We start from the raw sequence: 116,349 nt of genomic DNA on the forward strand, positions 1-116,349 counted from the left end.
TACTGCGCTTGCATGAAAAGCAAGATGTGGCGTCTATGAAAATAGAGCCCCTGGTCGTGAACTGCAGCTCAACAAGCCTCACTGACACCGTGTAACGTAAACATTACTAGCTACCTAATTTGATATAGCCTACCGTCGCTAGTTAGAACGTATTGTGTTTTTAGTGGTTCTAGCCTGATGTTGGTCTGACTAAATACGGTGAGGAAAGTTGAAAAACAATTCATGTTCAATTGCAAGAGAGTAATAGCCAACAACAAATAATTCCTGTTCACACACACAGGCAGGCAGGCACGCACCCATGCACGCATACAAAAACACAGTTTTTTCCTCTTTCTTTTCCTCTTTTCGCTCACACCTGTGTGCACACACAAGCAAACACACACCTTTTCTCCCAGTTAGGATTGCAGGAGAGACAATCCTTTGTATTTTGTCTAACCTTGAAAGCAGTATTATGCACTGCACATTTTGTGGACTCCAATACAACACCTGTATTTGATTTGTGGATGCTTGTACATCTGTTTGTTATTAGTAAGGTAATACATTTTATTTAAATGCAATCTTTTGTTGAGTTTTTATCACACAGTACTATTTTTAATCTTGCACCTGACAAATACCCCATATTAAAATAAAAACTAATAAAAACTAAGAATTTTCCACACACACATTTTCCACTATTAAAAACTAGCAAGCCCACTAAAAACTAATTCAAACTAATTGAATTTAAAAGCAAAAGTTAAACTGAAATCAAAACAAATGAATGAAAAATGCCAATCTATTATAACCCTCTAGTCGTGGTATTACGAGGTGGATTAAGTTGGGTAAGTCCACAATGAAGGCCCAGGTACCAAATGCAGGGCCTGCCACTGCATTCAAGAAATATGGCATTCACCATTTAGGAACGCCACTCAGCTGACATCCAGTAAATATAACTATCATTTGCAATAGAGTTATACATTGAGTTTGGAGTGCATCAATTTACGTGCCATCATTCAGTTGATGTTTTTGCTTCGTGTCACGAGTCAAAATTGGAGGCGAAGGCCGCAACATCCGCCCAGCATCCTGCATACAGCTCACAATTTAAAGGACCGTTAGCGTCCAAATGGCCTACATTTCACAAACAACCTCTCTTTATGTACTGTATTTTATTGCTCAAGAAAATGAAACTGGCAGTCATTTCCAAAGAGATGAATCCATTTCGGAGCAATTTGTAAATCACAATCAATGTGCGTCAAATTTAATGTTATTGGCAAAAAATAAAATGTATGCACAGACAGACAACTAACTTGCCCGAGGCCTGACCGGACACTGACACTTGTTACTTCTGTCGGCAGTCACGTCAGAAGTAAACACAAATAGTAGTTATACCAGTTATACCAGTGCCGTAATACAGTCCATGTTAGACCAGACCATGTTAAGCACACGATGTGGTATTTTGTGAGTCATGGGCTGGTCCTTTCCTTCTGAAAAAGTATTACTTTTCAGTCTGTTACGCACGAAATTCTTTCATCTGTCCACAAAATCTGATTCCAGAACATTTGAGGCTAATCGATTGCTAACCTATCATCTGTGACAGATCTATGATCTGTCAGTTTTGATGGTGGGTAGGCCATTGGGTTATCGTTTGCAGTGGTAAAGTAAATAAATGATTAATGAATACAGTTGCGCTCAAGTCTGTGTGATGCGGTGCCTTTGTAGACTGCTCTAACTTTATTGTTTAACTAATAACTCTCTGACAGTGGCAATCAAACATTATTATTATGAACTTCTTAAAGGGTGCAATTGGAACTATAGACGATGACTGTTGTTTTCCTCCACTGCTACTTCCACTTCTCTAACAAGAGACATTTAATGGCTGCACAGATAGATTGACAGTGGTCGATTATTGGAGTCTCTCTGTACTTTATTGATCCCCGGACAAGATTAGTAGCTTTGTGTGGGTTGCCGTCCTGCAGGTCGTGTAACATGCTCTAACCCTGCCATGGATGCAAATGGCACATACATCTCCTCAACCTCTCCATACGTCACCTGTCAGACAACCAACACAGAATCGGGGTCACACTGTGGTTTAGGATAAACGCACATGCTCACACTGCCTTCGTGTTTTCTTTAAATGGCATCAATGTTTGCATCCTCCTCTTATAAGAAAGAACTGAACCAAATCTGCCCTTCTTATTCACAGAAGAAGAAGCCACAGCGAGCTCAAGGTGTGTCGGTGGGGGGGGGGTTGAAAATGGTGAGCTCGCCCTCTTGTCTGCAGTCAGGTGAGATGACAGGAGATTGCTGCTTGGTGGCTCTGCGGGACCTCTGACAGCCTGTCACAGGGAGATCACTGCCACATGCTTGTCTGTCCACAGCGCTGACGGCTGACCCGTCCAACGCAGTCCAGCCCGCCGGTCGTGCCATCTCTGTCTGCTGTCAGACGTCTCTGACAGCTGACAAGACACCTGGGACCTGAGAGGTGGGGGGCACAGCTCTGCTACCTGTATTGACATCACAATGGACTGCAGAAGAAGACTATGATGGGGGAAGGTCGGGGGGGAGAGGGGGGACTTGGCTGTGTTTGCGAAAACAACATTTTAACGCACAAGGGATGTACCTCCTGTTATTTGCTAACACAAACGCATGATCTTTCTGTGGACAAAATGTGGTTGAATTGTATTTGTGCAAAGCACGCAAGTCCCTTTAGAAGTGGAGACAAATGAAGCTGGTGAGAGAAACATATGGATCATGTCATTTATCACAACTGCTGCTGAAGGAATGAGAGGCCGTCACTGGCTTGGCATTGATCCGTGCACCAGTTCACCATTGTTCCCAGCAGCACCTGGTGGACTTCTAATGGGGACAGCCAGCCATTTGGGAGGTGTTACTTTCTTTCTTTCTTTCTTTCTTTTCTTTTTTTTTTTAGCTTATTTATGATGCATGTACACAGAGTACAACATTATGACCACTTGCAAAATGTAATGGGAGCCAATACAAGAGTTTCAGCAGAAATTCAAATAATGGCTCGTTTTGATTGACATTGTCAGGTATTGTTTGATATTGATTTAACAATATCTTTATTGTCAATGTTGTGAGGTTATCACACAGGTTGCCTTTTTCACGATGCATTTTTTTGAGAGTTGTGGTCATTCCTTTCTTTGAGCGACTTGAATCAGTTATTAATGTTGATAGAGGACTGTCAAATAAACGTCACCGCATATCCACTTTTTACCCAAATAAATTGTATACTCTTTGCGCTGTTTATATTTGTTTTATTTTATTCAGAAATATCAGTTTATGTCCTAATATTCTCTCCTGCAGTTTAACTATATTGTATATTTGATAATAATATAATAGTATTTTGGCAGTTGTTTACAATGTAATCTGTTCACTGCACTGCAGTTGAACACCACCACAAACTACAACCACAATAATAAATATGATTAAACTGAGACCTTTGTGACTGATTGGTTGAGTGAAGACAGCCTTTTGATACAGCGCTTGCATTGGATGCCATTTGAATGGGCAAATGTTCCCAATGATGTGGCCGGTAGTGTATTTATCATTCGAAACATGCACAAAACAGTCCAAGTTAATGGTACCTAGGAGCCCGCAAAGTACCAAAAATGGAAAAGATGACAATGTGAGGCTTGTGCCGGACTGCGTGCACTTGTTCCAAAGTGAAGCCCACATGCATGTGACTTATGTTTTATTGTGCGCTACTGTGAAAGCGGTGATATTTTTACCTGGCTTTGGTATAAAAAAAAAAAACACATTTGCTCACTCAGCATTGTCTGTCTGCAGTAATTCATCACACAAGCTTTGGGCTATTGATGGAACCAGCATCCGTTTGCAGGCCCCTGCCAATGATTCACTCGCTAAACCCATCTGTCAGGCGCTCTGCGCTCTGCCCTCTCTTCCTCACCAACACTATTCTGCTCCACCCTCCTCTTCTTCAGTGATGGATGGATCAAGTTGTTGACAGCCTGAAATGGCCACGATCGACATTAAAAACACCGCCCAGATTCTGTGTCGGTGGTTCACGTAATCCATGCAAATATTCAATCTGTTTTTGTCCCAAAGTCACCCGCAGCGCCGTGGGAGAACCATTTACAACTTTGGGAAAAGAGAGGCTGTGGAGCAAAGTGATTTCTGGAGGTGATTGGTAACTGTTTGAGTATTCACAGCTTAGCCGGGAGGACTGATCGATAAATCAACGGCTCGCAGAATCCATCTCGATCGTGCTATTAAATGCTCTCAATACAGTCAATGATGGAGTGTGGCCGACGCATTTCTGAGAGGAGCTGCTGGAGTGCCAGAACAATGAAGCGCGGGCAAAGGGGCTAAAGTACCGAAGTGGAGACACAGCTGAAGGTCTTGACGTGAGCACTGATCAGTGGCCTGAGTCAGAGATCCGCTGTGGCATCGTGTGCCATCTGTGGGTGGAGAGGGGCAAGTGCGTGATGACGTGACAAAAAGGAACGGCACACATTAGTTTGGACAAAATCAAAAATAAAGCAATACAAAACGAGGAATTGGTTTATCCTTTTCCTAATTGAGATTTGAGATTATTTGATTATTTGAAGTGAAGTTGAATCTGCAGTTCTACCTTATAGCAAACTACAACAGTGCGGGGGGGGGGACTCGAAATGAATGACTATTATTATCATTTATAGTTAAATGAATTTTTACCCACTTAAGAGGTGCCAGGATCGAATATGGGCTCAGCAGGCCGTCCTGTGCGGAGTTGGCTCTTCTTCTTCCCCACTTTCCGAAAACGTTAGCTTAATTGTAGAGTCTAAACTGTCCACGATTGAATAGTTGTTTGGCGATATGTAAATTGTGACTGACCCAAAGTCAGCTGGGCTAAGCTCAACCTTACTTGTGACCCTGAGGAGGACGTGCACTATTGAAAATGAAGAACTATCAAACGTTAGCATTATTAACTTTGTGAAGGCAGATTTTTTTTCATATACCTCTTGCTAATCTTGTGGTTGCTTCAATTTGAACCACACCAAGCCAAAAAAAAATAATATATATATATATATATATATATAAAAGTGTGTCATGCCTGTTGTTTGAAAAGCTATCCCTGCACCTGCTTCTAATATTTCTTTGAATTTCTTTTTAAATGACTTCGGCCTACATTGTCATTTAAACAAATGACTCAACTTCCTCTCACCAGTCCCAACGAGAGTATTGCGTTCAAGGTTAAATGCACTTGCGCAAAGTGTTTTGGTGCAAACATAGTGGAGAACGCTCTTTTCTTCACACATGATGACAATTACATGAGCCCGTCTATAACAACCACGTTTTGTAGCATGAATGTGTCAACAAAAGAGCAAATGAGGTGGTCTGCACTCGCGACGTCTCTTTCAGTCCGCCACGTAGAGGCCGCGCATTGAGAAGTGACCTCCTCCCATCGAAGTGGACCGCTCACGTCCTGTCTCGAATTGGAGATGTCGCGTAGGCTGTGTTGCTTCGTCACAAGACATGTCCCACTTTTGCGCTCGCCGTCGCTGGCCAGCAGTATGAAAGTGTCTGTCAGGAGCGCTGACATGCGTGCCACTTCACGGGGCGACTGACAGAGGGCCACGCCACGCTGTCACTTCTCCCACATCCATCGCCTGAGGATAAACATGGACACACACACACACGCACACGCACACCAACAGCGTCACATGCACTCATACGTTAATAACACCAGCGTAAACAGAGCCGGAATCATTGAGGGACTTGACTGACAGTCTGGCCCAGGCTGAGGAGGCCGTGTAGCTCTGTATCAGGCCTCATTCTTACAATCTCCAGCTGTCACATCAAACATGCTGCTCCTGTGCTGCTCCACCTCCACACTCAGGGCCACCACCACAAAAACAACGCACCACCCTAGCCAGACACACTTAGGCCTCATCTTAAATGCGTCCTGACATGTATCATGCACCCTATTAGTGAGTGAATATCACATTACACTGTCAGAAATAGGGGTACATTCAGAGTGAATTTCAGCCCACCGGGGATAATTATTGGGTTCCAAGGTAACCGGACCAACTCCACCACTGTCCGCTGTCACCACCCCAGTACAGTGGGTGGGGTGAACCCTCGCAAGTCAAACAGTTTCACACCTACGGGCAATTTGGAGTCCTCAATCAACCTACCATGCATCTGTTTGGGATGTGGGAGGAAACCGGAGTAGCCGGAGAAAACCCACGCAGGCACGGGAAGAACATGCAAAGAACGCGCCACCCTTTCATACTGTTTTTTTTTTTTTTTTTGCTTTCTTTGGCACTTTTGTTGACAGAATACAAGTGATGATAAGCCCTATAAGTGGTACTTATCAAAGGTTCTCTCAATGATTTATTGTTTATAGTTGTGCTTAATAATAATAATAATAATAATAAAAATAATAATAATCAACTGAAATCAAATCATAGTGGGTGTATTTACTATAATGACAGTAAGTCATTACTGTACTACTACTACTACTACTACTTCTACTACTTCTATTACTACTACTACTACTAATAGACATTGTATAATGAACACAAATAGAATATAATAATACATGTAATCAAAATCAAAGGTCCATTACACGGGCAGTGATTTCTTCTTATTATATAATGTATTTCAAGCAAGGATCTTACTTTACAACGTGTGCAGTTGCCGCTTCTATTGACTTACAGTGCCCTCTAGAGCCTGATAGATTCATTCAATCGATTGGGAGTTGAAACGTTGACATTTTAGAGACAGTTTGATCCAAAAATTGCATTTATTTATTCTGAGGACCGGGCTTGAAATCCCGGGCCCGCCTGTGTGGAGTTTGCACGGTCTCCCCGTGCCTGCGTGGCTTTTCTCCGGGTACTCCGGTTTCCTCCCACATCCTAAAAACATGCATGGTAGGTTGATTGAGGACTCCAAATTGGCCGTAGGTGTGAACGTGAGTGCGAAGGGTTGTTTGTTTCTATGTGTCCTGCGATTGGCTGGCGACCGGTTCCGGGTGTACCCCGCCGCTCGCCCGAAGATAGCTGGGATAGGCTGCAGCACGCCCGCGACCCTTGTGAGGAGAAAGCAGTAACAGATAATGGATGGATAGATATTTATTGTTTTATTTATTTAGCTTATAAGCCTCAATTGCAAAACAATGACTGAAGTGTGCCCATGTGGTAGCCACGCAGTGAATTTGCTATTATAATTGTAAGTTGATCCTCCATTGTCTTTTAGGTTTAATGAACAAGTATGTGTTGATTATAGGACAATTTTATGTTTCATACGGGTCAGAGGTCAAGGAACGTTCAATTCCACACTGTTGCATCAAATATCTCCAGTAGCGCCATTTTTACTGTGGTTGCAAAAACCTGTCAACAGGGGGCAGTATGCACTCATTAAAACATACTGAGCAATGGCGACTGCAACATGGGTATTAATAATATTAATAGGAAGCAGATGTACTGTTCCATTATGTCTAATCTGATTCTTACTTATGCATAGTGGATGCATTAATTCTCAAACGGCCTAAATGTGAAGCTACTTAAATACTTCAGGGAGTGTAAAACCATCCTCTTATCTTCTCATATCTCGTTGCACGATGCATTCTGCACATGTGAGTGTCTGCGAAGGCCACAGAGGCATGCGGAAACTCTGTCCCTGCGAGGTTTAATGTCACTACCGCTCAACTCCAATGCAGGCCGATTAAAGGTTCTGTACGTCCATCGGGACCGCCAATCATCCAAATTTAGGCCAAAATGATATACTCGCTTTACACATATATGATTCATGTTTAAACCATCAGTTTTTATTTTCTAAATTAGAAGATGATGTTGATGATAAACCAGAAATAATGTATTCTTTGTCTTGATGCTGTCCTCAGTCACTCCCAGCAATGAAAGGCAGAAGGATTAACTCGAGAGGATTATTCATATTATGCAGATGAGAAGAATCTCTTGTTGTACTTTCTGTCTCGTAAGCATTTTTGGGCTTCAAATCAGAAGAAATCACAAGTTATGTAAACACGTGTGGATCCAACTCCAAATACTATCAAAGCGGCTCTTTTATTTCAAAGGAGATTGATAAAGCAAATGAATAAAATAATTTGTCATCACAAAAATGGTTTCATGAGTCACGAATAGCAAAACGAAATATCTCGTGGGAAATTTGCCACTTCACTTGCAGACTTAGATCCAAACAACTTTAATGACAAATGTACTCCAAAAAAAAAAAAAAAAAACATCAACACTTTTGTTTTGACAGTACAGACCACGAGTCTCAAACTCATGGCCCGGGGGCCAGATCCGGCTCGCCACATCATTTTATGTGGCCCACAAAAGCAAATCATGTGGTTCAACTGCATGTCTCTTGCTAAAATACCAAAACTGGAGATGATAGGTTACAGGTTTTTAAAATGTGGATGGAAACCGGAGTACTTGCTCAACAAAACATTTGGACCTAGACCCTTTGAACCCTCGAGTTGACTATGAGGCAAACGTGCTAATCGCTACCCACCATGTCGCCCAAATTTAAGACATTTCAGTAGAGACATTTCGTTCACCCGGCAGACGATTTGCACGCCCTGGACTGGTCTATACAGTTTGCTTTTAATAGATACCTTTGGCAGTGAACTAAGGCTTCAAACAACCTTTTCAGCGGGCAAAGAACTTGTCAGTCTGCTATGACCACCATTTGCATCATGCAGGGCAACACAACTTGACACAACATTAGGTTGTTTCGCTCGCTGTGCCGACAGGCTCTCTGCCCTTCTTGAACGGCCATCTTTTGCTTGAACTGTATTGCACATTTTGTTCAATAATGCTTACGAATACAGGTTTAACCAATTTAGGAACCAAGTGACAGAGACATAAGCTTTTAAACAAAATCACAAGTATTGTGTTTATAATTTTTGTTGAGTATACCTTTGACACGAGGAGCTCCCCAAAGTGTTTACTGTAGACTCTTTACTGTACAATGCAATGCCAAGTAAACAATACATCACATGAGATCATTCATTTGATATCCAATAAGTTCAGGGCTCAATGTTTCAACAATCCACAGTACATTTAGAATAGACTTGAGTCAGATGCCATCCACAGCATCCCAATTAATCAGCATCAGTGTTCGCTTTGGGATTCATCACCGATGTCAGAGAACGTTCACCTCCTTTCATTGTTCAAGTTTCTCATCCACTCTTCCCGCAGTTCACTTGCCCTCTGCTCTCCTTCACTTTGTCTCTCTGGCTCTGCGAAGGCTTGGAGTCTCCTCTAAGGTCGCTGACCACAACTCGGAGGGTTCTGAACTTGTCCATCCTGCTGCTCTGGGCCCCCTGATTCCTGATTTCGGAACCCTGAGATGCACTGAGCGAGCGCACCGCCGCTAGGCCGCGCTCCTTCCCGGACGGATGCCGTGGTGTGGTCCTGGTGCCAAGTTCCTCCGGGTGCTCCATGTCTCTGATGACCTCGCACAGGTAGCGGGCCAGGTCCTGACTGGAGAAGGAGAGGGGCTTCTTGGAGCGGCGGAGTGTCAGAGGAGAGGACAGGGTCTCGGTCTCTGAGGGGGGTACGGCCAGACGGAGAGCTATGATGGCGCTGCCGTTCCCGTTACACATCCCCTTCCTGTTGTGCTCGCGGGGGGGCTTCTTCTCGGGGCAGGGGGTGATGCCTTGTGGATAGCTGTAGCGGAGCGACTGTGCCGAGCTCGGATGGAGGGAACGCTGCAGCTCCACCATATTGAAAGCATTCTGAAAGAAAGAGGGGAATGAATTTCAGAAATAGGCCCCCCGTGTAATCTTTTTAGGAACTTAAGAGATAATAGAAACCAGTAGTGCCACATGACACCAATCTCGGGCAGCTCAGTCTCGTGCAAGCAAATGAGGCTGCTCTTGACACAGAAATGAAGATCCAGCTGGAAGGAAGAGACGTTGGCAGTAAAAGCGCACCATTAGGCCATTAATTAATTATCTGATTGCAAAGAGGGGAAGCAGCTATTACCGGCACTATTAAAATAGTGGAATTAGCAGCCTTTTGTATGGCTCAATTTTAGCTAACTGACTTACACGCCTGCCTCTTAGGGAGTTGACAGGAGGCTTTCCTTACAAACAATTGTACTGAATGCATGCGTGTTCTCTTATATGTATTCTGCAAATGAAAGATCCTGCCGGGTGATCATATTCATAATATTTACATAGTCCCGTACATGCATTTCAACCATGTAAGCAAGGCAACAGTTCAGAGGCCAAACTACCATCATGCAAAACTTCAACATGTCTCGTGTGACGTCAAAGACTTGATGACCAACATGTGACTGGAAAAGGAACTTATGATGTAGGAGATTGGCAAACGCTGACTGCGGAGTACAATATGACTAAGGAACAAAAAAAAAAAACAGCGTCTGTGATAAAATAAAAAGGATGGAAAGCTGCATTTAGTCATATCTAAAGAATAGACCCCCATTGCAAGCTGTAACCTTCTGCTGCGCGTTCATCATTGTGAGTACAGACTTTATTGTTTTAAAACGGTGACACAGCAGAACCTCCAAAGTGGTACAATTTTAGTTAGGCATAATATGCCTCAGAAGTCAAACAAAACAGCAAATCTCCTGAAACGTCTTCAGCTCAATAGGCATCTAAAGGATGAAATGCAATATGTTTTGCTTTTTCTACAACGATGAGTATTATCGATTAAAATGGAAGCGGAATGTGACTGAGGTCATGCGTCTTGACAAATTGAAACATACAAAAAAAATGAAACTCAAATATAATTCTGAAATTTCCAAGTTGTTCATCCATCCATGCATTGTCTACACTGTCATTTAATTCGTTTCCTTGTCATTTCTTTTTTTTTTTCCTGTTTCCAATATTTTCGATGCGAGAAATTAAAGCCTTCATACAAACTGCTGGATTTTGTGCTTAGTTCGTGAGTTACCTCTTTAGTCTTTAGTTTGATTCAAGTTCCATGTGTATCTGAAAAGACTGTGTATCTGAAATTCTTTGGAACCATGAGTATATATATATCACACACAAACACAAACAGGGAAAACAGAATACAGCATTAGCAAGCATCGTTGCATAATCAGGTCCTGGAAAAAGATCGGCTGCATTGTTTCCCATGTCTTCGGATTGCTTATGAATTGTAATGTACAGTAATCAGGTCTGCTCTCTCACAGAGACCTTCCCCCTGATAGGTTTTCCTCTCAAAATGTGTTTTCTGAAGTGACGTCACTGAATTATTTCATTTGTCTTCCTCCATTTTGCATCTCTATTTGGCGAGAGCTGTTAGTCAGCTGTCGGCCCCAGGGCGGGAGGGTGGTCATATGTAAATCCAGCAACGTTTAGCTCTGGGCGCAAGATTCGTGCGCCCCAACATGGTCCTATCTCTTGTATGAGGAGGAGCCACTGAGCATACAAATTTTAGCAAGCGTGCAAGATTTTTGCCTCCCCTGGGCGAAAACACGTCACCGATCAGACAAAACAGACAAACATCTATCTTGCTCATCTGAAAATAGATATGAATATATTCATTTTTTTAAATATGTATTCATTTTTTCATGTCTTGTTCAAGGTAACGTGGTGAATGGTGGGGCCGTGCCCGAGCGTCTTCTATTGGCCAGCCACCACTGGCCGCGAGCCTAATGAGGACAAATACTAGCAAATAGCAAATGGATGGATGGATAGTATTTTCTTGCTTGCACCATTTACTGCTTTCCCTGCTTCTATGGGTCCTTCTGACTCCATTATTCCTTTCACACCAACAAACCAAGACAAATCTTCAGCTTTCTTGTGGGCTTAATTAGGTATCCTTTGACGTAATGTATTGACTAATCACATCATTCCAAATATTTACCACAACAAAGTAAAGGCTTAAGTTTGTTACATAGTACATACACATTAGTAAAGGGGGGGAGATAAAATGAAACACTAATAATGTAAGCTCTGTCCTTAATCCCTCATTTTTTTCCCCCTCAGTGATGCCACTGTGTGCTATTAAAAAATAAATATAGCATAACAGTAGTTAAAATGGTCCACAGGGATTTACTCATATATCACAATGTGCCAATCGACCAGGTGCACGGCCCTATACCCATTTCTCCACCTATTTCTACAAGTATTATTATTATTATAGCTAGTAAATAATTCATTCAGAACAAGTCTAGAAATACATGGTATAGGAGTTGGTAGATCAGCAACAGTGACATACAGTCAATAACATCTTACAGGAAACAAGAAAATAAGGAAACACACACAAAAAAATGTCTGCCAGATGTCATTCCAAAAATGAATAAGCAAGACAGACATCAGTCAGTATGTGTCCTCCTCTCACTACTGCTTGGCGATTCACTGCCTGCAAGCTTGCCTATATTTAATATACGTAACTAGGTTTACTTTACAACAATAACGTCTTTTTATATTATAAAACTAGATGCAAATCAATGCATTTTCATTCAGGCATCATTACTGCGACCACAGACCAACTTCTGCGCAACTTCTGATATGCACTGCATATGAATGCACCAAATCAAGTGTATTTTCTTTATACAATTAAGACAATGCTGTAAGTCTAATGTTCCACTTTTGGCGTGAGGCCGGCAACTCTGCTTCACTTCCACACCCGCTCAGGACCTCGGCATAATTTTGCCCAGCAGCATTCTTTAAATCAAAGGTGGCGAGGCTGCTCCCGATGGCGTGCAGCTTGGAAAAGAAATCCGACATGCCGTCATTCACCGGGTCTGAGTCAGAGGTGACAATGCAGGTATGCAGCATTTGCCATCAGCTAGTGGCCAAGTCGTCATGAACACAGCAAAAAGGACGCAGCTTCTCTGCTGGATATGCTGGATTCATAACGGATGCACCTGTCAATTTATTGAAGAAGCATGGTGTCCATTAGGTATCCAGGCCAGTATCACTTAATCGATGACTCTAAATTGCCCGTAGCTGTGAATGTGAGTGTGAATGGTTGTTTGTTTATATGTGCCCTGCGATTGGCTGGCAACCTGTCTCTCGCCTAAAGTTAGCTGGAATGGGCTCCAGCACGCCCGTGACCCTAGTGAGGATAAGCGGTGTGGAAAATGTGGAAAATAATCATCATCATCATCATCTTCATCATCATCCATGCAGATTTTTATATGTACTGTCCATATTGTTATATCAATATGACTATAACAATGTATTTAGAATCAGAAATCATTGAATTGGCCATGTTTACCCAACGTTATATTATTGTTATTATTCCTATTAGTTGTAGTTTTATAAGCATGCCCATTGGCAGGGAGTGCATTTGGTACCTTGGCCTTCAGCAGGGATTTACCTGACTTAATCCACCTCTTAATACCATCACTATAAAAAAAAAAAAAAAAGGACTTTCTGGCCCTGTCTCCTCACCTGAGTAAAGCCTACATAGTAAACATACTGTACATTCTGTATTCTTGAAACAATAATGGATATTTATAATGTTTACTACCTGGTCCTGCTCCCCTCCTCCTTCCTCGTCATAGTTGAGCACATTCTCCCGGATGTCCTCCCACTCGCTGTGGTGCGCCGATACATGGTACACGCCCTCTTTCAAGTCCTTGTGTCTCCTCCAGCAGGAGTACAGAAAGAGGCCCAGCATCAACACTGAGGGGTGCCAGAGAGCAGGTAAACTTTGGGTTATGTCCACCACAACACCCCCCCCCCCCCCCCACCTCCCCACCCCAAGAAATCCAGGAAGTAGGTGAAAATGAAATGTACAACGTAAGTGGAACGTGCTGAGTGAAGCGACACGTGGTGAATGAACAGCGTGTATTTCTCACACAATGTAAACAAAAACAGGAAGGTGGCTGGCATTTTGCAGGCTATAGTTAGTCCAAAAAAGACCTATTAGTTCCTCTAATTGTGAAGGTGGAACATACTAATGGAATACAGACCCAGAGGCCTTTGCATCCTTTTCCGTATATGTTCTCTATCTTATCAGGCGGCAGGTCCCTGAGGGCCTCTGGACTGAATCTCTACCCGTCCCTGCTTTAAGTCAAAGCCTCGCCGGCTCGGCTGAGAGCACACAGTGGAATCCTGCTAGAACGCGCCGCGGAAAGGTCCTGAAGCATGCGTATCAATCAAAGCAATTGTGTGCTGATTTATACATGGTGGACTGACCTTTGAAGTCAATTAATCGCAACTGTTTTCTCTTAACTTTTTCTTTCCTCACTATATGTTCTACTAGTTAACACTGATACCTATTGTTTTCATTTTTTTCTGCCTGTAGTTACATTGGTGCTTCCCTCGCCTATTACTCATTCAGTAAGACTGTGCTCTTGTTTTTTATTTCATCTCTCACACTGGATGGAAACTATTTCCAGCGTGCGAGGTAACGGTTTAATTGGAAGTTGGCAGACAAATCACATTAGACTGGAGTTACAATGTACACTAATTGCTTCTAAAGAGAAGCATGCACCAGCAGCCCTTTGGGGTCACACGTACAGGCAGGTATTCATAATAAAGTCACCACACAGACATGCCTTTCCTTATTAAAATCTACCGTATTTAGTGCGACTTCACTTTCACTCCTCTCTATACTGGATTGTGCACAAATTGTCTGACCAGACCCAGATAACATCACTGAAAATACCAGAATCCTGATGAGTGCCACTGAGACTTCATCTGTGCTCCTCCTCTGCTGAAAGGTGCTGATCATAAAAATATATATATATATATACAATATATTTGATGATCTATGCAGAGATGCTTGTAGTGTAGATGTTTTGCCATGAGCTTATGCCTGCCCCCACAACCCACTCCGAGGTGAGATGTAGAGTAGGTGTGCACCGTGATCAATAATCACTTGGAGTGGACACAAACACCACAGCTATCCATCCATCCATAATGGTGCTGCCTCGTTGCCCTCTAAGCGCTACCACAGCCTGCACTGCTTTGTGCATTATGGATGAATGGGGGGAAACAACCACAACATCTTGATCAAAACACTTGATCCCGTTGGCTGGAACTGCAGTCGTAGGTTAATTAGGAGTAAAGAGCACTGAGACAGTATGAAACATCAGAGGACGGATGGGGGACAGAAGAAAATTGATGAAGGGACAGAAGGAAAACATCATTTATTCTCACGGGATAAAACAGGCACTTTACATGATCCATAGCCCATATGGGTTGTTAATTTGTCCCACTCTTTGCTCACAAATGGGCAGATTCGACGACGGACTAATGAGGCTTGGCCGATCAGACATAAGGCAGACTCAGTCAATAGCACACGCCGAATTCACACTCCAGTCTGTCTGTGATGCCTTATGTAAAGTTTAATAATGGATGATCATTTTAACTATTAATGCTCACTGAGGAAGAGCAGGAGTCTCCCTTTAATTTAGCACTAAGTTAGTAGAGTATGTAGCCTATTGGATGTGAGCGCTTATGTACGGCCGTGCTTCCTGCTGTGACAAGACTGGGGATTAAATAGACTGTACATACTGTACAACCGGATGCTCATTGCCCATTTGTAAAACGGCTTCATCTTTATGTTTTAATTCTGGGACCATATTTATTCAACTTGGTTTATTAAAAGGTGTAGAAATGTAATAAGTCACAGAAGACTGCTCGTTTGTTTTTGTTTTTATAAGTTCTATTATGCACCTGTTACCTGCTCACAGAAACGACTTCTCTGCCACGGTGTCAGCCTACTTTAAATGTACAGCACTCTTTTGGAGCGAGTCTGTGCAGGTGGGGCATGATTTGAATTCATCATCAGATGTTGAGGTTTGCGTTATACATTTGACTTTCAAGTGTGCAATAAGAGTCCCAAGCCGAGCCACACGCCCCGGAGGAGAGTGTGTTATGGAGGCAGGGTCCGTGTACCGAGGCTGGCCAAGCGTTTTATAAGACTATCTCTGACACAAAGACTCATAAACAACATGGCGGCCCTACAGAGACTAGCGAGGGCAACAGCATTCAAGGCACTCACACACGTTTGCCCTTCTACCTATATGAGGACCAGACATATACCGGAAGACCTCTGGAATTAACTAAACCACGACCAAAAGTGTTAGTTTGTCTTTTTAAGTGCCCTGTGTGCTACAAGGGCATCAGCACATACATATTTAAAAAGGCAATAGCGGCGGCGGATGTGGTTAGTTATATAACGGGAACCTTTCAAGATCTTACACAAGTTACGACGCCATCCAGCATCACTTTTATTAGATTGTTTACACTGGTGGACTGTGTACCTTTGCTGGCCCATTGCTACAGCGGAACTGATCAGTCAATATTCTGTATGTAATATTTTATCAGAAGACAAATAATAACGAACTGAAGCTGATGGCGTTGGTTAGGAGGTAAAATAACAAAGAAAAAATGTCTATTCTGGGATCTAGTTCAACACTTTTTTTTGCTACTGAAATTGTTGTACAATTGCATGTGTACTGTTACAACTATAAACAAATCGCTACAGTTTCTACCTACAAAAAAAAACAAGACGCTTTAGAGGCCTGTCAATGCTCAGCATTTGTTTGTATAATTATCATTTTTTTAGTAGGTATATCAATTTTAATCAGCAACCTACATTCTCAAGGGGACCGTGACAGTAGTGTAGAGCGAGCATCTCTCCAGCAACTGTCTGCATTTGCTTTCTGTCCATCAGGATTTGAAAAATGTATTGCACACATTTCCTATGCTCATGGTGGAAACCTTTGGGGGTTTTCTATTTAACCAAGTGAATTAACATTGACATCTGCTTTTAAGTATTTGTAATCTTTTATTTTAGAAATAATTTGCTCCAAAGCTAAAGCAAAAATTATTCTCCTGTCCTTACTCATTGACAATCTGATAATAGCTGACTATAAATCGGTGGCTATCGCTAATCAATGCGTGCACTCTGGTATTAATATTGGCATGTTTTTGTACCCATAATGGCTTTTTTGAAACTTTTTTTTTTTAAATCACTGTGTAAATGTATATTTCCTATTTCACAAATTAAAATTATTTCATTTTATGTAATTCTTAAATGTTGTGATCTGATGATCATTTTTAAAATATGTGTTTAATATTTTTAATATTTAACAACCACAACTCACATACATACACAATATATGTACACAGATATATAGAAGGAAAGACAAAAAAACATTCCAGGGGAAGTGAATGAGGCAATGTTTGAGTATCAAATCAGTTGGACAGATGAAAGGTAAGGCAGAGAGTGAAAATGACCTTTGAATCCAGCGTGTAACATTGAAAGCGATAGGACACAGCAGAGAGAGGAAACATAGAAAAACAGAAAAACACAAAAGAAGCTCGCTGATTCTGTGGAGACTTTTATGACTCTGCTGTCATTCACAAATTACGACATGTAATGTCCTTGCTTTGCTGATCCTATTGCACTGCAGACATTTGCTTCACCTTGCACCTTATTTACAATGGGGACATCTTCATTTGGCACAAGAGATCAATATTGCGGCATGTACAGCATGTGAGCAAACCGTTATGAGACACACAAACAGGGATGGCAAATCAAAACAGTACATTATTTTGGACAGCAGCATTAAGTTAATAAAGAAAGAGACAAAGCAAAGGGATTGTGAAAGATGAGAAGGCAAACAAAAGCATGTCAAAATGACAAGACAGGCCAAGAGAAATTAAAGAGTCACCACAAGTAGAAGAGCACATAGTCAACATAGCTACCTAGAAAGGCCGTCACACAGATGCTGATGGCAAACATGGAGCTGAGGCTCAGGCTATTGCCATCTTGGTTATGGAACATGGCGAGCGTCACCTCGCAGTGCCGTCCGCGGTAACCCTCGTTGCACTGGCACGTGTAACGGGAGGGTGAATGAGCCACGCAAGTGCCATAGCGACACGGACGGCTGGCGCACAGTGTGTAGATGCACGTTTTGCCTGAAGAGCTCTGCTTAGTGATGTGACCTGGAGGGCACCTGTTAGGAAAGGAAATGAGACGTTCAAGACTATAAGCTCAATTATACAGACCTGATTATTAAATCTCTCTAACTTTGTATGAAACAATAATGCACTGTTAAGTGTCAATGCTATAGACTTTTTTAATGCATGCATAATGTCAACTGCCTCGTATGTACAGTATGTATGTACTGTTTGTACTCTATGTACTATATGAACTGTACGTACACACACACACACACACACACACACGCATCCAAGCTGGGTTAGGTCATGGTATTTGAAAAAGAAGTCATCTTAGCAGAATAAAGCATTGGCCTCCAAAGAGTGTCTTAGTTGGTCTCACTCTCCTCTGTCAATGGGGTGCTCTGTACAACTAAGCTCTTTCACAGAGTGGTCCGTGCCCGTGCCCCTCCCTTTGGGACTAGTTGGGGCGCTTTGGTCGGGCTGGGGACCTCCCTGGGTCCTGGGGGGTCGGTGGCGCCCCCCTGGTTGGGTCCCTTGCTGGACGGGCCCGAAGACACTGCTTCTTTGTGTAAAATCATGGCAATACAGTCAAAAGAAATCAGCTAAACATCAGTTATGTTTGGAGGAAAAAGACGCAAGCCTGTCAACATCATCCTGACTTTGAAATGTGGGGTGGCAGGATCATGTTGTGGGGTTGTTTTTCTACAGGAGGGACTGGTGCACTTCACAAAATAGATGGCATCACTGTTGGCGCCAGAGTGTGTCCGATAAAGGAGCATTTGTTCGGCTTGGGGGGCACATTTATATCGCTCAAAAATGCGCGCCCAGACCAGGGTTATAATAGTATTGAATTTTCCATTATAGTTAGTTTTTTATATTGTTTTGACTTTTGTTTTTCAAATTCACTTAGTTTTAATTCATCTTTAGGGCAGGTTTCCTAGTTGTTGTTGTTTTTTTTTTTTAATGCTTCGTTTTAGTTGAGTTTTTATTAGTGTCAGTATTAGTTTTAATTGTTTTTATTCGGGGTTTTTGTCAAGTGTGAAGAAAAACACAATAAACTGTGAAAATGTCCTGTTGTTGCAGTAATCCAAACACCTGCTGTGTCAGCGAGACAAACTCCTTGTCAGCGTTCACATCTGCCTTTCACGGCGGGAAACAGTAGCATTATGAAACTTCCGGCAGTTTTCCACAAAAGACGAAAAAACAAAGTGGAGGTTCCATGAAGGCGCTAGCTAGTCGGTAGCCGTATGACATCACTTCTAGGCGACACGCAGTATGTGAACTACAATTCCCAAAAGACTGTTTGACCTTCCTTCCGTATCTGTTCTGTGTCTATATATATATATATATATATATATATATATATATATATATAAAATCAATGCCGACAGCTCATGTATGAAATTAAGTGACAAAGACGAAAACGGACATTTTCTCCGTAATTATATTTAGGCTTTACACGATCAGGATTTTTGGGGCCGATCACCAATCAGCGAGTTTAAAAAACGATAACCGCTCACCGATCCGATCACAAGATGGAGCAATGTGTCTATTTAAATGACTTGTTCATTTACTGTATATACTTGCGTACTGTATACTGAGTATGTTCAAAAGTATTCTCTTGTCAGATCGTGTATTCTAATCAGTCAGGTCAAACCAACATTACAACATGACAGAAATAATGGGTGCTAACTTACTGTAATTCAATTACTTTGTTGTAATTAAATAACTTCACACACACCAAAACTTTAGAACATGATTCGATAGAACCCCGGCATGTTTACGTACAACCGCTTAATGGTCTGGGCTCAATTACTACATTTGCAATTTTTTTTCTTCTTCTACCAGACCAATAACGTAATAAGTTATTATGTTATAGGTCCAGGACTTTTATTATGTTATTGGCCAGTTATTACGTTATGGGCCTATTACATTTTAAAAAGGGAACATTTATGTTATGAGCCGTTATTACGGTTTGGTAAGTTATGTTTTTTAAGTTATTACGTTATGGGCTTCTACAAAGTGTTCTCTGTGACTGTTTATCGCAACTACGTACTTTTCCCCTTTTGTCTGACTCAGCTGAGTTGTGGGGCGGCCCCCAGCGCCCTCTATTGACCAGCTGTCACTAGTTTAAGGATAGTAACGTGCTAAACTTTCGGAATAGTTTGCGAGACCTTTTTGCTTGCAGTCATTTCCTGGTCTTTTATTTGCCAGAGTGAAAAAAAGCTGGCAGATGACAAGTTTAATGACCTCCTTAAGCTCTGCCGCGTTGTTGTTTCATGATTTTGGAGATAAACATGACAATAATGCAGATGAAGTTCTGAACGTATTTGCATTTGGAAACTGACCATTGGGACCTTCAACATACAACCTTAAAGAGGTGATGCTTCTTGAGGATGAGATGATGCAAAAGGCAAGAAAAGCAAAACAAACCATGTACACAAACAATTCTTCAATTTAAAAAGAAGAAATTAATCAATAAGCGCTAGAACAAATAAAGTGCATGATTGCATATTGTTCTCCTCGGTGAGTAAAAAACATCGAGTCAGTTCAAGAACGCTCTTAAAGGGGTAGATATATCATTGTCAAAGTCAGTAATCGAGAGACGCCTTCATGAATGTAAATACTGAAGGTTTAATGCAAGGTGCAAACTACTGGTAAGGCTCAAGAATGGAAAGGAGAGATTAGAATTTAATAGAAAACATTTAAAAAAACTGTCTCAATACTGCAGTGTATTGGGCTACTTTAGTATCTTCTTCCAAATGTTGCAAAACTGATAGGATGGCCCTTGTGAATACAGACCGATAATGACCCAAAACACAGACTGAGAGATTCGAAAGGAAAAACATACCAACAAAACAAAAGATAAACCAGAAGATAGAGAAGGTCCCAGAAATAAGTACCAAGTTGCTCTTCATTTTGATTGGTAATTTGCCTAGTAACTTTTTGATCAAATAAAATTAGAAGATATTAAATTTAAAAATGGTTGCAAGGGTCAGAACAATATTTCAAATATATTGTGTTGGAAAAGAGGTACAAAAATCTCTAAATGCTTCTGGAGTTTCAATTGTTCACTCTCTGAAAAATGTGAAAAGGAACCGAGATGCTAAGATTGGCTTCTCAGAAGTAGTCCCTCATTATATTCATGCAAAACCTCCGAATATTTTTCACCTCTGCCCCCGGCTTGCTCTTAACACCTTGTACCCCGAGGCTGTGCTGTAGTCACAGAATTCGGCTATTCGGGTACCGTGTTAAGTCACTTGCAGTTTAGGAAGAAGAAAGACGTTTTTGGAAGAAGGAAATCAAATGGTGGTCATGCTGACTTTAAATGCGTTGTCAATACAGTGAGAGCTGTTTCTTTCTAAGGTAGACATCATAAAAAAACCTATTGTGTGTCAAAATGCCATTGTTTCTCTCTCTCGCTCCCTCTCTCTCTCTCTTTTCCTCTCTCTCCCTCCCTCCCTCTCTGCATTGCGATACCTTCATAGTTTTTTGTTGTTGTTTTTTTTAACTCATACCCTGGAGTATATAGTATTTGTGTTGCACACTACACAGTGGAGCATATCACACACACACGCAGGCATGCGAGGAGCGATATCACAGAATGAAAGGGGCGTGCAAATTATGTGCACCTTCTGGGTTGGGGGTGGGGTTGGTGCCTTGCTCAAGGGCACCTAAACAGTAGCCAGGTAGCAGACTAGCATCCCTCCAACAATTAGTAGGCATTTTCACTTTGTCTACTTCGTGACTGGAACCCTTCAGTTCCAAAAGCACAAGTGCTTACAGATGAGCTACTGCTGTCCCATACGAATGTCTTCCTATTTACAGTATATAGTTGTTTGTTACCTACTAAAAGGTGCAATATAGTGCAGACCTCTGGTCGTGTCCATGGTCCATGCCCCACCCAAGTATCATGGAAAGCAGGAGAATTCTGCCCTCAAAGAGTGAGATAAATAATAAAAAGAAGTGTACAAGAGTTTGGCCATGGCAAAGGTCTGAAATCCCAGGGTGTTGTTGTTTAGTAATGTGATGGTCTGAGGCCTGTGTATCCTGTGTGTACTGCTGGTCGAAAACAAGGGTGTATGTGCACCATACTAGTATAAAGAACATGCCCGCATGTGCTAACTTCAAGGGCTGTTTACTATTCTTCAAACTCACAGTACCTGCACTCATGTTGCCTCCAGAGGTCTACACAGACTAGGGGAGGGGAACAGGGGTGTTTCCTGCAGGCTTCTGAAGAGCAGCCAAGGGAGACGCCCTGGGAAGAGACCACCTGAAGCCCCTCTGAAGGCTGCTCCCTGTCGAGGGAAATGGATCGACCGCTAAATCTCAGGTCTCGCATGCAGCCTGTAAAGGAGGAGAAACAAGTGCCACAAATATACAATAAAACAACAGACCTCAGGCAAAATCCTTTATATACACAAGCTTAATCCCTGGGAAGGAACTAACCTTTAATACACAAAGAATATAACACCTGCAGACCAAGGGGCACTAATGCCCTCATGTACACAAACACAACACAGCCCTTGGGCTAAGTTGCATGGACTTTTTTGGACGATGTTGTCTCTACTGCGCTTTTAATTTGTATCTATTTTTTGTTTTTTTTTTCACCAAAATGAGGTCGACCACATCATCTAAATACAGAGCAGTGCCACTGACTCACTTTTGCTCATTAGACAAAACCCAAAGGATCACTCTGAGCCATATAGAGGAGGCATCACAATCAATGACTCCCTCAATTTAACGTGTAGTGAACTCCTCTGGGTACTCTGTACTTATGTTACCAGTTAATCTCTACAAATTAATTTGCTAACTCAGGGATTGATCAGCCATCAATAAAGCTATTCAGCCAACAATTAGTTCACTGAATCACTTTTCTGAACATTGAACTCTTCCAATTAGCGGCACCTACCAAGGAAGCTTCTGTTGTGTCCCGAAGGGAAAGAGTTTCCAAGCATCACAACAGAGGGGTCAATAATGATCTCCTGACTCCGCCCAGGTGAGGCCATTATCTCTCGACGCCCACCGCCCCCATCCACGCGCAGGGTGAACTCTCGACCGAAGCGATCCAACTCCAACTCGTGCCACTCGCCATCATCCAGGTTATGGAACGGCAGTGTCAAATTGTAGTCTCCGTCTCCGAGATTGTAAAAAACGGCCAGCAGACCCTGAACAACCTGAAATATTCAGTTGCACAGTAAACATCAACTTCTTTGGGATGGGCTCCAGATTAGTGGGATCAAAACTGTAATTCTGGGATGGATTTGTGAAGCTTTGGGTCTGCTCCAACAAATTATGATGTGCTGTCTTATCAGTTACAGTATGTCTGTGTGAATCAAACTGTGAAAATGGGTGACACAAATTCTCCACTGATTTGGATTGCTGCCATTTTGCACTGTGGGGACTGGCAAACACAGAACTTGATCATGACAATATAGCTTCACTGGAGAGCAGAGAAAAGCAGAAGCAGAGAAAAAGGTTGGGCCAAGTAATTAAAAACAAAAAACAAACAAAAACAAAACAAAACAAACGAAGACTGTGGCGAACCTTCCAGCAAAATGGAAATCAAACTTTCAGTGGCAAAAAGGAATGCTGCAATTTTGCAGTTGCTTGCTGCACAACAGAAGAGCGAATCATCCCAAAGGGAAGGTATACAAGAGCCAACAATTATCTTCAACAGTTAAGGCTGAGTGAACCCGATGGACTCAACCAATGAGGGGCTCCAATAACTGCAGCTCCTACATGTCTAAATCTTAATTGGAAACAGTGGGGCAAGATAATTCACATTCAGCCCAGCCTGCATTAACTATTGCTCACTCAGCAGGACATCTCAAATGGCTCTACCCCACTAGAGACACACAAGCACACACACAAACACACATACTGACATCCTGCCCCAAAGTCTATAATACATAAATAAAGAAATAAATATCGTTATTACATTATTAAATGAATAGTAAAATAAATACATACATTAAAAAAACTAAATAAACTACATACTCTGTATGTGAATCTGTAAACTTGCAGAACAACTCCCATTGATCAGTACACCTTTTCACATAAAACAGTAATATTAGTTTTTAATTGATTATTTATTGAGTTGTGATTTCAATGCAAAAATCCATCTAGCCCTTTCTATAGCTCTACACCTTAGACTGGTCGTCGTGTCATGGTAGGCTAGACATAGACAAATGACAATGCACACCTACGGACAAGCTTTCAATTAACCTAACAAGCAATGTTTTTAGGACGCTAAATGCTTCTCCACCGTGCTGCCAAAAGCAAAAATCATATACGGTATGTATATAACATGTTTGCAGTGTATCTGCTGCCGGCCTCTGGCAAACTTTGGTGGAAAATATTTATATTATCCCATGTCTATTTCTGAGAGGCAAACAGAGATGAAAAGGCTCCTGTGTGCTGTAGTAGACGCATATCAAATCTTTTATACAAGCTCACCTCTTCATTCTACTGTCACTAAGGGAGAGCTACAAGGGAAAGAGAACAATGTTTCCCTTATGTTGCGTACAAGTCCCAAAGAAGAACAAGCCGAGGCCAAAACATTAAACAGCACTAAGACAGGATGTTTTCCAAAGTTATTCAGAATTCAGCCTCAGTGAAACAGCTTCCTTGCAAACAGCTGACCTGTGATTTTATAAAATGTGACAGTCCAAACACCATCTGACAGCCATATATCTCCAGGTGCTGTTTGAATGGGATGAAAGTTATGAATAATAAACAAAACAAAAAAAACAAAAAAAAAAACTCATAATGTTCATGTCCTGTCAGCAGTGTGTCATTCACAAGTAAGTGTGAATATATTGCATTTATGTGGTGCATTACCACCTAACCAAAATCTAAAAAATAAAAATACACAATCATTGCTTTCCCTTTGATACTCTTGGGAGGTGGTCGTAGGCCACTCCTTGGAGCCGGTTTTGATGAGCAACCCACTCCACAGGAGGTTTGGCAAAGAGAGAGGCAGGCAATGTGAGAATATCACTTGGAGTGAGCAGTGTCAAAAGCTTCAAGTGCACTGCCAGAGACGTGACCTTCACTCAAGTGCACTCTGTCCTCCAATTACTGTGCACATGCTTTCTCTTGAAAACATTAACCAGAGAGAGAGAACAAGATTAACCATGTCTTTTTTTTTTTTTTTTTTTTTTTTTTTTAATAGAACACTTTCCATAGCGATTTTCAGACCCATTGTAAGACTTTTTGGAAAAAAATACATAGGCTACAGTATGTCAATCAGCAGCCCCCTCAATAGCCGCTAATATGTCAGGAACCCTGTTATTACTCACTTACAGCCTGACAAGCATTCACCATCCATCCATCCATCCATTGTCTTCCGCTTATCTGAGGTCGGGTCGTGGGGGCAGCAGCCTCAGCAGGGAAGCTCAGACTTCCCTCTCCCCAGCCACTTCATCCAGCTCTTGCGAGGGGATCCCAAGGCGTTCCCAGGCAAGCCGAGAGACGTAGTCTCTCCAGCGTGTCCTGGGTCGTCCCCAGGGTCTCCTCCCGGTGGGACGTGCCCGGAACACCTCACCAGGGAGGCGTCCAGGAGGCATCCTAAACAGATGCCTGAGCCACCTCATCTGGCTCCTCTCAATGCGGAGATGCAGCGGCTTTACTCCGAGCCCCTCCCGGTGGTAAAGCCACCTTATCTCTGAGGGAGAGCCCGGACACCCTGCGGAGGAAACTCATTTCGGCCGCTTGTATCCGGGATCTTGTTCTTTCGGTCACGACCCACAGCTCGTGACCATAGGTGAGGGTTGGAACGTAGATCGACCGGTAAATTGAGAGCTTCGCGTTCCGGCTTAGCTCCTTCTTCACCACAACAGACTGATACAAAGTCCGCATCACTGCAGACGCTGCACCGATCCACCTGTCGATCTCCGGGTCCATTCTTGCCTCACTTGTGAACAAGACCCCAAGATATTTGATCTCCTCCACTTGGGGAAGGATCTCATCCCCGACCTGGAGAAGGAACTCCACCCTTTTCCGACTAAGGACAATGGTTTGAGATTTAGAGGTGCTGATTCTCATCCCAGCCGCTTCCCAGTTGGAGATCACGGCCTGATGAAGCCAACAGAACCACATCATCTGCAAAAAACAGCGATGCAACACTGAGGCCACCAAACCGGACCCCCTCTACAACTTGGCTGCGCCTAGAAAGTCTGTCATAAAAGTTATGAACAGAATCGGTGACAAAGGGCAGGCTTGGCCGAGTCCAACCCTCACTGGAAACGAGTCCGACTGACTGCCGGCAATGCGTACCAAACTCTGACACCGGTCGTACAGGGACCGAACAGCCCGTATCAGGTGGTTCGGAACCTCCACAGGACTCCCCGAGGGACACGGTCGAACGCCTTCTCCAAGTCCACAAAACACATGTAGACTGGTTGGGCGAACTCCCATGCACCCTCGAGGACCCTGCCGAGGGTGTAGAGCTGTTCCACTGCTCCACGGCCAGGACGGAAACCACACTGCTCCTCCTGAATCTGAGATTCGACTTCCGGACGGACCCTCCTCTCCAGCACTCCTGAATAGACCTTACCAGGGAGGCTGAGGAGTGTGATCCCCCTGTAGTTGGAACACACCCTCCGGTCCCCCCTTCTTAAAAAGGGGGACCACCACCCTAGTCTGCCAATCAAGAGGAGCTTTATAACCACCTCGGTGACCTCAAACCCAGAGACTGGAGAGCCAGCCTCAGATACCCCAGACTTTGCTTCCTCATGGGAAGGCGTGTCGTTGGAATTGAGGAGGTCTTCGAAGTATTCTCCCCACCGATTCACAACGTCCCGAGTCGTGGTCACCAGCGCTCCATCCCCACTATACACAGTATTGTGTTGTGTGCACTGCTTCCCACTCCTGAGAGGCCGGATGGTGGACCAGAATTTCCTCGAAGCCGTCGGGAAGTCTTTCTCCATGGCCTCACCGAAATCCTCCCACGCCCGGGTTTTTGCCTCTGCGACCACCAAAGTCGCATTCTGCTTGGCCAGCAGGTACCCATCAGCTGCCTCAGGAGTCCCACAGTCGAAAAAGGCCTGATAGGACTCCTTCTTCAGCTTGACGGCATCCTTCACCGCTGGTGTCCACCAACGGGTTTGGGGCCTGCCATGTCGGATCGGCATCTTCCCCCACCATCGGAGCCCACTCACCACCAAGTGGGGATCAGTTGAAAGCTCTGCTCCTCTCTTCACCCGAGTGTCCAAGACATGCGGCCGCAAGTACGATGACACGACCACAAAGTCGATCATCGAACAGCGACCTAAGGGTGTCCTGGTGCCAAGTGCACGTGTGGACACCCTTATGCTTGAACATGGTGTTTGTTATGGACAATCCGTTGTGAGCACAGAAGTCCAATAACAGAACACCACTCGGGTTCTGATCAGGGGGGGGGGGGCGTTCCTCCCAATCACGCCCACGTGAGCATTGAAGTCCCCCAGCAGAATGATGGAGTCCCCAGCGGGAGCGCTCTCCAGCACCCCCTCTAAGGACTCCAAAAAGGGTGGGTACTCTGAACTGCTGTTTGGTGCATAGGCACAAATAACAGTCAGGACCCGTTCCCCCACCCGAAGGCGGAGGGAGGCTACCCTCTCGTCCAGCAATAAGGACGTAGTGACATTCCACGTCCCTAGAGCCAGTTTCTGTAGCCGGGGATTGGATCGCCAAGGTCCCCGCCTTCGGCCACCGCCCAGCTCAAACTGCACCCGACCTCTGTGGCCCCTCCCACAGGTTGTGAGCCCATGGGAAGGGGGACCCACATTACCCTTTCGGGCTGTGCCCGGCCAGGCCCCATGGGTGCAGGCCCGGCCACCAGGCGTTTGCCTTCGAGAACCCCCTCCAGGCCTGGCTCCAGGCCTGGCTCCAGATGACCCGCGTCCGGGCAAGGGAAACCTAGATCCATATATTTTGTTCATCATAGGGGTTTTTGGACCGTGCTTTGTCTCGTCCCTTACCTAGGACCTGTTTGCCATGGGTGACCCTACCAGGGGCATGAAGTCCCAGACAACTTAGCTCCTAGGATCATTGGGACACACAAACCCCTCCACCACGATAAGGTGACGGCTCAAGGAGCTCAAGCATTCACAGAAATCACTATTAGGGCCACAGTAATCATTTTAACGGCACACAGGCACAATCAGAGCCATCATGGTGGAGAAACAAGAACTAGTTTTGGCTCACCTCTAAACGGAGGTATTCACTCTGCTCCTGAGAGAGCAGGCTGAGGATGACACCAAAGGCGGCACGTGTTCGAATCCCAGCCTGGACTCTTATCTGTCTCGCAGGCAGGGACCATAACAGCTGGAACTGAACGTGGCTGCGTCCATCAAAGGAAAACTCTGGAGCCGCTTTTTCCCATCAGGAACACACAAACATGTTCAATTAATTTAGCTGTCAACTGGGAAATGCAAGAAAATATCACAGTATGGCTTGCTTCTGCTGAAAACACTTTGTGCAGGGCAAGGGGACGGAAATCTTTTCACTGGGGGACAGTGGTATTTGTAAGGTTGTTTTGTGTGAGGTTAAACATTCTAACCCCATTGCTTTCCCCAAAAGCTTCAGCAATCACTGACAGCGATTCAAAGTGCTTACGCTGGTCACACTGTGGCCCAGTAAAGCCAGATTCACACTGGCAGTTGACAGGACCCCACTCGCCATCGCAGCGCCCCGTCTTGTCACAGTCTTCTTGTCGCTCTGTGTTGGTGCAGTGGTCATCCATGAAATAGCAGCCTGGCACGCTGTTTACAGATTCAGCGGGCGAACCGAGGTCATAAAGCTGAGGGGCAACAGGAAAAAAAACTTTAGTCGAAAACACTAAATGAAGGTCTAAATATTTGAGAAACTGGATATTTCGACATAGACAATAGCAAATTGTAGGATTTGCAACAAATAGTAAAGCACTACATTATATAGATGTTCCTACGCTGGTCCACGCAGCAGCATCGGTGCACACTAGGGAAATGCAATGGCACTCATCAGAGCTCCAAAGAAAACCTTGTTTCGATTACCACCAATTTATATTCCGCATGTGCCTAAATGATGTCATTAAGATTCAGTAAGATCCATGCAATTTAATTTAGAAATGAAGGACTGTTGAAAAGTCAGGGTAGTTTTTCACGTCACAAAAGAACTGTGCCAACGCTTTGTGGTGGTATTAACGATGGTGAGCTCTGCGGCATAATCATGTGACACACATGCTGTGCTTCAAATGGTACAGTGAGTGGTTGCAGTGAAAAAATATTCAACATATATTGAAATAGGGTTCGGACATATTATTTTGAAAGCGTTCATATAAATACAAGCACAAAAGCTGTTCAAGAGACTAAAATATATGTATTTCTAATTCCTTGTTTGAATCATTTACTGTACTCAAAACAAGCTAATTTAGAATATAGAAAGTGCAAACACATTTACAGTACAATGCCTTTTGACTACAAAGACAAAACTGCAAGAGTGATCTTTTTTCAGAGGTAAAAGTGGCGGCGTCAACATTCTATTCTGCAGCACAACCTTGCAAATAGATGGAAATACTGTACATATTCAAGTTGAGTCCTTCATTATCTCCTCTAACAATGATTCAAGACAGCAAAGAAAAACACCTTTTCATTCAAACCATCCTTGTGGAGTCAAACAAAGCCTCATTAACAAGACCCACATGCTACTGCTATACATTACCTTGCTGTCCAAACGTAGGTTTCTTATACATCCAATATAGTGTTTGTGTTGCAGCTGTGGGTATTCGTATGATAAGTTCACATTGACCCCTCCCAGTTGCAACACATGACTTGCATTCAGATACCTGGGATGGAAAAAAAGAAAATAAAAGTATCAATACACGTGTGAACAGCATGTAATTTGAAAAGGCATTGCAAACAGCAAAACAGCAGGAGCTGTCAACATTGAAATGTATGGTCTCATTCTTTACTGGCTAAGCCTGTCATCACTTTTATGGCTTTCTGACAACAAAGGTCACATTTTGTTCCTGTTCTGTTTCATTTTGAAAAAATAGCTGGAAACCACAGTATTGTACAGAACTGGTGAAGAAAAATAAAAACAGACTGCTGTGCCTTTGTTACATGCATTTGTTAATTCAAATGAAATTCAACGATGAAGTTATAATATCAAGTAAGCAAGAACTTCAACAATATTTCTCCTTATGTTTGACATTAAATCTTCAAGAACAAACAACAGAAATAAGCATAACGGAGGAATACACAGTGTAAGCGTGTAAGTGTCTTCGGGTCCCTTATAGATCCAAGTTATCATTTAAGGGACTCAAAGCAGATATCTGTGTTTTGTTTCTAAATTCATTAAATATGCGATGATAGCTGGGATAGGCTCCGGCACGCCCGCGAGCCTAGTGAGGAGAAGCGGCTCAGAAAATGGATGGATGGATGGCTGTTTGAAGATAAGTGCTGAAAACATATGCAAAGACAAAACAATATAGTGCTGGACTGTTGAGCTATAGCTTAAGCATCTTTTTCACCATTTGAATTTTCCTGATTTTGTGGGCGGGGCTAAAACACAGCCCCTTGACATCATGGGGCGTGGGCGTATACTTTTTAGCGCGTGCTACCTCCCCCACTATATAAGGACAAAGTGACATCATTCTGTTTGGCTGCTCGGTTGAGTGTTAGCTGTGCTTAGCTTCCATAACGAGCCCCATTTACTACTCCAAGCTCACAATGGCGACACCCCGAAAATGCATCTTCGCTGGATGCCGTAGTTTACAGAACAGCTCGGTGACGTTTTTTTTAAGCTAAATTAAGAAATAAAAAACGCGATGGATTGACTTTTTGAAGCCACAGGCAGATGGCGAGCTGAACATCAACGCAACTCTGCAGTGTGCATTTTACGGACGATAGTTTTATCGACATTCACCAGAGACGACATGGCTTCGCGGGTAACTAGATACTAGTGAATGGGGCAGCGCCAACTGTCTAACTACCTGGGTTTCCTCCAACCGTCCCGCTGTTGTCAGGTGTCGTGTTCGGCTGTGACATTATGTCACCAACAATGAGGGTAAGTTGACGAGTGTGCTCATTTTTACGATTATAGTCCACACTAACCAGTTTGGAACTTGAGCCTCCTGGTGTATTTTTACATCATATAAGCTTTGTAGTGTATTTTTGAAGAGGGACATTTTCACAGTGTGGGGGGATGCCTGCAGAGGTGTTGACTGCTTCAGCGATTTCTTTTTCAACTTTAAGCTTCAAAGAGGACAATTGCATTCCTGAGACCAAATGCTTATCCATAGATTTCCCGTGCAGAGGAGCCACAAATGGGGGCTGTTTGTGTAGCATCAAAGGTTACGATCGCCTTTTGGTGGGTCAAAAGTATAGGTAAGAGGAAGTAGCTGTAAAATTCAAACCTCAGTGAACCAATCAGGCCTAGGGGCGGTACTTAAGTGTACGCCCACAGATGCGAGACTTCATAAGCTCGTGACCAACATTTTCGGGGCCGGGCTCATAGCCAATCTGAGCATGAAAACAGCTGTTAAAACACAAAGGCTTGTTCAATAAACCTGGTTTAGCCCAACCGCCTGTGTCTCGGAGTATTCTTTGAACGCTTTCTCAGACCCGGAGAGTCACCTCACGATCACCCCTTCAGTATGTTTGATTCCTTTTGGCGGATCCATTCGACACGCCCACAGCGTCTGAGAGCTGAAAGGTGGCCCTTATTATTCAAGTTTTGAAACCTGATTTTATATACTTAGCGATTAGTTTTATTCATTCAAATTTGGTAGGCTTGTTAGCGTTACTCTTCTCTGTGGTGTGTCAAATTTCCATGCCATTTTTTGGGCCTGCTTAGTCTCTTACGTACTTACGCTTCTTTTTTCGCATGCTTTATAGAGCATTTCCACTTTTAAATGATATTTCTTGCACTGTACGGTGTTTTAATTGTACTTTTATTTTTCTCTTTGTTTTAAATGTTTATATGCTGTTTTTGTTTTTAAATGCTTTTAATCATGTAAAGCACATTGAGTCAACCTTGTGTATGAAATGCGCTATGTAAATAAATTTGCTTTGCTTTGCTTAGGGCCACTTTAATAATATCATTGCGATATAGAGAATGTCTACAAGCACATACCATAATAAGGAAATGACACATTTAAATTTTTCAGAAATTGTTTGTCGACATTATTTTACCCCTCAGAGAAAATGTTGGAATACTGTATGATGATAACCAACACTGAGTCACAAACTGATTTTCAGTGGGGTTCCAAAGACCCTTTCAGATTATTTTAATGGGAACTCAAGCCTTGGTGAGGAGAGACAGTACAGAAAATTGATGGATGGATGATTTTGAAGGTTGAATTATTCCTACAAGCACGTATCAGCACACTTTAATGTATATTTCGTGAACATGGTTTGTTATCATTTGGCACAACTGTGTTTTCATTTATGTGAAATTGATGGGTTTCTCTTTAATCCTGAGGGTCCGACAAATAGGCATCTAAACAGGACACATCATAAACATGATATAAACACTACACATATATGTGATGAATAGATTTATATGCAATTTATTTATTGCTATAGTACAGTGTACAACTGTGGCCATGAACAAACCACAATATGAAAATGTAAATACCTGAAAACTGTCTAAGAATGTATCTGTTACTGTTCTGCCTATATAGAATTCAACTATACTTCAGAACGTCCCTTGAGAATACAGTGTATATCATCATCTGTCTCATGTGCTGACTTTTATGCTGTATACCGTGTGATGGAACTTACTTGTCCCAATTGGGTGTGATCCCTCGAATTTCACAAGAGGAGCGGTCTTCTGTCATTGCCCAAGAGTCCACACCTTCTGTCTCCATGACAATTGCAGTGGAACATCGATCCATAGTAAAGCGCACTTCCTTGAATTGGGGAGAAGTACAGTGACAAAGGGGGGTTCATCACAGGGGTTTTTAAAAAAACCCAACATATTTTATAAATAGACCTCTCCCACAAGCTATAAACTAATTTATATTTATTAAAACACACTTTTTTAAAAAACACTTTGTACTGTATTCATATTAGAATTTGAAATGGCAAGTATAAAAATATAATCTATAGAAAAAAGTGTACTTTATGTATTGTAGTGTCTATTTATTCAATATGTGTCTTCAAGAGGTTCACCGGTTGGCTCTGTGACAATTGTGAGTGTCTGGCTGTGAGCTGTGGTTGAGAGCAGCTTCATGCAAGCGCTCATCGTGTCCATTTTTTGTCACTGATCTATGCGACTGTGGCTCTCCTTTCCTACGTGCGAGGACATTACAGATTTCCCCAATAAAGGAGAGATTTCGGCAATAGACAAGTAAATCCGTTCCACAAAATAGTGGAAGGTTAACCGAAATAGTTTATTCACAGTTGCTTTGTGTTTCAATTTGTGTTTCAATTTCAATATTTGTAATTCCCACGGCCGACTGGTTAGCACATCCGTCTCACACTTCTGAGGACTCGGGTTCAAATCCCGGCCCCGCCTGTGTGGAGTTTGCATGTTCTCTCCGTGCCTGCGTGGGTTTTCTCCGGGTACTCCGGTTTCTTCCCACATCCCAAAAACATGCACGCTTTGTTAATTGAAGACTAAATGGTTCGTAGGTATGAATGTGAGTGCAAATGTTTGTTTGATTCTATGTGCCCTGCGATTGGCTGGCGACCAATTCAGGGTGTACCCCTGTACTGTAACCCTAAATGTATTTGTAATATTACTTTTGCTTCAGTATGAGGTTACTTTAATTTAGCAAAATCCAAGCAAAGGTTTTAGTTTTAGCAGCCAGTCGTGTTCATATGTTGACAGCATAAATATGATAGTCTTACTTTACTGTCACTCCTCACATCAAGGCGATGCCAGCGTCTGTCAGACAGGCCAGCATTGCTTATCAACTGGAGAACTAGGGTACCAGAACCATGGTTTATTTTCAGACTGGGAGCTCCACCAATCAGTTCTGTTGGAAGAAAAGTAAATCAACATTATTATGGATGAATGAAAACAATTATTAAAACAACTGCTGTATAGTTATTCCAAAAGAAGGCAAGGTCAAAAAGACAAAAAATATCAATCAATAATTGGTAAATTGGCAAAGGATATATACTATACTGTATATAAAAACAAGTATGTAATTTGAAAAAATCACATGGACAGTCATGAACCACAGACGGAAAACTAAATGTAACCTCAGTAGTGTTAGTAAAACAGCTAGCAAATCCTCTTGAGACTTGATTCACCCAAACACAGTATATGATTAAACACTAATGTCAACACTTTGACGACAAGCAAGGATCACTCTTTTTGGAATTGCTACCATGATATACAATATCTTCTATTTTTGTATTCATGAAGGCCCATTCACTACATTTTTAATCCATTGTTCTGGTTGGACATACGATGGGAATAAAAAAAACAACTTCAAACCTATTAAGGAGTCAGTTGCTGTGACTAATGACCAGTAAACATTGAGAAAACATTTCCAAACCATTTAACAATGAAATAATTTTGGAATATTTAAAACATGAACAGCAAATGAGGAAAATAATGAACATGCAATTAAAATGATTTGTTTTGTTATCGGAGCAATGAAGACTAACAACTGTGTGTATTATATATCAGCTACTTCAAAATGTGTTTGCCGTGTTGCTGAAAAGAAAGATCATGTGCAGTTACGGGCCACAACAATAGGTACAACTTATTCATCTGGCGATGTCCTATTAAAGAGATGTTTTGCCAAAACAAACCAAAATATTTTATTTCACTTCAATTGGCAAAACCAGAGAGGCAGTGTGAGGAGAATATTAGAAACACCTGCCATTATGATGCTGTGCTGTTTTACACCACTGCAAACTAAGGCCAAAATAATAACATTTGGTTTAATCAATACTTTTGTGGTAGTTTCCGACACTGAAAGAAAGGTATTCGTTTAACAATATGTTTATTGATGTGGTTGTAGTTTGCAGTGGTATAGAATTAAACTGCAGTTGGTATCTCTCTGATTTTGTCCATTGAAATTTAGCCTGTAAAAGCATAATTTTACACATATCTTGTATTGGATCTTATTAGATTGTGAGGTCACAATGTTGCGGTCAGTGTAGAGTCTCAGCAGTGCAGCGACTAACAAATAGATGAATTAAACACCTGATATTGTATATGCTGAGCTACAATCCAGTAATTAAAAACACCAATTTGAAATTCCAAAAGTTCAAGCAATTATGCTCCAGAGGCCCTGTGGCACACATATAATTACCCAAACCCGCCGTTACCTATGGCCATGAAGTCTTCCACATCTCCTGGCAGTAGAGTGGCCAACGGGCCCGCATACAGCAGCAGTCCGTCATCTTCTTCTGTCATAAACTCCAGGGAAAGATGGCTATCAAAGCATGGCTTCAGGGGAGGAAACCAGGTGTAGCCGTTGCCAAGGAAACTACGTCTTGTCTGCTGGCAGTCTGGCCCGTCGTGCTGAGGGGGGCATTGGCACCTGTAGCACCACAGAGAACCAAAACAAAATAATCGAAGTAGTACAAAATGAAATGATCTGTGTTGAAATCTTCACACTAATCTGAGCATGGCTTTTCTTTGACAGGCAAGACGTTGTTTAGACACAGACAAAGTCAACCAGGGACTTTGCCAATGGACAGGAGAGGAAAGACCTCGATCAATCAATCATTAGCCTGAGTGGGCTTTCGAGCCTACCTTAAATGAATAAAATACTTGAGCGCAACCTGCGTCTATTCGGTCAATCACAACAACTCGAAACAGTTCATGTAAAGCAGGGGACCCCATACATTCCTCCATGGAAAATAAACGGGGGGAGAAAAAAGCAACGTAAATGTAATTTCATTGACATGCAGCATACCCACCAACTATTTTTAGTTTGAAAAATGTCACTTTTTTCATTCACGATTACACTTACAAGCTAAAATTACCAAACACCAAAGCCTTTGGAGCGCGTCGCTCCATGACATTCAACGGAAAGAAAGTTGTTAAAGAGGAAAATAAGAAAAGAGGAAATAAGAATAATAAAAAATGTCATAATAAAATAAGAGGAAAATAATAACAGTCTTCATTGCAACTGGTGATTCATGTGTTCCAAGAACATTCTGTTTGATGTGGAGACCCGTTACGTTTCACATCACCTGCAGTTGAGAACATCATGCAGGGCTTCCACTGATTCTGCATCAGAGCAAGTTGTATTGTATCAAACATACTGTCGCAATTTTTTTTCTAGGAGCAACAAATCTTATAACGATGCATTTGATAAAAACTCAGCATAAACGTGTGTTGTGTGTGTATTTATTTTTTTTAAGGTTTTTATATTTTGAAGCAACTGAGAATCTAACTCTGAACTTGTTTTTCCACAATTAAAAAAAAAAAAAAAACAGTTTACAGAAGGCCTCAATTCTTTTTCACCATGAATGTGCACAAGTGCACAAAGCAAGCTACATAAAGACATCGTTGGATGAGTTTAGTGTGGAAACATCTGCGAGCCCTGACCTCAACCCCATCAAATTTTTGGGGATGAAGTACAACAGAGATGGCGAGCCAGACCAGGTTGTCCAACATTAATTCTCATCTATTTTCAGTTCCTAGAAACCTAATAGTGTTTTGTTTTTACTCTATAGAAGGTAAGATACCATTGCTAAATGACTGTGTTGGTCAAGATGGATAAAATGATAAAACCTCAACCTCAGAAGAGGTATGCATCAACGATGAAACACCTCATTTAATCACTGTGATGGAGGAGATGGAGTGGTTGATCTCGTCTTGTCTCCTGCTCTGGCGGTATATGAGACAAGGTGGCATTGCTGATAATGTCACAGCCATCTATTTCCATGCAGCGTCTGAGTAAAGCTGTGTGTATTGAGGCTGTTAGGGCCAGACTGCTGTTTATTCTGCAGAGGGCCGACACGTGTCAGGAATACTGATCTATACTCCCCTATATGGATGGCTTATGCAGAGTGAAGCGTAATGCATACGTACTGTATGTTCATACCAAGCACAACTTTTCACGCTTTCAACTGCTCAGACTCACGAGCGCAACACTCGAGTAACTCAAGTGAAGTGATATTTATCTCACCTCGGATTGGCATTATCTCATCAATAGCTGTCAGGAGCTGCTTGTTAAGTTATGTCCACATAAAAGTAGCGAAAAAATGACATGTATTAGCTTTACTGCGTTCATAGCAGAGCGTTTTCAGCGCATATAGGGAGATATTCTTTTCACAACAAGGGCTCAATGCAGCAGAACAGCTACAACACAGCCAACTTGAAGATAAGAGTTAAAATGGGTTCTGCGCATCCTTGCTTTGAAGAATATGGCTCTGACAAACTTGTATGTTCACGTAAATGGAATTCAATGAGATTTTCAGAAGTTGTGAGCATAGAGGGGTGCCCCAAATTGGATTAATCCCCCTGGCCTATATTTATTTAATCTGGGCATTAGTGTTAGCATGGAACGTACTGCACGTTGAGTCCTTTGAGTCGCTTAGAGACCGCACATTTTAAAGGTTTCTCTATAATTACAGTCATCTTGTCAAGTTTATGTTAATGACCGTAATGCAAAGGCTATAATTATTCCTTCCTTAGGACAAGTGAGCATCGCGGTAGTAATAAAATGGGCATCTAAATGTTTAACACAAGTGAAAAATACCTGTAGATATACCTTACTTTATGGATAGAAGTGCTTTGAAAATCCTGCTAGTCGTTATTTCACTGATGACACAGCAGAGCAGCTCTAGCAAAGTCAGGTCAAAGTGCAGGTAGGTGAAAGAGAGTTTTGTCATAAGAAGTGTTAGTACTTCTGGCCTCACTGTCAGTAGATCTAAGTAAGCTGCAAGAGAGGAGAAGCTACTCTGATTCTGGCCTCACCTGTATCCATTCTGGGCATCAATGCAGGTTCCCCCATTAAGGCAGGGGTTATTGGAGTAGGAAGAGCAGCTTTGGTGAGTCATTTCTCTGGCGGTGCAACCGCAGACGGCTGAGGTCGTCACCTTTACCGAGACTAAGGATAACGCATCGGCGTCTACCAGGGTCGGCGACTCGCCGACGGTCAGCTGCGTGGCGCATCCACCCGATGCCTTACAGTCAGCGTGCACGCACTCATCCACCTGCACCTGGCTCATATTAACATGCAGCAGTGATTGCAGCTGCAGAAGAAGTAGGGAAGAACGACAAAGGAGACATTAAGGGGTAGTGAAATTATTGTCAGTGAGCATACAAGGTTTAGTATCTCTAGAGTTGACAGTGATGTGAAATACTACTGTAATGAACACACGGAAGGATAAGATGACTTCTGCAACTAATATACATGACAATAAAATGATCCTCTAGTCTACATACGTTCATTTGTTTTAATATTCTATAAAGGTTTGTCAAAGAAGTGGGGTATGTTTAGGTTTGACAGACTAATTAAGGAATGTAGGCCCAAACATTGAGGAAAGGCAATGTGACAGAGCAACAGAGATTGGCAAGAAATGGATTGAGGAACAAAGAGGCAATAAAAGAAAAAGGAAAATCAGAGGGCATAAAATGCCATTTTATCCACTGCCCTCAATCCACCGAGTGTATTGTTAACTCTTCAAGCACTTTTTTCATCCATCATTTAAATCAGTATGAATACCTTCTTCTTATGCGCAGCAAGAACCCCATGCAGCTTCTCTGAATGCACGTAGCCTGTATCAGACAGCACATAGAAATGGATGTCCACTGATTTCTCCCCCCTGTCGGCAATGCTGAAAATGTTAATGTTGCCTGCTCTGACAGACAGGGCCTCAGACAGGAAGTCCAAGAGTGTCTCCAGCCGACTCTTCCTCTCGACATGAGAGTCGATAAACTCTCTTGTGGTTATGCCTTTGGGAGACAAAGAGAGGAAAGGTTCATGGGATATGAATGAATGGCTCGTCAATGACAACTAGAGAGTAAATCAAATCCTACAGATTTTGCAATACCATTAGCACGAGAATTACTCCAACATCTCTCACTATTGATCCAACTACAGTTAACACACTTATATGTGGCCAAGAAGAATCCTTTGATTCTGGAAGGGAAAGCATTACCCCAACTCCGCCCCCACCCCAACCCAAACACACACATACGAGCGCGCGCGCACACAACACAACACACACACACGCACACGTATGCAAATCAACAGAGATCTGGCGATCTCATCTGAAGTGGGAAACTTAAAAACTAAAACCAACCGAGGGTGCATTGCAATTTGGTTGCAAAATTAATTCCATTTCTCAGGCCACCTTCCAATAATATATGGAAAATATATCATCTTTAATCTTTCAAAATGATAATGACTTGTCACAGAGGCTTCTATAATAGGCTTTAACTCTGATCTCAGATTGGCTTTTAAATGTCAAGGACTTTCACCTGACACCGCCAATTTGACCTTTATCACTCTGATTTGTGAAGACAAAAACAGAAAAATTAACACTCAAACTGTTACATCTAACAATTTAATGGATGTTTTACAAAGTTTGCTCGATATTAAAATGAAATTATTTAAGATAAAAAGGCCTAACAGCATATTATTTTAGTGGAAGCGCAGCTGGATTGACAACCTGATAATCACAAAGTGAAAAGAACAATGATCATCGGATCCTGCTGCCTCTTTCAAGATGAGCCTCAAAAAGAAATAAAATGAAAAAATAGTTACACAATGATGTGGGTTTTTTTTTTTCATTCATAGCTACAGGATATAAATTACCAGTCAAACGTAGAGAGGCAGATGACAGAACTGCCTTTTCCTCCAGATCTCTCACATGGACTCTAACCCCGGACATCACATCAGGCCACACGCCATCAGACACCCCAACCCTCATCCAGTAACTCCCTGCTGGTGTGTTCTGTCGAATAGTCAGCAGTCCTGAGCTTTGGTTCACTCTGAAATATCTGTTGATTGAGAGAAGACAGCTCAGTTTAAGTGGAAAATATGAGCATTATTTATTTATTTTTTTACCTTTATCTAAAGCCCCCCTTGGGGAAAACTTCACCAGTCGCCACTGGATCTGAGCTCTACCATGCACCACACTAGTTTTGTTTTGTTTATTATCTCTTTCAGAGATGCAAAGACAGACGGCATCCTTACAAGTGGATTTTTTTTCAGTCCATGGAATTACTCCAGTAAAAATACATAAAACCACACTGAGGAAAGAGGAAAACAAAGGCTAATCTTTTACCCCCCAAAACTTCGAAAAAGAACTTGATATTTGTCATGGTAACTGTCAGAAATTGGTGTATGAATAAACAAATATCCAATTGGTATTTGTTATCTGATAATCAGGTTTTTGAATACTGAGTAGATGCATAAGATCCCTGGAGGAGTTTCACAGAGCATGTATGGTTGTTACTTCTGTGAATATCGTTGAACCCGCATGGGCTCCAGGTTAATAGATTTGTTTTCCCTCTCTTTCTTTTTTGAAATTACTTTCTTTAAAGACCCTGTAAAGGGACCCAAAAATGTCTTGTGAATTTGACACACCACCGAGAAGAGTGTTGTTAGCAAGTCTGCCAAATTTGAATGAAAATAATAAAACAAAACAAAAACAAAAGTAAATATATATATCAAATAAAGGTCCCAAATCGTGAAAAATAAACCCCTCCCTCGAGCTACAGGACTGTGCCGGCCTATCTGCTGAATGCGGTGAATGCACATACGACACAAAATAAAGTGAGGCGGACGAGCCGACGCTGTACTGGCGAGCTCGCTGCCTTATTAGCTTGCTTGCAAGTTAGCTCATTAGCTTGTGAGCTAATGCAAGTGATAAACTGTTATATTTCCCTGAAGTGTCTCCGTTGTGAGGGCCCACACACAGCGTGGCTGTGGCCAGTTGGGCAGGCCCCAACGCCGTTGCGCCGGATCGCGGGTGACAACTAATTATCCCTAATTGTACTGAATAGCCACTGAAAGCGCTCAGTACTTGTATGGTGGCCCAAAAAAATCTATACAACTGAGATGGTGAAAAGGAGTTTAACGCTATAGCTCAACAATTCAAAAATGAAAATGACTTTACAGGGTCTTTAATGTCAATCAAAGCTGATGTGCATTATTAGTATCCATTTAAGTGTTTCGATACATTAATGTGTCGGTGTTTAATGTAGCATGAGTATAAGCATTTACTAGTTATGTGTCAGGTCAAATTATCCCAATGAGAAAAACAAAACAAAAAAACAGAGAAATACAGGCTGAATTCAACCAAATGGCAATAGCCAGTGGAAGTTAATCTTCACACAAATTCACTGATTTCGGGTGGAAGCTCTTACTTGGCTGCACTTGTCTCAAGAGTGTAGGTCTTGTTGTCCCAGTCATCTGGATCTATTGCATGTACCTTCCCCAGTGATACATTTACCATCCTTCCTGTTCAATGTAAACACACACACACACACACACACATCCATTGTTTTGGGATGAGTTCTGCTGATGCCAACACTTACCTTCTTATCTTGCATTCTTGTCTACTTATTATGATCATAACTGTGGAGCCTACTGCTAGGATGAATAGGCTCCCAGTGCACCACTTCAGAGAGTGTGGAGCTTCAGGAAGCCGGCCTATCTGAGTATGGATTATGTTATTATCAGCCCGCAGTGCCAAAGTACTGTAGCAGTCTGGATGAGTCACAGTGCTCCTGTTTTCCACCATTACCAGTACTTTCAGGCAGTTTTGCATGCAAATAAAATACTAACAAGCTTACTTAATTAACTTACTCCAGCGTATCGACCAAAAAAAAGACAAATATAGTAATGATGACTCTACATTGTAATATGATATTTAGAGGTGCTTTGGGTTAGGAAGGCAAGGATACACTATGGTATTTGGAAAAGATTTGAAGAAGACACAACAAACTAGTGCAATGTAATTGGAACTGCACAATTACAATTCCAGATTGCCCAAAGCAGGTACGGGAGTAAAAACCTTTGCCTTCAGCTATAGCCCATTTTTCTCCTCATCAATCAATTTGTCACTAAAACAAAAGGGGAAGGAGGAAGATAGAAGAGAAAATCAGCAACTCACCCCTGCGGCTATACACGTAGATATCTTTCTCCCCTGCCTGATGGGCATTATCATTCTGGTCACCAATGGTTATAGTGAGTGTACTTGTGGCAGTCATTGGTGGATAGCCGCTGTCAATCATCACCACTGGCAAGAGGAACTTGCTTTGCCGTTCCCTGTCAAATCTCCGTAGTGCTGTGAGTGTGGCTGAGCCATTCCCATGATCCTGAAGGTGAAAATCAGCCGAATAGACTGAAGGCAAGGAGAGGAGGAAAGGAGGCCCATGCTCTGGGGAATCTCGATCCACAATCTGAAGCAACGTTGAGCTTGTGTTGAGCTTCACCACTTGAGGTGCCGGACTGTTTTCCCACACCACAGGACTGTAGACTGTCTCGAGCTCTGGACCGTTGTCATTCACGTCTAACAGTGCCAAGTACACCATTACACTGGCAGTCTGGGCTGGCCTACCTTGGTCGATCGCTATTACAACCAAATCAAAACTGGCCACGGCCTCTCTGTCCAGTGGCCTGGCGACTGTAATAATACCAGATTGGCTCACTGTAAAATGTCCATATGGGTCAGATTGAGGAAGAATACTGTACAAAATCTCTCCATTTGAACCTGAGTCAGAGTCTGTAGCTACCACTTGGATGATAGTGGTTCCTACAGCTGTATCTTCACTCAAAGGGGAGAGAAGATGAGAGCTCTGGGCAAACACAGGGGCATTATCATTCTCATCCTCAACTAGAACCAGACACTGGATAAGGCTAGAGAAATCAGAGTCTTCTACTTTGATAGTCAAGTTAAATTTTTGCTCTCCTGGCTTCTCAAAGTCCAGCTTCCTCTTCAATCTCAGAACACCCATCTGTTCCAGTCTGTGACTAACCATATAGAACTGTTGTTCTGGGTCTCCATCTATCACAGAAAATGCCAGTTGACCGTATGCACCGGCATCAGGGTCCATGGCACCCAACTCCAGAATGGTAGTGTCCACATCAACATTCTCAGGCACACAAGCAGCACACCTCTCCTCCTGAAACTTTGGTACATGGTCATTAATGTCTGTTAAGATAATCGTGGCGGTTGCTGTACTTGCCATTCCCCCTCCATCGCAGGCCTCCACGACTAGCCGGTAACTGTCTACTAACTCCCGGTCCAGCCCATCAGATGCCACTGATATTGTGCCAGTGCTGGAATCCATAGTAAAAAGGTCTTCATTGTTAGTGTTCTGCACATTTTCAGTAATTTGGTAGGTCAGGATTGCATTCTGGCCTACAGCAGCATCGTCAAGGTCTACAGCCGTCATTTCCACAACAAAGGTTCCAGGAGGTGAGTTTTCCCGTATGCTACTAAGGCAATTGTCTGGCAGGCAAGAGAAGGTGGGTGAATTGTCATTGATGTCCCACACATTGATAATAACGTCCGTAAAACCGGTTAATCCCTCGCCCGCCTCGTCTGTTGCCATGACAACAAAGCGCCAGACAGCACGTTCTTCTCGGTCCATAGTGCGCTGGGCATACATCTCGCCGGTGATGTCGTTGATCATAAAGTGTGACTCTGCCCCTTGGCCATGGATGGAATATCGTATGGCCCCCTGGTCTGCATCTTTGTCTGGGTCAGTTGCTGTTACCTACAGAGATTAAAAACAACATAAGAAAATAAATTTTCATTGATTTTAACAAGACCAGCTTATAATGATTTCTTTTCAGGTGCTCCCTTCAAGCAAAACGGGTAAGGTCATCGTCACTTTTAAAAACTTTTTAAGAGTGACTAAATCCTACTTTGTCCTGACCTCCTAAGAAACACATTTCTATCCATTTGGTCATGGATGGAGATGCACAACTCCAGCAGACAGTATACTGTACATTTTCAGCACAGACCTGACACAAGCAGAGGGGGAACATGCTAACTCCACCAAGAACATTCCTCTATGGCGTTAGCAGTGTTAACCACTTGGGCACGGTGCTGGCTTGAGTGTAAAACCTCAGCACTCGTAAAGCAAGTATCTTACCTGCAGCACAAAGACCGGAGACCCTTCAAGTTCCTCTGTGATTGATCCATAGTATTCATTCATGGAGAAGACCGGTGCCTCATCGTTTTTATTTACCACTGTCACCACTGCAGCTGCATAATCTTCCCACTTTCCATCTGAGGCAAGAACCAGCAGTTTGTACCTCTTCTGCTGTTCATAGTCCAGCGGCTGTGCGATGAATATTGTCCCCACCTCTGGCTCTATGTCAAAAACGCCCCCTTTGTTGCCAGATGTTATTTGGTAGCGCAACTTGGCATTGGCGCCTGTGAGAGAAATCACAAAAATACATGAAAACATGAAATGACTGTGCTGATTCTGATGCTAAACAGTTTTAACTCACTTCCAGAAAAACATTGTGGTGGCATTTTTAAGGGGGAAGCGGAATTAAGATGGACGCTATTGTGTGTATACAAGCCATTTGAATGAAGAATACTCTTTTCCCCTGTTGTGAAAAAAGCATTTTGATAATCCCTGGAAGATGTGTAATGCCTTAGTGTACTTTTTGTCTGGAACAACCAGTGAGTGTAACATCAAAGTTATTACACCTCATTTCCTACAAGATCTAAACATTAGTCGTTTTACATTCATCCGTTTCTTGTTTTTAACTCTTTACTTTGAACCTCATGTTCTCAGCTTCAATCCTACATTAATTTGAAAAAGAAGACCAGACAAAAGTAAAAGTATGCATGCAAGACAAAAGTAAAGCAATGCACTCCGATAGTGTTATCGAGGGAATTGTTTTAAAGCTCTAACAGAGGGTTAGGGCAATGTAGTGAATGTCTAAACTCGCCCTCGGTCTCTCTGACTACATGCAGACCATTCAATCAAGCGCTTTGACATAGGAACAGATAAAATAATCTCCTGGAATGTACATTATTTGCTTTCAATCACCCCGTTGGGTTAAAGTAGCTCCAATCCCATGTAAATACTCTAATCTGTACTATTAACACAACCAGATCTGACAAAGTGCACCCAGTCTCCCTCTGAGATCTGACAGGCTTACAGCAGTCAAGCCCAGGCTGGAGTTTTTAAACATGATAGATTGAGCATAGAAGTGCAACAGTGCTACACTTGAATATTGGGGGTTGGTGTTATTCCACAACTATTCATCATTAGTGATGCAGTTCAGCATAAGCCGCACCCCCACTCGCCATAAATACTTGCTTAACGGACCTAAACGTGTCTGATAAAGGGATCTCAGTCTACTACTGTATGGAGGATGAGAACCTGTTTTTTTTTTTTTTTTTGCTTAAATCCCACCCACCCACTGAGTGGGAGCTTGTCACTCTTTTTGGAACATATGTGCATCAGTGCATTACCAAACCATGACTGCTTCTAAATCCAGTGCACTAAACCAGTGTCAACAAAGTGAGAGGACTGCTCATGGGGTCATTTTATGCACCCTTTTTTATTTTATTTATTTATTTATTTATTTTACAATAAAGACTCTACTTGGCACACCGGAGTCCAAATATAATTACAGTATTTTGAGAGCATGTCATCTAGAAAATAAAAAGGCTAACAAAATGGTTGCAGTTATCTGGTTTGTTTGAGTTTCATTTGTAAGAAGTGTCATGAGTAAAGTTTTCTTTGTTTCTCCCCACTCAGTTGCCTCGTGAGGCATACCTTCATCTTCATCATTAGCACTGACAGTGACAACAGCCAGACCCACATCTGCATCCTCATCCACGGCCACTTCATAGAGCCTCTGAACAAAGGCTGGCTTGTTGTCGTTGACGTCGCTGATGAAGACACGCACATATGCCGTGTCTGTGCCAAAAGGAGAGAATGGCAACAGAGAAATTAGAAACAACACCGCATAAATTCAGGCACCACTTTGACAGACGTTTGTGCATTCTTCTCCCATTCTTTTATGACGGAGTACAGAATAAGACTCATTGTCATACACAAGTGACGTTTGCCTTGACACAATGTGACTTGTTAACATGGAAATCTGGCACAGCGCTATTATGAAAACTGGAGCAAATTATATAAACTATTGGTCTTAGGACAATTTTTTGAACATTGCTAATAAATAAATGTAGCCAATTCTCTGACTTTTTTGTAGTAGACTCCAAAATAATAAAAAAAACTGTTGGGAAAATAAAATATTTAGAAGTTGACAAGTGTCTTTGTCTTATCTGTACCTCGCTCATTCGATCCTCATGTTGTTGACTTTTTTTTTTGTGTTCCAAATAGAGTAAATTATGTGTCTTTACTTGTTTTTACATTCTCCCCTCCTCTTGTGTATCCCAGGGGTGATGAAGAAAGACAGGTAATGTTTGCAGAGGAGATGAGCCCTTCTGGATATGGGAGATACGTCGCATAAGACACAGCTAAAGCAGATTGCAAATGCTAAGCAGGCCAGCCAATCTGAGAGCGAAGGCTTTCCTGTTTCAAAACATCAGACTTTACGCATAATGCCATCTTCACAAACATTTGCACTTGGGAATATAAACGTCATATTCACGTCACTCTGGATACAGAAAGAGGATTTATGACTCCCAAAATGCAAGTGCAAATTGCAACAGAGGGAGAGGTGAGACATTTTTCAGCTGTTTTCACAGAAAGGAGCATGAAGCAGCATGGTCATGGAGGAGGAATACATCCAATTAAGATTCACAAGGCCCTCAGTGTAAATGAAAGTAATGGCAATGAAGTGCTATTTTCAAGAAAAGTTCAACATTGGATTTGAATTTTAGGCACACAGTGAACTTGTGGGACTTGCAGAAAGGCTGTGGTTAATTCAGACGTAACTATCTTACAAACAGCCTGAGAATTTGAAATATTTATCTGAATATAAATACAGGTACTGAATAATGATGAGCTAAACACAAGCTGAACGATAAAGCATGTCTCATGGTCTTGTTTTATGTGAGACGAAGCATGCCTTTCGTCATTGGAAGATTTAATTCAATTCAATTAGGTGCAGTTATGTTCAGAATAATATCAATGAGTTAAAAAGTGAGAAAAGTTTAAAGTCCATATATCTTTCATTTTTAGAAATGCAAATTCATTGGGAACAGCTCTTTCCAAGCAATATATAATAATAACACAGTCAAATTACGGTATTAGGCGCTTTTCTGGGCAGTCAAAGGCACTTTCCATTTTCACGCTTTATTCATTCACTCCTCAGTCACACCCTGGTGGTAGTAAGCTACTTGTCGCCACAGCTGCCCTGGCGCAGTCTGACCGAAGCGTGGCTGCCATTCTGCCATTTAAACCGATTATTCGATTTCCAATAATCGCTATTGGAAATAGAACAGTACATTTAATTACCTGAGTTTGGCTGTTTGTTCTTGCCAGGCCGAGCAGATTCTTGTGCATCCACTGACTGGACCTCCAGCAAATAGGAGCTGCGGGCCTCACGGTCAAACACGGCCTCGGTGCAGATGACCCCTCGTTTGGGTTCTATTCGGAACAAATGGTGGTCACCGCTGTTGTCGCTCAGGAGAGAGTAAGTGATCTGCGGATTAAAGGCAGTGTGGTGATTGACCCTATGCTGCTTTTGATATTTAACAATTTAATAAAAACTTCGGAAATAAATTTGCTCAAATTAACTTTAAATATATGTTATTAATAATTAATGATATTCCTCAATGTAGCTATATGAAGACACTGATCATGTTAATGATTTCCAACAACTGTTATCATTATCAACAAATCTAAACAAAAAAAATAATATGCAACACTTTATATCTATACATCTCTCCAAGTCTTTACATTTTCAAATGACCAATTATACAAAATTCCTAGGAAATCACAATTTCCCATCACTGGTGAGCTATTTTTAGAATAGACCCACTGGTGGTCCTTGGGGGTGACCCGGTCCTCACCGGCAGCATGTTGGTGACACCTGCCATAAAGGATTTGATTTGGATTTGGATTTGGATTTGGATTTCTCCATTCTTTACATTTCCTGTCATCGCTGTCAGTCAGTTTTATGTTGTGACAGATTTGTAAGTAAAGGCTAGGGTTTTTTTAAACAATTGATCTTCAAATTTCAGCTAATACATCAATATTAATCATATATTATATTAATGATATTGATATACACAGCATAAGGGCCAACGTAGAAGAGGTGAATAATTAAACCTGTACCTTTGTTGTTGATCACGATCGCTTTACTGGTCTGTCAAACATCAAGCTGTGTCTTTGCCAGAACAAAAACTCATTTGATCATTTTATATTAACACTATTACAGTTACAATTTGGGCCACTGTTGATTGAACTATTTTTTAGATTCCTTTTAACCAAAACACATGAGCAGACAGTGACAGTGACAAGTACAAACCTCTCCATTACGACCCAGGTCTTTGTCATTAGCCGACACCTGGAGAACTGAGGTTCCTATTTGGGCCCCCTCTGTTACTGATGCTTCGTAGATGGATGATGTAAAAAACGGCACGTTGTCATTCACATCTTGGGAAAGAGAGACAATTAGTTGAAGTTCATTTTCAGAAAGTAGTTAAGTGCCAAAGTTCCTGCAATAATGTTTGCCTTTCCAGGAGTAATATTTCTCCACGTGCATGTAATGTAAAATAAACTGTATAATAAAATCAAAGACTATAAAACATATCAAGCAATAGTTAGTGGGTGCCTAACATTCTACTAAAATCCATCCAGTTACTTTTGTGTTGCAAGTAATTATAAAGCCAAATGTTAATTAAATTATTAAAATGCTGAAATTGTGACCAGAGGGGGAAAAAACTCTAGTTAAACATGTTTCCTTTTTTTCTTTTTCTTTTTTTTTTTTTTTTTTTTTAAGAATTGTTAAATTCAAATATGTGTGCTCCAGAAAGAGAGCAAGCGTGGGCCTGTGGGCTATCAGTCAACATGGTGAATGGAATGATTTATTGTTAAGGATGCCAATACTTTTTTGACAGTTTCCTTCAACTGAAACATTTATGGTGTCATTATATTTAGGTTTTCAGGTAGGGTCAGATAGAAATGCTGTAACAGACAAGGGGTCTCCATCGATTATGGGGGTTTTATTATTGGGATTTAGTGGTAAGTAAAAAGGCATAAGTTGAAGGTCAGTGCTGGTGCAAATGCTATAGCTATTTTCTTAAAGAGGCAAAAAGCAGAAGTACTCAGGCAGGTTACCATGCGACAGTCATCACTGAAGGATTTGCATTGGTACTGATTGCGTTTATTCTGAGATCGGAACAAGTCTATAGATTCAGATTATGTCAAGATGATTGGCTCAATTGGAATTAAAGCAGAAGGGTCTTGAAAGACAACACAGAAAAAGAAGCAAATAGCACTTAAGCGGTGACAAAACTGAAGGCTCTTTCTTTACATCTATTTGACATTCTTAGCAATGCAGAAAATATCCTATACTCTTATTTTTCTTGTTGCATTAAATATGTGATTATATTAATAATATGCATTCATACAATTTAGAATTTTAACTACTGTATATACTTTTAAATTGTCATTGGGTTTTTAATTTTGCCATACTAACTTTAAAACTGTTACTCAGCTCTATAGCCCTACAGTAGTATATTTATCTTATAACTTACACTGGAATGGTATATTTTTTACCTTTCATACATTCATTTTACAGTCAGTAATAAAAAAAATGGAGAAATGCTAAATGACTGTGAAAACAAGTAATTTACCATACCTCCCATGCTTATACTTTACGTATGATATTTATTTTTTTGCTACAATTTCCTCCACTTTTTCAATTTTAACAATTTTAACCATAGTTCAGGTATGTGTTTTATTTTGTAAGTTACCATCTATACCCAAAAAAAAAAAACATCCTCATATGACGTTAATAAGGACTCCTTAATTCTAACATTTTTCAAACAATATCAGATGTCGAGAGACTCTAGTTTTAGTCCATATTTTTGTTTGTTTACATTCATGTCAGTAAGTATTGTATAACCGAAATGATAACAAAACTAGCTCGTGTTGTCTTTCAAAAGGAGGATTGCTGATTAAGGATTAGTGGCGATAAGTGAAAACCTATTCAAATAAACATGAAAGAAGCTTAATGTTACTGTATAGCTACAATAAAAACAAGTGAAAGCCCGAGCAGCCATACCTGTGATATTCACGTAAACAGTGGTAAACGCTGCAAGCGGCACTGCAGCCACATTCTGTGCTCGCACTCGCAAAGAGAAAGAGGGGTTTGTTTCGTAGTCGAGAGGCTCAGACACCAGGATGGAGGCAGAGCCATCTTCCCGATTGGGGGAGAGGTAGAAACGAACTGGCATGTTAGTTTCCGGGACCATTCCGTCTTCCAGATTGTAGGTCACCCTTGGGTCTCCCAGCTGAGAAGTTGCCTTGATTGTCTGAATGGAGTCCACAGACAGGAGAGTCAGCCTGAATGTTAACATAGCAGGAGCTTGATGGAAAATCATGGTCAAATTCAACATATATATATATATATATTATGTTGTATTGTTTTCTTATGTCCTTCTTGGTTTCACCCTTTCAATACTGCAGTGGTTCCTTGAGATACAAGTTTAATTCGTTCCATGACCATGCTCGTTACTCAAAACACTGCATCCACCAGCTTTCCCCATTGAATTTAATAGGAATGCCATTAAACCGTTCCAGCCACCACAAAAAATCTCAACACAATTTTTTAAGGTTTTGTCCCTTTATGGGTCGCCACAACGCGTCATCCTTTTCCATGTAAGCCTATCTCCTGCATCCTCCTCTCGAACACCAACTGCCCTCATGTCTTCCCTCACGACATCCATCAACCTTCTCTTTGGTCTTCCTCGAGCTCTCTTGCCTGGCAGCTCCATCCCCATCATCCTTCTACCACTATTTCTCCTCTGGACGTGTCCGAACCATCGAAGTCTGCTCTCTCTAACTTTGTCTCCAACACATCGAACCTCGGCTGTCCCTCTGATGAGCTCATTTCTAATTTTATCCAACCTGGTCACTCCGAGAGCGAACCTCAACATCTTCATTTCCGCCACCTCCAGCTCTGCTTCCTGTTGTCTCTTCAGTGCCATTGTCTCTAATCCGTACATCATGGCTGGCCTCACCACTGTTTTATAAACTTTTCCCTTCATCCTAGCAGAGACTCTTCGGTCACATAACACACCTGACACCTTCCTCCACCCGTTCCAACCTGCTTGGACCCGTTTCTTCACTGCCTTACCACACTCACCATTGCTCTGGACGGTTGACGCCAAGTATTTCAAGTCCTCCACCCTTGCTCTTCTCCCTGTAGCCTCACTCTTCCCCCACCACCGTCTCATTCATGCACATATATTCTGTCTTACTTCGGCTAATCTTCATTCCTCTGCTTTCCAGTACATGCCTCCATCTTTTTCACTGTTCCTCCCCCTGCTCCCTGCTTTCACTGCAGATCACAATGTCATCTGCAAACATCATGGTCCACGGGGATTCCAGTCTAACATCATCTGTCAGCCTATACATCACCACTGCAAACATGAAGGGGCTCAGGGTGGATCCCTGATGCAGTCCCACCTCCACCTTAAATTCGTCTGTCACACCTACAGCACACCTCACCGCTGTTCTGCTGCCCTTGTACATGTCCTGTATTATTCTAACTTCTCTGCCACTCCAGACCTCCGCATGCAGTACCACACTTCCTCTCTGGGTACTCTGTCATAGGCTTTCTCTAGATCAACAAAGACACAATGTAGCTCCTTCTGACCTTCTCTGTACTTTTCCATCAACATCCTCAAGTCAAATAATGCATCTGTGGTACTCTTTCTAGGCATGAAACCATACTGTTGCTCGCAAATACTCACTTCTGTCCTGAGTCTAGCCTCCACTACTCTTTCCCAAAAAAGCATGTAATAATAACATAATTAAATAGAATGTAAATAATTAAACAGTTTGTGCATCAAGATTAATTCATTCCAGCTCTTTCTGGTGTGCGTGACTTGGCCACCGAAGTGCCGCTTCATACAGACATGCAGGCACATACAAAGAAGACTTGAACTACTGTAAAGTGACTCAGTAAGCCGCAGTAATATTTGTTGTTTTTCACAGAGGGTAAAGAATATATGCCTGTGGCTTTTATTATGTTTTCGGTCTACATGTTATTTACACTGTTTCTGTTCATATATCCGTTTCTTAAAGCATTAAAACACCGCCACATTGAAGTTATTCGTTAGCCCGTCTACGGCATTTCCCCATTACGTATTAGCATTAAAGGTCTCGCATTTTTTGCAATTTAGACCTCCATAAAGTACTCTCTAACATGGACTTAGTGTAAAAGTGTCAATTTCATTTAGAAAAAAACCCACTTTGGTTTTGTCATAAGAGTGTCCAGAAAAGGCCCCTCTGACAGCTACTTCTGTTTGACCCAGTTTTGTATCCGCTTTGTCCATATTTGGATCTGATTGGTAGGCTCTGTGTGGAAGACCCACATGTGAGAGCGTATGTGTTTATTATGTCGACACAGCTGGCTCGGGAGCGGAAAGGGAAGGCGCAGGGGAAACTGGAGGCAGATGCCGGACGATTGTTAACTGTCCACCAGTTGCTTCGTGTTTGTATATCCTCGTCAAGTAAGATTCAGTATTCCACTTTTTCCACTTTTCCTTTCTACCTTCTGTTCTCATGTGTTTATTTGCTCCTCATGTATAGCTTCGCTTTTTTTCCATTTGCTAGTCTCTTGTCTTAGTCTCTCTATACTTGTAGTTGTATGCTTTGGGGTCCTACTTTTGTGAATATGTATCATTACAGCTTATTGTGAAGTGGAGTTGAGTCCACTGCCACCATACAGCACTCATATGTCAAGTTTTTGCTCACAAGTCAAAGTAAAAAATAGTCCTGATCCTGAAGAAGTTGGGTCACATGTATCTCAAGGCACTACTGTAATACTCGATGACACCCTGTTTTGCAATACCGTGCATAGAAAAGCACCGTGAGATAACAAATGGCAGTGTAATCTCCTTTAAAATGCCCAACAAAAACATCTCCCACCTGTTCCAGGTCCAAGCATTGGCTTGGTTTTTTCGTAGTTGTGGTTTTATTTAATAAAACACAAAAACAAATGTGCTGCCCCTGAGAACATACCACATTTTCAATGAGCTAAGTAACCGGTTTTGGTCTTAGGTGAATTGTGAGGAACACTGATGAGAATATTTGCATTTGTAGTACCACACCTTGAAGTTACAACAATTAAAAAAAGAAAAGAAAATAAAACCATCGTCATTTTACGAGCTGTCAGTGCACATCGGTGACCTACTGTTCTGAGCCCTTGTCTGTCTGCTGTACCTATTGTAATCTGGAAAAAAAACAAAAAACTCAGCCAACCTAATATTAGCCAGCATCAAAGACTTAAATATGTTTTGTTCTGTTTTTTTTCTTTTGCATTTTGTGATACACCATATACTTCCGGTTAGCCACCGTCATGGTAGTTGGAGATGATTGTGTCTTGCCATGTGGACAAATAAGCAGAGCAATACTGGTTCTGTTAAGTCATATTTAGCACTATTATGGTACAAGTTTTATCTCGGCGGGTCTATATTTCCTGTTTTTGTTCCATTGCCTTTGGCTTAATAGGAAATATAGTGAGAAGCAAACAAGAGTTGTTAGCTGAACAGCTGCAGGCGCCAAGCAACGTCATCTTTTCTGAGCGGTAACTTCACTGTGCGATGATGTTGTGATACTCGCACTGTGTATATCACAAAATCAGATTATGGGTGCTCGTACAACAATGAAAATGGGACAATTATTGTCTGACTTAATCAAAACAAAATTGTTTTGATCCCAGTAGAATTAAGGAAAGTGTAGAATCAAAGTGGAATTATGTTTACCCCAACGAACCACGTGGAATCGCAGTAAACAGCACTCCAAGTCACACATGAAAGTCTCAAGTCTTCAAGGTTTTTTTTTTTCTGTTATTTTTGGGGGGGGTTTTTTGAGTCTGTCTTGGGCAAGTCAGATTATTTCAAGTTAAATCAAGTCCCAAGTCAATTCTTCCTATTCGCGCCGTCTCATCTGCAGTATCTAGTCTTCATAAAAAGAGAAATAGTAATAATGCTATTCTGGGCAATGTACTGTATCCTAACCTGTATCGGATGTATGCCACCTCAAGTTAATGCACTCACACCCAACACCATTTCATGACACAACTTCAATAATTATCATGTAATGTAGTTTAATATCTGCTTGTCAATCCAAACTCATTTTGCTCACCAAACAACTTGAGCTTGTTTTTTTTCCTACCCCAAAATATAGACAGCAACATTGGCAAAATATAAAATCTTAATTGGTCGCGTCTACATACCGAGCACGATGTGATGATTGACTCAACTCTCTATTTTGCGCATGTATAAAAGCGTGGCACCATAATATATTCCACCAAGGCTGAAGATTTGACCAACTGGGGCACTTCTTGCTGGCACTGCAACTGTTCTCATTCCAACTGGGAAAATATGTTTTTGTATGAATTTTGAATTGTAGTTTTTACTAACCCATTTCATTAAATCGTTCATTAATTAAAAAAAAAAATTGATCCCATTTACCTACTATTTTTAACTAGAATGTACCCTATTTTAAAACCCTTACTACTTCCTTTAACTCACTATTTGAAACCATATTTACAATAATCATTATTATCAAAATAGACGTGTGGCTTAATCAATGGCTGAATGTCCGCTACCCTGAACATTTGGATCATATCTAGCTAACTAGTGACTGATTTTAAAAACATACTCAAGAATTTACAGATATTTCCTGGGCAGAATGGGTCTTCAAATGATAAACAATGTTCAATGTTATAGTGTGGCTGTATCTTATCTATGTCATCATGTCTCAAGTCAAGTGCAAAGTCGGTAACTCCCAAGTCAAGTCTCAAGCCTTCTAGTTTTTGTTCGAGAGGTTGCAAGTCATCAAAACAGTGACTTGAGTCGACTTGAGTCCAAGTCGCAGCTCCTCCACCGCAACCTAATGAATGCAACCTTTTCAGTTTTTCTGAAATTGGCATTTTTGCAGTTTTTAACCAAACTACCTTCACACTAGTGCGCTTGGCAGACGTAATAATGCTTGAGTTTGATTGACACTGTCGAGGACAGACAGACACATGCAAGCATGCACACACAGAGTACCGTTATAGGTGTGTCTCTGGCAGTGTTTTCAGGGATGATGACACTGTAGCTCTCCTCTTCCCACTGTGGGGGTTGATTTTTTACGTTGGTGATGGTGACGGCCAACTCCACAGATGTGCTCTTGTTCCCTCCATCAGTTGCACTGATGTCCCGTGTGATATAGCTCCTCTGAGTTCAACAGAGACACAAGAAAAAGCTCAACATCAGTAAGAGGTGTCGTTGAGAAATAGAAAGCTAACTGATCAATATTTGTGAAGAGTGAATAATGTATTTGCAATAAAGTCAAAGCATGTGATATTCCCAGTTGTGCTTCATTAAAACGTCCGCATGTACAGTCCAATTATGGCTGGTGACAAAAAAGATGTTACATTTTCCATGTTGTACCAAAATGATAACTCCACATTATCAAAAATGTAAACAAGGAATTTGTTCACTAATTAGTTTGATTAGTTTTCAGTAAAATATTATTGTTATTCATCTGTGTAATAAAAGGGTACAATGTACCAAATAACTAAAGTACCAAGTTATCATAAATATCTGAAAGATTTGCCACAGTACAATTAAATACCGGGTAATTCATCATAAATGATAAATGGAAAGTACATCTAGTATTTAGTTGGGGCTGAATGTGAAAGTGTTCTACAGTGAAAGTGACTCAACTATTGTAAATTGTGACTCAATGGATGATGAAGGTATTCACTTTATATTTCCACCTTAACCAGAAGATACGAAGTTCTATGAGGTAATAATTGAATACATTTATTTATGTTAACAATAACAGAAGCAGTAATGTGATACGCGCAAAAGTTGATTAATCTGTAACTCGGGTAGTGCGAAAACTCCTTCGTTGTCGTTATTATTCTATAATTGAACCACTCGGAAATAAACGGCTAATTTCGATCACCTATCCATCCAATTTAGATACTGGAACTCCAAATTAGCTAAACACCTCATTGGAGTGTTTGCTTTTCTTTATCTTGATGTGTGACATTAACATTGCATTCAAGAGTAAGACTAGTGTTGAAACATTTAACCATTCATTTCTTCATGAGGTGTTTTTTAAGAGAAAATTTAAGCCATGGTGCACTTTTTTTGTCGTCCTTTTTTGGGAATATCTCAAAACCTCAGATGCGGTATGTTCTCAATGGAAATAAGGACCCAGCATTTCTATTATTCTGTTACTAGATTATTATAGTCTGACATAAAGAAGTCTCAAATCAAAATTACATTTTCTCTTCCCGGTGGAAATTCCATTTGTATTCTTGAGCCAGCACAATTATTCCATGAAACTAAAGAAAAAAATAATTGTTATCCGTGATGTCCATTGTGGACACAGCAGCTGTTGCTTGAAAAGCATGTGAGTTGCAGACTTTATACTGTTCACAAGACTTTACATTAAATTTCCATCAAACGTGTCAGATTTAAAAGCAGAAAATATCCATAAAACCTTTTGCCCAATCTAAACTTTACTATCTTTTTCCATTATTCCTCTTAACAATGGAGGAAAACGCATCGCTCTCTGGCATATGAATAAGCGCTGCTGTTCAATGTCAATAAATTCCCATTGGGAACAGTGTACTGTGATGTGAATATGTACCAAAGTACTAGGTTTCTGCAAACTGAGGCTGTGAGAAGGAAATACAAATTGAGTAATGCGCCAGACAAGACATTGCAAACATCACAATTCATTAATAAAGGCTTTTACAATTGGAGTTATACAACACAGATTGTGGCTTGATTCAAATACCCTCTGAAGCCATTCTTAAATATGCAACAGCTTTGTTCAGTGTAGGTTTAGGCTTAACACTTTCAATTTAACAAAGTCAGTGGGAAAAAATGATCAGAGAATTTTGACACCCATGCTCTAAAAAGTATGCTGAATAATACACAGCTCTGAGTGCTATCGCAAGTTTTTGGCCGCAAAAAAGCTGCATAGTTGAAGAACTGAGATTTTTTTTTTTTAAATGCTGGGAAAGAAGAAAATGTGCAATGAACCCATGAAAAATGCAAAAGTTGACTTTCTGACACTTAGTCAACAACAAGGGTGCAGCTGAGCTCAAAGGGTCCGTGTGATGTGTACAAGTCTGGCTGCCCTTGCTTCAACCCTGGGATCGTTAGACTCATAACGGTTTATAACTAAAATAATTAACCTTTTAAAAAGGAATATAGTCAACCCTTGTTGATTCATGAATTGCCATTCACCCACTTACACATTTTTCTGTTGAACATATCAAAAATTATTTGATGAATAATGCACCTTTTTGCACCTACGCAAATGAGCCTATGAGCCAGAAGAAGGTTATATAATGCTCCAGGAGAAAGTAAAACCTCCTGGATATGCTCAAAGGAGAGAAAAAATATTTGTCACAGTATGCCGCCATTATGGTGTGAACAAGAGTATCGTACGGTACAAAATGTACAACAAAACAGCGATAAAGGAGACCATAGACGCTACCTTTTGCGGTAGTGCTATGAGAGTTGCAATTGTGCAAGAAAATGATGGAGTCTGCCTTTGTAATTTCCTTTTGCTATAGAATATTGTTAAGGGGGCCGCCAGCTATTCGCAAATCTTTGGTGAGGCTTGACTGAATGTCATTCATTCTTTGTCAAGTAATTTTCTTTTTCTTGAGTTTGTATGTGCCCTGTGATTGGCTGGCAACCAGTTCGGGGTGTACCCCGCCTCCTGCCCGATGATAGCTGGGATAGGCTCCAGGACGCCCGCGACCCTAGTGAGGAGAAGCGGCTCAGAAAATGGATGGATGGATGGACTTTGGGCTGTGAGGTTGCCATACTTTGCAAATCACATGAATAAGCCAAATCACGACAGTTAACAAGTCATGTACTCAATTTAATTTAACCTCTTTTTTTTTTTTTTAATTCTGAAATTTGTAGTTTAAACTTGTTTGAAGCATGTACCAACAAACATTTTCAGGTTGACAAAATATGTATGGGGTTAGGGTTATGTCGTCAATGATGACACAAGATGGTGAAGTCGTCAATGGTGACTCTATGATTTTCTCTATCTCATGTGTCACAGAGCTCACTCAAATCAGGCTCTTGTTCTTCACCTTTGATCCTGGACACCCACTTTTTGACTGTGCAGTAGCCTTTTGCAGCTTCACCATTTACATTCTGCAACCTTTTGAAATGTTAAGACTTTGTGCATATGCGTGCGTGTGTCTGCAGACTGCTAAGACTGACCTGTGATATGGGTTGGTTAACGTACACCCATCCGGTGACAGCATTGACCTTCAGGTATTCTGGTTGCTCCATAGACATGGCGTAAGTGACGACTGCATTAGTGCCAAAGTCAGCATCATGAGCTGCCACACGCAGGAAACTGGTACCGACCAAAGTATCCTCTCTCAAGAAGTCTACATGGGGCACATATGATATGATGCAAGAGCTGTAATCGTGGAAACGTATGTAATCAATGTTTGTATGAATATAAGGTGAAAGCATTGGCGCAATAACCTGTCAAACATTGACAAAATGTACCAGCTCCGATAGTACTGACATTTATGGGCTGCCACTATTAAAATTTGTACTCAAAATTATTCAATACCAATTGCAAATCATATTTTGCAGTTGTTAAAAACTTGAAGCCTCTGTCTCACGATGAGACAGCCAATAGCAAATCAGTTTGCACCTTGATTTATTTATTTATTTTCTCCAAGAAACAGTCAACGGCTATCCAGAGCACCATAATGTAGAAATTAGGCAAACAAAAGGTTTTACATTTTAATTCTAATTATAAATGATGAGGTAGCATTGGAGTCATTAAGGACTTACACTCATAGCGCATGTTCTCAAACTTGGGGCTATTGTCATTCTCATCCAATATTTGGACAGTGAGCTGACAGATTCCAATGAGCGGTTCCTCTGCCCAATCAGTGGCCGTCACTGTAACGGAATACTCTCTCTGACGCTCCCTGTCAAACCTCTGGGCCGTCACAATCGCTCCTGGACGGACAGAGCAGAACGGTAATCAGCTGTCATTTTAAATGCGTACGCACATATCCAACAATACATTCCACCATTCCTAATATATACATGCATTCATCCTTCTTCCATGTGCACATCAATCACCAAGAAAGTTAAACCCCAATTCCAATGAAGTTGGGATGTTGCGTTAAACATAAATGAAAACAGAATACAATCATTTGCAAATCATGTTCCACCTATATTTAATTGAATACACTACAAAGACAAGATATTTAATGTTCAAACTGATAAACTTGATTGTTTTTAGCAAATAATCATCAACTTTGAATTTTATGCCTGGGAAAAAAAGCTGGGACAGGTGGCAAAAAAGACTGAGAAAGTTGAGGAATGCGCATCAAACACCGGTTTGGAACATCCCACAGGTGAACAGGCTAATTGGGAACAGGTGGGTGCCATGATTGGGTAGAAAAGGAGCTTCCCTGAATTGCTTAGTCATTCATAAACAAAGATGGGGCGAGGTTCACCTCTTTGTGAACAAGTGCGTGAGAAAATAGTCCAACAGTTTAAGGACAATGTTACTCAACGTACAATTGCAAGGAATTTAGGGATGCATCATCTACGGTCCATAATATCATCAAAAGGTTCAGAGAATCTGGAGAAATCACTGCATGTAAGCAGCGAGGACGAAAACCAACATTGAATGCCCGTGACCTTCGAACCCTCAGGCGCCACTGCATCAAAAAGCGACATCAATGTGTAAAGGATATCACCACATGGGCTCAGGAACACTTCAGAAAACCAATGTCAGTAAATACAGTTCGGCGCTACATCCGTTAGTGCAACTTGAAACTCTACTATGCAAAGCAAAAGCCATTTGTCAACAACACCCAGAAACACCGCCAGCTTCTCTGGGCCCGAGCTCATCTAAGATGGACTGATGAAAAGTGGAAAGTGGTCAAATTGTTTTTGGAAATTGTGGACGTCGTATCCTCCATCCGGGCCAAAGAGGAAAAGAACCATCCGGACAGTTATGGTCGAAAAGTTCAAAAGCCAGCACCTGTGATGGTATGGGGCTGTGTTAGTTCCAATGGCATGGGTAACTTACACATCTGTGGAGGCACCATTAATGCTGAAAGGTGCATCCAGGTTTTGGAGAAACATATGCTGCCATCCAAGCAACGTCTTTTTCATGGACGCCCCTGCTTATTTCAGCAAGACAATGCCAAACCACATTTTGCAAGTGTGTGAGTGCGGGTACTAGACTGGTCTGCCTGCAGTCCAGACCTGTCTCCCATTGATAATGTGTGGCGCATTATGAAGCGTAAAATACGACAACGGACACACCGGACTGTTGAACAGCTGAAGCTGTACCTCAAGCAATAATGGGAAAGAATTCCACCTACAAACCTTCAACAATTAGTGTCCTCAGTTCCCAAAGGTTTATTGAATGTTGTTAAAAGAAAAGGTGATGTAACACAGTGGTAAACATGACCCTGTCCCAGCTTTTTTGGAACATGTTGCAACCATAAAATTCTAAGTTAATGATTATTTGCTAAAAACAATCAAGTTTATCAGTTTGCACATTAAATATATCTTCAGTTTACTTCTAAGACATTTTGGCTCTGCCACGGCACTCCGAGCATTCAATTTCAGCAGGAATTGGAATTTCAAGTTTATTTTTTCTTTCTTTAAAAAAGAAATGATAATAATAAGGTGCAGAGTTCTCCTCCAAATCACAAATGGTTTGTGTTGAGAAGTTTTTGTGATTTAGAGACTCCGATGAAAGTAGAAAATCTGTGTTAAAGTGATGTGATAGTCTATCCACTCTCAACTGAAGTTGAAGTCCATTAAAACTATTACAATACTGGATAGTCTGCACTTAATGTTTAATTAATGTGTCCAAGCCAAGACTGTGTGTGTCATTACGCTACCTGAGTCTGGATGAATTCTGAAGGCAGGCATGGCACTGTCTCTGTGCATTAAGCCATATTTGACTTTTCCATTTGCTCCCTCATCTGCATCCACAGCATGCACTTGTAACACAAAAGTGCCTGTTGGCTGGTTCTCCAGCACTGAAGCCTGCTCACGATATTGCTGGCACTGAAAGAGGTATGGTGGGTAGGATAGACAAAATAGTGACATCGAAATACACAGAAAAATCCTCATGTGAGGTAAAACACTGGTAGACTGAGGATCAAACGAGATAAATTAATTCTGTTGCGGGTCAGTGCACATACACAGGCAAGTCCTTCACATGAAACACAATATTGTTTGCTATCTACAGCCCAAGACCCAGTAGACCACATCTGTGAATAGAAAACACTTGAGTTGATTCTTTTGAAGATCCAGCAATGAGCAGCTTTGTCTTGGCAAGGATTCAATCCATTACCTCTAATGAACATAAAACAGATAAAAGGCTGCTTTCTGGAGCCCTTCTAGTTTGGAATCGGTTCTAAATGCATGCATCTCTTTCAACCAAATGACCATGAAAAAGACAAAGACGAGTGGAGGAGGAGCAGACGCCAGGAAGTGGAAATGCTGGGGAGGTTGTGAGCCCAGCCGCACATGTAAACCATCATTTTATAGCAAATATACAGTAAATGCCCAAAATACAACATAACAAGCAAGGAATTAAATGGGTTATGGCTCCAAGACACTGGCCGCTAATTGTTCTTGTAGGAAAGCAAAACAATTACCGATTACAAATATAAGGAGTCAATATTACAAAGATCAGTTAATTACTTGATGCCTTTCCTGTAGCATATATTTTGATTGCACTTTGTTTCAAAGTTAAACATCCATTTACACTATACCAAAACAAGTCTTCTTTCTTCTTTCTTCTGGATATCAGTGTAAATGTGTGTGTGCAGAGAGATAGGTGGTGGGGTGGGGGGGGGCAAGAAGGAAGTGATTCTATACTCCTGGTGTTACTTGGAAATGGGGCTCGTATGTTCAGCAGAGTTGTCCACCAGCAGGCAAGTTTTGGAGGTAGGCCTGCAGAGTGGCATTCCGAGTCTTCACCAGACTTGCCGAACTAGTCCGTTGGAGTCGGGCACGGTCTGTGGCTTCGTCTTCTCCCCCTCGTCCATGCGCCATAGAGTGCAGTCGCTCTGCTAGTGAGTAACTCTGAGAAATAACTTTGTGGATTTGTGAAAGTTGGCGGAAGAAGGTTCAGAGTATACTCCCTAATGTTTGTCTTTCCCAGTTTAAGTAAGTCTGGTAATTTCTCCAAAGATGGACGAAAAGGACAGAAATATGGACAATACTAGAGAACGTGTTACCGAGTTGTTATTTCTATTGTTCTTTGCCAGTGCATATGGCAACATTAGCCCTATCTTATGGGCTTAATCACTGGAAAACATGCTTTTTTGGAGATAACGTGTCATGCTGTAATCTCTCTCGTGCATGCTTACACACACGCGCGCGCGCACTATTTATAAGATCCGGTCAGCAAAGCGCTTCGTCATTCACTCATTTCGGTGAATAAAGCATTTCATGTTTCTGTATTGCCCAATGCATGTGTTGTTGGTTTATGGGCACTTAAAATTGAAAAGGTGGCATGTGTGTGTGGACATCCATGTATGTATTATTCATTATTTTATTTGATGTTCATGCTCTGATTGAAAAAAAACAAAAAACATAAGTTACTCTTGAGTTTTTTCACTGAGTACTTCAATAGTCTTATTCAAGTAAATATTTGGAGGACTACTTTTACTTGAGTAATCCATCCATCCATCCATCCATTTCCAACACCACTTATCCTGGTTAGGGTCGCTGGGCACCGGAGCCTATCCCAGCTAGCTGACTTCGGGCGAAAGGCGGACTACACCTTGAAGTGGTCACCAGTCAGTCGCAGGGCACATAAAGACACGGACAACCATTTGCACTTACATTCACACCGTCACTGAGTGGGAACTGAACCGACGCTGCCCACACCAAAGTCAGGCAAGTGTACTACTACACCATCAATGACCTACCTGAGTCATATTATTCGTAAGTAACAGTACTCCTACTTGAATACAATATTTTGATACTCTACCCACCTCTGAGTATAATGTCCTACTAGCACAATTATAGTATTTTTTTTCCAAAGGACTTTACAGGTGTACATTATTGGCTGACCAGTCAGGACACCGTTTATGTTGTTTAGTACTAACGTTAAAATTACTGTTCAAAGTAGTGTGCAGTGGGCCTCTGACAATGTCATGTTTACTGCTGTCTTTTTATATCCACCACAAAGGCTAATAAGATAGAACGTTAAAGATTATCAATAAAATAATGAATACAGAACTGATGAATTTTTAGAGATACAAGATGTTTTTATTTTTTTGTTTTGTTTGCATTGACTTGTGAGCAATGACCTGACTTGAGCATCTGCTTCAGACCCTCCCTTGCTCCGATGAAATAAAAGAAATGGAGGAACTAAATTGGAAACTTAGTGGAACTTCGGTTCACTGACGACTCGGTTTACGGACATATTTTTTGGACAAATATTGCCTGGATCACAAACTGTTTCCTGAGATCCACATGTAATGCTCATTTCTTTTTGCTGTAAATTAACATTAATTATGGCTCCCAACAAAGTGAAAAGTGCAGTGATTGTCAGCTTCTTAATAGCACATTATAAAGCTGAAGTTTTTGGAGTGTAACTTGCACTTAAGAAAGACAGACGGCTCACCTAACGCAGCCAGCAGCTGCTGTGCGCAGGGGGGGAGAGAGAGAGCGAGAGAGAGAGAGAGAGAGAGTATAATGTAATGTGAGGTACAGCACTCACTCGGTCACGTCATCTAATAGGCACAACACAAACATTGGGCTTAATTATATTTCGAAAAACAAGTTTATTTCTTTACATTGTGTTTCATTATGTTTTTATATACAACTCGTTGTACATATTTTAAAATACAGTGCTAATTGCTTTTTTTTTTTTTTTAAATACAAAATTGTGGTTCTTTTTGGGGAGGATGGATAAATGGCATTTCCATTCTTTTTAATTGATGTGAGATAAGTATGAGTTGAGTAATTTAACTCGTAAATCAAGGCACCACTGTATAACAATATTAACAATATATTATAGATAAACAGTTATTGTAGTATTACTCTGAGGGCCCTATAAAAAGTTAACATCTGTAAGGGATGTAAAACACTTTTTTTAATTGCTACTTTAAACACATCTCACACTCAAGTTGCAAAGACCTTCAGGAGCAACAGTATGCAAGGGTTGATCTTCTGACGAAGCGTTTCAGTAAATGCCATTTCATTAGGAAGTTAATTAAACAGCTATTGTATTGTGTAGTGATAATGTATTTTTTTCAGCTATTAATTGAAATCCCAATAGGGAACCGTAAGATAGAGTTGGTGCACAGGCTAATCAGAACTCTTGAGAGCACAGAGCGGAGAGAGATGGTGGCCAGGGAAATGGGGAAGAAGGATAAGAGAAAACAACAAGGGAGCAGGATTGACGAGAGCACATCAGCACAATGAGGAGAATGTGGAGACTGAATAATTGAAGCAAGCGTAGGATGAGTCTTTGATTGTGTAGGCTTCAGTCAGCTTGACAGCAACCAAAAACAATATTTTTAAATGTCTGCAAAAAATATTAAAGGCAAATGAACTGGAGTCGAACAAAGTAACATTTCTCATTTCCCGAATACGGTAATTCCCGCAAATTTGAGTTCAAATCAAAACTCTGAGCACAGACACTTTGTTGAAGTACATGAGTGGTGTTACTAGGCTTGCTTGTTGGAAACACAATTTCACTTTGGAAGTGAGTAAACAACAGAAGAAAAAGTGGCCCTCACCTCTTCAAATATAGGTTTGTTGTTGTTAACATCATCGACTCCCACTATAATACGTGCAGTGGATGAGAGTGGGTGCAGCCCGCCCGATGCATTGTCATCTGTGGCTGTTACGTTCAGGATATACTCCAGGCCTTGAAGCTTGGGCAAGGGCGTGGAGCGGAGTCGAATCAACCCTGCAAAGCCCACAGAGCCATTCATATACACGCGATCATCATGAAAAATGCAGACCTCAATGTGGTCGGCTAGCGGGCAGCGCAGTCAGTCCAAAAATGTAAAAAGCTGATATGTCGCTGGAATCCCAAAAACAATTTCACAGTGGTGACTTCACACACTTCGAATATAACTGACAAGATTTCCAGCCAGCTCATCCACTTGAACAAAAAACAAAATACTGAGTGAATCAGGTTAACCAAGCTCAGCAGAAGGCTCTATCCTCTTCTTCTTGGACCGCTTTGTCTACTTTCATTTAGCTGTCAAGATAAAAGGTGAGATGAAAAGATGTCGCCTGTGAGTCGACGTCTTTCGAGTTAACAGTAATACAGACATGCTCATCAGAGGTTGCAGGATGAGAAAGCGGCCTGTGATGTGCGGGAAAGTCATTGAAGTGAGAGAACGAGGGGGCTTTTTTTATTCTCCTGTTGTGATTCTATTCATCTCTTTCAATGCTCGTGATTGAAGACGCAGCATGCTGATGCACACAGACGCGAGGCCGACTCTCCTCTCGCCCAATTTACTTACAGTTCCGGCTGCCCACGGAGTCTTTGCTCCGAATGGCAACGTGTGACATTGTCACCACTGCAGCACAACAATAATATAAGCGAGCTGCGGGACGTACGTATTTATTCTCACAACCTAAATGTCACACTTGTTTGCCAATGACATGAGCTAGTTAATGAGCTTGCCCTCTTTGCATACACAGTACAGTGATTGGGAGGTCGTACGGTGGAATTTCAGAACACACAAAGGATATCTGATTCAGTTTTTTTTTTTTTTTTTTGCTTCGTGGATACAGAGAAGTAGAGGAAAGGAATATAATACGATGACACAAACAAAAGAGGCGCTTGCAGAGCATAGCCTGGAGATCGTAAACTATGATTGTTCAGTTCTTGTGAAATTGAATTGAAATGGATGGGTGACAAATGTCTCAAGTGATTGCCACTGGATTTGGATCAAAAGGTAAAAAAGAAAACCTTGGAATTGCCGCAGAGCATTCCTTGCAGCACCGCTAGGAAAGATCCACTGTGGAATTTTCCTACAAATTGCCGCATTTAATATTTATGAACATTATTACAGAAAGAGCAGCATTTGAATCAAAATTACCTTTTTTTAATGTCATGACATGGTGACATTGAGAATTTAAAGGGCACTCATGTCACAGGAATGTATTATGGAATATTGAATGTGTGATTTGACGGATTGGACTGTCAATTAGAGTAAGAGCAAATGTGAAGAATTCCTGTAAAATAAGGACGCGTCACCTTTCTGGCTGTCAATGACAAAGTTCCCCTCCTCATTCCCAGCAGTTATGGAGTAGATGATCCCATCACCGTCAGGATCTTTGGCCAGGACAGTGGCGACGAGGGTGTTAGGGCCTGCATCCTCCGAAACAAACGTTCGATATCTACAAAGAAGAAGTTTAACAAGGGCAAGGGATGAGCAAGCGGATGAGATTTATAGATGCGGCTTTTCTGTGTCACTGTGATTTAACCTTCTGGTCTTCTTAGCTGGCCAGACCAGGAACAAATGATAGCGTCTGGTGGCATGCTGGAGTTATTGCACAAATGGTGCTTTCGCATACCAAACCTACCGTGGGCTATTCGATCCAGAACCTTTTTAAAATGTCAACAGTGATTTGCTCGCTCAAAAGTGCCGGGGAGTGAGACGCCCAGCAAGGCACAGGAGAGCGATATAGCTCTGTGGAACACAGCACTCTGAGGTGGCGATCAACTGTGCCTCTTGGAGGACACAGCGAGGAAGAGAAATGGAACATGAAGCACTGAGACGGACCAGAGGACAAAAAGAAAGTTGGCACTGATGTGACAAGCAAAGTCATATGCGAGGCGTGAGAGGTTCATGAGGAGAGAGGAAAGCAAGAGAGCGAGCGGAGCGAAGTGAGATGGGGTGGTTTTTTTTTTCCTCACAGAATTTCAATTGTGAGCAGAAATCCTCTTTTGTGAGATTTAGTGTTGTTTCCTGAGTAACTGTATTTGTGTCTGTGGGGTAATGGCAGTGGGGTGTTGGTGTCTACGGTGACAAGTCAGAGGTGATTGATGGTTTACTAAAGAACACTGATGGGTGATTCATCTCTGCCAAATCGCAGCGGGGTCTGTGGCATCATGGCTGACCTGTAATCTGTCACTCAGCTCAGAGGCAACATTTACTCTCCCTTGGTTTGTCTTCCTGCAGAGTCTCCCGCCATCTCACCCAAGTGCGAGCATCCACACAACACAAAGTGGTGTCCTACATTAAGAAGCCAGACTATTTACGTCGGCGCACCTCTTGCCTGTCTGCCTCTCACTTGCAACTCATTTAAATGTGAATTTAGAGGACCACTCCAGGGACTGCTGGATTATTTTCAGAAGTCTGATTTGACTTTTAATTTCATAAACAGAGCAGGTCATTAATTGTGCCTACATGTCTGTCTTTGTGTTTTTTAGGGCCATTCTCCTCCGCCAAGCAACTTTACCTGACAAAATGCCTGCATTTCTAACTCTTTGCAAATCTGACAAAGATTTATTTGTGTGATTGGCGACAGCCTCCGCCGTTAATCTGCATATCTGGAATGTCAGTCTGAATGTTTATTTTTTTGATTTTATTTTTTTTAAGATTGCCTATCTGCTTCCTATAGTATTGTCCTCTTTATAGAAACTCGGAAGTAGTGACTGTATTTCCAGTTTAAGTATGCCAATCGCTCGTCAGCGTCGTCAGCGTCCATTGTGTTTGTGCCGCTGGCTGCTCGGGTACACGTGAGTTGATTTCGCCTTTTTTTTTTATATTGCAGTTAGTCGTTGTGTGCATTTTAGTTATAGATAGTTAAGAATATTGTGTGTTTTGTTTGTTTTATTCGTCATTACTAAAACAAAGGCTGAAAATTGGTCTTCACTCATGACATGCACCGTGACTGAATCAAGGGTCATGGTTATTGACTGGCCTCATGGTCCCAAGCAATGTAGTTTGTTAATGATAAATATCTGTTGCCTGACAATAAATAGCATAGTGTGCAAAAGCATGTTTAGCTCTGGTTCCCGTAAGCAAAAAAGTAACTATTGGCAGCTAAATCAAAGTAACTGTAACATGACTCCTCTAATATAAAAAGTAACGTGTTAGGTTACTTATGACAGCACCGCACCACATTTTGGGAGTCACTGTAGATTGGTTATGAATTGAGATGGCACGGTAGCTGGCTGGTTAGCATATCTGCCTCACAGTTCTGAGGACCTGGCTTCAAATCCGGCAGCACAGGTCTCTAGTGGTTAGCGCTCCCCGGGCGCTTCAGCTGCCCTGCTCCAGTGTGTTCCACTAACCTGTGTATGTGTTCACTGTTATGGGTAAAATGCAGAGAACAAATTTCGTGTGCATGCATGCATGTTCATGACAACAAAAGGTGATTCTTCTTCTTCTTAAGTCTGCCTCACAGTTCTGAGATTATGGGTTCGAATCTTGGCTGCAGCCTTTCCGTGTGAAGTTTGCATCTTCTCCCAGTGCTTGAGTAGGATTTCTCCTCCCGCATTCCAACATGCGTGTTAGGTTAATTAAATACTCTAAATTGCCCTATATTTACGATACGATTGTCTGTAAATCAGTCCAGGGTGGAGACCCCCTTATGTCAGTCAGCTGGAATTGGCTACAACTCACCTGTGGCTCTGACAAGGACAAGCGGTATAGAAAATGGATGGATAATTTTGGAGGATAGCAGCTTGTGACCTCATGGTCAGCATCTCTCCACAGTTCTGAGGTCTCTGGTTTGAATCTTGGCTTTGTGTTTAGAGTTTGCACGTTCTCCCACTGATTGCGAGGATTTTCTCTGTGTACTCCCAAAGTCCAAAAACATGTATGTTAGGTTAATTGAAGACTAAATTGCCCATCATGAATGGAAGTGTAAATGGTTGTATGTCAATATGTGCCCTGAAATTAGGTGGTGACCTGTCCTAGGTGTACCTGGCCTCTGGACCAAAGTCATCTGGAATAGGTTTCCAGCATACCCATGACTAGCAGTATAGAAAATGGATGGATGGATGGTTTGGAAGGCAAATGGTGGATGTACCAAATCCAAATTTCTTCTGATTATTTTTGAGGAATGGCATAGAGTTGAGGATAAAAGTACTCACACAAGCTGGGAGAATTCTGGGGCTTCGTCGTTGACATTAACCATCCTCACACGGACTGTGGCGGTGCCAGAGTGAGGCCCATCACCACCATCCACCACCATCACCACAAATTCATAAATATGGTTAGGCCTTTCGTAGTCCAGCCGAACCGCGGGGAAAATGGTACCATGTGGCGAAATGCTGAAGTCGGGGCTCAGGGTGTAGTAGGTTAGCTCAGCATTCAACCCAGAGTCACAGTCAGTGGCCATCACTGGCAGCAGGGGCAGAAAAAAAAACATAAATTAGTAGTCCTTCCAAACATACTGATGAAACGACAGGAGCTGATGACGTGACATTATATGCTGACATTTGTGTAAATAGTTATCCTATAATAGGCTCTTGGAACGTCTAATAGATAATCAACCCGACAGCTACGATATTATCATACACTTGCAATGTCACCTTAGAGTTACACTTTTCACACCGATCTGATCGGCTTGATCGCTATCGGCCGATAATTAGTATTTTATGATGATCGGCTTTAATGTCATAATTCGCCGATCCGATCAATGATGTCATTGATTGGCTCCGCAAAAGACATTTACTCCACGTCGCCATCATGTACAGTACATATGAATTAAAAAGCTGGTTTATTTTTACCCTTGTCGTGTGTCTTTTGGCCTACTACTGTAAATATCTGATCGGCAATAAAGTTTTTTTTTTTTTAAAACGTCAATGGTGTGGGACAGACAACACATCTGAGACAGACAACACGTAATACGTGGATCAGACTACAAGACAAATTTGGTCTATGTCAGACTACTGCAATAAAATCTTGTATTCCGATACCACCGCATCTCATCTTTTACGGACACTGAGCTTTATCTTATCAAATCAAACGTGACCGGATACACTCGTTACCATGGCCACAACAACACCAATCGATCACGCGTGTATTGTGCAGGTAAAAAAAAAAACAAATGGGGGGAAAAAACGTGGTGGTGGTCACCGGTGCTCAGGAGAAGACGTTCGTTGAAGGATTGCTTGAGGTATGTTCACGTACTTTTAACACGATATGGCTCGCATGCAGCCAACAAAATGTTATGTAGCCTAGCATGCTAGTGCTAGCACTAACGGTTGTACTTAAACATGCCAGCGTTCTGTTGAATCATGCGCTAATGTTTCGGTGTGTGTGTGTGAAGTAATTTCATTACGATAAAGTAATTTAGTTAGCACCCATTAATTCTGTCATGTAATGTTGGTTTGACCTGACTGATTAGAATACATGACCTGACGAGAATATTTTTGAAGATACTCAGTATACAGTGCACAGTATGTACAGTCAACGAACAAGTCATTTAAATACACATTTGTCCATCTTGTGATCGGATCGGTTATCGTTTTTTGTTTTTTTTTAAACTCGCTGATCGGTGATCGGCCCCAAACATCCTGATCGTGTAAGTCCTACTTAGAATTATTACAAGCATTTGCAGAAACAATCTTAAAGGAAGTCACTGACCATTAAATGGCAATATTTAAACATTTTGCTAAGAGATAATTACAATAAAATGCAAAATGCATTCAATGTTAGACTTAACCCAGATACAGTATTTATAAGTATTATAAATACTGTATCTGTACATAATACAGTATCATTTAAGTCAAATTGTGATTTTTGGTGAACTGCACATTTTCATTCTCATGCTGTCACACTAAAAAACAGCTCCATTTTTTTTTTTCCCTCGGTGAGAAGAACTGGCATGTATATGCTCATGTTCCTTTCTACTTGAAAACTTCAGAATACCTTGTACTTGAGATTGGCAGTTATGTTTACTTTGAATGATATGTCAAGGACATTAAATATATATATATATTTTTTTTTTATTTAATTATTATTATAAAAGTTGAAGAGAAAGCCCCATTGTTCCATCCCTACATGTAGAATGATGGACTGTCTTTCCCATGTGCCAAAACCTGCACATATAATTATCTGTGTAGTCTGCCATATGTAAAAATGCATTGCATCTTTAAGCATTGTAACTCTTTTCCTGTAGATCATATTATGCGCCTCCTTTATCGTCAAGAGGTATCCATTTTTAAGGAATTCCACGTGCTTCTGCACTGTATATGCTATCAAAAAATATCCTCCGTAACATTCTTATCGTTCTTTTAAACACTCCTTGGGCTAAACGTCAACTTTTGTTCATCCTCCAGTATTGCTTGTACACTGAATTTGTGTGATTGTGCATCGGTTTGAAATTGTTGCCAGTTTCCCTCACTGCTAGCTTCACAGTGTACACCACTGCAGGCTGTATGTTCCATTCTTTTCAGAAAACATTTCTTCAAATGTGCCCACACAGAATTGGTTCCAAAGCACACAACTCTTAAGAGGCTAAGAATCACCTATGATGGCCCACAGGGGACAGACAGCCTACCATCACTTGAACATCCGACTAAATACAAAATAACTAACTGTCCAAAATATTTATATCTAAAAATACAGAGTTGTTTACATTAAATGTGTTTCTTGTGCATTTGCAAGTGTATGTACACATTGCTGAAGCACTGATTTTTCTGCTGTTTCAAAATATAATTGACAAAAGCTCAACAGGCTGAGAGTAATCACAAGTGTAATTTTGTTCAAACAGCAAACAATGAATTTGATTTAAGCCTCATTTAACATAATCATTATTTATCTGTCACATTTCCAGAGCAAAAGCAAAGGCAATACAAACACCCTCCACCTCACACTTGAAAATTACGGGGCAACCTTGTGCAACGGAGATAAACTGATATGCAATTACATTTATAGCACCTAATAAATCCAAACAAAGGCTTGATTTTCTTTCAAATCTTTTAGTTATTTCATTAAAGAGCCCCAAATAATGATTTAAAAAAAATACTTTCACTTAACAATTTGCGAGATTGGTTCAGTGTTGTTAGGAAACATTTTGAGCCAAATGTAAGGTTTTCTTTCAAATAAGATTTTGATTACCTGTTGTTTTGCTCAAGGTTTTTTTTTGTAATAATAATAACAGAGGAACAACTTAAAACATTGGGTCAAGTATCTTACCCTGCAGCACAGATGTAGCTGTGGTTACAGTCTCTGGAACGCCATCCACACTGTAGATGGACTGGAGAAACTCTGGGACACAGTCGTTCTCATCTGTGATCAGCACCTGAACCTGATTACCATTGCAGCAAAGGAGAGGAGAGGAAGAGAAAGAGAGGAAAGGACAGGAGGGAAGAGAAGAAACAAAACCCCAGTAGAATAACGCAAACTTAGCTTTTCCTAAATACCCCTCAAATCCCGGCGACAACCACAAGATTTTTTTCTGTGCAGAAGCCTGACCCCAAAATGAAATCCAAATTGCATTTTGCCTTTCTCAAGTTGCTAGTTCAACATATCCTTTATCTTCCACTCCATGATTCCTCTAAAGTCGAAAATAGAAATGTTCCAAGCATGTGCGAGCATTACTGCGTGTTTCAGACAAAAGGCCCTTAGCCGCCATCCAAGCTCCGTGTCACCGCTGTGTGTAAAGTGTGAAGTGACAGCTGAGTAATAGTCCTAAAATAGCCGGGAAAGGTTTTCCTAGTCTGTGTCTTCTATTCCACAACATGCTGCTGAGCAGAGGAAGATTTGACTCCTCAATCTGTGGGGTAGAGTAATTGCTTGGCATAATAATTGGGATACAAACTCTTTGGATTAATAATTTAAATCATACTGAATTCATGAATACTTTATCTAGAAATGTTCTGTTTGTGAATTGCATTTTTAGATTGTGGTTCTCGTGGCAAGTGTGTTCTATATTTCATGTAGCTCATCTTTATTTGATACTGTCAATAAGAGACTTACTGTCACCCGCAAACAAAAGAGTGAAACAAAGCATGAGGAAAAAAAAATTATCACTTGGGCCTCCAGAACATTTGCTAGTGTTTCAACGTCACTCAGCCATGCATGAAGGAAAAAAAAAAAAAAAAGCTGCTTCCCCTTTGCGGTGTCGGCGGGTTAATGCCGAATTCGGATCACAGCGGCCTTGTCAGCCAATTTGAGCCGCCTAACATTTAAGAGAAAGCTGGTTGGCCTGTGACGTTTGCGTGGACAAAGTATGAAAACATTTTCATTTCAATGAAATTCCGTGGAGGAAAAGAGGAAACCTTTACGCGACATGTCGTAATAATATTAGAGGATAGCTCAGATGTAGGATCATTTTACCAGAAGTGCCTGCATTTTTTTTTCGTGACTCGTTTAGCAGCCTGGATTACTTTCTGATGAAACTAACCTCTGTGGCCGTGCTCAGGCTGCCCAGTTCCTCGCTGGCTCGCACCATCAGAAGGTACCGTCGCTGGTCACTCTCGTAATCCAGCGTCCGGGTCAGACTGATCTCCCCTGACTCCTGCTGAATGTTGAAAAGGCTGCTGGGATTGATCAGCAGGCTGTAGCTGATTGGCTGCTTTTGGAAGGAAATGGCAAACACAGCTAGGAAGCTGTAAAAGAAATACAAAATGATTAGCGAACAGGAAAAAGGTCCCTAACGTTTGCTAAGAGGAGAAATTGCACATTAAAATCCAAATATTTCCTTTTTACGTCAGACTGTGTGCTACAATGAATCCATCACGTGGCCAATTGGCCAAGTAATAAGAATTCAGTCAGTCAGTACTTGTTAATACTTAATAATAATAATTGAATTACATTTTGCAAATATCAATGTTAAGTATGGTTGAACAGGTTTGTGGTCCCCAAATGACACATAATGATACATCACTTCAAGTGTGAGTGTGCTGCAGTGACAATGAATCATCACCAAAACCCGGTACATGCTGTTGTTTAAATTGTTCATATCTATCTATCTTTCTAGGCTGTGGTCTGTTAGTATTTTGGATGTTAAAATTGAATGCTAAAACTCATTGCTGGTGTCAGTCATTTCTTGCACACAGACATTTGGACAGACACACAATAAGGGACAATGGGCGGAAAGATGCAGCAATGATGTAATGGCATTGGCTCACCAAGCAGGGTACACGCATACTGATTTTAACATCTTTACTGATTTTTTAAAATGGAGGTGACCCCACAAATGATGGAAAAAGTAGGCAAGTGTGAGCTTACTTCTTTTTTTGTGTGTGCGGAGTACTCGAAATGACAAACATGGCACACCACATGCTGTCCATAATGATATCCCCACTCACAATCGCAAGTTTGTTCCCATAAGCCTGATGTCTATTGCAGTACCATGACTGACCTGAGAGAGGCACTGTGGCACACATGGCATCCAGACTTCAGGAAAATACAAAGAAAGAGTAATAGAAGAAGAAATAGAGACTTTGCTAATTGTTAGTTTAGTAACTATATCTGGTTCCAAACTTCCTTTTCATTTTAATTCGCATTACATTAAAATCACTTTGATCGACGGGGAGAATCACGTTCAAATCAAGCCCACTTAAGCGTCCAATCGGGTTACTCTGACGACGTCACAACACTGCTAAAATCACCAATGGGGTATATTTGCATACCATCAGGGGATTTGCAAAAAAAAATAATAATAAAAATTTATAAAACAATGCATTAACGTAATATACTGTAGGTCGTCTTTCTTTCCTTCTTAGGCCTTTTGAGTTGGTGACAGCCATTTTATCACATGCAATTTCTGAGAACCCGCAACCCTTGTGAGAATAAGCGGCTCAGACAATGGATGGATGGATGGATGGAATTTCTGAGAATTGAATGACATAATATATAATTATCCTAATAATAATTCCTAGTAATAACTAATAAATAATAATTTCATTTATAACTGTCATTTGGCCCACTCTTGAGATTGTAATATTTCATCATAAAAAGTTGCTATATTTTGCAAATCCACTTGGACTTTTTTGGGGGTGATCTAATGTCACCAAAAGGTAATTTTGACATAATGCCCTTTTCCATAAATCTATGTAATTTCAGTACCGCTTATCCTGTCCAGAATCGCGGAGTGCTGGAGCCTATCCCAGCTGAAAGGCAGACAACACCCTGAACTGGTCGCCAGTCAGTCGCGGGGCGCATATAGAGAGGGACAACCATTCAGACTCACATTCACACCGTCAATGAGTGGGAACTGAATCTATGCTGCATGCAGCGAAGTCAGGCGAGTGTACCTTACCACTATACCGTCAGTGACTATAATGCCATTTTCTTCCTTTTATATCATAGTGGATTAAATGGGATATTTCAAGTGTAAACTCAAAGAAGAACTACAAGGGTCAGGTGAGCAGGATCTGATAAATTTAACAAAAGCTGATTGGAGATTTATAATGTATGACAGAATATATAGAATGAAAATGGTTGAAGATATTTCATTTAAAAAAAAATGGGCAGAGGGAAATATAACAGCACGGTGGTGATTTTCAGATTTCTCAGCAACATTTGGCAGAGAACTCCAAGTGTGATGGAATAATGCAGTTCAGAGAAGTTGCGTTGGCAAGATAATGATGATGCTTGCGTGCATCAGCCATAATTCATTCCTGTTTACACATGCGCTACTCACGGCTGTCCTTCAGGCGTGTTCTCTGGTATGGAGATGGAGTAGCTCGCATCGGTAAACTGCGGCGCTCGGGCTCCTGCTACCACAGAGAGCATAGCGGGCGCACTGCGTCCGCCGAAGCCGTCGATGGCCACTACACCTAACAAGTACTCTCTGTCCCTCTGAAGCTTTTGGTTTGTGGTTGCCACCTGTCCTGTCTTCTTGTCCACGGCAAAGCAGCCATCGCCACCTATAAAGAAATAGACACACAACATTACAACAGCTGCACAATATACTGCATTTAGGAGAGTAATTGTTCTTTACAAAGCTATACTGATACTCGTACTTTATACTGTGTGTGTGTGTGTGTGTGTGTGTGTGTGTCCCTGCATGTTTGTGTGTGCAATATTACACGGTTTAAGTTAATGAACATACTAACAGTAATTCGGTCTGCAGCTAACCATAATTTGAATAATAATCTATTTTTCTTTACTTCCATTTTTGCATCCTCAAACATGGCACATTTAAATAGCACATTATTTATTAGATATAACATTTCAGACTGAAACCAGTAAAACTTGATTTTGTTATTTATTGTTCATAAAGTGGAGCCAAGCGTCGGATTTTTTTGTTACGAATTCAATTACCAATGAATGCATGCTCTCTGATATTTGCTATTAACTGCACAAAGCTTACTGAGAAAAATACAGCTTGAAGACTCATTCTAGGTGTACTATAATATTGAATGGCCTACCTTTTTATAAAAAAATATTTTCATGAAGTCTCTGACAAAAGGAAAAGTTTCAGAAGTATCTTTAACCCTAACTCAATACATTCTTCACTTACATTGTCATATAGAATTGTGCCAGTCTGTACACATAATTTTATTTTTCATTTAAAAAAAAAACTAAATCAACATCTATGACTCAATCCTACAAAAAATGAGAAGCTGTTTTTTTTACAATCATAATAGCTTCATCCAAGTCTTTCGCTTTTCATGGTGACAATTTCATATATCGAGGCGTGCTTTATTGCTTAAAAAATCTAATCCCTTCCGTGCAACTTGATGACTAAATAATCCACATACAATCCAGAAAAGACATGATTTTAATTTATTTCAGTTATTGCTATTGTTTTTAAGTGTTTGTGTTGTGCATATATGTATGTGTGTGTGTATGCGCATGAGTGTGTGCATGCTTGCGTGCATGTATGCGTGTGTTTGTGTGTGTGTGTGGTTGTGCTTGGAGGTCAGTGAGTCCAGGACTTGATTTACTGATTGATTCATTGGTACTGTACTGCATTTGTGTTATAATCATAATCATTGTTGTTTTCTGAGTGTTGGTGGAGTTGGCCAAAGTCACAGCACAAGTCAGGAGGGTCGTTGAAGCCGAAAAGAACAACAACAAAAACTAGGAGAATTCATCCACAATACCCAAATTGTGGCAACCAAAGCCCAGTAAGAAAGATAGCAAACTTTACGGTGTGAAAGCTTAACAATAAAAATCGGTGGCAACCACCATTGCATATTTGAGAAAAACATCCATCTATCCATCCATCCATCCATTGTCTGAGCAGCTTCTCCTCACTAGGGTCGCGGGCGTGCTGGACCAAACTGCCTGTCGATCACCTGCTCCATACTTTCCTTACTTGTGAACATGACCCAAAGATACTTGTACCCCTCAACTTGGGAAAGGATCTGATTCCCGACCCTGAAGACCATTGTCTCAGATTTGGAGGTGCTGATTCTCATTCCATACACTTCAGACTCTGCTGTGAAACATTTAGTGAGAGTTTAAGATTGCAGCTCTTTGAAGTCAACAGAAACAAATCATCTGCAAATAGCAAAGATGTAAATCTGAGGCCACCAAACCAGAACCCCTCGAACACCTCGACTTCAACTAGAAATTCTGTCCGTAAAGATTATGAAGAGAAACTGGGACAAAGGGCAGCCTGTGGAGAGTCCACCGCAACCATCACTCGAAACAAAGCCGACTTACTGCCGGCTATGTGGACCAGACTCTGACACCAGTCGTACAGGGACCAAACTGCCCGTTTCAGGGGGTCTCGTACTCCATACTCCGAACCACAGAGTACAAGCGTTAAAAAAAATGATCGGGTTATCATTAATTTGAAGTAGGAAAAAAATGCCATGTTTGCTCAGAACTATGGAGCTAGCGCTTTCTGGTGCCATAGTTTTGAGCAAGCATTGACCACGGGTGTCTCTCAATTATACTTTAGCTTGCATCAGGGAGTAGTGCAATGGACTAATGTGAATGAAAGGGAAGTCAGTAGTGTTTTGCAAAATCCCATTGGGAAAATTGATTAGCCAACAAACCTCTATCCTCTCAACCACCAGGCGGTCTACCATTTGGCAGATTTCCAACGCCTCCCCATACACATTTGTGTGTGTTTTCCTGATTGTCTCTTTATAAGAACAGAGAGAAGTAGGCAGATACGCAGAGGTGCACGATAAGTGAACGAACAAAAGTGTGAAGGCCTTTGGCTGTCACTGTGCGTGCCTAGGAAAGAGATACTGAGGACGAGATAGATGTGATGGAGACGACAAAAGAAAAACTAATAGATGCTTTTACAGCGCATGGATGCATGAATGAACGTGTGAACGCCTGTGGCTGGCTGTCTGAGTGACTGCGCCACAGCCTGACTACATGGATTTATTCCCATAGTTCCATTGTGCGTCATGCACACAACTCAGCCTACTTTTTTCCACGTTAATTTAAACGTGTGAGTGTGAGCAACCAAAATCTCACCATCAGCCAAAAAATATTCCACCTCCCCGCTTCTGCCCTCGTCCCCGTCGAGGGCCTGGAGCTGATAAACAAAGGTCCCTGCAGTGGCATCGGGGGACACTCCAGCCTGGTATGGGTAAGGCTTCATTTTCCACTCAGGGACATTGTCGTTGACATCAGTGATCGTCAGCTTCACCTTGTTCAGGTACCAGTCGGGGCCTGGGGGAAAGAGCAGATAGTGACGGCACTGTGGCTACTGAAAGTGACAGCTGTCATGTAAGTGTGTGTGTGTGTGTGTACAGGTTAGGCAAGCAGACAGCTGAATCTGGAGCACAGACATGCAGCCAGTCAGCCGGGGTGCATTTCTGATCATGACATACACCCCCGCCTTCATTTTTAGACTGAAAGCATTTGGTTTAACATCAAAACCTGAATATAAGCGGTATATGCAGCACATCCGAATCGGATAAACAAAGCATTATTTGTAAAGAAAGACAGCATTTTTAGCTGAGCAAAACTATTAGAACAGATATGCTGAACTTAAAATAGATAGAAGTGAATAACACAAATGTGATTGGCTGGTGACCAGTCCAGAGTCTACCCTTCCTCTTGCCTCAAAGTTAGCTGGGCTAGGCTCTAGCTTACCCACGACCCTAATAATGACAAACAGTATAGAAAATAGACGGGTGGATCGATAAAAAAGACTCAATTTTTATTTTGTGATGCTTTCACCACCACCTCGTTCAGTTGTGGTTTGTTTTCAGCTGTCACTCCCTTCAATCTCCTTGATAGCAGATCAAAGTCATGCTCTATAGCAGCGGTTCTCAACTGTTGTCACCCTGGCATCTGTGTTTTCCTATTGTCGCAAGTTGCAACCCCCATTTATGGACGTTAAGAATATTAAAGAAAATCTTCTTTCTTCTTCTCCTTTCGGCTTGTCCCGTTAGGGGTCGCCACAGCGTGTCATCTATTTCCATGTCAGGTGTGCTGGACCATATCCCAGCTTACTTTGGGCGAGACGTCGGGTACACCATGGACTCTTTGCCATCTATTGAAAAAAAAAACGAGCACTGCCACTCACATTCACAAACTATGGACAACCTGAGGTCTTCAATCAACCCGACATGTATGTTTTTGGGAATCTACGAGGAAGCAGAACCACCCAGAGAAAAACCGCACAAGCACATGGGAACATTCAAACTCCATTCAGGAAGGCCATGAGTCGGGATTCGAACCCTGAACCACAAAAGTGAGAGGCAAACGTGCTACCCACTCAGCACCAGGCTACCTAGTATGCAGAACAAGTGCTGTTTTTGATACAAGATTGAAATGATTATATGTTGTGAAGTACAACAGAGATTTATTACCTATAATATTTCAATGTGTGAGGAATAGTCTACAATAAACCTACAAAAGCGTGGGGGCAGGCTCTCTCGACAAAACTATGCTTCTATTATCCATCAAGACTCCCAGGCTCCAATGGGACAACGCCTCAGCCACAGTCTCCTCTAGCAAATTTGTAAGTTGCCTTTATCTTCCCGCAGGGGCTCCGGACAACGCCTCATGACTGCAGGCATTTGGTTCCCATCTCACTTGCCCACTAGAGTGTCTAAGAAGATTCCCTGAATCCAATTATCATCTCGTGTGCCTGGTTTGACAGGAAAAATAAACAGTACCAGTCACAGTGAAGCATAGCCTGGAATGATTTTCAGTTATTGTTGCTAGGTACATAAAAGGAACGTAGTGATATGTTTTCAAGAACAACGGTCTTCATGCATGGATCTTGGCACAGGTTTGTTGGGAATTTGTTTAAGTGGGTATTTTGGGAAATTTGTTCCTAAGTTCTTAAACTATCATGAATTTGCCAACTGTGAAATATTTTTTGATGACCACATCAATGATGTTAATAGTTAAAAGGAGGTACAGTAAACTTTCATCAGCATCCAGGATTTTCTCTGGATCCAACAGGCTTCAACTTACCATGACAACTTTTTAGCAAATTGGTGTTTTGCCCATTTAAAAAAAAAAAAAAGACTTCTTCTTTTACAATTTTGTGAAACCTGCCACCAAAAGAGAGGCAAAAAAAAAAAAAAACACCAGATAAATTCATTGGTAATAATGATGATAAGAAAGGTCCAAAGTTATTGCTAAGCTTTCCAGTTTTAGTGACTGAATGTTCATAAAACAAAATAAACATATCTAACGCATCACTAGAAAAAAATTCAACAGCAAGTGTCTATGCACCCTGACACACTCCCCAAAAATGGATCTGTACACATGCACCAAAAGTCCACTTTACTTTTATAAACATATGGATTCATTTTTACTTTTTTTATTGAAAGCATGTGAGCAAGGAAAGCCAAAAAAAGCAGGAAGCAGAATTACCGGTATTAAATGATCAGAGCTCTAGGCCCCTACGTGGGGTTGCCTTCAACCACTTTCTGTCGAAATGCAGCACTGTGCAGTTGAGTCAGGCACTTAAGGCACTTGCGCTGATGCCATTGCAAGGTTTAATGGGGCAAAAGTGGAGCATTGTAAGCTAAGGCACTATTTTTAAAAATATTAGCTATGATCTTGTGTCAATGTGGCATGAGGAAATGTCAGATAAGGTGCCAAACAGTTTAGTAGGCAGCCATCAGAGGTTGCAACTGAGAAAAGAAGAACCGCTGCTGGGACACACGAACATACACACACGGATAGAAACACAAGCACAAGGGTTGGCGAGCAGTGATGTCACACCCTGACACATTATACATGATACAGCTGATAAGCATGTAACTGTCTTCCTGTCAGACAAACACAGACATGCAAAGTCACACTCCATCTTACACATACAAAGGTGAGTTACTAGAGGCCTAAAGGTAATTATGGATTTCAAATCCCATTATAAAAACAGTCACCTGCGTAAGGCGGGAGGCTATATGTGTACTTTTAAATCCAAGACAAAAGTAGCAGCAGATTTAGTCCGTTCACTACCTGAGCGTGAGCTCTCCTTGGAATAACACTGTTTCTCTTTGCTGGTGTCTGATGAAAAACATAAATTCCTTCAAAAAAAACCAAAAATTAAGCAAGTTACAACTGCTAATAGACTTACATTAGCACCACAAACAAAAGGTCTTTTCGCAGTCTTCATTGTATGTTGTACATATACTATACCACTGTATTGCCACTAGATTGCCTTGACTCGGATATGAATTTAAGTGACATCCCATTCTTAATCGATTGGGTATAATATGACATGAGTCCACCCTCTGCTGTTATAACAGCTTAAACTCATGTGGGAAGACTTTTCACAATATATCGGAGGTATATAGGTAAAGGAGTGTGTTTACGGGAATTTATGACCATTTTTCCAGAAGCACATTTATGAGGTTACACACGGATGTTGGACGAGAAGGCCTGGCTCTCATGCTCCGCTCTAATTCATCCCAAAGTGTTCTATAGGGTTGAGGTCAAGATTGTGCAGGCCAGTCAAGTTCATTCACATCAAACTCTCTCATCCGTGTCTTTATGAACCTTGATTTGTGGAAATGTCCAAAATATTAGCCTGAGGTATCGAAGGTCACGGGCATTCAATGTCGGTTTTGGGCCTTGCCGCTTACATGCAGTGATTTCTCCAGATTCTCTGAACCTTTTGATGATATTATGGACCGTAGATGATGGGATCCCTAAATTCCTTGCAATTGTACGTTGAGGAACATTGTCCTTAAACTGTTCGACTATTTTCTCACACACTTGTTCACAAAGAGGTGAACCTCGCCCCATCTTTGCTTGTGAACAACTGAGCAATTCAGGGAAGCTCCTTTTATACCCAACCGTGGCACCCACCTGTTCCCAATGAGCCTGTTCACCTGCGGGATGTTCCAAACAGGTGCTTGATGAGCATGCCTCAACTTTCTCAGTCTTTTTTGCCACCTGTCCCAGCTTTTTTGGAACGTGCTGCAGCCATAAAATTCTAAGTTAATGATTATTTGCAAAAAACAATCAAGTTTATCAGGTTGAACATTAAATGTCTTCTCTTTGTAGTGTTAACTATAGGTTGAACATGATTTGCAAATCATTGTATTCTGTTTTTATTTATGCTTAACACAACATCCCAACTTCATTGGAATTGGGGTTGTATACTCGTGTACTGTAAAATGCAGAAGCTGATACTTAAAAAATAATCCTGCTCATTCTTTTGAAACCTGTTTACAGTTAAAGATGCACTTTGATGGGAAATACACTATGTTACACTCCACAGAGTTCACAAGAGAAACATAATAGCAGTTAAGTATGTGACAGCTCCTAAAAGGATTGTTAGAGGGATAATAACAGAGGGAAGGAGAAGCAAGCGGAAAAGAATTAATCTATCTGCCTGCACACGCTTTAAAGTTGCTCTTGTAGTGAGAAAAGTTCTGGCTTGAATCCTGAAGATAGTTCCTTTTCAGATAAATTTCCACTGTATCGTGGGTGCTGAGAAACTAATCAATGTTCAGACGGTATCGCCTTAATGTCGACAGGGGTGGTTTATGCAATTCAAGCCTGATCATCCAGTTTCGTAAAACGGAACAATCCACTTGATGAATAATGGTACACGATAAAAGATTTCAGCGTAAAGCAGGGCCGTTAATCACCATAGAAATCATAGCTCTAGCTCTTAACATTTAGTCGACTGTCAAATATTTGCAGGAAGACGCATTCCTTGCTTCCTGCTTGCTGGTGTCTTTCCATAACACGTCTCTCTGGTAATAGTGGTGATGATTTTACAAGACTCCATCTAATTAGCCTGTTACAGACACTAATCAGAACCAAGGCAGATAATTAAAGCCTATCCGTTCTGGAATGATAATGAAGTATATATGAGTGTGCACGCCGCAAGTGAGAGTGCATGCAGCATGTCTTGCACAGCAGCAAATATGTGTGACTTCTCTCCTAATCTAGTATGTAGCACAGCAGCTATGAGTAAGTCCCTAGCAGTTGCACGACCCAAGACGCGAGACAAAAGATGGGATCAAGTAACGGAAAATGGTAAAGGCTCACAGGCTTCACTGGATTTCCAATAAGTCGAGTTTGCTTTTTAGTCTCAGGGCTCAATGTGATAAAACACTGCACTGTATGCAGCAAAGCCCTAAGTATTTGAAAGAAGCATTTGTTGGCAAAATGATGTATCATAAATAGGTGGATGACAAGGGTACAAAGTGTGCTTGACCGTCGCTCGCGAGTATGGTGTGTGTGTGTGTGTGTGTGTGTGTTCTATCTTGCTGCAAGCCGTTCTGTTATGTTCCCCGCTGTTAATCCTTTCCTTGGGTAGTTGCTATATAAAGTTCTTAAGTGGCTTGTGGAATAAAGAGAACGGTTGTCTCGAGTGCCTATGTGCACATATACACTGCCTGTGTGCACATAGAGTGTACACTGCCCACAGTAAAAGGACACGCACTGTGTGGGATGAGGGATGAGAGTCAACAGTAAAGCAGAGGATCATTGATACAAAACATGCAGAAGATCCACACAGGGAAATGTAATGGAGGAAGAGAGAAGTGCGAAGGAAGGAGTGTAATGTAACGTATGGAACATAAAGTAAATCTACCGGGTATTAGGACAATACAATGCTGGCAGCGTCGACACTATGTTTGGAAGAGAAAACAAAACTAGCGCAGAAGAGACTACACACGACATAACGTTAACACAGTTTACACTATTTCAAACAAGTAATATCAGTGGGTTGTTATGGATCCCTTGGTTCTCTTGTACCCAAAGGGGAATCATTTAAATAAACAAATATTTGCATGAAATTAAGTAATGTGTGTCTGCAAGCAAAAATGGCAATGGCCCAAACGAGACATAGAAATCCAGGGGTGCCGTCTTATATGCAGGTGAATGGAAAGTTAATATCAGTTCAGCGGAGGGTAATAATTTGTATCAATAAGCCTTTCCACACAGACACACAAATGCGTACACACACACACACACACACACACACATGAACACACGCACCCACGTGAGAACACAAAGAAACACACCCAACTCAGCCAAGCTCTATGCTTAAAGAAAAATGCACATGACAGCTGGAGATTGAACAGCATGTGGAATACATGAACTGCCACACGCACTCAACTGCAGCAGCCTTTTGGCTGAAACCAAAAGGCTGAGACAAAATGGCCGTTCGTTACACATTTGATATTCATTCAAATATGAGCCAAAGGACATTTTATAGATACTGCCTGCAGGTATGGGTAAAAGAACGAACCCAAAAAAAAAAAGTCAGATTAAAGGGCAATATTTGGACCGGATCAATGAGAACAACATGATTATACAATAATCCCCCTCACTCTTTCTCACACACACAATCAACATGAAGCGTTCTAAACAGGTAAGCCCCGGCAGGGATTGTAGGTTAATTAAACCTGTGGCTTAACTTTAGAAGAATTGTTGGCGGTGAGTGTGGGAACTTATCAATGTATGCGACAGACTGGCCCTTCTAAACTTGCACGAGCCATGTCAAACCGTAGTAGAACAAGCCCATTGAGCGTCACATGCCGGGACGCACCATGATTAAAAGCACCGTACAGCCCAGCTTGCCGTGATAATTGCAACAGAAAGTGACACAGCTTGAAAGGACCTGGAGATAGCACCGGGAAATAAATATGCTTCCCGACCTACCACAGACCGCCTCCAAGCTTGGATACGCCCTATTGCGTACTGTCAGGTTCGGGTGAGTTAACTGCGTTTTACTACGGCCGACTAGTTTCCTCATCAACACCTTGACCACGGTCGCAAATGTTTCGAGAGTTTAACATTTTTTCCAGGCATCCGTGTCAATCAGGACCTGTCACATTTGCCCAATTTGTCCCACTGTGTTGTGAAGGATATAACAATAAAAAAAATATTTTTTATAATAGAGTTTTTTCTATTAGGATGAGCAACGGAGCATGAACACATCAGATGAACATTTTGTTTTCCCTGTCGTTATAGTTGCCTCGTAGCTACAGTATTTATTTATTTTTCTTCACGCTTACTCATAACAGGGGAGGATTTGGACAAGAGTATTGAAGAGCAAAAACTCAAACACTCGTGCTTTTTAACTTGAGGGTAAACATTTAAACATTTGAAAATGAATTCCAACAAATACAGTCTTTAATTCCTTTTGATATACAATTTGTACAATAACATGATAGCACTACATATAAGGACGGTTTGGAAAGCAGACCTCGGCAAAGTTTGCTTTTGCAATCTTATCTGGCCCAAAATGACTTCCTCGTTATAACATTTTGTCTTTGCATCGTCCTACTAACAACTGGATAGAGATACAAAGAAATGTATATCTTATAATTAACAAAGGTGTCTATTAAATACCAGTAAGATTTACATGAAATCAACAGAAATGCATCATCACCAAAATGATTCCAAACGGTTTGCATTCAGCATACGTTTCTTATACTTTAGTTGTCCTATTTGATAAAACAGAAGACTGTTATTTTCTCTAACTCATATCTCAAATTGAATAAAACCAAATTGAATAAAACACAAGTCCAGTGCATTTGACTGTACAAATGGCTGCCTGTCAATGTGTACACGTGCATTTTTATAACTCGCACACTCACGCTAACCCACGCTCACACTTTTTGATGTGCCACAGTCAGGATATTAAAGTTAAAAAGACCAGAATGCTCTTTGACTGTGGAAATCAGATGGTGTCACATTAAGGATGACAAATGAAGCCAGTAATGGCAGACAAATACGGAAATAAAAGGAGGTCTTACTGTATACGGTATAGGCATAGACTGAAGAATTGAAACAGTATTTGCTATGAAGAGCACAAGATATTTTATCAAGTTACTGTCGATTTTTTCTTGATTACTTTTAATTCAATTAATAGAATGTAGACCTTATTTTTCTGTAAATGAACTTAAAGGTAAGAATTGATATGTACGCAATATGTCCATGATGCCATGGACTAAAGTGCTTCCCCACATCAGAGTTGATCCAGCCTGATGAAACATGTTTCGTCGGGGCATGCTTCTACGAAATGAGTGGCCATTAATGCCGAAAAGGATGAAAGACGGTGCCGCGCAATCAAAACAAATGAAGATGGATTTTTTTTATTTTTTTGCCAGGTACCCGCAAGATTGGTCTCAAATGAAGCTTAACAAATTGACAGATACGTATGATGTGGAGGACATGCTGCTGCCGTTGACCCAGCAGAGAGTCAGAATCAATTTTTCTTAGAGTTGCAACAAATAACAGGCCACATAATCTTCGAGTCACCAACTGTCAGAATGGAATTCAAAAGTTTTTGAACAAACCTCCCAATGATAATAGTTTTTTTGAACCATAAAATGTATTCAAAATGATTACGCACAACAGATTTGTAAGACCTTTGACAGATTTCAAACAACTTTCATTTATTGAATTTGTAGCATTATGCATCAAGTTATATTTACTGAAATCAAAAGCTATTTCAATCAAAAATATCTTAACAAGCCGAGTTACATTTTGACATAGAATCCCTTCTTTCATAGCAGCTGCATAATTCTTAGATCAATTAAACTTGTGACTTTTGGGAGAGTTTCTGCTTGAATTTCTTTTGAGATGGTGCATTGTCATGCTTCGAGATGATCGTGTTCATGAAAGCACCAGTTCTTCTTTTAGCACCATGGAAGAAAGTGCTTAGCCAGAAAGTCCAGATACTTTTCATAGGTCATTATTACACCTTCAGCTCTCTCCCTGGCATGTTTTCAAAGCAATTTGCACAACACACACACACACACGCACACAACTTAAGCATCTGTTGGTCCTTTCTTTTGCAGTAAACAACTGCCTGTCCAAAACTTAACTCACTGGAACCCTTCTACTGAACACAACTCCCACACTACACAATTAACTATAACTATAAACACACATCTTCGTATTTTAAAAGTATTAGGTCCAACTGTGGGTCAAGATTGTTCACAATTGTTCACACACACACGCGCATGATCATCAATTGCTTTTTACATCGCAAAGGAGGTACCACATTTTGTCTTAGATTTATAATTCTAATGTTTGCAACTATCTTAACTTGAAAACTGCTTAGCAATTTATGTAGACTGTGAAATGAAGAAGTGGGCAAAGTTCCAGTAATAAAATCCTTACATTTTGGTGTGGCTCCAGGAATATTTCATATAACAAGACGCCAAACACGGCACGCATTCTTGGCTATTTCCTACTGTCATACTGTCTTCCATACAATATTATACATGCTGCTAGGGAGGAATCGAAAATCTGGTGTTGTTAGCAAAGGTCTGCACTTGATAGAATATCCAAAAACTGAACCAACCATCATGGATATGATGAAGGTCCCAAATTATGGTGACCCCCGAGAAAAGCTACATTTATATATAGTTTTTTCTCCATCAAGGCAGTTCATGGTAATTTCCAATAAATTGGTTGACCGTCTTGTTTTACATCAAATACTGAGTGATAAAACATTGGGGGGTTTTTTCCCCTCAAATATACTATATGCTCCATAATGCTGTTTAAATGATATGCAAATCCAATGTGCGAGGTCTGTAAGACATGGAAATGAGTGGAAGTAAAAAGCTCCAAACTTCTGAGCTCAGCACATGTAAGACACCTGAGCAGAGTGGGATCAGCTTCCCACACACCTTCACATAGATCACGTCCAGTACAGTTATCATAATCTTAATTGGTTTATATAATGATATGCCAAGCTTGGAACTTAATTAGCCCCATGAACCCTCAGCTATTTTCAGGCTAATTTCACTACCTTCAGTTTTTATGTGGCTAGGCTCATCATTAAAAAGTTGTCTTATATTCTACAACTTATTTTTCAACTTATATCTCCCTACATTTGATCTGATAATACTGATAAGTTAAACCTTACAGTTTGCTTGTGCTTCACTACACTGTGGCATCACAGCTATTGTTTGATCATTAAAATATGGTTTTTATAGGAACTCCCTATTTACTCTATACTATAATAGGTTATATTATGTCAATATTGAATATCCATTCAGCCAATATCTTTTCACATCTAGAGAAACAACCATTCACACTGACATTCATCTTGGACCATTTAGACTCATCAATTAACCTAACATGCATGTTTCAAAACAATTTAAGAATGTACAATTAAATGGATACAAAGACAAAATTAAACAGGGTGCAGTTGTGTGTTTCAGACCCACAAGTGCAAGCCTGTGAAAATCTTGTGATCTAATATTAAAAGGCACAGCAAATTATTTGGCAAATTTTGAATGTAACATACCGTAAGTACTGTTTCTTACATAATCACATGCTGTGTGAAATGCAAATTTTGAACACAAAAACAACTGCTGCTGTCAATGCAAGTGAGCTCAGCTCATATCGCGAGGACGCTGTGGGATGCACAGGATGTCAGCTGATTGCTGACACCGGTCAGATGCACTCAACTAACTTTAATCTTGCGGTCGTGGCAAAGCAAACGGAGCACCCACGTGAGTGTGACTGAATCCAGGTGGGGCAGGCCGAATGAAAGAGAAATCTGTGTGACGGAGGCTGCACGCTGGTGCGTTCACTGTGAGGCAAGAGAGCAACTCGGTCACTGGGAAACAGTTCCTGTGCTGTAAGCGACACCGGTGACAGACGCAACAGGTGGAGAAGAGGCTATATATCTTCACTTTTACTGCTTAGTTTGATGCTTTTTATGACCACTTGGCATTAAAACGGGCCATCATTTTTCTACCTCATGGGCATGTAGACAGAAAGCAGCCCAGTTAACTGAACCAAGACTTTTCTCTCCATAACGTTCCTCTTTAAAGGTAAAATCTGTAAAAAAAAATGTTTTTAAAAAAAGCCTTCGTAATGTCTCGGTCGAGCAGCTGGCTGTGTAAAAATATCACACACTACATCACAAGTCTGTAACATAATGAGTCATCATGTAGATTTGTCAAATATGAACAATGTTTTCCGAATTAATTGTACTCATTCTAATTCCGCACGAGGTAATCCGTTTTATATTGCTGTGTATATTTCTCAGTGGTGTCATTATTTAAATGAGCATTTCTTCCACTAGTTGCAATTTCTTTTGGTCCACAGTGGGACTTGCCCAGTGAGCTACTGCTGCCCTGAATAACTTTGTGTTCGTTTTTCCCAACGATGTTTCGATCCCTTCAAATAAAGCTCATGCTGGTAATGCTAATGCAGTTTAATTCCTTCCGGGAATATTATATACCTTAAAGCAATCCTAGCTCAAATCAACTTTGTCCACTAGGAGGCAGTATAATGCAAATATACAGATACATATGAGGAAACGTTTGAAAACTGACTCAGTAAGTTGCTGTAATATAAGTCATATTACGCAGATGATAAAGAAAATATGCCTGTGAGTATTGTAATATTGTTTGTCTACATGTGTTGCTGCACTGTTTTTATTTGCAAATATCCATTGTTTCAATAATACTGTGACAGCTATGCTATTCGTGAGCCGGTCCATGACTTTTTGCATTGTCTGTTAGCATTCAGCTAACAGACTTTCGTCAGGCAAACCTATGTGGTTGTTTTAAATACATCAAGTGAAATTCTCTTTGTTAAACATTTAATTTTGAGTCGGCGACGGAGAGTGGTAATAAACAGCATTTGCTGTTGTGTTTAATTATTTGTTGTTCTGATTAGCTATTTGCTGTTGTGTTTCTTCTTTTTTTTTTGGATTGGCTGTCCTGTTTTTTAGTTTGCCGTTGTGTTTAGTTATTTGCTGTTATGTTTTGCTCTTCAGGGCCACTGTAAAGTTGCCTTAAATATTGGAAGATATTGTAATGAATGGCTTACGTAAAAGATCAGTTTGTTGTACAGTTTTAAAGCCTCAAACCTGTATGGTAGGTAACACAGGCTGCTAAAATGTGCATATGAATCTATTTTTTTTATTTTTTTTGGCTCTATATATTTCTCCCTTGAGGTCTTGATTGGCAGGTGAGAATAATTGGTGCACATATATTCAAGATTCCATTGTTACGTAGGTACGTCTATATGTGCAGTGCACCCAGCTCCAATATAAGGTTACATTCTAAAAGCGCTGCATCAGTAGTCAAGTGTTGTATTTTTACAACTCTGTGATGTGCATAATTTGATGTGATAGGGACGCACGTTTTCTATTGTCAAATTTGTGGTCGAACAATGTCCACGTTAACTAAACAGACACTCGATGCTGAGATAATTAGCACTCAAGCATTCATACAGTACACTCACGGACCACCGAGTCCGCGGCTTGACATGAACGTGCCGATACAGAATCACGCACCTTGTCCTATACACACACGCGCACACATACGCACACACGCATCGGCAGCAGAGGTGGGTAGGAACGCGTTACAATTTACTCTGTACATTTACTCAAGTAACATTTTGGATAACTTGTACTTGTCAGAGCAGTTTGAATGAAGCATACTTTTTACTTTTACTTGAGTATTTATGTTAAGAACAAACAGTACTTTTACCCCGTTTCAATACTCCACATGCTGCTCACTACTTTCATTTATCAATAATTGCCTGCGCGATCTGTTTTTAGACTTTCATTTTCGACTTCCGCATCTAATCCACCTCCCCTCTCAAAAAAATACAAACATAAATCAGTTAAGTTGTACAAATTCTAGGTCACATTAATGGTGGAAAAAGTTTTCAAATGTTTTGTCTCAGTCAAAACACAAAAACCTGGCATTTGTCGCTTTTTCATATCCACTTTTCACTGGGGACTTTCTTATTGTTACTCAAGTAATTATTTGGAGGACTACTTTTTACTTTTACTTGAGTCCTATTATTCTTACCCGAGTATAATATTTGGCTACTCTACCCTCCGATAGGGGGGTTGCTTGACTATTTGTGTGTCTCTAATTAGTCAGAGTATTAGGCAGAGTTTTATCAAATTGTGTCGTATGCGCACTCACGTGTGCCTTGTATGTGCATTCATGTATGTAGAATTTAGGCGTGAGCGCAATTGTGCATGTACGGTACTGACATGATGTCACTCCACCATATGTTTGTTACCTCTGCCAATGACAGGCATTCGCTGTTTTACAAAATGTTTTTTTTTTTCCATCTCTAACTTGAACAAAATCATCTTGTGTCTTATTTTTCTGATGAGTAGAAATTTGACAAATTTGAAGATAAATGTTTTTTAGTGGCACGGTTTTGTTTTTTCACCAATTTCTTGGCAGCAGTTTTTTTTTTTACGTATCAACCTGGATTTTTTTTAAGTGAGCTGGGACTCTATCAATGATCAAATCCACTCATTCATCACCCCATAAAACAACCCCTATATAAAAGCGGCCAGATGCTTCTTTGTCGGGGCAAGCAAATGGATGAGTGGTTCCAATGCCCTCCTCAGCTTGCACTTGCCCTGGGTTGGAGAGGGAAACATAGTTTGGAGAGATTCAGTGAAGCTACAAATAAATAACTCCTATTTCCCCAAGGGATGACGTGTGGGGAAGGATGGCAAGAATGATGCAGGATTAAGTTGGGTGTTTACCAAGAGAAGAGAGGAGAAGAAATGGTAGTTGAAATGGGAGGTGAAACCGTGATGCTCTCTTTCATTCCAGCCAGAAAGGTGCACTGCTCAAAGAGGCTTTCATTCGGTCATTTGTCTCTATCAGCAGCCATCTCACAGTGTTAGCGTGTGCCAGAGAAGCTATCTTTCTGTGTCTTTCTGGTTTGATGATAGAGAGGTAATTTCACTTTTCTGGCTGTGTGACTCTAATGCTGAAGTGGGCGAACGCACGGCGGGATGGGAAAGAATGCATTTGGAGGGGAAAGAACTCGGCGAAAACAACGACTGTCGCTTGCGGAATCAACGGCTATGATTTTGGACTGTTCAGCTGACCCATTATCTTTTAGGGAAAAAAAATGGAATGAAATATTACAAGCAAAACTGGAACAAATATCTAAACCAATGCACATATTTCTCAATTGAGACTCATTTTTGACCATAGTGAGAGATCTTTTTGTTTTTTCAGGATTTGAAAAAGAAATATAGAAGAATGAAATATCGATACAACCTCAAAACATTGACATCTACAACAGGAAGTGGAACCCAAACAAATGAAAAGGTTTCCACGCATGTCGCATACGAAAGCACACATCTGCTCTCCCTGTAAACATGTAAACACAATCATGCTCAAACGGGATTGGGTCTAAATGTTGCTGCTGTTCCCATGACTGAATGGGATCCTAATGGAAAGTAATGAGAGTGTTTTCCGGCAGATGTGCCCTTCAGCAACTGTAAAAGCGATCGAGGAAGAACATCATCCAGCCAGTTGACACCATCTTCTGTGATTAAACCTTGTATTTGTTGAGGGAATTTGAATGTCATACCCCAGGATATCAGAGTAGGTTCCACTGAGCACCCCACTGAAATGACAAAAGCATTGGCATGTCAGCCATGCCCAAAATCTTTTCGAGACCCATCTTCTTCACTGGAGTGTGAAATTATTTTAGCTCCCTGCTCATTATGGGATTGTAGAATGCATTATAGTTAGGGCTTTTATGGTGTACCGCAGCATTAATTCAATTTGCCCCATTCACGCTTTGGTATTATCACGCTCGGTTCACGCTACAGGGGAGGAAGCCGCTGAGCAGTGCACGCTGGCCTTATCTCTAAAGGATATAAACTACACTACCCAGCTCAATCAGGGGCTCCTCTAACCATTCATCCACCATTCCTCTTCCTTCCCTCCGCATGCCGTTTCCTGCGGCAACCTCCATCTCTCTTTCAATCCTCTATCGCTTGCTCTTCATTTCCCTCTGAGCTGATGATTGATGGAGGTTGTCCTCAAAGCCCTTTTCGATATCTTTCCATAGAAGCATACGCAGGCACGCGAACGTAAACACACACAAAGGCGCACAGACACACACGTACGCAGCCAAGCCAAGCCTAATAAGAAGCCACACAAGTTTATTGACAGAATGAACCAGAACTTTGTTCTTTGTTTGTTCAGTGTGCCATTCTGGGAGCATGTGCTGTTGTGCAAATGCGCAGTTGTGTCTTGAACGTTGCGAATGCATCGGAGTGGAGCAGCTGTTGCTTCAACTTAAATGCCGCAATGCTTGCACGAATGCAAAAGTGACAAAACGCCAAGGAACACGGTTTATCCATTGTCTGCGCTTGGCTATACAGTACACCCTGCTTAAGTTGTATGCATTGTGCTTTACATCAACATGTGGCTGGCTTATAGGAAATGGCAGAGGAGGAGGCGGGGAGAAGGATAAAGTCCTCATTTAGACAACTAATCCAGCGAGCAGCCTGTGCTGTGAGGACCATCATCTCCTGTCATTAGCGACCGGCAAGATTAAACAAGATCAATGTTTATGAGCCACTGCGCATGAGACAAATGTACGATTAAAACTGCTCCATGAGTCATTCTGTTATTATCTCTCATCATGCCTACGGCTATGCATGATAATATAGAACATACGTAGGTGCGAGCAATTTTAATCAACAGCACCGAATCGATGATCGGATCTTTTTTTTTTCAAGCAATAACCATCAGAAGGATTTGAAGTAAATATTTTGTCATCTGGCACTCATTCTAAATATTATGGAAAACTGGGTGACTCCTTTGCAACACCGAGGCGATAATTGCTGAACAATAGGAGGCGCCTTTGGGGATACAGCTTCCATTTAATGCATGACAGACAAAAAGATCATCATCAAAGCCACGATATTGCCCATTTGTCCATGGAATTACTGAAATAATTTACAGTGTTGTAGCAGAAAGGGCAGCAGTAATTATGAGTCGATAAAGTGCAAATGAAGAAAAAACTGAGCTGATTCCAATACTTCAAAATGAATTATGTGGAAACTTTAAAAGCTTGCTCTTCTCTTCTTCCCCTTTTCCTTTGTTTCATTTTGAGTAAAAGAGCTTCAGAGGACTGCAGCAAGCTCTGCCCTCAGCTCCAGGTCTTGATCGTTAATGTGGGGCAGTTGAGCGTGTCTGTGTGTTTCTACGGCATGGCTGGCACGGCTAACGACACAGCGGCATCCCAATTCGGCACATCACAGGGCTGTACAGACCATATGGTGTGATTGGATCACTGAATTAAAGCCCTACCCTGTCGAGGCACAGCAGCAGCAAACCACTGATGTTCACTGGGGAAGCTCTGACACAAATTCGGAGCTCACTTCAAGCACGAAAGAAAACCACAGACATTTCATTTGTGACTATTCGGAAATCCGTCAGATCACAAAGCAAGTAGAAGCAAACTCGGTCCAGCTTCCGTTTTAACGCATGGCACTCTCTGTTTCCTTGCTCGCCAATTGGGCTGCTCTCTCACACGCAGTCAAACTGCCTTTTACAAGTATCCGAATGGTGAAGAACACGCTGTCTCCTAGATGTTGTTCATCAGCTCTGAGAGGCTCTACATTATGTCTGCTTCAAATACATGTGCTCCTCTAATCAGCCTTCATCTGGCTGTGATGGAGCAACGGACAGTGTCTCGCTCCTCAAAATGGATTAAATTGCCGGGCCCAGAGATGGACGTCATCGTCAAACACAATCCCTCTGCATTCTTCATTCAGTCCGTGAACTTTAGCAAGAGTATTTATCATCTCTCAACGTGGCAGTTTTATCTGTTCGACAAAAGCTGCAGCAGGGTGTAGCAATTTAGTATCACGCAATTAGTGCACTTTTGCTCTTTCTGCAATTTTTGGACTGTCCTCTTAAGCAACATTTACAGCATGTCAAATAGTACTGCATTAAGAATATCCTTGGTTAAAGTTCAATAGGAAAACCTTTCAAAATGTCTGTGTCTCTGTGTTTAACAGTTGGCCTCTGGCCCCCTGAGAGCAGAGCGCCAACCATTCTCAAGCTCACTTAATTGGACCTTGGGGTACGAAAGGTTGCAAAATACAACACCAAATAGATAAATAAGCACAACGTATCCCAACACAAGCTTCAATTTGGCACCAGTGTATTGGTTGAAAGGTGGCCAGAGCGGTTGATTCATTGCAGTGCTTAAGGACGGTGCCATCAGCTCTTGAACTGGTGCAGACCTCTCTCTCACAGACTTTGTAAACTGACAGAAACAGTCTGTCACAGCCCATTCTGTGACATACAAATTGTTGTTTAAAATGTTGTTTTGTGAGAGGAAGCAAAACAGCTCCTGGTTTAATCGATACCACAAAATCAATGCAGCTCCACTGGGAAATGCCACCAAAAGGCCGTCCGGCATGCAAAGGTAGACCTGAAGAAAAGTTGTACATGGAAAGAGAAAACAAAGGGTGTCGAGGGGGGGCCTTGTTCGTTGCATATCTTTCCGGTCCAATCATGTGAAGTACCCAAGATATCAGGAAATTGAAACACAATTAAGCAATTGGTTAAACTTAAATCTTTACCTCCCTTCAAGTCCATCATATTTTCTAATGAATAGAATTACATCGTGTCAGGTAGGAAGAACATGATATCAAATGAGCATGTTGCGCTCATTTGTCACAGAGGTCCACACCAGGTTGCATAAATGTATTGTGTGCGCTATTTGAAGGTCAGCGAGAAGTTTGCCGGAGAGGACCTGCCTCCTCGCTTTGCCCGCAGTTGACAAGGTGTGTGATAATGGGCATCAATAATGTAAACTTGAATGTAGCCATGAGTGTCCTCGGCTGCCGCTCACCTCTCCCATCCTCATCCTCAGCATTAGAAAACGTACCTTGACGTCTGCATGCACAAATATTTCCTCGTTCTCAACCTATTTTGCTGTGACAGTTTCACCGCTCGGATATGCCAGATGTACGAATACTGACTTTATCAAGCTAATTTAGTGTGCAGGTGTTCAGTTTGTTATTTTGGGAGTGCCAAAAGAGTCAAACGTATTCGCACTACTAAACAGTTTAATCGTGTCTGAAGGAAAAAAAATTAAAAAATGAAAAAAAATGTCAGTGAGTGTAGAGAGAGCAGTGGCAACGAGAGCTCTTCAGGTAAAGTTAACAAATTTCACTTAATTGTTCAGAAATGTATTTATTAAGAACAAATACTGTATCTTTGTTCATCTATCAATGCCAGTGACGTATAGTGACAGACAGAACAAATTCATGTTCCTCTATTAAATGGAAGAAAGTACATAATTGACTTGTACTGTATATCCACTTTTTTTATTTATCTTATATAGCGCCTTTCATGAAACCTCTTCAAGTTTTGGTACTAATGAAAGGAGTGATTTTAAAGACAGTTTTGCAAATTAAACAAGTTCACCAGTCTTATCCATCCATCCTTCCATTTTCTGTACTGCTTCTCCTCACGAGGGTCGCGGGCGTGCTGGAGCCTATGCCAGCTATCCTCGAGCGAGAGGCGGGATACACCCTGAACTGGTCGCCAGCCAATCGCAGGGCACATATTAACAAACAACCATTAGCACTCACATTCACACCTACGGGCAATGTAGAATCTTCAATCGACCTACCATGCAAGTTTTTGGGGGTGTGAGAGGAAACCGGAATACCCGGAGAAGACCCACGCAGGCACGGGGAGAACATGCAAACTCCACAGAGGGATTTGAACCCCGGTCCTCAGACATGTGAGGCAGATGTGCTAACCAGTAGGACACCATGCCGTCCTTCAGCAGTTTTATTTCATTTAAAATCTTAAATATTTTGATGTGGAAGCCAGAAAAAAAGTTTACTGTAATACCGTAGTTTTTTTTATAGCATTTTAATGACTGTTTTTTTTTTCTAAAAAGAGAAAAAAAAAATTATAATAAGTTTTTACTAACATAACATATGAGTGAATAAGGCCCATTAGTCCTTTTTTTTTTTCATACTTGTTCAAAGGGCAGTATTCCCCCAATATACCCACGCGAGATGATTGAGACAAATTAGATAGAACGCATGCCCTTTTCCTGCTGTACACTATTGTATTTTTCTGGAGCCCTTGTATCCTGCAGCCATTTGTTCTGTACAGGCACACCTGCACCACCACAATAGTTTGTCTCTTCTGCCCTCAAAGCAATTTAAGATTATGTTTCACCAAGCTGACCCCACATTAGTACCATACAGCTGGCCGTGACTAATCGGGCTGCCCTTTCCTTATCGTCTTCTCCAGAATTGACTCTTTCCCGCCATCTTTTTCTCTTTTCAACCTTGCGTACATTTCTCATTCGCCCAGGTCGGTGCACCTTTGCCTTGCGTAATCTTTTTCTGTCTTTAAGTCACGCTCTGTGACCGTGCAGTCAGCAGTTAATGCTGCACATTTGATGCCCCTAATAGCACTGCCTTGTAATCACTTTGCATATATTCTCCGTGGGTCTCTCGGGGTTCTTTTGAACCAAATGCTGCAGACTTTATCTGTAATTGATGATCGCTAACTTTTTGTCATATCGACACATTTATTAATTGAATGACTTTGTTCAAAGTTCAAGCTGTTAGCATCATAAAAGCTAATCTACTAACTCAATAACTGCAGGGCAATGTCTTGCGTAACATTTCTCAAAATAAGTTAACCCACTGTGTAATAAACCGTGACGATGCCTGACAGACACATCGGAAATGAAACAATACAGTAACTTGCATGTCTTGAGATTTGTGTTTGTTTTCTCTGCATGCACTGTTAAGATAACTGATAGTCAACATTGACATTATGAAATAAAAACAAACAAACACCTTTTGAACATAGTGAAAATGTGCCGTTTGTTAGCAAAGTTCTCTGGTCATTTAAAAGCCATTCTACTCTTGTTACATGGTATTTAAAATGGAATCTGCTTGGTAAAAATGTATTTGTGTATGCAATTGATATGTATTTATTTTCATGGCTGACATTGTACTGAGCAGCCAAATACGACGTACGGGTGCAATAAGTGAAATTTCCTGTTCTGTGGTTATCATCGCACTTGTCCTTTTTTGACACACTTGAAAAACACATAAAGGATATAGAAAAAGCAAAATGACACTTTTGATTGACAACTCCGAGATGATCAGTGGCCTGAAGTCTAATGATAGTTGCTGATGTCTTGTTTGATGTCACACATGATGATGATTTCAAATCTGAACTGAAATTTCGTTTGAGTTTTGAGGCATGTTTTTTTTTGTTTGTTTGTTTTTTTTTTTAGAAAATGCTGATTCAACTCTAAAGTGTATGACTTTTGGAGCTTTCACCTTTGAGGGTTCAACTGTACTTTGAACTTCGAACTTAACCTGGCGATCCATCAATGTGCAATTGTGTGAGTAAAAACAAAATAATAATAAATAAACCCTCAAGTTTCTGCGTCATTAAATTATGTAAATGTTGCTGCCTTGCCAGAGGAGTTTATGCAAGGTCCACTTAAGTCTGTGCTCCGGATCATAACCTGCATGAGTACAAATCCAACATGACGCAAATCCATCACACCTACTAAAAATGTAATAACAATAATCCGGCCTTGCCTGTGTGGAGTTTGCATGTTCAATTCGTGCCTGGGTGGATTTTCTCCGGGGACTCCGAAGGTTCATTTAAGACTCTTTGCTCATGGGTGTGTGCGAATGGTTGATTGTTTATATGAGCCCTGCAATTGGCTGGCGACCATTTCATGGTGTACCCCGCCTCTCGCCCAGTCAGCTGGGATCGGCTCCGGTACGCCCGCGACCCCAATGAGGATAAGCAGTACATTCAAATTTGGCAGGCTTGTGAACATGACTCTTCTCTGCGGTGTGTCGAATTTACATGCCATTTTTTGGGCCTGCTTAGTGCCACTTTAAAACATTTTTGGTGCCTCTTTATTAAAAAAAAAAATGAAAAATCTATTGTTCTACATTACAATGCCAATGTTCAATGTTTTTTGGAACTGAAAGTTAATTGTTCTTACAAAGGATGTACTTGAATTATTATGCCCTATAATATTACATCAGCGGCATAAAAAACCATCAACGATACTATTGTTTATTGTGATTTTTGAGTGCGTTTTTGGGAAAAATATACAAAGAAAATTACTATTGTGGCAGGCCGAAACATAATATATTGAGAGAGCTAGCGCAATGGACAAGACAAAAATATTGTACAAATTGTAGAAATAAAAATCGGCAATATAGTGGAACCACATGTGAAGCAACAACAGTCATATAGCAGAGGATTCCTGTATCTGTACTCCGTGATAATAAATTGCAGGGACTCATTTTTCCAGGGCTGGGACTCATTGTTTCACATCGTCTGAATTGTAAAATGGTGTGTGTGTCTTGACTGGCCAGCTTCTAGTCGTGTACAGTATATTTAACTTTTTTTTTTTGTCCAATAAGATTTCATCTTTTATGTGTTGCTATATAAATGTGATATGCTCAAGGCTTTCAGAATCCCGAGTGCAGGCATCAAACACCGTCACACCTTTGAAATGGCTGTATCTTTTTTTTAACCACTCAGATTTTAGATTCACCAACCTGCACCATCGCGAAGACCGAGCGAAAACGGCTTTTTTTTCCCATCCTCTGATTGGTTCAGCTAAATAGTCTTCTGTGTATAGCCCTCAGAAAGGTTGAGCTGCATATGTGCATGAGATTGATTTACTGGGGAGGACAATGTCAGACATGATTAAAATATAATTTTCAAGGTGCACTTCTCAAGAGAAACCTGACTTTGTGAGGCAAGGTCAACCAACATAGTTGCTGTCTGGCTCGTTTCAACCCGGAAAATTATTTTATTTTTTTTTTTGGGGGGGGGAGGGGGCACTTTTCAGAGCAGCATGTATGACCAAGCCAGTTAGCTTACACAGACAGGCAGGAAAAAAGCAAGGAGGTCTGCTGTGACTTTATCAGCATCTCCAGTGAGCAAGATGTATTTTATGTTTTTGTTGTGTCATTACATAAATATTGATTGTGAAGTGCTCAGGGAAGCTATACGCTGGGGCAAGCCTCCTCAACTGTCTCCTCCACTTCGTGCTGTGTGCCGGTGGCTGTCTGTGCAGTGAGACTGTACATATGGCTACAAAGTCATTTTTTCTTTGAGGATGTCAATCTTTATAATATAAGTGCCTTCAATATTTTATTAATTTTGTATAGTGTTGTTGTTTGAGGAGTCTTTTTTGTTTGTTTGTTTGTTTGTTTGTTTGTTTGTTTGTTTGAGGAGTCGAATTAATGATTCATTCTTTGTGCATATGTGACATTGATCAGTGAAAGCTGGCAATTGCAAAGTTAGTCCGCCACCGGATGTGGTGCAATTCTTGAAAGTAACAGTTATAAACAAAAGTGCTGTGTTTGTTGCTTGAATGTTGCTGCCTTGACATCATTTTGATAAAATAGGATCGAATGCCTTTTATTGTTTACTGTACGAAGATTTGCTTTGTAAAGCGTACTTATTGATCCTATGTTATGTTTTTCGTCCTTCTTTCTTGGAAAACCACACCCATACACCCAGACAAATAAACATATACTGTCTGTGCACAAAGAGACAGGAATTGTATTCAAGGGAAAAACTGAAGTAAAGGAGAAAAAGTCACACAAATTTTGTATTTGCGAGTATTTTCATGGGTGCCCTATAAAGGTTTTTTTTTTTTTTTCTTCCAAGCATTCCGGTTCACATGATTTGCGCACGTGTGGTAACGTCACAGTGGCTCTCCAGTGAAGCTTACGATGCAGATGGTGGAAGATAGTGTGTGCACATTGTACAGCATTATAAGGCTGGTGCTAGTGAAAAGGCCGAAGTCGAAGCTTGTCTTTTATTTTTGAATAAAATCATGTCTTTCCTTTGAGGGAAAGAAGAGACCAGTTGCTGCCACGATTGCGATGTTTTCTATTTGCGTGTGTTGATGAAGAGCCTGAGTCAACTATACACAATTTATCACGTTGCTCTGCGTTTTATCACCAATTTTAAAGCGCTCACACATCATTGTGTCCTTTACGCACGTGTAAGATGGTCAGACATGTCGACCGCACACTACAGCATTGGCGTATGTTAATTTACAAAGTTACCTTGGGTCTGTTCCCCTCATACCTGTCGAGCTACGTCTGCCCGATAAATTCTGGCAGTTGTGAGACTCGATCTGAAGCCCGCATGCTTTTAACTGTACCTAAGATCCGCACTGCGCTAGGGAAACATTATTTTCAATAAGCAGCTTCTTCTTCATGGAACAATCTTCATTAACAGCCGAAACTGAAGGATCTAGTCTCACTGAACCCTTTTAAAGGACTTTAAGCAGCTGGGAGGCTGAAACATCGGGCTGTGATTGAATTGAATTGAATTTGGTTTGAAAGCGTTCGGACGGATGCTGCTGATTGTTGTTTATGAGATTGTTTGTCTGAATGTTTTTAGCTTGTCCTGTTAAACTCGTTTGATGTGTTTGTCGCCTGTCCTGACCAGGAGACTCTTGTCAGAAAGATGTTTACTTTCAGTGAGGTTTTCCTGGCTAAATAAAGGTTAAATGAAAACAAATATGAACTTTTGTTCGCCTGTATGCTTTCATGACGAGTAGCGACATACAAGTACACATGTATAAGTTCCCCGTGAACAATACCCAGTACCTGTATGTTATATGACATTATGGAGTGAAAGATGCCCCGTAGCAATATTTGTTAGCGGCCGAATAAATAATGAAACAAAATATATCTCTCTTTCTGTAATGCCACACATTGTTGTATTGTGTTTTAGTATTTTTTTTTTTTTAAATTGCAACGTGATAGTGGTGGTATGAAGGGGTGGGGTGGATTGGGTCTCTTAAAGGTCAGATGACAAAGATGTTATGGGGTCAGTTAAAATTAATATTTGAATTGTTTATATGTTATGTAATACATGCACGTAACTTCCAGCATAGATTAGCTAAAAATGAGCATTTTATGACGCATATTGAGTCATCCCCGAACATACCCGAAGCTTAAGACACCCGGGTGTGGTTCCTCTATCCACCACAAGGGCTACCAGAAGTGACGTTGCCATTGACAAACACAGCTCGCTACACACTATACGCAATGGCGAGCAACGTGTTGGAATATGAGGAGGAGGAGCATTACTAAGGAATACAACCATCCATCCATCCATTTTCTTTTACTGCTTATCCTCACTAGGGCCGCGGGCTGCTGGAGCACATTTCCTGTTTTAGGTCAATTAGGTTTACCAAAATTATTTCAATTTGCTGAAATATACATTATGCAGAGTATACACACAAGCAACGATGCTCACAATTCCACAGGACATTCACAAGTACATTATTTAAACTGAATTCAGTATATGAAGTTCCACTTTATGAAATTGTCTTTGACTGTCTTCTCTTTTATTCTGTTTTCACATCACAGAGGTAAAATGCAAATAATGTGGGGGAGTGTGGAAAAAAATTGGATTAAAAGAAAGCATGAGGCATGATGCTGGTAATCAGCAAAGGGGGGAGAGCAAAAGACAACCCTTAACTAAACAGGCCTGGTACCTGCCAAAATAGAGAGAGAGAGAGAGAGAGAGAGACTTTGAAGGTCCTTTCCCCTGTTGTGCTTCACAGATGCCTGCACCATTGGTTCAATACTCCATGTAAACCATCACATGCCATAAGATATTCTTTCTAAGGTGAAAAGAGAAGGATTCTTGGATGGAACGACCAAAGGAAAAAATTCTCCTCCGGCGCAAATCTGAACTGACATCCTCTGTGGGTCCGTCCAATCCTTCAGTGGAAGAACTGTGCAGGAGGTCTCTCACTCGCTTGCCTCCAAACGGCACTAAAACTGGTTGTTGTGAGTCATGAGTCATGGCCTACTTCTGTTGCGTTTACCTGTTTTTCTCACATTGCAGAAGCTGTGGTAGAAACCTAACAACATTAGTGATGTTGCAGTTTAGGAGGCAAACATGTCCAGCCAGTTACCAGGGGGCGCAGTCATAGAGCAAAGAGGGAGCATAGCATTAACAAAGCAAAAAAAATAAAAATTATTAAACTGTGTGATCTGAATCATTCAAGTGTCAAAGTCCAAACAAGTAATGTCGCCGTTACTGCACTGGAACTCATCTGACAAATTCTCCATTTAACGAATATACAGTTTTAATATAAATTTTTAGAGTGGTATCAATTTAACATAATAGTAATTATTGTGCTTGCGGTCTGCAGTGATGTAGAAATGCAATGCATTGTATATTTCTTTTTACACTAAGTACTTTGGTTACCTTGTAATTGATCTCATTAGATTATGCAATTCTAACTAATGAAGTGGCCAGTGTAAGTGCATACACTTAGGTGCTTTTTATTAGTAATTCTTAATTCGTTAATGACTTTACGTTACGTTAGTTAAGTAGTATGCTAACTTAATTGACAAATTGCAATTGGACAAACACAAATATGTCTTTTGTTCTGTCAAAAATCAAGAAATGTCAAAAGTAAGTGGCATAATGACTCAAGGTATGGTGATAACTAGATAATATCTGACTATTATTTCATATATATTGCCTTCAAGATTAGGCGCAGACTAGTTGAATCATTTTTACTCACAATAAATGATCAATAATGACTGCATGCAAAACTGCATAGGTAGAGTTAATGAGAAATGGCAGTGATAAATGAATAATGCATCAGTAGCAGTGGCAAAACTCTTATTATGATTATTATCATATTGTGGAAAAAAAAAAAAAAATAGTACCTCTATGCAGGATGGTAGATCGAAAAAAAAATCTGGTTGAAATATGTGCTTGGAATTCCAATTTGTTTTAGTAACTGGCAAAATATCACATTATTCTTTTAAGCACTTTGTTTGATATGTCAACAGAATAAAAAGTGTGTTGATTCATCGGGTTGTCGATGGAGATTGTACTGTACAGCATGTCATGGACGATGCATGATTGCCGTACCTGCTTATCTGGACTGTGCCAGAACACTTTGCCTTTAAAAACACAAAAGCAATGGAAATCCCCATTCAATGACAACTTTATGAGCAATCACCTGGATTATCAAAATTGTAGTCACCCCTAAATAGCTGCCATGCAGGCATTTTCTTGGACCACTTAAACAAGCGGCAGGCTTAACAATGTCCAGAAGAGCAAACATTTTGCAGTGGCGCATTATTGAAATACAGTAATACTGAGGAATAAAAATGTTAATGTCAAGGAGGAAAAGGGTCTGGCTCTGGAATGTCATCAACAAAAGTAGAGCGCGTTAATATGGCAGATTTGCTACATGGGGAAGATGTGGTCTGAATGTTAAAGTAAACAACAATAATTCCCTCCTTTCTGAGCCCTGGGTCTTTACATATTAATGTCAGCGGGCAGGAAGTGTTATTTAACTTCTTCAAAATGATGGTGAAGCGCTCTGTTTGGCATTCAGCATGTGACTTGAAGCCGCACCGACCGTTCTGAACGAGCCCGAGTTCAGCAGACGATGCGACACACGGGATCTTGTTAGAACAGAATTCTTTGGTCAGTTGACCAAATGAAATTACATTCATGAGTCATGCAGAGGCAAATGCATAGATCCATCCATCCATCCATCCATTTCCTGAGCCGCTTCTCCTCACTAGGGTCGCGGGCGTGCTGCAGCCTATCCCAGCTGTCATCGGGCAGGAGGCGGGGTACACCCTGAACTGGTTGCCAGCCAATCGCAGGGCACGTAGAAACAAACAACCATTTACACTCACATTCACACCTACGGGCAATTTAGAGTTGTCCATTAACCTACCACCAGCATCACACTTGAGACGAGACACCCAAATGTCTTGACTAAGCCGTGGGCATACACAGTATTTTTTTTATAGGATGTCCAATTTTTGTTGATGTAAAGTTCCACCGATGTCGTGTTGATGAATAAATTCCAACAGCAATGGTATCGCAACGACGACGACGACCATAATACAGCTAAAGCCAAAATACAAATCAGGTTCGGAAGGCTGCTTCAATCAGGCATCTGCGTGCAAGGATTTGGGAGGAGACGAGCAGAAGAAAAGGATTCTGTGTGGAAAGCTGTACGACGCATAAAGGACATACCAGGCCTTTGATCAGGAAGGGAGAGTTACCGAGGTGGGAGAGATCAAATGGAGGAAGGTATTTGAGTGTCTCTCAGGCTAAAGCAGCTTATTTAGCCTATGCATCTGTGACAAGATATTTTCAGAAATCCGCCTGGTTTTTTCTCCCCTCAAAAAAGATGCCAAAAAAAGGACTCAATCAAGTCTACAATTACAATCCAACACACATTGTACATTGAAACAGCAGCAGGCAACTCCAATGACAACAGTGTACAACGTTTCTTGCAATGCGCAGCACAATTTACAAAAACATTTGTTTTGTGTATTTTTTACTCCATACTTCTCGACATCACCTGCTACAACATGCAAACGAAAAGCTGCATGAACAACACGTGCGCTCCGCCTTTCCACCATTAATTTGAGGGCTTGTCAGACTGTGGCAGTGCTATTTCAAATCCCTCAGCCTAGAGAGTGAAGAGTGGAGGATTAGAGGGGTAATGCCAGTAGATGATAGCGGGAGGGCCACAGTGGTTTGCCACTCTGCAAGGATTAGCTCCCAAAACTACTTCACAGTCACCAACTATGTCAATCAAGGACATATTTTATTCAGCCAGTCTACCAAAGACATCAAAAAACATCTCCGAGCAACAAATGAGTGTGTGACTTCATTGAAATATCTTCAAAGTGGGCAGTGGTTAGAGACCATCAAGAAAGACCTTTGCTTTTATTGAATTTATTGATTTTTTTATTTTACAAAATGATCTAAAATGATGGTTATGCTGCCACGGCAGGATCGTAAACTTAACCGCACACTGACTCATGATCTACATCTTACTCAAAGCATGAGGGGAAACGTGTAACCCTGCTGCAATTACTCCAATTGCACAACGGCAACCTAATGCAAGCTGCCATGGTAACATAATGATTGATGGATTGTACATACAGAGGGGGGGGGGGGGGGGGGGGGGGGGGGGTTAATTTGATCTCACTTAGTAAGAAATTAACACTGCCCAATTGTTCTGGTTGTTTATTGATTTGGGTAATAGACAGAATATCAGTCAAAAATTCATTTTGAAAGAAAACTATGAATCTTGCAAAGTATATTGTAGAGTATTTGATCCACTCCAAATCAGCCAGAATTCTGACTCCCACAGATTGGCTGGTGTCCGTGTGACACACAGCTGTGCACAATATACCAATTTACCAATACTCCTGATCCCAACTTGTCATGCGTTTAAAGCGCACGTGTTCTAAGAATCTCTTTCTTACTTTGCAATCTCTGTTCCGCCAAACGCAAGACTAAAGAGACCCGCACACGGCTGGTATGGGTTACAAAACCATCTGTAAAAAAAAAAAACCTTGGCGAGAAGGTAATAACAAATTGCACCATTATTTGAAAGCGGAAGACACAAATGTAGTGGTCGGACTCGCGACCCTAAAATCCCAATCGCTACTTGTACTGACAGTAACAAATGACTAGCCAATCACAATTTCATTGTTACGACTTGGACTATTTCAAAATAATAGCCCAACAAATGAAAAATCCTAAATGTATTACAACCCCAATTCCAATGAAATTGGGACGTTGTGTTAACCAGAAATAAACAATGATTTGCGAATCATGTTCAACCTATATTTAATTGAATACACTACAAAGATAAGATATTTAATGTTCAAACTGATCAACTTTATTGTTTTTAGCATATAATCATTAACTTAGAATTTTATGTTTGCAACACGTTCCAAAAAAGCTGGGACAGGTGGCAAAAAAAGACTGAGAAAGTTGAGGAATGCGCATCAAACACGTGTTTGGAACATCCCACAGGTGAACGGGCTAAGTGGGAACAGGTGGGTGCCATGATTGGGTAGAAAAGGAGCTTCCCTGAATTGCTCCGTCATTCACAAGCAAAGATGGGACGAGGTTCACCTCTTTGTGAACATGTGCGTGAGAAAATAGTCGAACAGTTTAAGGACACTGTTCCTCAACGTACAATTGCAAGGAATTTAGGGATTTCATCATCCACGGTCCATAATATCATCAAAAGGTTCAGAGAATCTGGAGAAATCACTGCATGTAAGCGGCAAGGTCGAAAACCGACATTGAATGACCGTGACCTTCGATCCCTCGGGTGGCACTGCATCAAAAACCGACATCGATGTGTAAAGGATATCACCGCATGGGCTCAGGAACACTTCAGAAAACCAATGTCAGTAAATACAGTTCGGCGCTACATCCGTAAGGGCAACTTGAAACTCTACTATGCAAACCAAAAGCCATTTATCAACAACACCCAGAAGCGCCGGTGGCTTCTCTGGGCCCGAGCTCATCTAAGATGGACTGATGCGAAGTGGAAAAGTGTTCTGTGGTCCGACGAGTCCACATTTCAAATTGTTTTTGGAAATTGTGGACGTCGTGTCCTTCGGACCAAAGAGGAAAAGAATCATCCGGACTGTTATGGATGTAAAGTTCAAAAGCCAGCATCTGTGATGGTATGGGGCTGTGTTAGTGCCAATGGCATGGGTAACTTACACATCTGTGAAGGCACCATTAATGCTGAAAGGTACATACAGGTTTTGGAGAAACATACGCTGCCATCCAAGCAACGAAAAAGAAAAGGTGATGTAACACAGTGGTAAACATGACCCTGTCCCAGCTTTTTTGGAACGTGTTGCAGCCATAAAATTCCAAGTTAATGATTATTTGCTAAAAACAATCAAGTTTCTCAGTTTGAACATTAAATATATTGTCTTTGTAGTGTTTTTAATTAAATATATGTTGAACATGATTTGCAAATCATTGTATTCTGTTTTTATTTATGTTTAACACATCCCAGCTTCATTGGAATTGGGGTTGTATGTCTGTGTCTCCATCCATCCATTTCCTGTTCCGCTTATCCTCACTAGAGTCGCGGGCGAGCTGGAGCCTATCGCAGCTATCTTCGAGCGAGAGGCGGGGTAAACCCTGAACTGGTCGCCAGTCAATCGCAGGGCACATATAAACAAATAACCATTTGCACGCACGTTCACACCTATGCGCAATTTAGAGTCTTCAGTCAACCTACCATCCATGTTTTTGGGATGTGGGAGGAAACCAGAGTAACCAGTCGTCCACCGTGCCACCATACTTTTACGAGGATCGCTCGGCGTACCTTGGCCACAGCTAGAATTCCAGGTCTATTTTGCACTCGTCTGTGCCATAAATCCTCACGGACCAGACCTAAGTGCCCCCTATCCAGCTAGCCTGCTGCTACTGAGCCTGCTGGCTACCTTGTTGCACTAGCTTCACGCTGTGCTGGATCAAGTCCGGCACATCAAAAACTAATGTGTGGAACATATTAATTAGCCCTTAGTTCCGTAGGGGAATTATGTCAACCCACAACTACAGTAATTTCATTCCAATATGATATGCAATGTCTAATGTTACAAATGTCTATATTATACGGTAATTTTTTTGCTGATCACCCAAGAATCATGACGTCCACGCGGGCACCGCCAGATCATCTATCATATCTGTCCAGATGCACTATTAAAATGTTATACTTATCACATCATGGAGCATTGAGTTGAGTCGATCACGGTCTTTCTTCCTTGCTTATATGAGAACACGAGGGGAAACGGTGAGGTTTTCTTTGAAAAACCTAATGAAATACAGAAAATAACGCAAAGTGTTGAGCATGGATAGCAGCAAATTGATGGTGCATATATATATATATATATATATATATATATATATAAAACACATAGGTATAGTAGAAGGGTTTTCTTGATTTCTTGGTCAATATTGGGGATGCGTATTATACATGAGAAATTACAGGACTTAATACACGTTATTTTATATTTTTTTTACATTGTGTGCTTTTTAGCTTCACATTTTCTCTGACTGATAATCTCTATGATATAATTTATCAGAAAATGCTTCGTCTATTACCATAATCAATAAACAACCATATAATTCGAAACTACATTTCTTTGTAAGTGAGCAAACTTATTCAGTGATGGTGATTTATTTTTTTTTAATTATTAAATGATTAAATTAATAATTAAATGAAGTCAGCCAAAAGATCTAAAAAATCTGAAACAAAATGCCACAAGCCAAGAAATTGAAAAGAACAGATGGGAAATAAAGAGTGACCAGCCAACAAAAAACGTGCACACCATGAACTGGTCGCCAGCCAATCGCAGGCCACATATAGACAAAGAATCATTCACACTCACATGCACACCTATGGGCAATTTAATGTCATCAATTAACCTACCATGCATGTTTTTGGAATGTGGGAGGAAACCGGAGTACCCGGGGGGAAACCCACGCAGGCTGAAATGAAGGTTTTGGAGTGGCTTAGTAAAAGTCTGGACTTTTAATCTGATTTAAAAAAGCCATTCATGCTCGAAAACCCTCCATTTTTGCTGAATTAAAACAATTCTGCAATTAAGAGTGTGCAGAATATCTCAACATAGATGGGAATGATTGCTCGTTATAGAAAACGCTCGATTTCAGTTCTTGCTGCTGAGGGTGGTCCAACCAGTTTTTAGGTTTAGGGGCCCATTACCTTGTCCACACAGGGCCAGGTAGCTTTCATTTTGTTTTGTTTTTTTGGTTGTTTTTTTTTTCCTTAATAAATAAATTCACCATATAAAAACTCCATTTTATGCTTAATCTTTGGCTGATATTTACATTTGTTTGATGATCTTCAACATTAAAGTGCGGAAACTATGAAAAACAATTTGAGAAACGGGCCGATACGTTTTCATGGCTCTGTATAAGAGAGGTATTGATCTGACAATTGTAATTATTGTGGTTTACAGTGTTACGCACCGTGGTGTAGAACTCCACTGTAGCATTCTCTGCAATTCGTGTAGCTAAATCCATCCTTCTGCATGTTTTTTTCCTCATTAGTGTCATCAGCAGGCGACTGGTGGAGAGGTGGCGACACCGGACTGGTCACCAGTCACTCACAGTGCACATTAGAAAAGGTTCTCGGTGTAGATATCGATTGAAAAAAATAGCTCATTTATTACTCCACCTGCCCTTATAACCACAAGAGCATCAGGAAGGCTTGAAATGACTCTTTGATTGCCGTGAGCTCTCGTTTAACTACTTTGAAAAGGAATAAGGAATTTTATTGAATTCACCTTTTGATGTCTACTGCGAATGTAATCTGACTTCCTGAGCTAAGAAATTAATCAAGCATAATATTTAACCACTAAACACCTTCTTTTTTTTTTATTTCTGCACAGGAATCCAAGTAAATATCTACAGTATATTTGACATCTTAATCAAGAAATACAGTAAACGTGTGTTACTCTCTGTACGTGTGTGTGTGTGTGTGTGTGTGTGTGTGTGTGCCTGCGTGACAACACACATATTTACACTCTCATAAATACACTCATCCTGAAAATGCTTATTTTGTGTAGTTGGAAGGAACCATCTCCTGTAATGCAACAGCAGGGGTGACCAACATGGTGACCGCGGGCACTGGGTCGCCCCCAAGGACCATTGATAGCTTACCATTGGTAGCACATTGTCATTTCTGAGAAATGTTTGCCAAAATTTTTATGATGGAAGTATGTATCAAACTGGGCCTTTTGGATTAATGAGTACCCAAGAAGTAGCTCTCACTTCCAAAAAAGGTTGGTGACCTCTGCTCTACACCAATTCAACTACAGTCACTAACACAGCCACCATGGCCTTTTCCACTAGTAGCTGACTTTGGGCGAGAGGAATCCGGGTAAATCAGCTCAAAAAATAAATTTATTCAAAAAAGAAAAACTGAAATCTCACACAGCCATAAGTATTCAGACCCTTTTCTCAGTATTTAGTAGAAGCCCCCTTTTGAGCTAATACAGCCATGAGTCTTTTTGGGAATGATGCAACAAGTTTTTCACACCTGGATTTTGGGATCCTTTTCCAGTCCTCCTTGCAGATCCTCTCCAGTTCTGTCAGGTGGGATGGTGAACGGTGGTGGACAGCTATTTTCAGGTCTCTCGAGAGTTTAAGTCAGGGCTCTGGCTGGGCCATTCAAGAACAGTCACGGAGTTGTTCTGAAGCCACTCCTTCGTTATTTTAGTTGTGCACTTAGGGTCATTGTCTTGTTGGAAGGTGAACCTCCGGCCCAGTCTGAGGTCCTGAGCACTGAAGAAGGTTTTGGTCCAGGATATCCCTGTACTCGGCCGCATTCATCTTTCCTTCAATTGCAACCAGTCTCCCTGTCCCTGCAGCTCAAAGACACCCCCACAGTATGAGGATCCCACCTCCATGCTTCACTGTTGGGACTGTATTGGACAGATGAAGAGCAGTGCCTGGTTTTCTCCACACATGCCACTTAGAATTAAGGCCAACAATTTCTATCTTGGTCTCATCTGAACAGAGAATCTTATTTCTCACCATCTTGGAGTCCTTCAGGTGTTTTTTTAGCAAACTCCATGCAGGCTTTCATGTGTCTTGCACTGAGGAGAGGCTTCCGTCGGGCCACTTTGCCATAAAGCCCCGACTGGTGGAAGGCTGCGGTGATGGTTGACTTTCTAGAACTTTTTCCCATCTCCCGACTGCATCTAAGGAGCTCAGCCACAGTGATCTTTGGGTTCTTCTTTACCTCTCTCACCAAGGCTCTTCTCCTCCAATTGCTCAGTGTGGCCGGACGGCCAGCTCTAGGAAGGGTTCTGGTCGTCGCAAACGTCTTCAATTTCAGGATTATGGAGGCCACTGTGCTCTTAGGAACCTTAAGTGCAGCAGAATCTTTTTGGTAACTTTGGCCAGATCTGTGCCTTCCCACAATTCTGTCTCTGAGCTCTTCAGGCAGTTCCTTTGACCTCATGATTTTCATTTGCTCTGACATGCACTGTGAGCTGTAAGGTCTTATAGAGACAGGTGTGTGGCTCTCCTAATCACGTCCAATCAGTATAATCAAACACAGATGGACTCCAATGAAGGTGGCGAACCATCTCAAGTATGATCAGAAGAAATGGACAGCACCCGAGTTCAATATATGAATGTCACAGCAAAGGGTCTCAATACTAATGGCTGTGTGATATTTCAGTTTTTCTTTTTGAATATATCTGCAAATTTGGGGTGCTGTGTGTACATTAATGAGGAATAAAATGAACTTAAATGATTAAGAGTAAGAGTAAAAAGTGTAAGGGGGTCTGAATACTTTGCGTACCCACTGTATCCAAACAACCATTTACACTCGCATTAACAACTATGGCCAATTGGGAGTCATTAATGACCGTAACATGCGTGTTTCTGTATCGTGGGAGCAAGCATGCCTACCCGTAGCACGCAAGCACTTGAAGAACATGCAAACACTCCACAGGAAGACACGAATACATGAATAGCCCCCCGAAAGTGTCAGTTAAAATTGGGCATTACTGTTTTGGTTTTTTTTGCTAAAGTGCCAACATTTTTACTACGGCTCTTGTGTTGGCTCTCATTGAGGCCTGTCTGTGGATAGCTGAACCAATGAGGATGGACTTGAAGGCACACCTGTGGAATGAGTCCTTACCATGTATTTCTAGGGATGCAGTATACAAATGGCGGGCATTCCTTGTGGAACATTCCGTGCAGGAAATCATCTGACAGCACCACAAGGCAAATCCTTCTCTCAGAAAAGATTTGGATTTCTCTTGTGGGGATGAGTAGTTGTGCAATATTTACATACCAAGTTTGTCCTGAATCTTAACAGTGAGGTCGACGGAAGGTTGTGACTCCCTATCCAGCCTCCTGGTGATGGTGATATCTCCAGCGTCGTGACCCACGGACACGGGGGAGCTCTGTGAATCCGGGTAAATCAGCTCGAAGCCGGCTGACTGGAACCTGTTGGGACTCAGGCTCGTGATGACCGAGCCGATGCTGGCATCTTCAGACACGTTGAGGGAGATTGAGGCCGCCGGGTAAAGTGACGCCCTCGGTGCGCGCCTGGCCCTCTCCGGAGCCGGTTTCTCCAGCCACCTGCGCGGGGAAAAGGTGACCACCGCGCGTTCGCTGCTCAGTGGCGGCCATCCGTGATCCGTGGCAAAAACGGACACTTCAACTGCACACTGCAAGCCTAGAATGGAGTCGAGCAGCAAAACCTCGCCCGTCTTGGGGACCACGTAAAAAGTGCCATTTTTGGGCGATGACGCGTACGTCAAGTCTGCGTTCTTGCCGCTGTCTGCGTCCACGGCGCTCAGCCTGTAAACGACACTCCGGATAGCCGTGGTGTCGTCTAAAGTTATGTGCGCGACTTGGGGAGGACGAAAAGTGGGCTCGTGGTCGTTTGTGTCCAAAACGTTGACTTTGACCGAGGCTACATCCACAAGCGCGGAGTCCGGCGCGCAGCTGTGGCAGCACAGCGCGACTCTCAGCAGGTATTCGGAGCGAACTTCCCGGTCCAGGACCCTGGAAGTTTTTAACAATATATTCCCCCGCCTGTGGTGGGCGAAAGCGCGGAAATCTTGGCTGCCGTCGCCGTCCACTTTGAGGTGCATCCCCGGCACCGGGCACCATTTTTGCGCCTTGATGCGCCTCACCGGGATGCTCAGTCCGTTCACTTTCGAAGCCGCGGGCGAGTTCTCAAAGACGTGGCCGTGGAAGAAAGGCGCTCGCTCCGGGGTTTCGTGTCCAGCTGCTGGCGCCCAGAGGCAACACAGCAGCGTGCAAACAGCCCAAATCATTTTGGTGGCAAGTTTTTTCCAGAGCCTCAAGAAAATGAAGAAAAGAAAACTCGAGTTCCCCTCCTATTTCCAGGAGACACCTTGAACTTAAAGCTCTTGCATGCTGCGTGGTTCGTGCGTTGGCCCCACGCAGCACGGTGCAGTGCAGACGCTCCACGGCGCTGCAGGCTGTTGGCTGTGATCACATCCAGCTCGCACGACCCATAGTGCCGGATAGCGCCAAGCGGTGGGAGGGAGGGGGTGTGCTGGTGCAGCCAGAATGGGGGGTGGGGGTCTGCTCCTCCATGTGCCCCACCCTGCGTGATGGTCAACAGTCCCCATTCTCCTCGCCAGTGCACACGTAGAAAAGAAAAAAAAGAAAAAAGCCTCGCCATGCACTCGTGTCACAAATCCGCCATGAGATTAAAATGTTCTCGACAGAGGGGGAAAAAAAAAAAAAAAAAATCACTCAGACTGTCACAGATGAGCAATTCGAGCAAACACATATGTTCTTCTAAAGATCCGTCTGGAATCCAAATACTGCCCTAAATATGGTTCACTGGGCATTGCTCTGGACTTGATTCTCTATTAAGTCTCCTTGACAACATGTTCATTGTTACTGTTTGTCCACTTGACTTATTTTAAACCGTGGATAAAAATGTCGGTTCATTTGCAACATTAACAGTGTCAAAAAGGTCAAGAATATTTATTTTAAAAAAAGAAGAGATGACTTCTATACAAAGGGTTGACAAAAAGGTGCAAACAGCTGGTAACATTCGAGAACAGGAAACCCAGATTAGACTTTACCAGAAAAACAAATTGCTATATGTGCACAACCCTTTTGATTATATTCCTGGACTGTCCTCTTATTTGCACTTAAAGTGCTCTATTTTCATGGCCGGTGTAACTCCAGCACTGCGCCTGGCGTAACTTTGCAAGGAGGCCGGTTGGACCCGGTGTTGGTCATTTTGTGGACCGGTGTAAGGAAGCGCATTGAAAAGTGAGACGTCTGCGCCGGTGTGGGCGTGTTCACAGCAAACTTAAATCTTGTCCAATCGGAACGGCTTCTCTCATTCCCATTAAAAGCGGCGCGCGAGTGCTGCATGACAGTCTTTGACACGGCAGAAGAAGAAACTGATTTGCTCGGCTCCGCTAGGTCCAAGCGTGCAAAGCACGTTCATAAGGAACTGCGAGCAGACCGCAGCGGGCGGATCGTGTAAAGTTGGCTCGGGAGGAGATCGCACATCTGCACCGTGAAGTGGGCACTTGGAGACTTGGACTTAGTTGTTGTGTTTCTGCTGTCTTCTTCGCTAAAACAATCCAGCACGGGAGGACAGCGTTCCGCTGCGTCTTTATTCAACTTCTTCGCATGTGTGCTCACATATTTGTGAATGAAATACATCGGATCAAGCACATAAATCCTGACCTACCTTGCACCAAAAATTGGACACGCTTTGAGCATGCGTAAGTTTAGAACGACTTTCAGCCACCGATTCTTCATTTGCGTCAGGCGGATGACAAGGACGCACCCTTGTTGTGTCGGTGCACCCGTCTCGTCGTAGACCGGTCTGCCAAATCGGCAAACATGTGCAGCGAGTCTTGCCCTTGCGCGAAAATCGAGATAAGCCAGTTTTTACGCTCTAGCGCAGCTGCGCCGTCTTCGAAAACAGAGCCCATATGTTTCTACATGCTCGCGTTCAGCCAAATGCTGCAATACCTTGTAGGGTAGATGAACGATGACCTAAACATACTATGAACAATACATAAATTCAATATTCTACAGTGGTTTGGTCAGTACATTTCATTGTTTGTTATACGAAGAACAGCGTCTTTGACGTTTAAGAGCACTAAAAATATCAGGACACCTGACTGCTACATCTATTACAGAAAATGGAAATGAAAATGGTTCAGAATAAATCAATAAATAAATAAATATGAATGAAGTCAGTTCCATGAGAGTGTTTGTTCGGGAGGGAGAAGATTTTGGAGGTTGCACTGCCTTCACCCAATTTGTAAAGCCGAAAGCGAAATGTCTTGGTCGGCAGAGTGAATATATAAGGAGATTTAAATTTCTCACTAAGCCCTGTTGATTAAAGTGTGTATCATCAGACGTTTGCCCGCAGAGTGTATGTTTACACCCAGTGCACAGTTACTGTACAGCTATCTAGCTGTGTACAATAACTGCCCAAAGCACTGCTTCACTGTGTCTGTCTTAAAAAGAGAGTCCTCTGTGTGTCACAAGTCACATTGTAAGTCTCAATATTACATGGACCAAATTGTCAGATGAGGGGGGGGGGGGGGGGGAATGTTGGGTTGGAAATCCCAAAGGCACATCCGTGACTCTGACATATCTTGTCCTCTTACTTGACATGCACTGATCAATATTTACCGGATCGGCTTTGACATTGGGATGTTGTATGGCATACGTATGTACACGGACGACAAACAAAGTTCTACTTCATCGCTACTCGTTTTGAATATTAATCAAAGTGTTAGCTGAAAAATCCGTATCAATTTAAAAGCGTGATCCATCAACGCAATTTTAGAAGAATCCACTATCCGCAGCAAATTGTTACTTTCGAGGCAATAACCAGAAGTGAGCCCCTAGATATTTCTGCATCACAAGCGGCAGCTGGAGCACAAAGCTCATATCGGTTGATCACTGCGGTCTTTCACAAAAACACCAAAACACACCAGCCAGCCCACCTT

General features: G+C 41.4%; 1 protein-coding gene across 4 annotated transcripts; it reads right to left on the bottom strand.

Annotated features, from left to right (window-relative positions):
- Positions 1-7,841: 7,841 nt before the first annotated feature.
- LOC133477831 (neural-cadherin-like) lies at positions 7,842-113,960 on the bottom strand. Of its 4 annotated transcripts, XM_061773037.1 has the most exons (33): positions 112,668-113,919; positions 78,216-78,413; positions 75,472-75,697; positions 73,228-73,432; positions 72,018-72,129; positions 68,966-69,215; positions 66,116-66,258; positions 64,638-64,810; positions 60,771-60,939; positions 58,687-58,857; positions 58,096-58,268; positions 54,895-55,062; positions 49,893-50,142; positions 48,132-48,259; positions 47,117-47,303; positions 45,464-45,607; positions 43,817-44,100; positions 41,827-43,435; positions 41,078-41,171; positions 39,522-39,706; positions 38,427-38,656; positions 37,676-37,953; positions 35,071-35,285; positions 33,634-33,761; positions 32,563-32,690; positions 29,498-29,621; positions 28,415-28,598; positions 28,004-28,170; positions 22,725-22,989; positions 21,976-22,159; positions 17,615-17,865; positions 13,419-13,573; positions 7,842-9,703 (listed from the first exon to the last, which is right to left on the bottom strand). In XM_061773037.1, the coding sequence occupies exons 1-33, from the start codon at positions 113,659-113,661 to the stop codon at positions 9,146-9,148; spliced, it is 8,730 nt and encodes a 2,909-aa protein (XP_061629021.1). In that variant the 5' UTR covers positions 113,662-113,919; the 3' UTR covers positions 7,842-9,145. The 4 variants fall into 4 exon arrangements, with proteins under 4 accessions (XP_061629021.1, XP_061629022.1, XP_061629023.1 ...); XM_061773038.1 differs by lacking the exons at positions 7,842-9,703; positions 13,419-13,573; positions 21,976-22,159; positions 22,725-22,989 and having other exon boundaries at positions 17,711-17,865; positions 112,668-113,957; XM_061773039.1 differs by lacking the exons at positions 7,842-9,703; positions 13,419-13,573; positions 17,615-17,865; positions 22,725-22,989 and having other exon boundaries at positions 22,008-22,159; positions 112,668-113,957.
- Positions 113,961-116,349: the final 2,389 nt, after the last annotated feature.

Source organism: Phyllopteryx taeniolatus, chromosome 5, assembly GCF_024500385.1.
Source record: "Phyllopteryx taeniolatus isolate TA_2022b chromosome 5, UOR_Ptae_1.2, whole genome shotgun sequence".
NCBI lineage: Eukaryota > Metazoa > Chordata > Actinopteri > Syngnathiformes > Syngnathidae > Phyllopteryx > Phyllopteryx taeniolatus.

Excerpts from the sequence above, each read along its gene's own strand:
- LOC133477831 (XM_061773037.1), bottom strand. The coding sequence starts at position 113,661 with ATGATTTGGGCTGTTTGCACGCTGCTGTGTTGCCTCTGGGCGCCAGCA. Across the intron at positions 28,171-28,414 it reads TGGGCCACAGTGTGACCAGC|CGGCTCCAGAGTTTTCCTTT; the intron begins GTAAGCACTTTG and ends GATGGGAAAAAG. Across the intron at positions 13,574-17,614 it reads CTGTGTGACGGCCTTTCTAG|TGTTGATGCTGGGCCTCTTT; the intron begins GTAGCTATGTTG and ends GGCACCCCTCAG.